Source organism: Ascaphus truei, chromosome 5 (genome assembly GCF_040206685.1).
Source record: "Ascaphus truei isolate aAscTru1 chromosome 5, aAscTru1.hap1, whole genome shotgun sequence".
NCBI classification, from domain to species: Eukaryota; Metazoa; Chordata; class Amphibia; order Anura; family Ascaphidae; genus Ascaphus; species Ascaphus truei.
The window spans coordinates 278,483,927-278,628,105 of NC_134487.1; the positions used below are offsets into that span (position 1 = coordinate 278,483,927).

Sequence of the window (144,179 nt, forward strand, 5' to 3'; positions counted from 1 at the left end):
TTTTTGTCCTGGTTTCTTCCTGCTCCGTTTGTGCTGGTGCGCTTTTTGGTCTCCCTTTTCCCTGGATCAAATTAACAGGAAGTGCTGCTTTTATATTTGGAACAGATACTTAATGAATTTTTACCTAATGTGACTGCTCAGAAAGGTTTGTGGCTTTCAAATTTGGGGACTGGATCTAAATCATTTTAAACTTGGATGTAATTTTTTTTTTTTTGGAGGGGAGGAAAGATTTCACCCATGACATCACATTTCTTAAAGCACAATTAATCCTGCGATGTGTAGTTTACTCATCCAACTAACTGCCAAACAACTGCCAAAATTCCAGTAATTGCGCGCATATAAACTCCCTAAACGCAAAAGATATTTACTTTAAAAATGTAACAATTACTAAGAAAAATTCCAGCAAAAACATTGTAATGGTTTCATAATGCCTTCGTCCTTCCAACACTTTTGGCAATTTGTGTGACACAAAATGTGCAGTGTACATTAGCATTAAAGCCGTGACCAGGTACAGAAGAGAACTGGCAAAAATGTCAAGACGAAAAGAAAATTTAAATCCAATATAATTTTTTATTGGGAACTCAAAGAGCTATGCTGCTCTCTCATTGGTCAATGCGGTGAGGAAATGTAGGATTTACTTTGACATGTTCAAATTAACCATAGAATGCAGATTCGTGAACGAAAATAAAGTGGTAAGTAGCGCTGTAGAGAAGGTACCAGAACACCTTTTACAAACAAAGATGGCCAGGTCTTTCACCGACATTCGCAGCAAACGTGGGAGTTCTGTGATAAGCCACACTTCAGTCTAAAAAAAAAAACAAATTTCATCCGCCGACCTTTTTTCAAATGCCTGCAATACCGCCGGCCGCCACTATGTGCACATTCGATTGAGAATGTCTATACATTAGTTTGTGAATGGCATGACATTGGATTAGTCCATAACATCCAGATCCTGAAATATAGGTTGGCGAGAAGAGCTTTTTTTAGTATAGTCTCAAGCGCGCCCACACACGTGCCTGTGTGTATAAACACACCTCTGCTTAAAAACAGGATCACACCTAAGGCCCGTAATATAGTGGGCACGCTTGTTGGCTGTGGATAGCCAGACGTCCTATACTAGGGCCGTACGTGCACACGGCAGTGAGCGTGGAGCCGGGCGATCTGGGGGAAGACTGTGAAAATAATCTTTTCGCGCTGCTACTGCCGAGAGAGAGAGAGAGAGAGAGAGAGAGAGAGAGAGAGAGAGAGAGAGAGAGAGAGAGAGAGAGAGTGTGTGTATATATATATATATATATATATATATATTTTTTGCAAAGTTACACAATGTTAATAAATAAGTTATTCACACATGCCTTTTTTTAATTTTCAAAATATTATATAATATACACACACACACACACACAGCTTCCCCAGTGACACACAAACACACAGACCACTTCAAAGTGACAGTTACCCAGACACACACACACACACACCTTGACTGTCGCTCACAGCAGCACGGACCGTACACACAGAAAGTGTGCGTCACGTCCACGAACATTCGCACAGGCGCCCGCTATATTACGGGCCTTAGAAACCTGAGAAATGTGCTAATAGTTACATAGTAGATGAGGTTGGGGAAGAAAAAAAAATAAAAAAGGACATATGTCCATCAAGTTAAAGCTATACTAAATTTAGACAACATATACTTATCCTATATTCGTATTTACAGTATTTTGATCCAGAGGAAGGCAATAAAAAAAAAAAAGCCCCAGTGAAATATCATCGAATGCGGTCTCATAAAGGGAACAATGTAATTCCTTCCTGACTCCAAATCAGATTTCTCCCATGTCAACACCCTTCTCATGTTTTGTTATTTGGTATATCCTTGTATACCTATCCTTTCTAAAAAGATGTAAACCACCCCCCCCTTTTTGTTTTTAAAGATATCTATTGTATCGATCTCCAAGGGTAATGAATTGAACATTTCAACTGCCCTTCGTATAATAGGAGTTATTACAATATACTTTACATAATACTATTATATACCAATATATAAATGTCATATGGATTTGAAGCAAAAGGTGGCACTGTGTGCTCATTTGCATGTCATTTCCCAGAATCCCTTGCTGCAGTGGAAACACTGTATGCTGGGTGATAATGGTGAAAGGCAGGGTTGCAGACTTCTCTAAGGCATGCAAATCAGCACACAGTAATATTTCCATTTGATAGAGATCGATAGATCATTTGAGACTACACTAAAATAAGTGTCTCCCTCCTCTGACAAAACCCATGTTACAGGGTCTGGATGTTCTGCGCAAATCGAATGTATAAACATTTCAGAATTGAATGTCTTACACCTGCGCAGGTGGATGTTATAACATTCGTTCAAAGGGAAAATGATGGTTTTTAATGGTCCGAACCGCCTATGAATATCAATAGGCGAATCAAATTTTGTTTACAAACCTGCAAAGAATTCTGGGCTTGAATTGACACATTCGCTCATCTGTAGAAATGAGGGCTTGTATACAGCTAATGTGTACAGAAGCTACTGTAATATATCTATACACCTGCATGAAATGCAACAGCAGCATCTAGTGGCTGTTACTGTGTACAGCATTTTTATTATTTCAGTACGTAATGGTGCATAATTTCTAGGTTCGCAATAGGTTTCGTCCAAAATTCATCATGGTCCATCTCCGTCTTTGCCAAGAACATGGTGACCTACACAGGAATCAAGCTTTCAGTTTCTAATTTGCTGAAGACAAACTTCAAGAAGTAGTCTGGTGCTCATTTATGTTACCTTGAGCCTGGCTAACACTGAACAAACTACAGTGCAATTCACACGCTTAAAGTATAGGTAAAGCTAGTAAGGGAACTAAAATATTATACCGTTATATTCACTAGTTCACGGGATTAATCAGCAAACTGGCATTAAAGGCGCAAAGCCTGATGGGGCCCCCCCCCCCAGGAACCGCTCTCCTCTGCACAGGACCAGCGTGCTAAGGGTTAACATGTGCTTGTCTTTTGTTGAATCGGCAACCCCACCCACTGAAATGTTAATGAGCCATTGGGACACAAAGAAAATATCTTTTTGTTCACTCCAGCATACATCTGCCTTGTCCCAAAGGCGCACAGCCTTTGGCGCAGCCGAAGGGCAGCCAAAGGGTGTGAGCCGTTTGCTGATGTTAGTTGATGTTAAAGCTGCCCTATTTCTAATCTGAAACTCACAAGCCCTCTATCCCCTGTACCCAATTTTCCTACTCTGTCCATGAAATGTCCGTTAAGTGACTGTTTGACCTCTGTTCTTTTATTGTAACCATGTATTTTTTATAACTCTGTGCCTAGGACATACTTGAAAACGAGAGGTATCTCTCAATATATTACTTCCTGGTAAAACATTTTTTATAAATAAATAAAATAAATAATTTAAGCAGATTGCCAGAAGAGGCAGTGAGAAGCTCCTACACGTAGTAGCATGTGGCCCTTTAGTGGGCTCAGACGCACATGCGGCCCCTGCAATAGATCACGTTGCTCACCACTGCCTTAATACATCTTGCTGTAGCGCACACTTTTACATATACTGCTATCTATTGTGCACTATATGTTTAGGAGTGTAGAAGACCACACGTGAAGATCTGAAGCTCATCGTACAGGTGCAATCCTGGCCTGTAATGGGTCACTTGTATACTATTTGAACACATAGATAAGGCAGGCACTTACCCGTCTTATCTACAGCAGTTCGACAAATATAAAAAGGTACAAACATATCAAAACAAAATAAATTGAAACATTAAATAGATCCAATGGTTCCGTTTCTTGGGTTACACAAACAAGACCATAAATACAAACCACGTTGATTGTAAGCTCTTCGGGTCAGTAACTCATTTACCTAATGTTTACTCGTAGGTCTGAAGCGCTTATTCCCATTATGTCTCAAATGTATTTGGACACGTGTATCACTGCTGTAAAGTGCTATGTACATGGATGTGCTATACACAAAGCCATACATACAGTAGTACACTCTCAGGATTGTTTGTATCATAAAACTAAATTCAAGTCACCAGAGCCAGTACATGTTTAAATATAATTTATTAAGACATTCAGCTATGTCTGTCAGTCTACATCCAAATGTACCACTAAAAAAAAAAAAAAAAAGCAAATGATATAGTTCTCTAAAATAAAGTCACATCTTACATTAGGAAAATTGCATTTTCAACTTTTTCCCTTTACAGCGGGGGTTGGGCAACTCCAGTCCTCAAGGGCCACCAACAGGTCAGATTTTCAGGATATCCCTGCTTCAGCACAAGTAACTCAATCAGTAGCTCAGTTTAAGACTGCACCACCTGTGCTGAAGGGAATAGCCTGAAAACCTGACCCGTTGGTGGCCCTTGAGCACCAGAGTTGCCCACCCCTGCTCTACAGCCAAAGCTTACTAATATAACTTAAATGCTTTTCGGTTCGTATTTATTTTTTTTTCATATCAAAATTCACATAAAAAATAGCTGTGTTATTTTCTTTTCCACCTAAAGCCATGATTAATGAAAAAGTTTACACACAACATCTTGGTCAGGGTAAAAAAAAAATTAAAAGTGCTAGTACTACTATCAGCCTTAAAAACGGCATTTGCGGAGTTTGATCATACACAGGACTATGTACTCATTTCCAAAAAGTGCAAATACTGCCATCATTTAACACTGTTATTTTTTTTTTTTTTAAAGACTATAGTAATTTCACACTGAAACCCCTTCTGTGCAATGAAACTCATCCCACTTTGCAAGAGGAGAAAGTGATCACCTGAGCTTCCATTATACTTCATACAGGGGCAAAGGCCGTCTGCAATGCAATACTACCAAAAATAAAAAGTCAGAATTACTTGAGGCTGCAGATGTCATCATCTATTTTAAAGTCATAATTGATGACTCACCCGGGAATAACCCCCAAGTGCGTATACTTTGAGTGCGAGCAAGTGTGCATGCAAGCGTGCAGCATCCTTCTTATATGCCATCACGCCTGTGACAGCCACGATTATCCTCCATGCTTTAGTTAATCCATACAGGAAAATAACCAAGTACAACTGAATATGGGCCTATCACGGGAACTTGATTATTCTCCATCCATTAACTCAATGGGGAAAAACAAACAAACAAAAAAAAAAAAAACACAACCCACATCTTTTCCCACACTCAAGAGAGCCCTCCCAGGATATTCACTGATTTGCATCCATTGGCAGTGACTAGCAGAAGCTAGAAAAGGATCATGTTTTGCTTGTTTGCTGTAATCATCTTCATCGGCACCAAAACATAAAAATAAAATCCACACAGGAAAATTTTGCATACACTGATCAGCGTCAACGGTAACCTTTCCTCGGAATAGCAGAACGCTGCATGTGGCAGCATGGGGTTTGGATTTGGAATAACTTGTACCTGCAGGCAAAACATCACATTCCTGCACAAACCTCACTTGCTTGGGGAATAAGCTTCTCACTTAGGTCCTCAGGCTGCTCTTCTTCTCGAGTGGTTACCCCCCTAAACAACTCATTGCTTTTCAATCCTTCAGAATCTTTATTCACATGCACCTCTTCGTTCTTCTCCATTGATTCGGCAGGTTGAGTTTCAGTTTTGAGCTCTGGCTTCAGTGCAGCTGCAGGATTATGGGCCAGATTCTCTGGGAGACGAGCCATGGTCTCTTCCCTGGAAACCTCCACTGGTTGCGGGTTGGGTATATTCTGCTCTACTGCTGGGTTAATGGACAAGCCAGCCTGTTGAGACAGGGACTTCAACTGGCAGTGGCATAGAGGGCAGGTCTCCTGTACATATAGCCACTTCTTAAGGCATCCAGCGTGGAAGAAATGGCTGCACGGAGTGATGACAGCTGAATTCATGTCCTACAAAAAGGTAGTAAAAATAAGACGTGTCACTGACAAAATACTGCTGTACCATTTTAGTAAATCTGTTAGTTATTGGTCAACTAATAATACTCAACTAATGTCACCATGTAAGACCTGCCCTTAACAGTACAGTTTTGCCTCATAACAGTAAGCAGACTGGCACACATTCAAAAGAGGTAGTAGAGGAGAGCAGTTACCACTTGGATACTCCTCACTACCAATTCCCACAAATCTCTTCATGTTATGCACACATGCCGTTAGCTGTAACATGATAGCACAGTGGTTACACACCTGGTAGCAGATGGAGCAGATGTCATTGTGCTGCTCTAGTTGCTCTTTGGTAGCGGTCGGTAACGATTTGATCTTGTTCACTGCGTCCCTGCGCAGGAGGAAACTTTTCCAGCCAAACTGGGCTCGCAACCAGACGTTATAGTATGAATGGATGAAGATAATCATGGAGCCCATCACCGTCCACTCGCCGAAGACCGTCTCTGATACCCCGTATGCCACAACACACAACGCCACCAGGAACTCAAGCAGTCGGTACGTGCCGTTAACGTAATAAATAACCTCATCCATGTTTTCTACTGGCTCCTTATGAAATTCCTCAATCATAAATAAGACGTAGATGAAAAGGGTCCCAAGAACCTGTGGTACAAAAAATTAGGGAAATGAACGGAGACAAGTTGTGCTAAAATTTAATTTATACTGTGCCTTTCAATATAGTCCTATCAAATGAAACGCGTTGGTGCATTTCCTATACCTTCGTTGCTGATGCTGTTTGTACAATAAATATTTTTCCATTATTCTTGGAGTTGCCCTATCTACATTTTTTGCACTATCAAGTGGACGCTGTGCTCCTTCATCTTACTCTGCAATCTACAAGTAGACCAAGTTGTTGTAGCTACATTGATTCCACGGGAGTGGGATTTTATTCCAGTTTAAATGGACCAACATGAGCATTTTTCAAAGGTTCAATCATATTGTGAGGTGCTTTCAAAACCCCATAGGTCTAACATCTAAAAAAATAACTTGATAATCTATTCGGTGTCACAACACACATCAAATAGGAGTTAAGACATTTGTGGAGCACGTAACTAGCCTAATTTTCAGCACCACTGATATTCAGACACCACTCAGCCCATACCTGCAGGGAGGTGAGAATGCTGCTGGATATGATGATTAGTAACCAAAAGTCCATGTGGAAGAACTGGCAGATCATATAGGCCATGTAAGAGGGGAAAACCAGTAAGAACAAGCACAGACTGACAGCACGGAAATGTTTCCAGAGACTCCTACAAGAAGACAGAATGAATACCTGAATTAAAGGTGCACTGTCACAAAGCCAGCCAACAAAAGAACCTTCTGTAAAGAATTCAACAAACTTAGCTCCCTTAAAAACCACAACCATGCTAAAAGCAAAGCTTTAATTGCCCTCGTTAATTCACAATTGTGTTTTTTCCTTGGGGTCCTATGAATGGGGGACTGTTTGTTAATCACTTGTTTCCTCTACCCGTACCAAACTCTATCTTGGTCAGAGCCAATAAAGATACGGTGTGGTGGGCCTGTCTGTGCAAACTTGGTCAACAGTCAAATCACGCAGAAGGGAGAAGGTTTGGGAAATCAAATGTCTCCCTGTCAGTTTATTAAATATATTTAGAAGGGTCCAATTATGGTTATATCATTTTTTTTTTAGGAATCATGCAGAATAAACCTCTTAAACAGGTCACTGCCATGAGTTTATTTTGGTCTTCGAAAGCACAGCCCTGGAATGAATTCAAGGCCATTACAAAAATATACAAAACATACTGCATGTACTAGTTACAGAATACTTGCTCCCCAAACACTGATTCTTTAAAGTGAATTATACCATACATTGTTGCAAAGGTTGAATTGACCATTCTTAGATCATGCAATGAATTACAGTAGCATTTTAATTTGGGATGTAATAGCTTTAAGAGCTATATTCTGGGACTCGCTGCATCATAACTTATTTCCTAACGTTTGCTGGTGTGGTTTGTGACAAAACGCTTAAAACGCGACATGATATTCTGAAAACACTTACTTGTCACGTGAAGCGCCAAGAGCTAGGACGATGGGGTCTGCAATCTCCAGCATAGACTGCAGGATGGAGGCCACAACAATGAACAGAATGATGCTGAGGAGGAAGGCTCTGTGGACCACTTGAAGCTCAATCAGCCCTGTCTGCACAGCCAGGATCAGCAGAGTCACACCTTCTGTCATACCCCTGTAGACAGAAGACCATTACCAACAAATCACGTGGACAGAACAGTGACCACAGCAGAAAAAAAGACCACCCCGCTGCGTTTCACATTATGTGACGCAGCGGCAGCATTTCCTACAGAGCAGATCACAGAACTGAGAAACTAAATTGCACTATATAAAGTTGAATAAATCCCTGCACTCCTTGGCATTCACATTATTTTGAAACGTAAGCAAATGGAAATGGCAGGACTAAACATAGGAAGTTATTGAAATGAAACTAAAGTCGGCCCGACGATGGCAAGTTTCCTGTGAGTAAACCAGAGAGGGTGGGAGAACAAAGGGTGCTGCTGGGTACTGAAATAGTTTGGCAAAACAACTTCCTGTTTGAGAATGAAAGCAGGACCTACGAAGAGACTACAACCCACTTATAAAAATGTCCAGCATGTAGCATGCAAAGTTTCTTTCTTCCCAAATACACAACTCTCATATAAAGTGATATACTTCTGACTTAAGACACTACCACTTACTTAGCCACTCTGGTCACACAATGCAGTTATCATTTTGGCCATCTGCGGCAACTAGAACCCAAATACTTTACATGGATCCAAGTCGAACCAGAAAAAATGTATTAAATGTATTGGGGTGCGATTACAGCTCTCTCACCAGGACTTTTGCATGGAAACAGTCAATATTGTGCATAACTATAATCATGCAAGAATTATAGGCAGGTATACCAAAATCGGGTTTGCTTAAGTTAAGTGCCCCATTGACAAAAGTAATAGCTTAACGCAGCAGTTTCCTACATGTACCGGAATGTGGGGGGTCTCGTGCAGCCGATACATGGTCCTGCAACATCCGGGGACCATACAGTACCAGTGGTATTTTTAGGTTTTTCGACCAGTTTGTAGAAAAGAAAAAAAAAAGTACAAATTGGGCCGCAAGGTAAAAAATACATAGTTAGACCGGGTCAAAGAAAAAAAATGATTTTTAATCCGTGCAACTGGCTTCCTTACAAATAAGTAAGACAGTTTATATAAGGGTGATTGCACCTTTCTCTCATGAAAAATGAATATGCATCCCTTTCTCAGGAACACTGGATTTAAACATATCCGCTACTTATGGTTTACCAGTTTGACAAACAATGGCACCACACTTTGCAAACAAAAGAGAAAAGCACATATTTTTCCTGGGGCTTTGAAGACTTGCAAACATAAGTCACCAAAAAAAGACATTAAATATTGTTAAAAAAATAAATAAAAATGGATTACTTAGAGTAATGTTAATTAGGAATATTTATATTTGCCTGTTTCATGTAGCTACTACGTCATGGGGTCTGGTTCTATAGAGATACGTCCTATTTGCTAGCTGTTCTAGGGGAGATCGCCTCCCCGCTCTTGCCAAGCACAGTACGCTTTGTGATGAAAAGGGGATGACTCCTCTTCCATTCCCTTAGTGACACCACGGTCATATGATCACTCCAGGAGGAGCAGTCGTGTGATCGCAACATGACTATGGCACTCTGGTGCTGCGGCTCCTCCGGTACACAAACGGTTAAGCCTGCCGCCCATTCTCCGTTTACTTTCATCCTGGACAGCATTGCCCATTTGAAATGGTATTCACGCATAGCAGGTACAAATAAAAACAACTTGGCTTCAAGGAACCGTAGGATGTAAAAAGCACATCAATGTTGATCTGAACAGCTCGTCATTCGGTACATACTGGACGCACCAGACTACTGAATCCTATTGCCTACATACTAGCTCTTCTTGCAGCAGCGGGCAGGCACATGGACACTTACCTATTCATAGCCTGGTCATTAATGAAAGCTCGGTATCCCTGAAGGTAGAACTTGCAGAGCGTTAGCACACCGAGAGCCACAAAGGAAACAGTGAAGACTAAGCCCAGGAGGGAGTATGGGGTGCTACAGCATTCGGCAATGCTAATAAAAAATAAAAAGAGAGAAATATCACAGAGAGGTATATTCATGAAAGTGATACAATTGCAATCAGGGTAGATGTCCTTTAAAAGTGTTCAGCATTTCTTACAACAGGTACTCACATATGTACCAAACATAGAAATAAAATAATTGTATATATATGACTTTTCTTTTGCCATGCTGGCTATGTCATTGAAAAGTTTTAGTCAAAATTTGAACTAAAGAGGATACCCATTTTTCCGGAGACACTGTTGCTCAGTTAGGAGCATAAACTACATTCTAAAACATACCCTGACTTTGAAACAAATCAAATAATGGCTGCATGCTTTTACCAGCCCAGAAAGTGTCAGAGACTAGGACACTTCCTTCAAGCCATTTTCTAGCCCAGTGCACGGAGTAATCGTGCATATTCACATAGAGGTCGAGAAAATACAAATAAATGGGGAGCCCTCGAGAGAATAGGGTTGCAAAGAAGGCAAAATGCTGATATCGCAACGTGGTTCTGGCCCGCTTTCACAGCACAAGACCTGCTCCTATAAAGCAATCACCCATCTTCTTCAACCATGTGGCTTCTTTCTAAAGGTGCTGTTCCCTTTAAAAATTCCTATTTTGTTATTAAAGCAGCAAACAAATTCCATCATATATGTTAATTGGGTTGGAACACGTCATGGATGCGGTTTGTCTTCGCTGTACACCTCTCACCCATTAACCTCCGTACCTAATCTGATGGCTTAACTAAAGACATTTGGACATCGAATTACAAAATCAATGCATCTAAAACAGGAGGTCCTGAGCTTTAACCTACATTTCCCCACTATTAAACCTTCTTAAAATATTTCTTACCCTCAAGTGGCATAAGCATACAATTAAATATGTGGGTATTAATATAACCACAACGTATGACACAAGGAGGGCAACTACCTACAGCCGCTTAGAAGACTGAAAAAGGAAATGATTGGAACCGCTGTTCTCTCTCACGGATTGGCAGTAGAAGTGTCCAAATAAATGCACTTTCCAAGAACGGAGAATGAAAATCAGAAAAGAAAAGGTTTTAAAAATAAAATGTAAAAAAAAAATGCCCTTCCCAGGTTTCTATAACTTTTGCACTCACTCCCGGTTTCACTCAATTAAGGAATTTGAGTAGTTTTTCCTTTTTTTTTTTTTTATCTGGGCTGGGAGTAAACCCAGTCTAAAATCCCTCCTAAATAAACAGATTTCTGAAGGAGGCCTGGTATCTCTTTACTTCAAGTATTATTGGGCTGCCCAACTGAGTCACTTGCCTGCTTGGTTCCTTCCAAAGGCTAAAAGGGTGTTAGTTGACTTAGAAAACGCAACACTCCCTTACAGCAACCTGTGCGTTCAGATGTGGCTATTGGCCTAATATCGTTCTCTGTGGCCCAGGGATCCCCTCCCCTCTGACCACTCTTCTAGAAGTCCGACTTTCTCACTGGTATGAATGGCTTATGATTGTTAGAAATACTAGGGACTCTTTAAGAATTTCTCTACCAAAGGAAGTCTCACTTTTCAACATTTTCAGTAGTATTATGGTTTTAGTAAACACACTTTTTATGAATATCTGCGAATCAGACATTTCACTTACTTTCCTAACTGGCAGTGTGCTCTCTCCAGAAAGAACCCAGATTTAGGTCTGCCCGGGAAAGAGATTTGGGGGAGGTTATAGTTAATGAAGACTGGTCTGATATTTGTGAAATTATAGCAAAGACCTTGGTTTGCACCACCATTAAGGAAAATGGCCTTAAACTTTACATAGATGGCACTTCACAACATTATGCCTGCACAGATACAACCCAATGTGCCTACAGTGTAGTGGAGGGGACGCAGCCAGCTCGGCTCTTACATACAGCTTTGGTGGACTTCTCCTAAAATAATTCCCATATGGAATACACTTACAGTCTTTTTACTACGCAAGATGTCCAATATATCAGTCCCTAGTGATCGATGGCTCTGTCTTCTACACAGACCATGTAAAGACCTAGACGAACTAGGATTTTTTGTTTGCCTTTGGATCAATATAATGCAAGTACAGGTAAACCCCGTTATAGCGCGGTCCTCGGGGTCCACCCCGAGACCACCGCGTTAGTAACGGGGGTGCGCTAATTTAAAAAAAAAAATTTGGCCGCCGCGCGCCTGATCGGGAGGGAGGGAGTGAGGAGGGAAGGAAGGAAGAGGTGTCCGGAAGCCCTACACCAGGCCTGCACAACATGCGGGCCGCATGCGGCCCGTCTGGCCTCTCTGTGCGGCCCGCGATGACTCTGGCCAGGCGCCAGTTAATTAAATAAATTTAAAAAAAAATGCTGACATGTGAGAGGGGGGAGGGGGGGGTGGGCTGCTGACATGTTAGAGGGGGGTGGGAGGGGGGCTGCTGACATGTGAGTGTGTGCGTGCAGTGGGAGTGGGAGTGTGTGCGTGCAGTGGGAGTGGGAGTGTGTGCGTGCAGTGGGAGTGGGAGTGTGTGCGTGCAGTGGGAGTGGGAGTGTGTGCGTGCAGTGGGAGTGGGAGTGTGTGCGTGCAGTGGGAGTGGGAGTGTGTGCGTGCAGTGGGAGTGTGTGCGTGCAGTGGGAGTGGGAGTGTGTGCGTGCGTGCAGTGGGAGTGGGAGTGTGTGCGTGCGTGCAGTGGGAGTGGGAGTGTGTGCGTGCGTGCAGTGGGAGTGGGAGTGTGTGCGTGCGTGCAGTGGGAGTGGGAGTGTGTGCGTGCAGTGGGAGTGTGTGCGTGCAGTGGGAGTGGGAGTGTGTGCGTGCAGTGGGAGTGGGAGTGTGTGCGTGCAGTGGGAGTGGGAGTGTGTGCGTGCAGTGGGAGTGGGAGTGTGTGCGTGCAGTGGGAGTGGGAGTGTGTGCGTGCAGTGGGAGTGGGAGTGTGTGCGTGCAGTGGGAGTGGGAGTGTGTGCGTGCAGTGGGAGTGGGAGTGTGTGCGTGCAGTGGGAGTGGGAGTGTGTGCGTGCAGTGGGAGTGGGAGTGTGTGCGTGCAGTGGGAGTGGGAGTGTGTGCGTGCAGTGGGAGTGTGTGCGTGCAGTGGGAGTGGGAGTGTGTGCGTGCAGTGGGAGTGGGAGTGTGTGCGTGCAGTGGGAGTGGGAGTGTGTGCGTGCAGTGGGAGTGTGTGCGTGCAGTGGGAGTGGGAGTGTGTGCGTGCAGTGGGAGTGGGAGTGTGTGCGTGCAGTGGGAGTGGGAGTGTGTGCGTGCAGTGGGAGTGGGAGCGTGTGCGTGCAGTGGGAGTGGGAGCGTGTGCGTGCAGTGGGAGTGGGAGTGGGAGCGTGTGCGTGCAGTGGGAGTGGGAGTGGGAGCGTGTGCGTGCAGTGGGAGTGGGAGTGGGAGCGTGTGCGTGCAGTCGGAGCGTGTGCGTGCAGTGGGAGTGGGAGCGTGTGCGTGTGCGTGCAGTGGGAGTGTGTGCGTGTGCGTGCAGTGGGAGTGTGTGCGTGTGCGTGCAGTGGGAGTGTGTGCGTGTGCGTGCAGTGGGAGTGTGTGCGTGTGCGTGCAGTGGGAGTGTGTGCGTGTGCGTGCAGTGGGAGTGTGTGCGTGTGCGTGCAGTGGGAGTGTGTGCGTGTGCGTGCAGTGGGAGTGTGTGCGTGTGCGTGCAGTGGGAGTGTGTGCGTGTGCGTGCAGTGGGAGTGTGTGCGTGTGCGTGCAGTGGGAGTGTGTGCGTGTGCGTGCAGTGGGAGTGTGTGCGTGTGCGTGCAGTGGGAGTGTGTGCGTGTGCGTGCAGTGGGAGTGTGTGCGTGTGCGTGCCGTGGGAGTGTGTGCGTGTGCGTGCCGTGGGAGTGTGTGCGTGTGCGTGCAGTGGGAGTGTGTGCGTGTGCGTGCAGTGGGAGTGTGTGCGTGTGCGTGCAGTGGGAGTGTGTGCGTGTGCGTGCAGTGGGAGTGTGTGCGTGTGCGTGCAGTGGGAGTGTGTGCGTGTGCGTGCAGTGGGAGTGTGTGCGTGTGCGTGCAGTGGGAGTGTGTGCGTGTGCGTGCAGTGGGAGTGTGTGCGTGTGCGTGCAGTGGGAGTGTGTGCGTGTGCGTGCAGTGGGAGTGTGTGCGTGTGCGTGCAGTGGTAGTGTGTGCGTGTGCGTGCAGTGGGTGTGTGTGCGTGTGCGTGCAGTGGGAGTGTGTGCGTGTGCGTGCAGTGGGAGTGTGTGCGTGTGCGTGCAGTGGGAGTGTGTGCGTGTGCGTGCAGTGGGAGTGTGTGCGTGTGCGTGCAGTGGGAGTGTGTGCGTGTGCGTGCGTGTGTGCGTGTGTGTGCAGTGGGAGTGTGTGCGTGCAGTGTAGAGTGCGTGCAGTGTAGAGTGCGTGCAGTGTAGAGTGCGTGCAGTGTAGAGTGCGTGCAGTGTATAGTGCGTGCAGTGTAGAGTGCGTGCAGTGTAGAGTGCGTGCAGTGTAGAGTGCGTATGCAGTGTGCTGTGAGCAGTGTTTGTGCAGTGAGTGTGTGTGCAGTGAGAGTGTGTGCAGTAAGTGTGTGCAGTGAGAGTGTGTGCAGTGAGAGTGTGTGCAGTGAGAGTGTGTGCAGTGAGAGTGTGTGCAGTGGTGCAGTGAGAGTGCTGGGAGTGTGTGCAGTGTAGTGTGTGCAGTGAGTGCTGGGAGTGTGTGCAGTGTGCAAAAAAAAAATACAGGAGCCACGTGAAAACCGCGTTATAACCGTTTAGCGGTATAACGGGGCGCGTTATAACGGGGTTTACCTGTACAAATATAGGATAATGTATCTGTAGTCTAAATTTAGCATAGGTTGAACTTGATGGACGTAGGCCTTTTCTCAACCTCATCTATTATGTAACTAAGAAGCGTTCTTGCGTCCCACATATCTGTATCCACTAGTTGTGTAATAGCCAGACTGGCTAGCGCGGGACTGAAACAGATTATAAATTAAATACAGAAGGCATGTTCCATGGAGAAACTCACTAGCTGGATACATAAAAGATGCCACAGGTTGTGCAAAATGTGGTCTCCACGGTTCAGTTCCCAAGATGGCCTCTTTTTTTCCTTCCAACCCAAGGTCTTTCTAGAAGATAGTCACATGAATCACTCACCCTCCTTCCTGGTAATTTTGAAGGCTATCGGAGATCTTCAGTATAATAGACACCGGTTACACTTTTTTCCAATCTGTTTGACAACATACTTGACCATTTGTGCCAAATATGCATGCACTGCTGTAAGATAATAGGATGCATTTCTTCTATATTTATCTGCACATGAATGTACAGTATATACACAACCTTTTTTCTGTTTTCCCTTCACACCACTAGAGATGGGCGAACCGGACCATATCAGTTTCCTAGAATTCCGCGGACCAAATCCGTCTCCTGCACCAAAATGGGTCTACGGATTGGGTACTAAAAAAGCCGAGCAGATTCATTGAAATCCGCAGTTAAATATAACCTGGGCAGATTTCTTTTTAAAAATCCAAACTCTGATTTTATATTGAAAGCGAAATCCGTTGCTGGATTGTCAAAAATCCAGCACTCTTATTAAAATCGAGAGAGTGGAGAGGGGGAAACTTCCAATTGAATTTTTGCCATGGCAACGTGACGGCATGATGCCAGAGTCAAGGTAAGCAGGGGGGGGGGGGGGGGTCGTGAGGAGAGGGGGACAGCTGGCATGGGGAAAAGATTGCGCCCCCCCCCCCCCTGGCTTAGATAATTGCTTTGCTGCATTTATTAAAACAAATAGAAAACCAACAAAGAAATGGGGCAAGAGCCCTTTAAGCATTTGACAAATGAACTCTTCCTTCTTCATCTGTGGACACAAAATTACAGTGTATCCTCATTTCAGGAGCATCTCAGGAATGCGATAAGTTGTTCAAGTCAATGATTATTAAACTCTTACTTTTAACAAAATAACAGTAACAGTTCCATGCCAGTAATAGACAAGATTTCTGCTGCTGCCAGATCAGCTCACTTATCGCCTTTGCATCAGACACTCCTTAGCAACAGAAATACAAAACATCTTATCACAGTCCAAAGCATCTGTCTCCACTGATAACGAAGAGGCTACAGAGTAGAATGATCAGGAGGAGCCACCTATTATCTCAGTGCTGCGTTCTCTATGGGCAATAAAGAGAACGGCTGGACGGCAGCTATAATAATTAGGGGACTCCAAATGATCGTAAAAAAAAAAAAGGCAAGAATGTTGATACTGGTATTTTTTGGCTTGGTCTCAGATTTGTATAGCAATTGCGTTCTATGCTCATTTTTCGCTCAGGAAGATGGCACGTTATAACAAAACACAATACCTTGTAAGAAAGAGGAAAAGGAGACGCTCGCGAGAGGTCGGCTGATCACGCGTGCTGAAATATGTGTAGATCTGAAGAGCGAAAAGGACCAGCCAAAACACCATGAACAGAACTGGGACCACCAGCTGGTTCCAGAGAGACATCCCAAGCGCAAGAAGGCCATATACCTCCACCACCTGCATAATTAAATAGTACCCGTTACAACATGATCACCTGTAGATACATATTCTATATTCCTTAAAAAGTACACATTAAAGTTTGCTAGCATACCTCTATTTTTCAAAATCAAAGTATTACTTTCTTTTAGTGATAGCTTTTTAAAAATCTCTCCCTCTCTCCAGGCAGGGTAACAACAGGGTTAATGTTGAGCAACTGGGTGTTCCCCGTTTATTTCAATGTACTGTGTGTGCTATACATGACATGTGACCGTATATTTCAAATGTACCTTGTATTGCATTGTAATGTACATAGTGTTTTACAACATGTGAAAGCAGTAGGTGTGTTGCCAATCTACTTATTCTGTGCACTTTGATGGAGAATTGCAGAGGGTTAAGAGACATCTTTGCTGCTTGCATTTTATTTGTGTAGATGAACTAGCAACGAACAGCTGAGTAATAGGCTCACATTAAGTCAGAGGGTTTATCTTTGTGTGGGCCAGGTGGAACGTTAAGGTAGTTGGGGCGAGACCCGCCCCTTATAGGGAAGATACTTACTCCAAAGCTGAAGCATTGTGCCACTCAAATAGTGCAAGAGCCAAGCCGGACTCCACCCCTGACGTTCCAATTTTGTGAATGGGAACTCAGGCTATTTAAGCAGGCCTGATGGAACAGTGTGTGCCGACAGGGGTCTGTCTACTAGCCCCTGGAGAGAGAACTGCCAGCTGTAGAGCTGGAAGGAGGCAGGGGCTTGCGTGAATGCCCCAGTATGAAGAGGTGACACCTGTGTGAGAGTCACAGTGTCAAGTTCAGCAGAGGGTCCTGACTAAATCGTGGGGGTTAACCCTTTGTTTTGGCGCATCCAACTTCGGCATGTGACGATCCCCCTACAACAGCAAGTAGCCAGGAGGCTACCAAGCCACATTTTCCTGTTTGGTGTTTGATCATGAACTTCTTTTGTGCTGGGGCATCCACGCTGGGATTGGCTGTAGTATTTTGTGAATGAACTCCAAAATACTATAAGAAACCCTGCAGTCAATCCGGTGGAGAGATTTTCTAAGGTTTGAGTGCCAAGATAGCAGCGGCAAATTTGAAATCACCAAAAGATGCTGGGAGAAATAGACACAAGCCGGCTTCAGATAATTTTCAAGGCAATACATTTTCTAAATCCCACTTTGCGGGGCCAAGTTCTGAGAAGAGACGTAGCGGTCGCGGCAGGAACTTCAAGCTGAAAAGAGTACCAGGACGTTTGGTGCCATCTCCCGGTCAAGGGATCTTGGTGTCTCCGGAGCAGATACAGCGTGACTTACAGTAAGTGTGACTTTCTCTTGTATTTTGTAATCCACTGTGTGAACGTCTGTCTCAATGGAATAAATGACAATTTAATTTTATAATTTGGTTTTGCTCAGTGATATGATCCCGGTATAAAGTTGTAAATGTCTGGTCTCCCGTGACACCTGTATTGACATTTTAAAAAATCGTGCGAGTTATACCGCTGGATTTAAACTTAAAGTCGTGAAAATGGCGGAAGAGGCCGGGAATTGTGAATCAGTAAAGTTATTTGAAGTGGATGAAAGAAAGGCTTGCGAAAGTAGAAAAGCAATGACGAACGCATCGCCACAGTCTCCTAGCCTGGCCGAATTTAGAAGAAAACCTCTTTAGATGGATCACCGTTCAACGAGAAGCTGGTCTCCCAATTTCCACAGTGAAGATTTGGATTAAGGCTCAAATAATGGATCAAGAAATGAGACTGCAAAGTTTTCACGGTGGGCCCATGTGATGCTATCATTTCATGTGCCGCAAAAATGTAAGAATGCGCAACAGAACAACCGTCGGTCAAAGTCTGCGCGTCAAGGTTTTTTCTGAAATTTACGAAAGATGCTGTCAAGAAATCCAATTATGGTCCTTGTCAAATTATAAACATCGGCGCTGCTTAGTTTTGACTGTCCTCCAAGCTGTACTGTTGATGCTTGTGGAAGTTGTACTATTCCCATTAAAAACGACAGCTCCATTGGTTATTTTATACGCTGTCCCAACAGTGATGTCATTATTGTCTCCCCACCAAAAAGGTGTTATATACACGATACAAATACATGTAATTCAAAAGTAACATCCTAGCCCTTTTTATATTCTGTACCCCACTCCCCATTGTTCTTAACAAAAAATGCAAATAAAGAACAAGTTTACAAAAAAAAAAAATTAACACAGCTCCTGAAAAATCAAACGTTACTGTTTTTGGCTTGCTCAGCTGGTGGATAAAAGTTGGATCCACAGATTATTTTTAATAGGAAATTCCTATACCCAAGGAAGAGTTTCCAAAAGGGGTTATAGTCGAAGTAAACGAAAAAGGTTGGCTGAAGCAAAGTATTATGACAAGGTGGTTGCACACCATGTGGTGAACACGCAAAGGAGCATTTTTTCAACCCAAAGGTCTCTTAATAACGGACTCTCTGAAAGCTCACATTCAAACCGAAATCAAAAGCGCTCGATAATTCCAGGTGGAATTACAAAAAAAAGTTACGGCCGTTGGACGTTGAAGAAAGCAAATCCTTTAAGGCAACGGTGAGAAAGCCTTGGGAAAAAAATGAATGTCTGACGGACTTTACACGTATACAAAGACTAGAAAAATGCGCTGAGCAACACGGTGCGAAGTAACATGTTGGGTGCAGGAATCCTGGGATGATGCAAGCACTAAATTACAAATGCCTTCCGAAACACGGGAATTTCTGAGGCAGCCGATTCAGAAGATAGCAGCCACGATGGCGGGCTAAGTAAAAATGAAGACCCTGATCTCGCTTGTTTGATAGCCCTGCGGATTATACAACGCTGGGGATTATATGACGGAAATTCTGGTACCTTTAATAACTTGATGCGCATAAAAAGAGGAGTATTTTCTCTGTGTGCTCTCAAACAGCATATCTTGCAAGGGGCAGGGCTGGCTCTTGATCCTGGATTCCCTTCCCAGCACCTACCGGATGGTGCACTACCAGCACGGCCGAGTTCGGCCTCTGACAGTATGGAGGCCTCCAGACCTCCCGCCCAACCTCAGCAGGTTTCACAGAGGAGACCTTTCTCGGGGTCAGACACTGGGGGCTTCGGACGCCCAAGAATCGTCTGGTAGGCAGGACAGCAGCACAACGTAAGCCCCGCACACAGCACGTTCAGCAGGAGGAAAAATAAATAGCGCAGGAGTATAGGAGGTGGTGTACCTTATGTGCAAGAGGGGAGTGTTTTGTTCCTGTCCCACTCAGCAAGGAGAAGGTTAACCCAATCGTCCTCACTGCCATAAAGCACTTCTTAGCTTCAGCACTTAATTTAAGTACAACATTTAAACTACTATAAGTAAATGATTATTAAATGTTTAAATATTTAATTTTTCCTCAAAATTAAGAGTGAAAATCGCCTTTAAAGAACGATCATAAAATTGTCGTATCAGCAAATACCATTAAAAAGGTCAACCTTTTGATGCCGTAAGTCTAGCGGACTAGTGATCACATGGAGGTTGCATTCCCATGATCCTTCTCTTCCGTTCAGATTGCATCCACCGCTCCTAAAGAACGGTGACTGATCTCGCTTTGAAAACTAGCAATAGCTCTTCCAATGACATTCTGGATGTCAAGGAGGTTTACGGGTGTCAGCGCCTTCTGATGGCTAGGAAAAATGTCAAAAAGGCACCGAATACGGTAATAAACTCATGTCAGCGTCTTACCTGAACAAGCTCCCTGTATGCCGACTTTGCAAGATTAAATGGCACAAGGAGGTTCGATGCCAAGAAGTACAATACTTCAAGCCCAGTGAAAATCATGGCGAACTTGTTAATGAAAACAATGGTCTCCATTGGGACAAGGCAAAGACGGGCCAGCAGGGGGAGCATGTGAGCGGAGAACAGCCAGATCTGCTTCGTCTTCATCACACAGGAGCAGAGCGTACATACCACCAGCTGGCCTACAACACAAGAAGTTAAGACCAGAACCGATTACTGGGTAATTAGTTAAAACATGTGAATATGTTACAAACAAAATACAACAAAAAGTGTATTCCTTGGTTTGTTGTTATACAATTACGCTTGTACTGAATCAGTCAATCATTTCTGTTTATTTTTTTAATTCCCAATACGTATAATGGTGTGGCATAGGTTTCTCCGTTAACTACTGATCATTCACCAAAGCCATTAACGTTTCACATTTGCTAAGGAACTACGACAAAGTGCTATTAGTATTAAATAATGTTAGGGTTTGTGAATTTTTATGAGACCAGTATGAAATATCTTGATTAATGTTGAAATACATGAGTCATTAGAAACTTATAAAGTCCTGAAGGATAATAGTACCGTGAAGTACTTTCACAAGGACTACATACAGTAAGAAGTAGTCTATTTTGAACATTGTTAAATTGCCATCAAGAAATCTCACATGGTGTAGACCAGGGGTGGCCAACTCCAGTCCTCAAGAGCTACCAACAGGTCAGGTTTTCAGGACATACCTGCTTCAGCACAGGTGACTCAATCAGTGACTCAGTCGAAGACTGGAGTTGGCCACTCCTAGTGTAGAACATATGAAGAACTTTCATATAGGTGCTATACAAGTTTAGTGAAAACCAGACAATCACAGTACCTGATGGTTTGTCGAGTAGAGAAACAAAGTTCTAAATCAACTTAAAAAATTGGTTAAAAAAAAAATATATCTAATTTAAACACCCAACGATGCTGCTAGGGATAACATGTTTAGGATACCTAGAGTACTATACAGGCATACCCCACTTTAAGGACACTCACTTTAAGTACACTCGCGAGTAAGTACATATCGCCCAATAGGCAAACGGCAGCTCACGCATGCGCCTGTCAGCACGTCCTGAACAGCAATACTGGCTCCCTACCTGCACCGAAGCTGTGCGCAAGCGGGGAGACTATAGAGCCTGTTACAAATGCTTTATTTACATTGGTTATGCATGTATATGACGTTTGCAGTACAGTACATGCATCAATAAGGAGAAAAATGTAGTGCTTCACTTTAAGTATATTTTCGCTTTACATGCATGCTCCGGTCCCATTGCGTACGTTAATGCGGGGAATTCCTGTATGTAACTAGAAAATAGGCTATGGTATAGGGGGATCTATATTGTTAAAAACACAAACAGTCAAATGTTTAACCAATTGTGTATTTTCAATGCAACCACTTTTCCTTTCTGCAACATGAACAAAAATGTTCCTCAAATAAAGATAGTTTTGGGGGAAAAAAATGGTTAATAGCCGATTTACACATGACAACTTTGTAACATAGTTAAGAATTTTCCAAGTAAAGATCAAAATCAAACGTACCTAGTAGTGCAGCGATAAACCGATTCAAAGACAATGGCTCCAGGTACATCGGCCCTTCATAGCCAGACTCCAATTCGCTCCGGACATAATCCCTGAGATGCAAAGAGGAAAACCCCTATGAATAGTACTGTATAGGCTTTCCTTGTTTATAGAGTTGAGCAATATACTGGTATGATTTAAAAAAATGTTCCATCATGGTGGCATTGCTATCAGTTGTACAGTTCGAAAGTGAAACCGTTTCAGGCGAGGAGAATCCTGCTTGTGCAGTCAACACAAAACATAGACAAACAAATTCCTCAAAGTGCAGGTCTCCTCTAGGACAAAGGGACAAAGTAGAGCTCTACTCACACGTTCACAATGCAATTCTTTATTTATTGTGACAGCCAAGAACAGAGGAGAAACAATGTTTCAGGTCCCATATGGACTTTTCATCAGTTGTTTCTCCTTTGTTCTTGGCTGTTATAATAAATGAAGAATAGCATTGTGAACTTGTGAGTAGAGCTCTACTTTGTACCTCTGTCCTAGAGGAGACCTGCACTTTGAGGAATTTGTTTGCTACCAGTTGACCACGTGAGATGTTTTAGCTCCGAAATTGCAGCTTTTGTATTCGCCTCAGTGAGACTCCTAAACCTGCTTCTCCCTCCTAGTAGTATGTCCTTCAGCTTAAAATGAGGAAGACACAATCCTATTTACATTGACTGTTATAAGACCCCTTTCAAGAGAACAGTGGCACCCCTCATATCCCCCTCCATAGGATCGTGAAATTTCTACTTTCCGCAGGAATTGCTTGCGTTTTCTACCATTTCCCAACCGCATCTGACCCACAAGGGATAGGGCAGAATAGAATTATAGTTATTTAAAAAATAATATTTCTAATAAACGTGAATCAAAACAAACCTGGAAATCTGATGCCCTGTATACAGCAACAGAGCAGTAACAACATATAGGTACAGCTGGGCCAGATGTTGCCGAGGTAAAGTCAGAAGTACAACACTCAGGATGTAACCTGCAGGAGATAGGAGAATTTGGTATGAAATCCAATGTCTTCTTAAACCATAACGTTCAGCCTAGCTATTACCAGAGTCAATATACATAATGACTAAGCTTTCTAGTGACCGGAGGTTTTGTTTCAGTCTCGTAGCCAGTAAAACATAGTGGCCATGCAGAGCACAGAATGGCATGCCCAATACCTAGAAGTGTTTCTCAACAGGGGTTCCCTGGGCATCCCTGAAGGGTTCCCTGCAATTTTCAGGTCCTTAGAAAATTGTACCAAATACAGAAGAATTTACAATGCAGGTGATGTCGGACGCACAATTAGAGAGGGTTGGGGTTCCTTACAATGCATGTGTCTCAGATGCGCTGAGACAGTTGGGGTTCCGCATAATTTCACACTACAATTATAGGGTCCCTTAACAAAACAAAAAATAAATAAATAAAAAGTTGGAAACCACTGATCTAGAAGTTGAACTCATCCCCAGACATTTAAAGGGCGTTTTCTACTGAAAATTACCCCGTTCTTCCTGCACCATCTATCCCATGAAAGGCAATGAGTAAAAATCCCATGAAATACTTCACAACACAAAGCACTTTTCCTTAACAATCAAACACAATACATGCTTAAAAGAATTGGGAGCTCCCCCAGAGCAGAACGATTGCTTCCATATGTCTAGGGACTCCAGTTCAGAAAGAGAACGCCAGCTGCAGCCAATCACTGATGTGTTACAATGATGCCTCAACTTATTGACTGGCCTGTCGGCAATTATGGCAAATGAGGTCAAATATTGTGGCGAAATCTTTCAAATGTTACCCGAGCTGGGGGTATTCCAGTTACAAGAATGTTCTGAGTTCAGGGACAGAATGGTAACTTCACCCAGTAATCTCATACTTTAGTTTCTATGAGCACACGGAAAAAACAGTCAGCAGAATAGCAAGGGTACTGTTTGCATTAAATACACGAATAGAAAATACACATTTTCTCAAACGGAGGTGTTTGTGAAGAAGAAAGGAGGCGGTCAAGTTATGGAGCATTTCCACAGTGCCTGGCTAATGTGAAGAACCTATATTGGCATTAATCAAGAGACTTTGCTTTTTCAAGTTAGCAGAGTATGAGAATTTTGCAACTTTAAGCAGCAGCTTTATAGCATTCTCCACTCAAAAACCTCACATCCTAGTTTATTAAATGTAAAAAACAAAAAAAATTGCATCCTGTAAATAACCTTGTGCCCCCTTCTGCAGCTATCCCGGCTGCTTTTGCAGTGTATTAATTGTTTTTACCACTTAAATAACACCTTATACGTGCCCTACACATTTTTCTTCTCCCCTCTCTCTACACACCTTCCTTCTGGTCAGCTTTTCTCCGCTCTATTCTGTATTTTTCTGGTCTCTTTATTTAGCCTCAATTACTCATGTCCAAGATCTTACTTCAGTGATTGGACACAGGCGAGTAGCATGTGAAGGCAGAAGATAAGCAGCCACAATAGCTACAACAGTTGTAGTGGCACAAAAAATAAATATTGGGCAGAATAGAAAGTGTACGGTTTGCATTTAGTACATCATTTGAAAACATAAATTTTCTCACAGGCAGGGACATAAAGGTAAAGTTCTGGGGCATATAGTTTCAATGGCCTAATGTAAAACATAAAAATGTGTATTCTCCCCGTTACCTAAATATTGCAGCCCCCAGCATATGGGAGTATTAAACTACCAAGGCAAATGTACAGGGAATTATAAAAGGTTATATATAAAGGGCCAACGATAGGGTCCCTTTCACGGACGTTGACTCTTTTTCTATGTATAATATAACATTTTTAAAAACTATTTCCTGCCTTTGCCTTATTTTAAAGTTATGGGGCATTTGCAATTGGCATGGCTATTGTGAAGAACCTGCGGTGACATTAATTCATCCAGACTCTGCTTGTTTTAGTCGCATTGTCCACATGATTTGCTTTTAATACCGAGTGCTCTGAAAGCAGGTACAGTGCATGGCCACCTTTCCTTCACATACTGCAAACAAAGAAAACGATTACAAAATTCTCTACAGTGAAGTGGGCTAATCCGTTAAACATTTTAGAATTTTTACAAGTATCAAGGGAAGTTCAGAGCAAAAACGGACACCCAAATTAATAAATAAAAAGTTGCTGCACCTCTGCTCAACATATAATTTACTCCAATCATACTTCCGTACGTCAACTTACAATGTATGGAGTGTCACTTAAGAAGCCATAAGCAAACGTATGAATCAAACCGAGCGCTCTGCGTCATTTCTTTTTGATGGTCAAAAACTTTCCCAGGTCTGAGATGATATAAACACCCTTGGTTGTACAGTATGTATGCATGTATTTATATAGCACCATTAATGTACATAGCACTTCACAGCAGTAATACACGTGACAATAATATAGATAACAAATAATATAACTATCACAAAGGGGAGAAGTGCTTCGGACATAACATTAACATTTTGGCAAGGGAGTCCCTGCACCGAATAGATTACAATCTAATTGGTTAAAAAATGTGCAGCAAATTACACATTTGTGATGCAGACAAGTGCACCGACACAAACATTTGAGCCATAATCGACTGACCCAAATTTTTTTCAACAAGGCTTGAAAACGTACCTACCTGCACCAGTCTATCGTGGGTGGCCACTCGTCCACTGCGGGGAATGGTGCAGGAAAGGCTGGTGATTGACAGCTGTGCTTCCAAAGATGTACTGCGGGAGTCAGTCTGTCAGCTACATAGATGTCACCCCCAATTTTTCACAAGTCACAAGCGGGTGGATGTTTTGAGCCCTGTTTATCTGGGAACTAACTTTTTGTGGCAGGTCTCTCAACACAACAGCAATTCTAACTTGACTAAACATGTACTTTTCCATGAAGTAAGTAATCTGGATGCCCTAATTTGTGCGCCATATATTGGCTGCAGGAAAGCACATCTGCGCAAATATTTTGATAACGGTACAGAAGGTACTCGCTTTTCATTTATGCCTCAAGCTTAAAATAATTGGAATATGCTGCAATAGTTTTTAAGAAACAAGTAATATACATACATTAAAACATTATCCCACTCATGCATTTCTTGTGGTTGAAATAGAGCAATCTATGGGTGGCAGAGTGACTCAGTAGTAAGATGAAGGGGCAATTCTATATTGTCTGAAGCGATTGGCCGAAACAGTTAATTCATCAAGTTTTCGTCCGATCTCAGCTTTGGACAATATCGAGTCTCCTCTTAAGAGGTCGGACATGCAGGCTTGCGGGTGTCAGAGTTAACAGTCTCAAAAGCATATACCTTGGAGACTTTAAACCTCGTTATTGACTCTCCCCAGATATTATTTAGAATGGCGCTTTATAAAAAAATGACAATATTTACTATTAACTTGAATAAGTATTAGAAGTACACTTGGAACAAATACAAATAAACTGTATGAATAAATATAGGAGGTTAAGGTTTCTTTGTAGCCAAACTCCCAAATGTATGATGTATCTAAAAACTGAACTACATATAAAAAAACATTTTTTTTAAAACAGACGGATAAAAAAAAGTACACTATATTAAAGATTCTATCAAATGTGACCAGCCAATTTTTTTTTAAGCATTTACAAAACTTGCATAAATCAAGCACCATGTTTATTTTACTTGTAGAAAATAATAACCACATTATCAGATAATTAAAGACCTTTTGTACCAGAATGGCCTATCATGCATTGTTTGCCACCTAGGGCACAGTAAAAGTGTTATAACCCTGTTCAAAAGAAAATGCTTGTCGAGCTGAAAACAACATGGTTCAACTATGGAGACCACCTGCTTCAAACCTATTAAAATAAATAAATGTTGTATGGAGTGCCTCTTTAATATGTCACTGTAATTCATTGTTTTTGGTTGTACAACAGACTGCACCTTTCGACTCTATTACCTACCAATATAGTGCATGTTGAGCACAAGGTACTTGTATTGGAAGAGTGGGTTGTTGTTCAGGTTACTTCTTTGGATCTGCTGGAAGAAGGAGGTGACGTCCCATCGATAGAGGACATCCAACAGCATGATGCTTGGGACACGCAAGGCCACGTTTAACATGGCCTCCAGCTTCTCTTTTGCACCCATGCCACTTTCTTTTGGAGCAAGGTCACGTCAAACTGCAAAAGGCAAAGAAAATTAGACTGCCAATCGTCACACAAATTAGAATTATCCCCAGGTTTCAATAAATAAACAGAGTATTCGGATAACTACATAAACTACACAATACTGCGCTCTCCTCATAGAGGGCGAATCTGGGAGCGGGCAGAGCAGCAAACTTTTCTCACTCCCTGAATAACATGCATGCAGATTGAATCTTTCCTCACATCAAAAGTAAACAAAGTGACCCATTATGCCTCAAAGTACAGTAGACAGCCTCCCCTCCCACTCCCCAAAGCACACAAGATGGACACTTCACCAAGTTCATAAGATGGCATCTCCTACCCTCGAAAGTACACAAGATGAACCCCCCTGCCCCAAAAGGAACACAAGCTGACCTATCCCACCTCTCTAGAGTGCACAAGACACCGCCCCAAAGTACACAACACAGCTTCTCCTCCTCTCTAATGTACATAAGACAGCCTTCCCTTTCTAAAGTACACAAAATGATGGCTCCTCTCTACCCCTTCTGCCTCTTTTAAAGTTCACAAGACAGCCCCTCTTTCCCCATCTAAAGAACACCTCTGCCACCAACTCCAAACTACATATGACCTCTCTCACTATATATATATATATATATATATATATATATATATATATATATATATATATATATATATATATATATATATATATATATATATTAATAAAAAAATATGAATACCTTTCCCAACCACACCAGATCACCCACAACGTATAACTGGCAGCACACACCCTACCATTAAAGTACACCATACCGCCTCGCCTAAAGTGCTCAAGACTATTGCCTCTTTCCCACTCTAAAACACACAAAGCAACTTTCTCACCCATCTAGAGTACAGAAGATGACACCCCTTAATGTACACAAGATGACAGCTACACTCCCCGTTCTTAAGAAAGTAGTACCCACCCACAAAGTATGCAAACCTATCTCACCACTGTAGAGTACACCAGGTAACGAACGCTCTCTCTCCCCCTTTAAAGTACACAAGGTGACAGCTGGCCTCTTCACACCCCATAAAAGAACACCTAAAAGCCTTTCCCAGGCCCCCAAACTACACAAGACGATGGTCTATTCCCTCCTCTAAAAGTACACAACATGGTCTTTCTCCCTTCTCCAAAATATACAGACAGAGGCCTCTCTCCCCCCCTTCTCTCTATTCGGGCAGAGGCCTCTCTCTCCCACTTCTCTCTATTCGGGCAGAGGCCTCTCTCTCCCCCCCTTCTCTCTATTCGGGCAGAGACCTCTCTCTCCCCCTTCTCTCTATTCGGGCAGAGGCCTCTCTCCCCCCCCCCCCCTTCTCTCTATTCGGGCAGAGGCCTCTCTCTCCCCCCCTTCTCTCTATTCGGGCAGAGGCCTCTCTCTCTCGCTTTTCTCTATTCGGGCAGAGGCCTCTCTCTCCCCCCCTTCTCTCTATTCGGGCAGAGGCCTCTCTCTCTCGCTTTTCTCTATTCGGGCAGAGGCCTCTCTCTCCCCCCCTTCTCTCTATTCGGGCAGAGGCCTCTCTCTCTCGCTTTTCTCTATTCGGGCAGAGGCCTCTCTCTCCCCCCCTTCTCTCTATTCGGGCAGAGGCCTCTCTCTCCCACTTCTCTCTATTCGGGCAGAGGCCTCTCTCTCCCCCCCTTCTCTCTATTCGGGCAGAGGCCTCTCTCTCCCACTTCTCTCTATTCGGGCAGAGGCCTCTCTCTCCCCCCCTTCTCTCTATTCGGGCAGAGGCCTCTCTCTCCCCCCCTTCTCTCTATTCGGGCAGAGGCCTCTCTCTCCCCCCCTTCTCTCTATTCGGGCAGAGGCCTCTCTCTCCCCCCCTTCTCTCTATTCGGGCAGAGGCCTCTCTCTCTCGCTTTTCTCTATTCGGGCAGAGGCCTCTCTCTCCCCCCACCCCCTCCTCTCTACAAAACAAGCAAAGACCTCTTCACCCTCATATGATACACAGCTGTCTCTGTAAGCCCCCCCTTCCCCCGCCCATTATTTTGAGTAATTACACCCACCCCCACCTCTCTCATCCGCACTGCTCTCCCTCCTCCTCCCTCCGCACGGCTCACTCCACCCCTCCCCCCCCCCCCCGCACGGCTCACCCTCACGGCTCTCCCTCGGCCTCCGCCTGCCTGTATCTCTCTCCTCAGAGCCGCTAGGGCTCCATTTCGGGGCCTCTAGTCCCTCGCGTCCCTTGGTGCAGACCCTAATGCTTCCCCCTCCGCAGGCTTCGGTATTTAGCTGCTCTGTGACACCCTCCGTTCGTATCGCCCCTCTCCGGGAATGTATCGGTTCTCAAGGCCGCGCTTACGGATTTCCGGCCCACACACACACACCAGACAGGCCACCATCCGAGCGCCGCTCGCGCACTGCGCATGCACAACCGCGCGCGCACCAGATCCCGCCCACAATAACAAGCAGCGGAAGACACTGCGAATGTGCAGCACGGCCAGACGGTCAAATCGTGCCCACTTGCTGGTAGCTGGTTGAAGTCAAAAGCGCATGCGCCGGACTTGCTGTCAGCACGTCGGCCTCCCATGGCAGTGCGCATGCGTGTAAAATTGGAAATAGCTGCACACCAATAAATAATACACAAAAGATACAACTATCGGTGCTCCTGGTCCAGGTATCTCTGCGTAATATACCAAGGGTAATCAATGAAGGAGGCAAGGCACTGCAGATTTCTATTAAGCTATTTATTGCCAAGGACTTGACGTTTCGACCTCAGAGTCGAATATCATTGTTACTCAAGCACATTTTTGGATATTCTCTGTATGCATCCCAGGTTGCACATACCTCTTCATATAAAATGTCTAGGGATCCTTCCCAACACGTGAGTTTTATAGAGGCCCCATAATATGTAAATAAATACATGTATACAAAAACATTTTACCAGCAGAGCATTTATTTATATAATTACATAAATGTAATTACTAACTGAAAGTACCTGGCGTTGCTCGGGAAATCTAAGAAACAACAAAAAATACTGAGATTTATAAATGGATAGTTGAATTTTTTAGTTTCAATCCAAAATCCCCTGCTAAAACAACAACAACAACTCCGCCCATAATAGTTGAATTGCCTTTGATGTCCTGAAGTGACAAATTCTTAAGTCCGACTGCCAGACTTGGGCCTGTTCCAGTCGCGTACGCCGCTGTGTACTGTCCAGAAGACAGACCCGCTAGGCAGAATAGTAAGGGTCATAGTTCTGAGATCAAGACTGGAGAAAGCAGGGTGGTCATGGTCACAGGCTGGGATCGGCAACATGGAGGAACAGGGCAGGCAGGATAAGGTTACAGCAGGAGTCCAGGTAAACAGAACCTTGCACAGGCAAGGAGGGGAGGGTAATGAATCCTTATAAAAGGGAGCCGACAGGTGTATGCAATTGCTTCAAAAGGAGTCTGACCCTGCCTTGGTGGTCATGTTGGTAGGGGCACATGTCCTGCCTTGGAGGCCATATTGGGAGATCCTTATAGAATCCCCCCTTTTAGGCGAATTCTGCCAGAGGCAGCAGGTCCACCCAGTCGTCCTGATGCTCGGAGACATAGCACTGGAGGAACTGTTCCAATGTTTGATTGGTCCTCTCTGTCTGACCATTGGACTGTGGGTGGTAGGCAGATGAAAAATGAAGGTCAATGTCCAAACGGCGACAAAAGGCTTTCCAGAATCTTGCAATGAATTGGGAGCCCCTGTCGGAGACAATCTCAGTAGGTGTAAGGGTTCAGGTCCTGGCTTTGGCTGGAACTCGCCCTTACAAGGCTATAGAGCTTCCAGGCAAAGCCCTCCCTGTACTTGGCAATTTGAATCACCTGGTTCTGGACTCACACTGCACTCTGCTTCATGCTGCCTGCTATTCAGCTCTGTCCCTATTTGCTGCCCATGCTATTTAGGGTCAGCCCTTCCCCCCAGGATGTGGCTGAGCATAATTCTGGAATCACATTGTTCCTGGTATCATGTGCTTGCCACAAGCACGTCTGCTTACCCTGCCTTAGCCCTTCCTGTTCCTGTGCTGAAGCGCTGGATCCCCCAGGCTATAGCTTCGTGTTCCTGTAAACCTCCTCCAACCGGAGGTTATTCCTGTGCTGAAGCCCCTGTGCTGAAGCTTTGTGTTTCTGTGGCTTCCTCTATCCGGAGGCCTTTCCTTGTGCTGAAGCGCTTACGCTGAAGCTGACTTGTTCCCTGTTCCTGAGGATCTCCCATGCTGAAGCATCTCCGCTGGATCCCCTACGCTGTAGCTACTCTGTTCCGAGACCTTCCCTTGCACTGAAGCGCCTACACTGAAGCTCTACGCTGAAGCTCTTTGTTGTAGCCTTCCTGTTGCCGAACCCTGCCTGTGACCTTGACCTTTGCTCCTGTGCCACCTGCCTTGACCCCAGCATGGATAATGTTAACCCTGCCTTCTCAATCCCCGACCCGGCTACCCACGACGACGGAAATCCGCAATCTGTACCCGGCTTCGTGGTCTAAGGTCAGTGTTTATCTATCCCCACCTCAGCCCCGCGGTCCGGTCCTGGTTTGTGGTGAGCACGACCTTTACAGTAGGTAAGCCATGCATGCGGAATACCTCCCTTATGCAAATGTCTGCCAGCTCAGGAGCAGAAGGAAATGCTTGTTTGGAGAAGCGGTCAATTACTGTCATGCCCTGGGATGGGGGAAGCTTCACAATGAATTCCATGGACAAGTGTGACGAAGGATGGGACGGGAAGGGGATGAAGTAACGCACATGGTAGAGAGCATGGCACCGTGCAAGCCGAGACAAAGTCTTTGGCCGAGTCCATACAAGGACAGGCCGTGCTGAGGCGTGCGGACACTCAGCGCTGAGCCCCTGCATCCTCAATGAGGATGCCTTGAGAGGGGGCTCGCGCGAGCGTCCGCAGGCATGCGGAGGCTTTGGAGTTTTCAGCCGAGCGCCAAGCTGTTTTTCAGCGCGCTGTCGGCTGAAAACCTCCAATGAGAGTGGGGCTGCGTCAACGTCGGCGCCGTGATTGGCCCAGCAACGTCACTGCCCCGCCTCCCTCAGTCTCCCCCCACCTCCGATCGCGGACGCTGGCTCGCCTGTATGTGCGTGGAATCGCACAGCTTCTGCAGGCGAGCCTCAGCGTCCGCGCGGTTCAGCCCGGCTCCCCCCCTCTATGGCCCGGGCCTTTGACGTCGTTCCTAATCTCCGGCAACCAGAAGGTCTGCTCAAGAAACTATGCTCAAGAAACTATGCAGTTTTCTTAATACCTGGGTGACCCACAAATCTAGATTGGTGACTCCATTGGAGTACTTGAAGAGGAGGTACAGAGAGGCCAGCAGGGAACTCAGACTGGGCTTTATGAATGTGGTCCATGACAGTGGGAGTGATTGCAGCGACAATCCAGGAAGGGGGAATAATGGGAATTTCATCAGTCTCCAGTGACTTTTCAACAGCAAATTGGCGGGAAAGGGCATCAGCTTTAACACTCTTGGATCCCGGTCTGAAAGAAAGAATGTAGTTGAAGCGGGTGAAAAAGAGAGCCCATCTTGCTTGGGGGGTGTTCAGCCTACGGGCTGCCCGAGGTACTCCAGGTTCCGTTAGTATGGTCACAGGCACTGAAGTTCCCTCGAGGAGATGTCTCCATTCCTCCAGTGCCATCTTTACTGCCAAGAGCTGCCGATTCCTGATGTCGTAATTAAGCTCCGCTGCAGAGAAATTCTTAGAAAAGAAGCAACAAGGATGCAGATGTGACTGGAAATCCATTCTCTGTGAAAGTACGGAACCGGCACCAATATCATGAGCATCGACCTCGAGGATGAACGGACGGAGAGGGTCCGGGTGAACAAGAATAGGAGCCATGGAAAAAAAAAGTCTCTTCAATTTGAGAAAGGCAGCTTGTGCCTCTGGAGACCAAGAAACACGCTCTGCCCCCTTTTTGGTCATGGCAGTTATAGGTGCGACTATTTTCAAGAAATCCCGAATGAAACTACGGTAATAGTTTGCGAATCCGTGGAACCTTTGAATGAGTTTAAGTCCCTTGGGCAGTGGCCAATCTAGGATGGCAGAGAAAAGAAACAGAAGTGCGCAACCCAAAAGAAACCAAATTGTGTTAAAAGAACAGTGTCTGTATTGTGATAAACCTCTAAATAAAGTGAACCCTCCTTAATGAACGGTTAAGGACAGTAAGGAAGGCACAACCCTACTGTGGAAGTGAAAAAAATATATAAATATATATAACCATACAAAACCGTTGGTTTGTTGCATTTGCTGCTACAGTTAGAGGAGTGGCTCAACACTCCACAGTGCTAAAGACAAAAGACAAAAAAACAAGCGCAAAATGCAAATAGTGAAGTATATCAAAATATTTTTAGTGTTTAAAAAGGGGTAAGTATTCTGCGTACATCAGAAAAATAGAACATAAGCATTTCGTGTAACAATACACGAGTTACCACATAGTAGACGACAGGACACACGATAGAAGGGAACGCCTCAGGTAAGTAGACCTCCGCACCTTCCAGATGTCATCTGGCTCCTTGGTAATAGTTAATCACCAGTCTCCAAACCGTCTCAGGTACACTCTCTTAACGGTCTTCGTGACGATGGAGGAAAATCTGTAATCCAGACGGGACACACTCTGTGTACATTAGGACAGAGTCTCTAAGTCCATAGATATATACCAGTAGCGGGTAAACCACCGCAGTGTGTCCGCATCCACTCCTCACAGTCTGTCGCTCTCCAGTGATGTCACTCCTCGCGCATGGGTGTGACGTTACACGCAGTGCGTACCTCCAACAGGAGAAACCCGGCAGAATATCTCATGTGCACAATAACACGGCAGAATATCTCATGTGCACAATAACACGAAAAATGGCATAAAAAAGCAACAATAAAAGCAGTAATCCTACGCGTTTCCAATAAAAGCAGTAATCCTACGCGCTTCCAATAAAAGCAGTAATCCTACGCGTTTCCAATAAAAGCAGTAATCCTACGCGTTTATCCTTACTGCTTTTATTGTTGCTTTTTTATGCCATTTTTCGTGTTATTGTGCACATGAGATATTCTGCCGTGTTATTGTGCACATGAGATATTCTGCCGGGTGTCTCCTGTTGGAGGTACGCACTGCGTGTAACGTCACACCCATGCCCGAGGAGTGACATCACTGGAGAGCGACGGACTGTGAGGAGTGGATGCGGACACACTGCGGTGGTTTACCCACTACTGGTATATATCTATGGACTTAGAGACTCTGTCCTAATGCACACAGAGTGTGTCCGTCTGGATTACAGATTTTCCTCCATCGTCACGAAGACCGTTAAGAGAGTGTACCTGAGACGGTTTGGAGACTGGTGATTAACTATTACCAAGGAGCCAGATGACATCTGGAGGGTGCGGAGGTCTACTTACCTGAGGCGTTCCCTTCTATCGTGTGTCCTGTCGTCTACTATGTGGTAACTCGTGTATTTTTACACGAAATGCTTATGTTCTATTTTTCTGATGTACGCAAAATACTTACCCCTTTTTAAACACTAAAAATATTTTGATATACTTCACTATTTGCATTTTGCGCTTGTTTTTTTGTCTTAGGATGGCAGAGACCTTTGCAGGATCCATCTGTAAGCATTGAGCGAATATGATTTATCCAAGGAAAGCAAGACTAGATTTCTCGAATTCACATTTTTCAAGCTTGGCAAACAGTTATTCTGACGATGGTGTTGAAGCACCATCTTTACCTGCTCACAATGTTGTTCCAAGGTTTTAGAAAAAATAAGGATGTTGTTGAGATAGACGACAATACAAGAACCCAGCAAGTCTCTGAAGACATCATTGACATAAAAAGAAAACTGCGGGGGCATTACATAGCCCATAGGGCATGACAAGATACTCATAATGGCAATCTCTCATGTTAAACGCAGGCTTCCACTCATCCCCATGCCTGATTCGAACCAAGTTATAGGCTCCTCTTAGATGAAGTTTAGAGAAGATGGTTGCACCATGAAGGTGATCAAGGAGTTATGGAATCACATGGAGTGGGTAGTGATTTCTAATAGTAATGTTGTTAATACCCCTGTAGTCTTTACAGGGTCTTAAGGATCCATCTTTTTTCTGGACGAAAAAGAAGCCTGCACCTGCGGGAGAACTGGACATTTGAATAAATCTGCGAGCCAGATTCTCTTCAATATAGGCATTCATGGCTACAGTCTCTGGTTCAGACAAAGGGTAAGTTCGCCCCCGGGGAGGAATTGTACCAGGGAGCAGATCAATGGGACAGTCAAAAGGACGATGAGGGGATAGCTCCTCCACCGGCTTTCTGCTGAAGACGTTCTGAAGAGCCTGGTAGGCGGGAGGAAGATTCATCAGTGCCTCTGGTTTGGAGCAATGAAGTTTCCCCAAGGAGTGTGGGATAACCGGACACTTGGACCTACAGGAGGAGGCCCATGCTGTCACCTGGCCCGATGACCAGTCGATCCGTGGGTTATGGACTCGCAGCCATGGGAGTCCCCGAATAATGTCCGTGCCTGGGGAGGGAATCACGTCAGCTGTATGGACTCATGATTAAGTACTCCGACTATGGCTGTGAGGCGAAGAGTCTCCTGAAGGATAATCCCGGGCCCCATTGGTTTGCCGTCCAGAGTTACGATAGACATAGGAGAAGATTTTTTTTTTAGAAGAATGCCTACACGATGAGCAAAAGCCCGGTCCACGAAGGAGCCACCCCCAAATCCACAAATTGACATAGCGCACCCCTACCAGGAGAGGCGGATGGGTAACATCAGACGTCAGGAGGATAGAAATTAGATGTGCCCAGAGAAGGTCCTCCCTTCTTCTCTAGACTTTTGCATTTCCCGGCTTCTTGGGAGAGGATCAAGCTATATGCCCCTTCTCACCGCAGTAGAGTTACAGCCCGGTCATACGTCGGAGCTGCTTAATCTCTTTTGAAAGCTGCATACCCCCCAACTCCATGGGCTCCTCCTTAACGGTAGTTGGGGCTGGAAGGGAGTTCGGATGGTGAGGTTCCGGTAGAACCGACAAGATTTGCAGGTCCCACCTCCGCTCTTGTTGCCTCTCCAGGATGCTGATGTCCAAAGAGATGCACAGTACGATCAGTCCCTCTAGGTCTGCCAGGATGTCTCGGCAGGTAAGTTCATCCTTGAGCCTTTCGGAGAGGCTTTGCCAAAAAGCTGCTTTCAGGGCTCCCTTATTCCAGTCGGTCTCCGCAACCGATTTCCTGAATTCGACTACGTAGCGGCCTACCGGGCGACACCCTTGTTGAATTCGCATAAGGGTGGCCTCAGCAGTGATTGCCCGACCTGGAGTGTCAAAGACCCTTTGGAAAGCCTGGATGAAGGCTGCAGAGTTGTGAATGATGGGTGAACCCCTCTCATACAAAGGTGATGCCCATGCTAGAGTCTCACCTACCAGGAGAGAAATGATAAACGCCACCTGAGAGCGATAGGAACTGAAGGAGGATGGTTGTAAATCAAAGTGGATCTGGCATTGATTCAGGAAACCCCTGCAGCCAGAGGGGGAGCCAGCATAGCGTGCAGGATTGTGGTTAGTTGGCTCCTTGAGAACCACCGGAATGGGTGTCGCTTGCTGGACCGGTGGGATTCTCTTTGGATGCACTGAGAAAATGGGTATCGAGTATTTGCAAGGTGGAGGCGATGGAAGCCAATGCAGTATCTAACGTAGCCAGGTGGGTGGAGTGCTTACCCAAGAGTTGGCCCTGAAAGGACAAGGCCTTCTCCACCTCTGCGGGGTCCATAGTGTATGGCCTGTGCAACGTGTTACAGTCGCGCATGTCGCTGTTTACTGTCCAGGAGACAGACTAGCTAGGCAGAGTAGTAGGGGTCACAGTTCTAAGGTCAGGACTGGAGAAAGCAGGATGGTCGTGGTCACAGGCTGGGATCAGCAACATGGAGGAACAACGCAGGAAGGATAAGGTTAAAGCAGGAGTCCAGGTAAACAGAACCTTTCACAGGCAAGGAGGGGAGGGTAATTAATCCTTATAAATGGAGCAAACAGGTGCAGGCAATTGCTTCAGAAGGAGGCTGACTTCCTGCCTCCACAGCCATGTACATGGGGGCAGATGTCCTGCCTCAGCGGCCATATTCGGAGATCCTTATAGGGCCGCATCAGAATTTTTTTATAAACAGTCACTATAACCACTTTTTTTCTTGCTTTTTCCTAATTAAAAATACGTAAACATTGCTGGTATCTCTGGGAAAAGGAAAACACAAGAGCGCACCAAAATGAGAGAAATAAAGTGTATTACCAACAATAAACAATAGTAACCACTTACATGAATAAAAACTTTAATAATCCCCGGTCTCGATCGTCACTTCTATGGTAGAGCATCAAATAGGGTAAGCAGGGGCAATATCACTCCTCAGAGACCAGTCCCGTGCGCTGGGGCTGTCCCTGTAGCGCTGTAGCGCTGTCAGACCTCCACGAGTGTCAGCGTGGTGGGCCACGTAGCGCGCATGCGCATGAAATGAAGCCCCCTGTAGCTGTCCTGGAGATGCCTGTCCGTTTTGGTTTGTGCGATCGTGATCGGAATAAAAAAACACTTGTGTGTAGGCTGGCTATGAGTATACAATGAGCCAGCAACACCATTCGCGACGCGTTTCGTATACAAAAGTATACTTCATCAGGTAATATCTGGGGCACCTGTCTGGGGTCCTTTATATGTTTATCGAAATTCATGATTGGTTGGTACTGATGATTAAGCAACCAATTGAATTGATAGTTGAGAGGGGTGGGTGGTGTTACGAATCCTCCCCTCTTGTGTTGAAATCCATGTTAAAATGCATTTCATACTTATAACAGATTAGTTCAGTGGCATTTAAAAAATTAAAAGATAATACTTAAAAACAGAAATGCCACACAATATAAAGACATATAAAGTTATGCAAACAGGTAACCCCCTATAAACAAGTGTGATAGATAAAACACATGTATAATAATATGAACAATATGAATAAAACGTTGTGCAAACACATTACAAATACAAATGCAACACATAATGGACATTTATCACATAAAAAAAGAGAATATTAGAAAAATACCAGAGGCAGGAGAAAAACGGGGGGGGGGGGGGGAAAGGGAGGAAAAGAATGTATATATAAATAAATAAAAAAGAGAAAAGAAAAGATAGAATAACAAAGAAGAACAAAAGAAAGAAGAAAGAAAAAAAGAGGGGAAGAAAAAAGGGGGAAGTAGAGAAAAAGGGGAAAGAAACAGAGTAGGAAAAAAAAAACATAATTGAGGAAGGGGGAAAAAAGCAATAATATGGATATAAAGAGTGTTAAAGCGAACAGCTGATTGACTAACAGGATCATACTCATATAATCACTTCAAAAAGGGAGTCAGTTCTACATAATCATTTAACCCACGTGGATATTTAGTTTGGAGGGTGAAAATCCAAAACTGCTCCCTCTTTGCAATTTGTAAGTCTTTGTCACCAGCTCTAATAGTTGTAGCTATGTATTCGATACCCATATATTTAACATCTACTGTGCTGCACTGATGGACATCTTTAAAATGAGACAACAAGTGCGTACGTGGTTTACCAGAGGCCAATAGTTTAGGAATGTTAACAATGTTTCTAAGATGTTCCATCACACGTATTTTAAGATGGCGTTTGGTGCGACCTACACATTGTAGTCCACATCCACATTGTAAGATATATATGACATATGTTGTTAAACAGTCAATATAATTATGGATTTCATATTTAAAGTCTGTCAATTTAGATTTAAAATGATCTTGAGTTAACATTCTGGGACAGATTTTGCATCTATTACATCTGTGGTTACCCTTTAACCCCAATAAATCTCTAAGGTCCTTCTTTTTAGTAGGGACACTGCCTTTAAGGAGGCTCGGGGCCAATATATTTTTCAGATTATTGGATTTTGTAAAGACAATGGGTGGTCTTTTGGGTAAAAATTTGGCCAAAATGGGATCCATATGTAAGATATACCAATATATATTGAGAATATGTTTTATCTTACTGTGTGAACTATTAAATTTAGTTATAAAATATGGAGTCTTTCGCTCATTTTTAATAATTGATTTTTTCTTATTGGATTTCTTCAGCTCTACAATTTGTGGTGCAGTGTTTGATGGAATAGAATCGCTAACAATAGTATTTCCCAATGTCTGAGTGGATATATTCAAACTACCATCGATGGCAACAAATTGATTATGTGTTTGTTTACTACTTGAAGAATAAATTAATTTGTCCCTCTTAGTATTCAGCGCCCTTTTATATGCTCTATCGATAATAGTGCTATCATAGCAATTTTGTAGGAAACGTTCTACAAGTGTGAGATTGAACCTTGAATGTTTCCAAATCAGCACAATTCCACCTAATGCGCAAAAACTGGCTGTATGGAATGTTGTTAATGCATCTTTTCTCATGACCACTTGTTGGATGTAAAAAGGAGTTCACATTTGTGCTTTTAAAATGAGTTTTAGTACATAATTTATTGTCAGCAATATATATTTCTAAATCCAAATAATTGATGTTGGTTGGACTTAACTCGCTAGTAAAAATCAGATTAAACTGATTGTCATTTAGCCCAGCAACAAAGCTGTCAAATGAGATGCTGTCACCGTCCCAAATTACAATCACATCATCGATGTATTGCTGGTATCTCTCTCGCCATCCGACCTCTATCTACCTCTCTCCCCTATCCCTTCTATCTCTCTCCCCATCCCTTCTCTCTGTCTCTCCCCATCCCTTTTCTCTCACTCTCCCCATCCCTTCTCTCTTTTCCCCTTCCCATCTCTCCCTCTTCCATCTGTTCCCTCTCTCCCTCTCCATCACTCTTTTCTCCCCTCTCTCACTCTTGATCACCTCTTGCTCTCTCCCCACCATACCGTAACGGAGTGCTCACCATAAACAAGGCGTGACCGCGAGGCCGAGGTGGGGATTTGATATAACACCAACCCACAGCCGCGTGGGCGCGTCTGGAGTGTAGATTGGTCGAGGTAGCCTGGTTGGGGTAGGAGAGGTCTGGATGGTCAGTAATACTTGCCGAGGTTGGTTTTGGAGAGCAGTGGATCGTAGGAGGTACTTAGCCATGGTCTGGATTGGAGAGAGGTGGATTGTCGTGGTATTTAGCCGGGGTCAGTATTGGAGAGGTGCGGATGGTCATACGAAGCCGAGGTCAGGAGAACAGAAGAGCGGAGTCCGGAGGAAAAGCTAAGGTCAGGAGCAAGGATCTGGAAGCACAACAACACTGTGGAGACAAGACAGCAGGGAACACTTTGCTCATAGGAAGGTTTATGCTCCGCCAATTTGCCAGTGTGGCAGCTGAGCATATAAAGGGAGATTGTCCAATGAGAGGAGAGCATACTCAGTAGTATGCCTGGCTGTGGTTGGCTGGAGAAAATAAGCACAGGTGTATACTAGGCAGAGGAATTAGCAACAGGTGTAGTATAGGCAGAGGAGCGAGGAAGGTTCTGCGCATGTGTGCGAGGGCCGCGCATAGCGTTTGCGTGCTGCGTGACGGTGGTGTCACCGAGCGAGAGTAGCCTGGAGGCGGGGACAGCATTAGGTGCAGAGTGTGGTCCGCGCGCAGCCCTAGATGGAATGCTGGTATTCGCCAGCAGGCGAGATGTGCTGCAGGAGGTGGGAGAAGTGGAACACCCGGTCACGGGTTGGGGTAAGCAAGGAGAGCGCCGAGGATCACGGATCCTGATACATACACACACATTACCCCCACAATACAAACACACACAATACCCCCAATCCCCCACAATACACACACACATACTACTCCCCTTCAATACACACACACATACACAATACCCCCCCCCTGCTTCACGATACACACACACACACAATACCCCCCCTGCCCCACAATAACCCCACACACAATACCCCCTCTGCCACAATACACACTCACAACACCCTCCAGCCTCACAATACACATACACACAATACACCCCGCCCAACAATGCACACACAATACCCCACAATACTCAATATACACACAGTATACATCCCTCCCCTACAATACACACACAATACTCCCCGTCCCCCACAAGACACACAATACCCCCCTTCTCCCACAATACACAACATACACAATACCCCCCACCTCACAATACACACACACAATACCCCCCAGCCCCACAATACACACACACACAATACCCACAATACACATACACATAATCTCCCCCCCCCCCCGCCTCACAATGCACACACACAATACCTCCTGCCCCACAATACACACGGAATACCTCCCTCCCCTACAATACCTCCCTTCCCCACAATACAAACACACATAATACCACCCACAATAGCCCCATAATACCCCTTCCCCATAATAGCACCACCACCCCAATACCTCCCCATCCCCACAAATCCCCCCTGCTCTACATCATTCAACCTCCCCCACAATAGCCCAACCAAAGCCCCACACCTGCCCCCTCCCTCACAATAGCCCCACACCTGTCCCACTCCCCCACAATATCCCCACAGCTGCCCCTTTTCCCCACAATAGCCCCACACCTGCCCCCTCCCCCACACCTGCCCCACAATAGCCCCACACCTTTCCCCCTCCCCCACAATAGCCCTACACCTGCTCCCTCTCCCACAATAGCCCTATACCTGCACCCCTCACCCACACCTTACTTTGGGGTTGCCGCAGTGCCTTCTTCCGGCAGGCACCAGCGGAGGAGCATGCAAGGGAAAAGGAGGCGAGCAGGCGGGGGAGGCATGGCGCAGGTGCACACCAGCGGGGGAGAAGGCAGCTCCGCAGCAACTTCCAGTGCTCGCCTCAGTCACTAGGCACTGGACTCCTGTCCCATCTCGCCCCCCCTTGTCAACTCGCGGGTGTTGCTTGCATAGCGACACCTTGTGGGCTACGAGTTTGACAGCCCCGCTCTAATGCATGTTTGTGGGACATTGCACTCTCGTCCCAAACAATGATCTCGCACTCTTGAAGAACTATTGCTGCTCCTGTATTTTTGCTAATGTGCAAATTGGCTTTTCAGAGTGACCAAGATTAAGTGGTAGCTTGACGGTTGTGCGACGGGATCGTATTGTTTGTGATGTCATCAGTTATGTCATTTGTGAATTCTATCCAAACATAGACAAAAATCTGCTCCTTCATCTCATGAACCATTATGCAAAATTTGGTTACGATATCTTAAGGTGTCCAAATGCATTGCAAACAGACAAACAACTTTCCAAAATATATAGTAGAACAGTGGTTCCCAATCTGTGCGCCGCGGCTTGCCTAGAGGGGCGCCGCGATTATCCCTCCCCACCATCCCTCCGATTATCCCTCCCCACAATCCCTCCGATTATCCCTCCGATTATCCCTCCCCACCATCCCTCCGATTATCCCTCCCCACCATCCCTCCGATTATCCCTCCCCACCATCCCTCCGATTATCCCTCCCCACCATCCCTCCTTAATGCCGACCGGGCCGCAGGGGATTGGCTGCAGGTCAGAGGAAGCCAGGGGCGGGGCTTCTGCTTTGTGCAGAGCACACGGTGAGTGTGTGTGTCTGTCTTCCCGCTCCTGCCTCCTCTGTCTGCAGGTGGCTGCGCGGTGTCGTCCCCCCTTCAACCCCGGGTCCCAGCCAGGGGTGATAGGAGGTGGTAACGGGGGTGCCCGCCGGGGGGGGGGGTGTTGTACATTTGCCTGTCCTGTTGCCCCCTTCCCCACGTCCCCTTGGTGTGGGAGCGAGCAGTGGTGGTGAGCGGTCGCTGGCGGTGGGTGCAGGGGGAGGCGGGGAGCCGCCTGCACGGATCGCCTGCCTTTCCTCCCCCCCCCCCCAGTCACTAACACCCGTCGCTGTCTCTGCTCTCCACTGTGTGTGTGTGTATATCAGTGTATGTATATCAGTGTGTATGTGTGTGTATCAGTGTGTGTGTATGTGTATCAGTGTGTGTGTGTATCAGTGTGTGTGTGTATCAGTGTGTGTATCAATGTGTGTATGTGTGTGTGTGTATCAATGTGTGTGTATGTGTATCAGTGTGTGTGTGTATCAGTGTGTGTGTGTATCAGTGTGTGTATCAATGTGTGTGTGTGTGTGTGTGTGTATCAATGTGTGTGTATGTATCAATGTGTGTGTGTGTATCAATGTGTGTGTGTGTGTGTATCAGTGTGAGTGTGTGTGTGTATCAGTGTGTGTGTGTGTGTGTATCAGTGTGTGTGTGTGTGTGTGTGTGTGTGTGTGTGTGTGTGTGTGTGTGTGTGTGTGTGTGTGTGTGTGTGTGTGTGTGTGTGTGTGTGTGTGTGTGTGTGTGTGTGTCTGAGAGAGAGTGTCAGAGAGAGAGAGAGTGTCAGAGAGAGAGAGTGTCAGAGAGAAAGAGAGTCTGAGAGAGAGAGAGTCTGAGAGAGAGTGTCAGAGAGAGAGAGTGTGTCAGAGAGAGAGAGAGAGTCAGAGAGAGAGAGTGTCTGAGAGAGAGAGTGTCTGAGAGAGAGTGTCTGAGAGAGTGTCTGAGAGAGTGTCTGAGAGAGAGTGTCTGAGAGAGAGAGAGTGTCTGAGAGAGAGAGTGTGTCTGAGAGAGAGAAAGTGTGTGTGTCTGAGAGAGTGTCTGAGAGAGAGTGTCTGAGAAAGAGTGTCTGAGAGAGAGTGTCTGAGAGAGTGTCTGAGAAAGAGAGAGAATGTCAGAGAGAGTCAGAGAGAGTGTCTGAGAGAGAGTGTCTGAGAGAGAGATTGTTTGAGAGAGAGAGAGTGTCTGAGAGAGAGTCAGAGAGAGAGAGAGAGTCAGAGATAGAGAGTCGGTGAGAGTCAGGGAAAGGGTCAGAGAGAGAGAGTCAGAGAGAGAGAGAGTCAGAGAGAGAGAGAGTCAGAGAGAGAGAGTCAGAGAGAGAGTAAGAGAGAGAGTGTCAGAGAGAGAGTGTCAGAGAGAGAGTCAGAGAGAGAGAGAGTCAGAGAGAGAGTGAGAGAGTCAGAGAAAGAGAGTCAGAGAGAGTCAGAGAGAGAGAGTCAGAGTGAGAGATCGTCAGAGATGTTAGGTATGTATATACAACTTTGTTTTCACTTTGGGCGCCGTGGAAAAATCCTGATCGCCTTTGGGAGCTTTGAACCGAAAAAGTTTGGGAACCACTGAAGTAGAAGATATACATACACTCAATAGGATAAGATGAATATTTCCCTATGATTTAAAATATATCAGATCAATTTATTTGTGTTTTATAAGCCTCAAAGCCTTATCAAATGGGTGTGGCAGACAGACAACAGTGTCTTCACACCAGGTACTATAGTCCCACATGGTATTCAATAGATAGGTACAGTTGTACGATAAACAATGGCTCTCCATAGATGACCGGAAGATAGAATGTAACTACATTTTCTAACAGAATAGATCATTCTAACACCGAGGATACATTACAGCTGAAGAAATTGCTATTAGGAAGCGGTCCCAGTTACAGACAGAGCCATACAGGACATCACAAGTAGTGACAGTCGGACAGCAGAGAGGCGCAGAACACTGAACATGGCAGCACACAGGGGGACACCATGAAGTCCATTACATGGGATGATTTAGCCTGATTATTGTATTGACATTTAGATCATTCTTGATATCTTAAAAACACAGTTATTACAATATGCGAAAACAGCTGAATGTCTTTCTTAAATCTTATGTTAGTGTTAGTTAGGGCAGGGGTGTGCAAACTGGAAGGGGGGGAGGCGCGGGATTTTCTGGGAGGGGGTGGCGCTTACAGAGGCCCCTCGCTTTTCCAGAAGGCATTTAAATTAAGTGCCGTGGAAGCGGCGAAGGCCTCTGCAAGGTCCCTTACCTTGGCTCCTGGCGACACGTCGCCATGGCAAAGTGGCATCAAATGAAGCCACAGGGTCACATGATGCCGCGTTTCCATGGCAACGGGACGTTGGGACGTCAGAATGCCGGAGCCAAGGTAAGGAGGGGAAGAGTTGGCAGGGGGGCTCAGGGGAGAAAGATTGCCTAACATTGCGTTACGGTGTAGCCTACAGTTGGCTACTAAGGCTGCGGCCAGGCTGGGAGCACGCGCGCTGGCGCTTGAGCGCCGTGACGTCATGCTCTCTGCTAGGCCGTGCGATTCCTGACCAGCTAGTTGCGCGCGTGTGGGGGCGTGTCAGGGGGCACGGCCATGATGTGACGGTACTAGTTCGCCCTTATTGGACGAACCGCTCACGTTACACGCCAGCAACAAATTGACTTGTCTCTGCAAGCAGCTGAGCGCCGTGCGCTCACGGCACACACTCACGCTGGCCACACACATTGTAGCAATGTATTTCATCGCGATGAGTGCGAGCCTGCTCAGCATCACCCTGCCGCAGCTAAGATAGTGGGCGTGCGTGATGGAGCGCATAGCGTCGCGCACCTGTCTGCCTAGCGATCTGTGAACTGACATCCACAGCAAAGCGGAGGTATGGCCATGACGTCACAAGGCTGGTTTGCCCTCACTGGCTGAACCGCTCACGTGACCGGGCCGTCGTGCGACAAAATAAAAATCTTTTGTCTCCTGAAAAATCTGCTGCGCGCTCTATAGCCCCATAGATTCGCTGCATTTTGTTAGAGACGCACGTGCCGTCGCTCGCACCATGGCTGCGGCCTAAGAGATGGCAGAGCAGAAGATGCAAGTAAGTAGTTACCGTTTTCCTAAAGCTCTTCTAGTTTTTACGCTTTATGCACAATGTAAAAATGTTTTATTACGCTATAGGTTACTGGAATATTTCCTTTGCACTAATCAGAAACAGACATGTTGTCACGGTAACTTATGACAAGATATAATATACACCAAATAACTGGGTGCAACTGGATTCTTGGACCCGGTGGTGGTCAAGTGAGGGGAGGCCTAGGAGCTAGGGGCAAAAAGAATTTTATTTCTGGGTGCCCTAGAACCTAAGATTCCCACGCCACTTGTCGTTGAACTTGAACTAATCGTGATGAAAGCTCTTTTTCAGATAAAGTATCCGCTTTGCGGTTTGGATGGCTGCCAAACTATTCCTGGAGATCGCCGTCGCGGAATCTCCATTGAAGTCAATGGGCCCATTGACTTACAATGGGAAAACGCCGCTCCTCCTCTCGGACGCCACCTGCTGGTCTTCGAGGGAAACAGGTCCAAAACAGCTAGATCCGCCATTGAAATGAATGGAGCTCCAATGGCGGCCTATGGGACTCTGCAAAATGGTGCCTGAAAAGGCGGGAAAATTAAACAAAGGGCTATAATCACTTTCTACCCATTAACCCTTGTCCTCCCGGATGGATCCCAGTGTGTGTGTGGCACAGACACTTACATGGTGGAAATACATTACAACAGGGGAACATACATTTTCATGTCATAGCAAGGTGCAAACCACATTCCTGGACCGCAGTCCAGTTAACCCCTTGCCTCCCTGGTGAGGTCAGGGGGTGCAACCCCTTTAATACCGGGCCAATCCCCTTCTCTCTCTGTCAACTCAGAGTCTCACTGATTTGGAGTCCGTCTCACTGATTTTCTAGGATTGGCTGTTTCATAGACTTCAATGGAGTCTCACTGATTGAAGTCAGCGCTTTTCTACTAAAATAAAAACCTCACCTGCATTTGGATGTTGACATCGCTGCATATGAGTAATAACACTATAGTGTTCCATACTAATTGCTTTATTAGTGAAAACATGCAATTAAGAAAATACTGTTTCACAGCAGTATAGCCATCTACTATGCAACTTTCACATTAATGTAAAGACATGAAACATTGTCGTGTATTGCTTGTGCCTTCTTAGATATTATTCTATTTATAAAAATGCTTTACCAGGAAGTAATACATTGAGAGTTACCTCTCGTTTTCAAGTATGTCCTGGGTACAGAGTTATAATAACAATACACGGTTACATTAAAAGAACAGAGGCTATACAGTCAATTCACAGAGATATCATGGACAGTTAGAGTTGGAAAATTGGGTACAGGGGATAAAAGGGCTGGTGAGTTTATGATTGAAATAGAGAAGCTTTAACATCACCAAACATCAGCACACGACTCACACCCTTTAGCTGCCCTTCAACTGTGCTAAGGGCTGTCCGCCTTTGGGGCCACGCAGATATACACTGAAGGAGTTCAGGTTGAATGCTGCTGCGAATTCAAAGTTATTTATGTCCTCTTGGCTCATTAACATTCCAGTGGGTGGGGTTGACGTTCCACAAAGTACAAGCAAATATTAACCCTTAGCACGCTGGTCCTGTGTAGAGGGGAGCAGCTCCTTGGGAGCCCCACCAGGCGTCCCGCCTTTGGGGCGACGCTGATGTACACTGAAGGGTATACATTTAATATATTATTAAAGGGTTTCCTATGGTGGGTCTCGGAATCCATCGGGTGGATCCAATCTCACATAAATAACAGACCCTCCAACATCTGGCACCAAGAAAATAGGTACACCTTATTTGATACAGTATGTCGGTGCAGGATAGAGGAGCTTTCAAACAAGTGACGACGCCTGAGATGCTGTCACCAGTGCAAGTAACTGTATGTAGAGATCATATTACCAATAAAATATGTGCATTTTTTTATTTATTTGTATATACTTTTGTAATCAAAAATGAATAGATACCGTTCTGTGACTAACGAGAACTTTAGCAACAGAACGGTATTGTCTATTCATTTTTGATTATTAAGCTCGGCTAACACAGTACAGATAGCTATATACTTTTATACACACAATAAACATGGTGTTAAATGTCCCCTTATGAAGCTGATCATTACCTGCTCCCAACTGCTTTGAGGGAAGATTCTCCCCCAGGCAGAAATAGGTACAATAGGTACAGCTGGTTTTAATAGGTACAGGGCATACAACCAGGTACCAAATAAGTATATAAACCATGCAGTTGTATTGACCTACAGTATGTGCCTTTTAACACAAGCATTAGGCCGCTCTTATGGGGCCAGCGACGGCGACCGATGACGTTACCCGTCGCCGTCGCGAAAGTTGCATTTAAAGTTTAGGCGACGTCACTTGCTACAAGACCAGTGACGTCAGAAAAGGGTGAGGGCAGAGGGACAGAGAAGCTCCTGATTGGCCGCAAGGGGAGATCGTCGCCGAAAAAATCAAATATCAGCGACTACCAGATTTTTGGTAGCGCTGTCGCTCTGTCGCTTTGTCGCCATCACGTGCACTATAAGCGCCGACGGCGACAATGCATTTGTATTGTCGCGTCGCCTGCACTATAAGCGCAGCCTTACATTTATATATCAGAGGCCACTCTCCTATTCACCAAGGACTAATCCCTGCAGCACAGGAACACTACATTACAACTGAGAAATGTTCTGCCTGAGAGTCTCAGTTTCAGGAACTGTTGCCATGGAGACGCAGAATGAGGAGCCTCTGACATGGCGAGGCGCCCCTCCGACGTCACTTCCGGTTCCAAGTCGTGTTGTGGTTGCGTGAAGCGCCGGTTCCGGCTCCCCCCATGGAAGTGACCCCTGTGCGTGTGTGACCCCCTCTCTCGCCCTCCCCTTCGCCGGTAAGTGCTGGGGACACCACGCTTCGGTTGGTGTGACTCCCGGCGCTTTGTACCAAATGACGCTGAGTCACCGCGGCGCCATGACGCTGTCCCTGATCATTAAGTGGGGCGGGCAGGAGTTCCCGCTGTCCGCGCTGTCCGAGGATGACACGGTGATGGACCTGAAGCACTCGCTGAAGAGTCTGACCGGGGTGCTGCCGGAGCGCCAGAAACTGCTGGGCCTCAAATACAAAGGTGAGTGGGGAGAGACTCGGCTGTGGCAGCCACATAGTGAGCCCTATGGCGGGGGGGAGTCTGCTTCTCTCAGGCAGATGCTCCCTCACTGCAAGTAAAGACTATGCCTACACTGTGTGCCTGACACCCTCAGTGGCATGCCATTCTGCTCATTGGTATCAGAGTAGTCTGTGCCACGACAGCTCACTCGGTATCAAAGGAGTCTGCCACGCCATCTCACTCGGTATCAAAGGAGTCTGTGCCATGCCATCTCACTCGTTGGTATCAAAGGAGTCTGTGCCACTCCATCTCACTCGTTGGTATCAAAGGAGTCTGTACAACGCCATCCTGCTCATTAGTATCAAAGGAGTCTGTGCCACACCATATCACTCATTGGCATCAAAGACATCTGTGCCACACCAGCTCACTCGGTATCAAAGGAGTCTGTGCCACGCCATCGCACTTGTTGGTATCAAAGGAGTCTGTGCCAAGCCATCCTGCTCATTAGTATCAAAGGAGTCTGTGCCGTGCCAGCTTACTCATTGTTATCAAAGGAGTCTGTGCCACTCCATCTCACTCATTGGTATCAAAGGAGTATGTGCCACTCCATCTCACTTGGTGGTATCAAAGGAGTCTGTGCCACGCCATCTTACTCGGTGGTATCAAAGGAGTCTGTGCCACGTCAGCTCACTTATTTAGTATCAAAGGAGTAGGCCACGCCATCCTGCTAATTAGTATCAAAGGAGTCTGTGCCACGCCATCTTGCTCATTAGTATCAAAGGAGTCTGTGCCACGCCATCTTGCTCAGTATCAAAGGAGTCTGTGCCACGCCAGTTCACTCAGTATCAATGGAGTCTGTGCCACGCCAGTTACTCATTGGTATCAGTGGAGTCTGTGCCACGCCATCCTGCTCATTGGCATCAATGGCGTCTGTGCCACGCCATCCTGCTCATTGGCATCAATGGCGTCTGTGCCACGTCACCCTGCTCATTGGCATCAATGGCGTCTGTGCCACGTCACCCTGCTCATTGGCATTAGGGAAGTCTGTGCCATGCCATCCTGCTCATTGGCGTCTGTGCCACGCCATCTCATTGGTAGTAGTCTCTCTCTCATTGGTATCAAGTAATCCTTCAGTGGCATGCAATCTATTGTAATATCATTTATATATAAAGCAACATATTGCACAGTACAATGTTCCCTACTTCAGTGACCTCTATTATAAACTGGTCAAGCGAGGACAGTTAACGTAGTTCATAAGTGCGCCCACTTATCCGAGGTCCCCAAATGACCAAACATGCAGTGATTGTATCTTCTGTAAAGTGAAAGAAGGAATGATGGACACACACTCAAGGCTTTAGTACACAACTATATGAGCATATATTATGCATGTTGTGCCTTTTCAGCTATCCTGCGTAATCGAATAGACGCACACATAGAGCTCTTTGCACTGCATTTCGACCCTACTACTTTGGAATCATGCAATCTCTACAGTGGAGTTCCCCTCCTCCCCAATATCAAGTATTTTTGTTTTTATCTTATTTAATCCAAGGGAAACTATGTTGCTGAACCATGACTCTGACAGCTGCTGGGATCCCCCAATCAGGGAAGATACATTTTATTGTTTTTACTTTTGCCAGTATTTGCAAAGAGAACTTCAAATTTTTTTTTCTTTTCCAATCATACGATTCAATGTACCCTTACGATAATATCCCAGCTTTCTATTGGCTTCCAGAGTGAGGCTAACCCCAGAAGGCAAAGTATTTTTGTAAGGGAATTTCAAAATTTAAATCTCTGCGGGAGTGTGGATTCTCCTGTAGCTTGGAGCGCCACAGTAAGACCCGGGCCATAGAGGTGTGGGGAGAGCGGAGGCGCGCTAACGCTGAGGCTCGCCTGCTTCAGTCAGCGCGATTGCACGGACTTGCAGGCGAGCCAGCGTGCGCGAAGGGAGCCGGGGGGAGGTGGTTGGAGGCGGGGCAGTGACGTCGCTGGGCCAATCGCCCGCGACGCACTGATGTCAAGGTCACGGCGCCGACGTCATGGCGCCGTGACGTTGACGCTGTTGTGCAGTGATTGGAGGTTTTCAGCCGACAGCGCGCTGAAAAACAGCTTGGCGCTCGGCTGAAAACTCCAAAGCCTGAGCACGCCTGCGGACGCTCGCGTGAGCCCCCTCTCAAGGCATCCTCATTGAGGATGCAGGGGCTCAGCGCGGAGCGTCCGCACGCCTCAGCACGGCTGGTCCATCTATGGACGCAGCCTAAGGCTGCGCTTATTGTGCCGGCGATAATGACACAACGTCACGTCAAAACAAATGCATTGTCGCCGGCGTTTATAGGGGACGCGATGGCGCAACGGAGCGACAGTGCTACCAAAAATCTGGTAGTCAGTGGTATTTGATTTTTGAAGAGACGGTCTCCACATGTGACTGACTATAAGCCAATCGGGGAGCTTCTCCGCCCATCTGCCTTCCCCCTTGCTGACGTCACTGGCCTTGTAGCCAGCGACGTCTCCCAAACAAACTTTCGCAATGGCGACAGATGACATAATCGGTCGCGTCTACGTTGCCGGCTGTATAAGCGCAGTGCGCGCGTCAATGATAATGGCAGGGTTTGAGCCTGCAGTTGCTGTACTTGAGGCACGCACGACCGTGAGTGTTGGCGTGGCAGATCTGTGAAAATACAAAAAAATTTTGTGCTGACATCGCTGCGAGCCAATGTGATGTCAGAGCCCCGCCCCCTAGCCACGCACGTCACCGCTTGCGTTATAGCAAGTAAACGCGCACGCCACATGCACTTTGGGCGCCCGCAGGTGCACCAGCCCTTGCTATACAACAAGCCTAAGGCCTCGTTCATGCTGATGGCGCGCAACGGAGCGCCGTGACGTCACGTGCTGATGATGAAGCTTTGGAGATTCCTGGCCATTTAGAAATGTGCTGTTACGGGCGCAGGGTGGGGCATTTCGGGGGCGTGGCCGTGACGTCACGGAGGTGGTTCACCCTCATTGGGCAAACCGCTCGTGACCCGGCCATCGTGCGGCAAATACAAAATAATTTGTCTCCTTAAGCTGCTCCATGGAACGCGCGTGCGCACTTTAGATGATCATATTGACATAATGTGGTCGCGCTCAAGCGCGCGCTCTCACCCTGGACGTGGTCTTAAGCGTTGGGGGAACCTGTTGTGTCTAATATGAAATAATAATAATAAAAATTCATGTGATCAGAAATTGCTGCTTTATCCCGATCAGATGACCACTGATGGAAAAGGAGTCCTCCTTCCTTTCCACTTTGTGATATGACCGTAATCTCTCCTATAAAAACTAGCAGGATTATTATGACGTAGCGAGTACGTCATGGGTACCCCTGGAGTGGCAGATCCAATGACGTACTAGCTAAGTATTAAGGGCACCCAAAGGATTAAGCCAAGAGTGGCCAACTCCAGTCCTCAAGGGCCACTGACATTTAAAGTTTTAAGGATATCCCTGCTTCAGCACAGGGGACTGTTGGTGCCCCTTGAGGACTGGAGTTGGCCACCCCTGGGTTAAGTGGTATGCAGTCTTCTTCACTAAATGGGGTTTGACTAGGGTGTCGTTTAATCTCCCTCATTGACATTTAATCTCCTGTACTATTACACAGCCTCATTGACCGATTACACAGTGCTAATCGAAGACAAATTATGGCAATACAGTACTTAGAGGCTCTCACTACAGCATATAGGGCCATGTTTACCAAGCAGTGCTAAGCCATTAAACATCTAACGGTAAGATCGACTGTTCTAGATGAGGGCACGTAATTCATAAGTGTTTATTTGTTTCTTATGTGAATGATAAATGTTAGGTTATATGCTATGATTTGTATATATATATATATATATCATAATACTGAGTTAAGTTATGGGGAGTAAAAAAAGTGACAAAAACCCTCCACAGGAAAGCAAATATGCAAATACAACTGTATGCTCATCTGCATGTCTTAGGCAGGTCTGCAACCCCGCCTTTCCCCATTATCACCCAGCATACAGCACTTCCACTGCAGCAAGGGATTCTGGGAAATGACATGCAAATGAGCACACAGTGTCACTTTTTGCCTCAAAAACCATTTTTAACATAGTTCCCTATAGGCTTAAGCTTGCTGCATGGTCACAGCTTTGAGCACAGCCAGGGTTAAGGTGCATACCCAGAAAACCACCCACAGACAGCTGTTTCGACCTTGATGGGTCTCATCAGTGTGGGGTTGATTTTAACTGGGTATGCAAAGAGGCTATGGGATAGGCTATACCATAATACTGAGTTAAGTTATGGTGAGTAAAAAAAGTGACAAAAACCCTCCACTTTCCCAGAATCCCTTATATATATATATATATACAAATCATAGCATATAACCTAACATTTATCATTCACATAAGAAACAAATAAACACTTATGAATTACGTGCCCTCATCTAGAACAGTCGATCTTACCGTTAGATGTTTAATGGCTTAGCACTGCTTGGTAAACATGGCCCTATATGATATATATATATATATATATATATATATATATATATATATATATATATATATATCATATAGGGCCATGTTATATATATATAAAAAAAAATGCAGTTGCGCCACTAGTGAAACAAGGTGATTAAAACAATATAAAAATAATAAAAATTAAAAAAAATGTGTATATAAACAATGATATTTCAATCTAAAAAAACATATATATATAAAAAATCTAACGTGCCAATAATAGTGATTACATATATAACAAACAAAGAAAGAAAAACAAAAATGTAGAAAGTCCAACCCTTAGTACATGTCCAGAAAAAATTGAAATAGGGAACAAGATGATAGCCATAGTGTAAAAAAGTAAATTTAATGTTAAAAAAAGAGGACAAGGGGATTAAGGACACTCACAAAAGTACAAGAATTAAAAGCAGTTTGTGTTCCAGGACGGTGTTGCCCTGTTGGTGGTGATTATATCACAAACTGCTTTTAATTCTTGTACTTTTGTGAGTGTCCTTAATCCCCTTGTCCTCTTTTTTAACATTAAATTTACTTTTTTACACTATGGGACGTGCGCTCTCTGTTCTTCTCTCTCTCTCTCTCTCTAATCTCCATATATAATCTCCATATATATAATCTCCACACACCCCAATAAAGAATATCACTTGTGAGCACATTCACATGTATTAGACAGGCCTGCAACCCTGCCTTTCACCATTATCACCTAGCATATACAGCTAAACCCCGTTATAACGCGCCTCGTTATACCGCGATTCGGTTATAACGCGGTTTTCCCGTGGCTCCCGTTTTAAAAAAAAAAAAAAAAAAAAAAAAAAAAATTTTTAAAATTTTTTTTTTACATTTTTTTTTTTGCACACTGCACACACTCACTGCACACACACTGCTCATTGCTCACACTGCCACACTGCACACACACTGCACACTGCACACACACTGCTCATTGCTCACACTGACACACTGCACACACTCACTGCACACACACTGCTCATTGCTCACTGCCACACTGCACACACACTGCACACTGCACACACACTGCTCATTGCTCACACTGACACACTGCACACACACTGACCACACTCACGCACACTCACACACACTTACGCACACTCACGCACACTTACGCACACTCACGCACACTTACAGACACTCACACACACACACACACTCACACACACACACACACACACACACACACACACACACACACACACACACACACACACACACACACACACACACTCACACACACTCACACACACTTACACACACTTAGACACTCACACACACTCACACACACTCACACACACTCACACACACTCACACACACTTACACACACTTAGACACTCACAGACACACACTCACACACACTCACACACACTCACACACACTTACACACTCACAGACACTCACACACACTCACACACACTTACACACTCACAGACACTCACACACACTCACACACACTTACACACACTTACACACACACTCAGACACTTACCCACACTCACACACCCATATACACACACACACTTTCTCTCCCATATATACATACACACACACTCTCTCACTCTACACAGACGGGCCGCGACCAGCACCACCACCCGCTCCCCCCCCTCCTCCCGCGCAGGCAGCGGGAGCACCGGGGACAGCGGTGGGGAGAAGAAACCCCCCGCTACAACCTCCATGCAGGCAGCATGGTTCTGAGGTAAGCGGCGACCTGAGGGACATCCCCACTCCCATCTCCTGCCCCGCGGCCTGTCCCGCGGTGACAGGGTGAAGCGGGGACAGGAGAGACATCCCCGCTCCCATCTCCTGCCCCGCGGCCTGTCCCGAGGTGACAGGGGGAAGCGGGGACAGGAGGGACATCCCCGCTCCCATCTCCTGCCCCGCGGCCTGTCCCGAGGTGACAGGGGGAAGCGGGGACAGGAGGGACATCCCCGCTCCCATCTCCTGCCCCGCGGCCTGTCCCGAGGTGACAGGGGGAAGCGGGGACAGGAGGGACATCCCCGCTCCCATCTCCTGCCCCGCGGCCTGTCCCGAGGTGACAGGGGGAAGCGGGGACAGGAGAGACATCCCCGCTCCCATCTCCTGCCCCGCGGCCTGTCCCGAGGTGACAGGGGGAAGCGGGGACAGGAGAGACATCCCCGCTCCCATCTCCTGCCCCGCGGCCTGTCCCGCGGTGACAGGGGGAAGCGGGGAGCGGAGGGACATGCCCGCTCCCATCTCCTGTCCCGCGGGATGAATATGCGCTAAAGCGCGGCGGCCATTTTTTTTTCTCGCGACCCCGTTAGTAACGCGGTGGTCTCGGGGTGGACCCCGAGACCCGCGTTATAACGGGGTTTAGCTGTAGTGCTTCCACTGCAGCAAGGGATTCTGGGAAATCACCCACCATAACTTTGTGTACGTGTTTTCCGCATAACTGGACCGCTTGTAAGTTTTGGAAGTTGCTTGTATCTGTCATGTAAAACGATGCTTTAAAAATTCTGTTGCAGGTAAACCCGTAGACAACAACATGAAACTGGGAATACTCAAACTCAAACCGAATACCAAGATTATGATGATGGGGACACGGGAAGAGAGTTTGGTAAAATTAGTTCTAATTTTTATCACTGTTTATTTCAAGTTAACTTTTACAAAGCATGATATAACACAACATTTCATTATATCCAATAAAAAAAAGCCCTTAAACTGTTTGACACTTTCCCCAATAATCCATAGTCATTTGAATTTCTCGCAGGTTAATATGAACTTTTCCGACCACGTACGCGCTCTGTCTGCGCTGCTTGTATACAATATAAACGCCGGCGCTACAGGTCACTTTAGGGAAGTCACTAATGGCAAATAGACAATATTCACATCTACAGATAACAGGCAATATTCATGCAAGAGAAATTAAATTGGGGGTCACATTAAAAATCCCAAAGTAGAAATAAAAGTAGAATAAATCCTTCTTTCTCAGATGAGTGTTCCTCTGCCTTGTATATCTATAGGAAGTGCTTGAGTCTTTTATTTCATGTTGTGTTCTGGCAGGAGGACGTGCTGGGACCACCGCCTGACAATGATGAAGTTGTAAATGATTTTGATATTGAAGAGGAAGTTGTTGAGGTAGAAAACAGGTAATCTGCTGGTGTTCCGTACGTTCATTGCAAATCATGAGTGCTCAGTGTCGCTGCAAACCGTGGCCGCTCTGCAGTTTAGGGTTTTGATTGCACACGACAGTCTGTGTATGTTGTATAGCTGGCCAATGTTACTGTATGCCATGCTATGCATAATGCTGTAGGTGTTTTTATGTAATATTTTTTTTTTGTTGTCCAAATTTAAAAGAGAATAATATATACCAGTGGTTTTCAACTTTTTTTGTTGTTGCTGAGGAACCCTGTAATTATATTGTGAAATTCTGCTGATTCAAAATCCTCTGAAAAACACCGATATATACGTTAAGCAGTTTGTTTATTATATTGCAAGGAAACGAGTGAAACTTGCCCACGGTCACAAGGAACTGACACCGGGATTTGAGTCAGGTTCCCCTGATTCAAACTCAGTGTCATTGTTTTCAGAACACAAATCTATGCCCATAACTTGTATTCAAATATATAAGACGTCATTGCTCCTGTAACATGTCCACCGTTTTTCTTCTGGTATCACAATACTTCCTAGTCCGTATTTACATTTTTTTTTATGATAATGGTGCAATCTTTGCCACGCGTAGTGTTTTTGTTAGTTTTCTTTTAATTAAACTCTTTATTCTCTAACGTCCTTTTTCATGAGCTTTCATGATGCCTTTTCTGTAATTTCTACATTTCTGGAATATAGCAAACATGGCTGCCAATATTCCATGGGGGGCGGGGGGGAATGGCTTTAGTTCAAGAAGTATCATTTTTAATTCCAAGGAGAAAGTAAACATCAATAAATAAAATCAGGGTACTCTGCATTCTGGCGTCTCTGTCAAAGAGTTTCCATTGGTGTGATCGCTGCTTCACAAAACTTGTCTGTCTTTTTAGCAAAAGTAAAACGCAATTCTTTCTAGGGAAGAAAACTTGGCAAAAATTTCCCGGCGTGTTAAAGATTACAAAGTGGAACTTATAAATGCTCCGAGGGAAGGAAAGAAGCTCCTGGTTTTGGATGTTGACTACACACTGTTTGGTGAGTGCTCTGCATAACACACCTCTTTAACAAAGCATGTGGGTAGCTCTGTTGGCTGGTGCTATACCTCTCCCGTGCATTAACCTTGGCCCCTTGCAGACAGACTTACTGGAACACCTTCCTACTGTTTCTGTAAGTTCTCCCCGTTTACCACTTTGGCCTCGACCACGGAGGCGCTGCGCAGGCGCTTGCTCACGCTGGCCACACACATTGCCTCAATTTGTTTCATAGCAGCCAGCGTGAGCAAGCGCCTGCTCGATGCTTGCAGAGCAAGCAAATTAGATTTTGCCGCTCACAAGCCCAATGAGGGCGAAACAGCTCTGTGATGTCGTGGCCGAGCCCCCAGACGAATCGCCCGGCCGAGCAGGGCGCAGTGCACGAGCGTCAGCGCGCCCGATCCCTGCCTGGCCGCAGCCTTAGATTGTGAGCTTTTCGGGACAGGGGCACCTTTTCCTATTGTTGCTTTTTATGTCTGCATAATTATTCCCATTCCCATTATTCCCTTATCCCTATTATGTGTTATATTATTATTGTCACGTGTATTACTGCTGTAATGCATGGATGGCGCTATATAAATAAAGATATACATACATTACATTTAGGAATACTTCCCACCTGAATTGTTTATTCTTGTGGTTACTGCAGGAGGCGTGAAGAGCTGTTGAAGCTGTATTTGTCCAGGATACACCTGGAGATTTGTTATTTTGTATTTTTTTTATGTATGGACCAGCATTGCTGTGCCGTTTCTGTTGAACCTTTTGCTTTAACGAATGTTTGCGTTCTCACAAATTGAGGAAGGAGCCAAAAGAATACAAACAAAAGAACACTAGAAAGATAAATAGGAAAACACTATGATGCTACTGTATCAAATACGTAAACTCTAGACCATTAACAAAATGCCTAAAACGTTATTTAGCATTTATGTGCATTTCTGAAGGAGTTTGTACTTGGAAATGTAATGTCCCTGCCTCATTGTGGTAATGTGTCACCTAGGTTCTGTATTTTTTGTTTTTTTATGTGGTGGTGGGATTTTGTATTGCTATTAACAAGTTTTCAATAAAATCCCTTTGTAGAAATGTCTATGTACACGTTTTGTACAGCACCATCGAGAAATATTTTGGATATGTACTGTAGTGGGTGTCTCACTTACACTCAGTTGCTGTCTTTTTTGCTCTATGAAAATAAGAGTAGCATTTTCTCTAAATACAAAAAAAAATATGGTTTAAAAAAAACGAAAAACATCAAAAATGCTCTGTATTAGGTGAGGGCTGTATGAATATAACAATGTCTAATTTGCTTTTTCAAAGAGGCACAATCAATCACGTGTCTAGTTTGGAATCTAAATTTCTATAGAGCATTCACCTTGATTACCTTTTACAGACTGCTGAAACTCTCCAAATTTGTTTCAGATCATCGGTCCTGTGCAGAAACTGGGTTAGAGCTCATGAGACCGTACTTACACGAATTTCTTACCTCTGCTTATGAAGACTATGACATTGTAATATGGTGTAAGTATTTGAATTACAATTCTGGGATCCGCTTTCCCCTGTCATTTATTTTCTTGTTCCTAAAATGACTTCTGCCCAGTAAAACGACATAGAAGGGCAGGAATAACCTATTGGTTCACATCATTTTAAATGTTTATAATTGGAACCAAAGACTTCCTCCTGCAGCTTTGTGAGCAGCAAAGCATTAATGTTTCTGACCTCCTTTTCGAGACGTCTGGTCCGCAGCATTTTTGCTGTTCATGTTTTTTGGTCTACTGGACTATTTGTAAGAATTAAACGTCTCGTTACACGTTTGCTTAATTGTCCGCATCCGGAACACAGTTCTAAACTTGTTTTAATCACACAGCTTTATTTATTTTTAATTATATGTTTTGCCATTCTAGCGGCAACCAGTATGAAGTGGATCGAAGCCAAAATGAAAGTAAGTTTGAAACATAATGATTTATTAGCAGAACAGGATATAGCAGATGTTACCTGTTACAACACTGTGCTCCATTTATTTCCAACATGGCATCAATATTATAAACACTGCGCTGACAGTATAAACGTTTGCGTTGGATGCCATATTCCATTTGGGCAACATCTCATAGGTGAGTTTGCCCCCCAATATAGCAGGATTTATCACCTAATGTGGGTATAACACTTCCAAGAAATGTTGATTTACTTTATGCACCGTTTGGGAAGTAGAACAGTTTGCAACAGGTGAGATCTTTTCCAGTACATTCCTGCTATTTACTGTAAAGCGACACACGAGGCTTTTTAAAGCTGGCAAATATTTATTTATTTTTAACATGGGATTGAAGCAGGGTGTCTCTGGAGCTGAATCCCATTCATTTCAGCTCCGGGGACCCCCTGCTTCCAGAGATGCTTACCTTTAGGGGGTGCCGGTAACTACACGGCTAGCAGGGTTCACATAATGGCGGACTTTTGAAGCTCCCACGCACTGCGGACGAGTAGGAAGTCGTGATGTCATCCGGTGTGGCTTCCTATTGGTCCACGTGACGCGGATCTTTAAACTTTGCGAAGCTTCTGGCATCCCTTTTTGAAGGTCTGTATCTCGGGAAGCAGGGGGTCCCGGAACGGAAATTAATGTGGTTGAGCTCCGTAGACCCCCTGCTTCATTCTATGTTAAACAGTAATATTAAAAAGCATGAATTGCTCCTTTTAATAGCTGTGAGGCATGTTTCATCAGAGATCGATTTCTAAACAGACGAGATATGCAAGATCCTCAATCAAAATCAATATTGCTTCCGCCGCCTGGAATTGTGATATCAAACCTGCTTTCTTTTCTTTTTTCTTGCCCTGGTCCCTATTTTGGAATTTGTTCTGGCCACACTTCTTTTCTATTTATTGTCTTATGCAAGGAAGTGCGGTAGTCATTCTCAATCATTAACTGCATTTTAAGTGAATGATTAGCAATAGTAGGACATCCTAATGCCAATTATATTGGTAAGGTAACATGTTTTCCTGCTGAAAAAAACAAGATGCCTGTAACGCTTTCTTGAAGTTCAGTAACTGGCCCAGAGTCGCACTGTCCAAGTCCATCAGGATGATATCTGCTACCACACATACAATCGGACACCGATTTGTTACTCTTATAAAATCACTAGCTGAGAGCCCCGGCGTTGCCCGGGATGTTTGTGGTGTGGGTGTGGCATTTGGGTGGGGAGTGGTCCACGCGGCCCATGTGCGGTGGTAGTGCTGCTGTGGCTGTACTGATGGTGATTGTATTGGTGTGCTGATTTGGGAGGGTTTGGTGCTGATGTGGGGGTGCGGATGTGGGTGTGCCGATGGGGGAGGTGCAAAGGTGGCGATGTGTGGGTGCTGATGGTGTTGATGGGGGCTGGGAATGGTGGGGAGCCGAGAATGCCAGTGTGCTGGGGGGGCATGGGATACCGGTGTGCTGATGTGGTGGTGCTGGGGTGTGTGTGTGTATACATGTTTGTGTGTATACATTGTATGTGTGTGTGTGTATACATGTGTGTGTGTGTGTGTGTGTGTGTATGTGTACGTGTGTGTGTATACACGTGTGTGTGTATGTGTATACACGTGTGTCTGTATACACGTGTGTCTGTATACACGTATGTGTGTGTATACACGTATGTGTGTGTATACACGTGTGTATACACGTGTGTGTATACACGTGTGTGTGTGTATACACGTGTGTGTGTGTGTATACACGTGTGTGTGTGTGTGTGTATACATTGTGTGTATGTATATATTGTGTGTATGTATATATTGTGTGTGTGTGTATACACATGTGTGTATACACGTGTATACATGTTTGTGTGTGTGTATACATGTTTGTGTGTATACATTGTGTGTGTGTGTGTGTGTGTGTGTACATTTGTGTGTGTACACATGTTTGTGTGTGTATACACATGTGTGTGTATACACATGTGTGTGTGTGTATATGTGTGTGTGTGTGTGTATACATGTGTGTGTGTGTGTATACATGTGTATGTGTGTATACATGTGTGTGTATACATGTGTGTGTGTATATACATGTGTGTGTATATACATGTGTGTGTACACATGTGTGTGTGTACACATGTGTGTGTGTACACATGTGTGTGTGTACACATGTGTGTGTGTACACATGTGTGTGTGTACACATGTGTGTGTGTGTACACATGTGTGTGTGTACACGTGTGTGTGTGTACACGTGTGTGTGTATACACATGTGTGTGTGTGTACACATGTGTGTGTACACATGTGTGTGTATACACATGTGTGTGTGTATACACATGTGTGTGTATACACGTGTGTGTGTATACACGTGTGTGTGTATACACGTGTGTGTGTGTGTATACACGTGTGTGTGTGTGTATACACATGTGTGTGTGTGTGTATACATGTGTGTGTGTATACATGTGTGTGTGTGTGTATACATGTGTGTGGGGGGTGGGGGGGAGGGGAGGTGGTGGGGAGTTGGGAAGGGGGGTGGGGGAGGTGGGAAGGGGGGTGGAGGTGGTGAGGAGTTGGTGGGAGGTTGTAAGGGGGGAGTGAAGGGAAGGTGAAGGGAAGGTGAAGGGGGGGTGAAGGTGGGGGTGGAGGGGAGGTGAAGGGGGGGGTGGAGGGGAGGTGAAGGGTGGGGGTGGGGGTGGAGGGGAGGTGAAGGGGGGGGTGGAGGGGAGGTGAAGGGGGGGTGGAGGGGAGGTGAAGGGGAGGTGAAGGGGGGGGTGGAGGGGAGGTGAAGGGGGGGGGTGGAGGGGAGGTGAGGGGGGGGGGGTGGAGGGGAGGTGAGGGGGGGGTGGAGGGGAGGTGAGGGGGGGGTGGAGGGGAGGTGAGGGGGGGGTGGAGGGGGGGTGGAGGGGAGGTGAGGGGGGGGTGGAGGGGGGGTGGAGGGGAGGTGAAGGGGGGGTGGAGGGGGGGTGGAGGGGAGGTGGAGGGGAGGTGAAGGGGGGGTGGGGAGGTGGGGGGTAAAGGGGAGGTGGGGGGGTGAAGGGGAGGTGGGGGGGGTGAAGGGGAGGTGGGGGGGGTGAAGGGGAGGTGGGGGGGGGTGAAGGGGAGGTGAAGGGGGGTGGAGGGGAGGTGAAGGGGGGGTGGAGGGGAGGTGGAAGGGAAGTGGAGTGAGGGTGGGTGAAGGGGGGTGAGGGGAGGTGAAGGGGGGTGAGGGGAGGTGAAGGCCGCTCCCTCACCCGTCCGGCCGCTCACTCACCCGTCCGGCAGCTCCCTCACCCGTCCGGCCGCTCCCACGTGTATCTGTGGCGGGAGTCAGCTTGTTGTGGCCGCTCCCCCGCTGTGTCCCGGGCGCTCGCTCGCTCCGCTGACTGTAGCGGCGCCGAGGGGGGGGGGGGTGGAGGGGAGGTGATTTGAAGGGGGGTGAGGGGTGGGTGAAGGCCGCTCACTCACCCGTCCGGCCGCTCCCACGTGGAACTGAGGCGGGAGGCAGCTTGTTGTTGCCGCTCCCCCGCTGTGTCCCGGGCACTCGCTCCTCCGCTGACTGTAGCGGCGCCGGGGGGGGGTTTGAAAGCGCGGGAGACACGGGGAGAGGAGGAGGTGCGCGCGGGTGTGGAGGCTGATTTCGGGGAGGAAGAGGCGGAGGCTCCGGCGGGTATGTGAGCCCCCCCGGGTTATACATGCTGCTAATGTACACCCCCCCCCTACTGTGTGTGTGTGTGTGTGTGTCCCTGTGTGTGTGTCCCTGTGTGTGTGTCCCTGTGTGTGTGTCCCTGTGTGTGTGTCCCTGTGTGTGTGTCCCTGTGTGTGTGTCCCTGTGTGTGTGTCCCTGTGTGTGTGTCCCTGTGTGTGTGTCCCTGTGTGTGTGTGTCCCTGTGTGTGTGTGTCCCTGTGTGTGTGTGTGTGTGTGTGTGTCCCTGTGTGTGTCCCTGTGTGTGTCCCTGTGTGTGTGTGTGTCCCCCTGTGTGTCCTTTGGGCCGTCACTCCGCCTCAGGCCAATGAGAGGTGTGCGGGGGCGGCCCAAGGGACCAATGAGATTTCCCCTAGGGACACCGGACATCCAGCATGCAGGCAGGCAGGCATACAGTGCTTTCACTAATATAGTATAAGATTGTTCCTTCATTTAACATCTGTATTTCATACCCTTTGTTGCCATTGCATCCAGAGTAAAAATCCAGAACTCCACCTGTTGCAGAAAGCGTTTGTCCATGTCGCCACCCCGCCTTGGGGGGGTTGTACCTGTTCAAGGTTCATCGCTTTCAAAGTACAAATTGGGTGGTCAGCTGGTAGAAAATGTAACGCAACAGGACTTCCATCGCCCAGGGCATGGTTACTGCTTGCTTGCTCTCGCTTGCTGCTGCTTGCCACCGAGCCCCTACAGCCGCAATTAAAGAGGCTTTAGTAGGGGCTCGCGCATGCTTACCCTTGCTTGCTGAGGCGCGCTTGAACAGAGCCGACAGTGAAATTTTAAATTCACGCGCTGACTCCGCTCACGTGACGCCTCAGCAACCAATGGAAGGAGAGCAGGGAAATGTGAACGGGGTCTGGTGCCAGCGGAGTGAGTGAGTGTACCTTCTGCCCGATCCCTGTGGCTGTAGGCCTGCGGGAGATGGAGGGGGCTTGCGCTGCCGGGGGGGGGGGAGCGGGTGATGGGCCTCCTTCTGCCCGATCCCTGTGGCTGTCAGCCTGCGGGAGATGGAGGTGGCTTGCGCTGCTGGGGGGGAGCGGGTGATGTGTCCCCTTCTGCCCCGATCACCGTAGCTGCCTCCCTGCCTGCGCTGGAGATGGAGGGGGGTTGCGCGGCCACTGGGGGGGGGGGTGAGGAAGGGGTTGTGTCCCGGAGCAGGGGTGGCAGCAAGGTGGTGTGTGTGTGCGTGCGTGCGTGTGTGTGTGTGTGTGTGCATGTGCGTGTGTGTGCGTGTATGTGTGTGTACCAGTGTATGTGTGTGTGTGGTGTGTGATGTGTGTGCATGTGCGAATATATTTATCAAAGTTGCACAATGTTAATAAATAATTTATTCTCACATGTCTTTTTTTTTAAATTTTAAAATATTATATAATATACACACACACACACACACACACACACACACACACACACACACACACACACGTTCCCCAGTGACACACAGACCACTTCAAAGTGACACATACACACACACTGACAGCTACCAAGTGACACACACACACAGTGATACCCGCCTCCCAAGCGCTTGCTGTCTCCTCTGCAAGGACAGCAAAAAGCTCCTGGTAGAACGAGCGGCAGCAAGCGAGAGCGAGCAGCAGCACCTAAGCGCTTACTATGTCCAAGGCCTTAGTTCTCCCTTAAGGTGTCCCTCCCTTATATATTTAATAGTACTTTTATGTTCATCTACATCTGAAAGGTCTTGTGGACATTTAAAAAGATAAATACACTGGGCGCTAGAGCAATTTACGGAAGTATTGATGTATTTCCTACCACTATAGGGATGATAGCATTTTTTACCCTGTGTAAGTGAATTACAAAGACCACATTGTGTGCATGAAAAAAATCCCTTTTTTATGTGAAAAAGGATTGGCAATCTGTATTTATACGCAGGATCTGCTTGTACTAATAGATCCTGTAACATTTTTTTTTCTTATAGACTATCAGTCATGCCCCGTTTTACATTTATGGGGAGAGTTCTTTATCCCCTTCAATAATCGTCCATAACTGGCGAGTGGTCGATGCTATTCTACAAGACCCAGTTTTAAAAGTTTGAACAGAAGGAAGAATCTGTTATTGTATCTTGGTTCTAGTGCAGGGTTTCCCAAACTTTTTTTTCCGTGACCCGGTTATTTTTTAACTTCTTTTTCGTGACCCACTAAAATTTTTATCGCCTATAGGGCCTGCACAGACACACACACAGCCACTGATATACACACACACACACACACAGCCGCTGATACACACACATAGCCACTGATACACACACATACACAGCCACTGATACACACATACACAGCCACTGATACACACACATACACAGCCACTGATACACACACATACACAGCCACTGATACACACACACGCACACACACAGCCACTGACACACGCAGCCACTGACACACACCCAGCCACTGACACACATGCAGCCACACAGACACTGCTACACACACACACACACTGATACACACACTGATACACACACAGAGACACTGCAACACACACACAAACACTGATACACACACATTTACACTGATACTGATACACACAGACACTGATTCACACACAGACACACACACACACACTGATACAGATACACACAGATAAACACACACATAGACACTGATACACACACACACACACACACACACTCGCTCTCCCCTATACTCACACAGACACAGACAGTGAATTACAGGCAACGACGGATGTGAGTGACTTGATTGGGGGCCAGGGACACTTGGGTGGGAGAGGGGGGGGCAGGGACACTTGGGTGGGTGGGAGAGAGGGAGGGGGCCAGGGACACTTGGGAGGGAGGGAGGGGGCCAGGGACACTTGGGTGGGTGGGAGGTAGGTGGCCAGGGACACTTTGGGGGCCAGGGACACTTTGGGGGCCAGGGACACTTGGGTGGGTGGGAGGGAGTGGGCCAGGGACACGTCGGTGGGAGGGATGGGGCCAGGGACACTTGGATGGGTGGGAGTTAGGGGGCCAGGGACACGTGGGTGGGAGGGAGGGGGCCAGGGACACTTGGGTGGATGGGAGGGAGGGGGCCAGGGACACTTGGGTGGGTGGGAGGGGGCCAGGGACACTTTTGGGGGCCAGGGACACTTGGGTGGGTTGGAGGGAGGGGGCCAGGGACACTTGGGTGGGTGGGAGGGAGGGGGTCAGGGACACTCAGGGGACCAGGGACACTTGGGTTGGCCAGGGACACTTGGGTGGATGGAAGGGAGGGGGCCAGGGACACTTGGGTGGGTGGCAGGGAGGGCGCTAGGGACACTTATGGGAGGGGGCCAGGGACACTATGGGGCCAGGGACACTTGGGTGGGTGGGAATGGGCCAGGGACACTTGGGTGGGTGGGAGGGAGGGGTCAGGGACACTTGGGTGGGTGGGAGGGGGCCAGGGACACTTGGGTGGGAGGCAGTGACTGGGTGGGGTGACTTACCTTGCCGCCGGACGCTTTCCCCTGCTGCCCCCGATATCCCCTGCTGCCCGGGACGGGAGGTGGGATTGGGGGCACGGGACGTGGGCTCGGGAGGGGGTGCCACGGGAGGTGAGCTCGGGAAGTTGGCCGCGTGGGGAAGCGGGTCGCAGTAGGAGCTTGTACTTCCACCCTCCCCCATGTAACGTGCGGGCCGCAGAGCAGCTGGTACTTCCTCCTCCGTCCCACGTTGGGAGCGGGGGGGAGGAAGGGAGCGGGCCCTGCTTGCCCTGCGCAAGCGCACGGGACCGCAGGGGGAATCGCCGCCATTGTTTTTTAATTTGAGCGGGGGGGACGGGAGACACCGCGCGGCCAGCCTTGCTGCGACCCGGCAATTTTGGTGCCGTGGCCCGGTGCCGGGTCGCGACCCACCATTTGGGAAACGCTGTTCTAGTGGATAATCTAGCCTTGTGGCGTGCCCGCTCCAGTGTACTCTGACTATACCTCCTTTCCTTAAATTTCATAGTCATTTCACTGAGTTTTTTTTTTTTCCCCTTCACAATCTACAGGGTCACTGCAAATCCGCAGGACCCTAAAGTATTGTGAAATCGGTAAGCCTTGTATCAGCTTAGAAGGATGAAAACTACCCCTGCTGTGGGAGGTATTCCTATCAGTGGGTTTTTGATAGTGGTCAAAATTACCCCGTTCCTCAGTATAACCTTGACATCCCAAATTTGTATCTGATGTATAAATCTCAGGATTGAACATCATCTTCAAATCAATCCTATTGAAAAAAAGACCAATAAATTGCAGAAGAACCACATGGGAGCCCCGTCACACCATAAATACATTATCTATATTGCGCCAACTCTTCTAAATATCCTATATTCAAATTTGAATATGATGGCACACCAGGGCTCCCCATAGCCGTTCCCTGGATTTAGAGAATTCCCATCCCCCCCAAGAATAAATTTAAGATAGACCAGTGTGTTCCTTAGCTAGATAATATTTTTGCTGCTGATCAACAAGATTCATTAGAAATATTTGGGTACAAGGAAGAGATATCCATAGAAATCAATATACAATCGGGATACAAAGTTAATAGTTTGAAGTCTCATACGCATCTTACCTTTTAACACCTCTCACCCTCCGGACAACTCAATTTATCGTGTGTGAAAAGAACTTTAAAGGGGCCGTAAAATTGACTAGTGTAGATAATTTTTTTCAGTTATCTAGTGTATATTCACTTTTGCGGTGTCTCTACAGCTGCTTTTAATGTAGCAGGTAACATTGAGTACTGCTAACAAAAACGTCTACTGCTGTTTGTTATTTTTAGGTTTACTTTTATACTTCATATTTTAATTCTGCACAAAAAATGTGTATGTTGAGCTTCCTGTTTAAGGGGGTCACATTGATATTATTTGCTTACACACTCTAATTGGCAGAAATGTAGCAATAAGCAACTGTATTGCACATCAGGTATGCTCAGAAAGTGTGTGTATGTTGTTAATCAAGCATTTGACTTTATAAAGCACTTTTAAGGGTATTTATTAAGTAGCTTAGCTTGGATCTTTCCTTTTGGGGTTTTATTGCTATACAATAAACCAATGCCTAACTGGAACTTGTTTTTCTCTTTCTGTAGGAGCTGGGTGTCAGCACAAATGCCAATTATAAGATATCTTTCATGTTGGATAGTGCTGCCATGATCACTGTTCACACACCCAGAAGAGGCCTCATTGATGTAAGAGTAGAGGAATCTTTGTTCTTTTCATGAGGGTTTAATAGCTGATGTTTTCAGGGCCTTGTGCGCCCTTCCCGCCCTTTAAAAAAAAAAAAAAAATTAAACACTATACAGTTGCCCCTCTTATTTAACCTTCCCACCTCCTCTCACCTTTCTCTTCCTCTTCATCCTGTTCCCACCCCCTTCTCACCCCGTCTCCCTCTTCTCAGACCATCAGGGCAGGGTGGCGGCAGAGATGGGAGGGAGAGGAGGACCGCGGGAGCGGAGCATGGCGGCAGAGTAGGACGACAGCCCGAGAGGACCTGCGCTATAGCAGCGGCAAACACTTCCAGGTCAGACAGCTGGGGCGCGCTCCTCCACAGCCATTATCGTCCTCTGCCGGCCTGCTTCATTCCTGCGGTTCCCTGTCCTCCTCTCATGCACGTCTGTGCCGCCGCTCTGCTTTATGCCCGTTGTCGTTCTCTGCTCCCGCCTCCCCCCAAGATTTGCCACCCTAAGTGACCGCCTAAGTCGCATAAGGGTTGCACCGCCCCTGGATATTGAACGTGTGTAGAACAGACCTGTCTCCTCCTGCGCTATATACTTATGACCTCTCAATCTCAAACATACCTTCATGTAGGTCCAGAGTGGCCAACTCCAGTCCTCAAGGGCCACCAGCAGGTCAGATTTTAGGGCTATCCCTGCTTCAGCACAGGTGGCTCAATGAAGAATGGGAGTTGGCCAACCCTGATGTAGATCAATTCAAAGGTATTTGTCCTTTAGAAGTACATGGGGCAGAATTGTAAAAAAAACAAAAAAACTTGGCACTTACCATTCTAGCAGACAAACAACTACCAGGTGAATAACCGTCACCATGATTTGGACTCTTCAGTCTCAACCACAAGTATGGCTGAGAATCTGAATCCATGCATAGAGATGGTAAAATATGGAAATGTCTTATATTTTAATTGAAAGTGCAATCCTTAATATTGACATCCACAGCTGTTACACTTCAGGCACACCTGCTTATCACTTTGCAGCTCTCAAGCAAGTCTTTCATTCTTTTACCTGTTGGGGCAGACACTTCTCACAATTGAAGCAGGAATCCTACCCCAATTTTTGTTTCTATACAGTGATTAAACCACGGGGTCCCCGGAGCTAAACAGTGCTATTTTCAGATTTAGGCACCACTCGGCTCCCCATGTCCCTAAAGTTTTCTGTGCCGGGTTCACTTCCTGGGAATTTAAAGATGGCATTGGTGGTCATCCAACAAGAGACTGCATTGTCATCCTATTGGCCAGAGCGTCGAATACCATTTTGTGTCACTGTGACTGAGTGGAGATCCCGTCAACGAAAACTGTGTCTGGGGATCCGGGGTGTCACCAGAGCTGAAAATAGCATGGTTTAACTCTTGGGGGGTCCCCCTGGTTCAAGCTGAAATTGCTGCTTTAACTTTCCTGAAATATATGTTCCTGTGGGGCAGCCCATATTACCCACTTAGTATGAAAGTTCTCACATGTTGCTGCTTTCATTTTGTTTTATAGGTAAAACCTCTTGGGGTGATATGGGGCAAATACTCCGAGTTCTACACTAAAAAAAATACAATAATGTTTGATGATATTGGACGGAATTTCTTAATGAATCCACAGAATGGACTAAAGGTAAACTCGAGAAGTAAATCGTGGCGTGTAATGGTTTCTGTGGTTTTGGGGTCCGTTGCAATGGTCTGTCACTGAATGGAGCAAACCACACCTCGACGGATGACGGTGCGACTTTCTATTGGCCCACGTAACGTGGGAAATATAAACGGCCATTTTGTTTACCTGGGAAGGGACGGTACCGGCGCTATTTTTTTCAGGTAAGTATTTCAGGAACAAGATGGTCCCCGGAGCTAAAACTAATGTAGTTCAGCTTTGGAGACCACCTGCTTCCCACCCCACCCCACCCCAAAAGATGGGGTAAAAGTAGACAGGGTGGGACTGCTCCAGTAAGTAGTCAATTGTCATAGCTGACATTTTGTTGCAAAAACATTTACGGTAATATAGTGGTAGGCAACATGATATACTTCGGTTCAGTGACGTAGCTAGACATGTGCGGTCCCCGGGCAAAAAAAATTCAGAGACCCCTTGTTTCTCTCTCTTTGCCCTTTCTGGCGCTCTCTCCCTTTGCCCTTTGCTCTCTCTATCTCTCTCCCTCATGTCTTTCTTTTCCCTCTTACATATTTCTCTCTTGTACGTCATTTTCTCCCTGTGTCTCTTCCTTCGTGTATCCTTTCCATGTCTGTTTTTACCCATGTGCTTTAACCCTTCCCCTCCCTCTCACCTTCCCCAGCCTGTCTCTCAGGCTGCAGCCCCACGCTGCACTACTTGAGGCCCCGCCTACGGAGGCTCTGCAGTGGAAGGCATTTCCGCTCTGTCCTTCCTACTACATCTCAGGTCCCCGCCCCCTGACCCAGGCCTCGCCCACCTGCAGAGGAAGGGATTTCCCTCTGTTCTTCTACTGCATCTCAGGGCCCCGCAATGTGCATAGGGGGGATAGCGGGCCCCCAAAGGGTGCAGGCTTTGCCCGGGCTATAGCTACGCCCCTGCTTCAGTGACCGCATGTAAATCCCTTGAGTCCTCAAAAGGGCTGCACGTTACGTGTATATGTATGTGGTGCATAGTGAAAACTGTCCCGCTCCTCCTCTTACACTAGTGATGAGCACAGGAGAGGAGTGGACAGTACAGTATTTATTAAGCTGCTGAGGGGAGAAGCTACTATGGCTGCTACCGCTGAGCGCGCTCATGCTTGAGAGAGGTGACGTCACCAACTCTCCAAGCATGAGTGCCGGGTGTCCTGCATAATTTTGCAAGCGCAAGCAAAAAATATTGATTTTATCTGTTGAGCGTGGCCGTGCAGGTTGACAATGACTGAAGTAAACGCGCCAGGCGCGCTCAGTGGCAGCGGGGACGCAGCCTTAGCCAGCAACAGTTCTGCACTGAGAAAGGGAGAGTGGGTTAACCAGAGGTTGGGGGCCGTAGGTGAAGTCCCTGAGGGCTGCACATTTCCCCCGGATCGCCTGTTGCCACCCAATTCAATGAGAGGTAGGATAGAGCCATAGACTGACCCTTCTTATTGTGATGCTCACTGAACTTCACATAATAACCCTTTTGTTGATGCAGTAAAACTCAAAGGGTTAAAGAAGCAGTTCTCCCACTTCACCTCCCCCCCCCCCCACTTTTTTTCCCTTCAACCCCAGTGAAAACAAATTGGAGGTTTAAATCCCCGGCAAGCAGCAACGTCATCCGTTGTGACTTCCCATTAGCCCGCATTACACCTGGGATTTAAATTTCCTGTTGCTACCTTTCCTGGTAAGCTTTTTGAAAACTAGGGGGTCCCCTAAACTGAAACTAACGTGGTTTAGCTCTGGGGGACCACCTGCATCCCATCTAGTTATAAAAAAAAAAACGGTGGGGGGGTCAGAAGGAAGTGCTGCTGCTTTAAGTAGACATGTTGGTGTTTCGTAATGTTAGGTTTTAGATTCATAATTTTTAATCCATATTATGTTGGTAAACGGCTTTTTTGTTTTTACTTCACAAACAGATCAGGCCTTTCATGAAAGCGCACCTAAATCGGGATAAAGACAAAGAACTTTTGAAGCTATCTCAATACCTTAAAGAAATAGCAAAATTAGAAGACTTGTCAGATCTAAATCATAAACACTGGGAAAGGTAAGGGTTATTAAGTGATGATAATATTTGGAGCCTTAAATGCACAATCTTGTTCGCCCCATTATTTTATATATATATTGTGCTGTATGTTGGGTGATAATGGGGAAAGGCGGGGTTGCAGACCTGCCTAAGACATGCAGATGAGCATACAGCTATATTTGCATATTTGCTTTCCTGTGGAGGGTTTTTGTCACTTTTTTTACTCACCATAACTTAACTCAGTATTATGGTTTAGCCTATCCCATAGCCTCTCTTGCATTCCCAGTAAAATCAACCCCACACTGATGAGACCCATCAAGGTCGAAACAGCTGTCTGTGGGTGGTTTTCTGGGTATGCACCTTAACCCTGGCTGTGCTCAAAGCTGCGACCATGCAGCAAGCTTAAGCCTATAGGGAACCATGTTAAAAATGGTTATTGAGGCAAAAAGTGACACTGTGTGCTCATTTGCATGTCATTTCCCAGAATCCCTTGCTGCAGTGGAAGTGCTGTATGTTGGGTGATAATGGGGAAAGGCGGAGTTGCAGACCTGCCTAAGACATGCAGATGAGCATACAGCTATATTTGCATATATATATATATATATATATATATATATATATATATATATTCCCGCGCTCTTCCCCAAAGCATTTAAATGCGCAAGGCCTCTGTAACTCTCACTTACCTTGACTCAGACGGCTTCGGCTGACGGCAAGGCTGTGTCAAATGACACCACGGGGTGACATCACATGACTTGCAGCATCATTTGACACTCAAGAACAGGTATGGGGGGCACGGGCACTGTAGAAGAGCAGGCAGTGGGGCCCAGGGCAAAAAGTTTCCCTTTAGAGAATAGATCATTTTAAAGTGCAATCCCTCCTAGTACAAAAGGGCACCAATTACATAAATCTAGATTTTAACCAATACGTATTTTGACAGTTAATGTGTCAACCTGGTGAGCTGAGACTTGGGAGTGGTTGGATTTTCTCTAGCTAGTCCCTTCTGTACGATGTCTGTTCAACAAAAGTTTTCACTGCCAAGGCCCTTTCCTCTCCCCTTACCTTTTATTGGGACAAGGACAAGGTGGGATACGGGTAGATGAAATACTTGATTGGCCCCTCTTAAACATATTTGTACATAATTTCCAAAGAAGCAAAATGGGCCAAATATTTGCTTTTATCCATGATAGACCTGCGTAAGGAAGCCAATTAGAACATTTGTTTTTTTTTTTTTTAAATAATGGGATCTTTTTATCTTTACGCCTTTGGGATTGCACCTTCAAAGCAGCACCGTGAATTTCATAAGAATGCGCTTAAAACTGTTTGCACCTGATTTGTGCCAGTATATCGTATATTTGTTTCGAATACAAACCACATGTATTGGCATTCTTCTTGGATTTGCTCATAGCACTGCGTTTGTAATATTTCCTTCCGCTATATCAGGGGTGATCAACTCTAGTCTTCAAAACCCCCACAACAGGTCAGGTTTTCAGGATATCCAAGCTTCAGCACAGGGCTCAATCAGTTGGTCAGTCGTTGACTGGCCAACTCCATTCGTCAAGGCACACCAACACATCAGGGTTTATGGATATCCCTGCTTAGGTCTTAGACTGAGCCACCTGTGCTGAAGCAGGGATATCCTGAAAACTTTACTTGTTGGGTGGGGGGGAGTCTTGAGGAGTTGAGCACCTCTGTGCTAGATCACGCAATCAGAGTAGGACTAAAATCACAGTTCAGCTCTCTGTAACACTGAGTCTAAGGGAACGTAGGGGTGGGGAATTAACTGCAGCTCCAATAAGGGCTTCACTTGTTATTGCAAAGTAATTGAATGTTCTCTATGTTGTCACGTCTTTAGTTTAATTGCAGTACTATGCAAGTGCAGGTTTAAAGGCAGACTGTTTACCCTTATTCGTGCGTGGCATTAAGTGTTAAATTGTGTATACAGTATGTTCAAAATGTGAGCTATTCAATAATGAAACTACACATTATGTATAAGATAATGCATTGAACCTTGATTCACAACTAATCTCTGTGGCTTGTGCTTCTTGTGTAATGACACAAACCTGCCTTTTATTCACTACTGCCAAGTGAAACACCAGGTGAACTAGGGGACGGGTTTGTGTTTGTTCCCAGAGAAACCGAAGTTTGAACAGCTAGTAATTATTTTTTTTTTTAATTATTATTATTTCAAGTGCCAATTTTACAGTTACTTTAGCCTCTCTGTTGCTTTGTGCCATAAATGAGATCACAATGCAATAACTGCATTCTGACTCTAGTTTAAAGGTAGTCTACATACTATATGAAGGTATCCTCAAGAAACAAACATAAGGTAACTTTCCAGATAAACCTAAAGTTAGGTCTAATACGAGTCCACATGAGTTTCCCATTTGAAATTTCGAGAGAGCTGTGTTGGTTTCGGGTAGAATAAAAAGTAAAAAAAGCACACTCGTGGTCTTGTGAAAGCAGTCTTTATTAGGAGTGGTTTATTTAGACCACTTCCAATAAACCCTGTTTTCACAAGACCACATGGGTGCTTTTTTCTTTAATTCTGCACGTACAGCACAGATCTTTCCATGTCCCAGTGAGCACCCCGTGGCAGAATACTACGGTACATTACGTGAATCCTCCTTGCATCTTCAATCAACTTTGGATTCGGGTAGAACAGAGGGAGTCAGCCGCTGCAGTAACAAAATCCATAGTGTGAACATGCAGCTTGTTCATTTTCTCTGGCAGGAGAAGGAATACTCTCGGATGACCCTTTTTAAGTTCAGACACTTTGTAGTTCAAAACTGTTTTTTGTTCCCAGCTATATTTACTCACATCAAACATAAATATGTCCCTTTTTTTCACAGGTATCTTTCAAAGAAGCAAGGTCAAGCACCTTAGTTGAAAGGACACGTTTTTTTTATTTTTTTTTCTATTTTTGTTTTGTTTCTGGGGCCCTGCATGGAAGCTTAAATGGAATTCAGTCTTGCACGCTCCATTTTTGGGTCGATGAGGATTTGGGTTGTTTGACTGAAGATATCTGATTTTGCTGATCTCCGGGAATGTTTTACGCATTTTCTCTAATGATGGAAATTACTAGTTTCAATACGCCATCCGTCATACTCAAACATGCGGCACTAAGTTCTCCGTGTGTGACCAAATCCCAATTTTTGATAATTCCAAATATTTTTTTTATTTATGTATTTTTTTTATATATATGCTGAGAACTCAGTACATGTAGTAATTTTGGGTGTCTAACCTTTTTTCCAAATTTCTTTTCCTTATGTAAAAGCGCTACTCACATCATTTCTTTTTAATTTGAACCTTTTGTTTTTTGAGATGCGAAGGTGTAGTAGAGCATCATTTGACTTCAGGACGGAAAAGAACAAACCCTTGCAGAAAAAAAAGGTCATTTATGTAATATACCGAAAATAAATAAAATGTCGATAAACTGAAAGTAATGGGTTTAAATGCTTGACTTGTGATATATAGGAAAAATGTACCCCCTTTGCAGTATTTCATGCTTTTGTAGCGGAAGTGGTCAATCTTCCAGTAACATATATATTCAAGGTTGTAACTGGGGGTCCTTGAGAATTTAGCCAAGCTATTTTCTGCTCTGGGGCCCCCTTGGATTCCAAGATACTTACCAGAGAAGTTACTGGTATTACTTCTTTTTTTTACTAGGACAAGGAGCAGTTCAGTCAGTAAAGACACTGGCTGTAAAACAATGACACTGAGATTGAATAATGGAACTTGGTTCAAATCCCGGTGTAAGCTCCTTGTGACCTTGCCGAAAGTCACTTTATCTCCCCGTGCCTCAGGCACCAAAATCATAGATTGTAAGCTCCTCTCAGCAGAGACTGTCTGTAAAAACGATGTCCCCGGTTGTAGGTCTGGGGTGGGTGTCGTCCCTAAGTTCCTACACGTGCACGTCCTAAGTTCTTACACAAGTTTCTTGGTGAGTAGTGTGCTCGGAAAAAATCTAAATGAATAAAAGGAGTCGCGTACCACTGCTTTTATTCAACACTTTTCTTTTATCTCATCTGTTCGGAGACCACTCCACATCCTTTTTGTGATGGATATTACATTCATATTTGTGTTTAAAATTGAACTGCAAGAATCCCAATGATAAAAACAGTGCAATATAAAATATGTTGTGTTGGGGATGGCCGAACTGATCTTGCTTTTAAAATTACTAATGAAAGCTACATTAAAAAGCATATTTTTAGAAAAGGACCTGGGTGGCCATCTTTGAAGTTGCCATAACTTTTTTTTATTTTTTTCACATTTGTTCAAAATTATAATATTTTTATAATGTTTAGTGATGTAAATAAGGAAAGCAAATAGAAAGGCTGTACAAGGGGACCAATTAGTTCTGGCACTTTAAGCCATTCCATTCTCTTCTGTGTAGATCAAACACTCCGGTCCCATTCCAGGTCCTGCAGATATATCCTACAGGAATACTATGCAATAGTGTTTTCCCCATTTGTTTGTTGAGAGAGTTAAAGTCAAGGGAGTGAAATGGATCTGTGTTTTAAGTAATTTGGGGCAGAGAATGAGCTTCTCCAGGGTTGGAAGTACGTCTTTATACTGTACTGATGTAGCAGACATTGCACCCGCTCGTGTGTTAGCTCCACCTATGTTGTCGTTTGCTGCGGTTGCGCTCGCTGCACCGCGGCAGCGGAAGCAGTAATGCCTGTTACATCTGTATATTGCAACATGTTCAAATTCAGTGGGAAGCCCCGCTATTCTGATTGTCCAAAACATCGAAGAAGTTTATTTTTAACATTTGTAAAATATACTTTTGCGTCCTTTAATTATGTCGTTGCCTTGACTATAAACTAACGTGTGGGGTTAGCACATGTGTACGTAACTTTCTGGATTAGGGGGTCACAGTCCCGGGAGGCCAGGACGATTACACGGGATTGCAATCGCCAGACACAATGACCAACAGACGCTAACCAAAAACGGTTTACAGGGAGAAGGAATGGCTCAGTGAGTAAAGACACTGATTTGCACTGAGATTGAAGCAGTTAAATTCCTGGGGTCGGCTCCTTGTGACCTTGGGCAAGTCACTTTATCTCCGTGCCTCAGGCATAAAAAAATAGATTGTAAGCTCCACGGGGCAGGGACCTGTGCCTGTAAAATGTCTCTGTAAAGCACTACGTAAAACTAGTAGTGCTATACAAGAACATGCTATTATTATTATTATGCTAGACACTGAGAGCCACTTCGGTAGGCTTACCCAGGATGTCTTCCACACAACGCTAGTGTCTGGGTACCTCAGTACGGTAGGGATGCAAGTTTAAGCTTTCCACTCTTCTATACAACTGAGCCTCGCTTTGGATCCGCGTTAAACCTTGGAGTAACACACCAACTGTCTGTGGCACTGTGATTGGTAAGGGTTTACTTGGTTCTCCCTGTCTCCATCTAAACCCATAGAAGATGTGGGGCTGACAAATCGACATGGATGCAACATACCGGCCAATCACAGAGTGAGGGCATGCCCGTGAAGGACCAATCTGGGCTGTGGGCGGGGACGGGTTTAAGGGGAAGTGGGAAATTTGAACCAACCAATGGAAATCGTGGCGACCGGCCTAAGACCCAGTAACGGTTCCCAATGCTGGCCTAATACCTCCCGTGGAGAGAGGTGCTTTAGAGTTTGGGATGAACAATGGTTCTGCTTTTGGAGTGGTCCCCTGGCCTGAGTAAACACCCACTTCCCACTCCCCCTGTGTCTAAAGCACTTCACTCACCCCCCATTTGGATAGGCCAAGGGGCCATTGTGTGCTGGCTGACTGGCTAAGTGAATTACCAGCCCAGCACACAATAGGGGCATTCAAATACATTCACAATACATTTCTTAGGGGGTAATAAACTGATACAGGGGATGGCATAATATAATACAGATAAGCCATTTTGTCTGCAGTGAGCTGGTCAGGCTGCCCCTACCGTCACACCTCCCCCTTAAGACGATAGTTCTGGGGTAACAACCTGGGTTGGTCCCCAAGATCGAGGAAAGTCTTTGCTGTTTTGTCCAGGCTGGGGTCGTCCTGCCGGGATAGGCCATAAGCATTGCTGTGCTCACTGCCCTTTTGTGCTGGATGGAGAAATTGTAATTCTGCAGGGGAAGGCTCCAACGCAATAGCTTCCCATTTCCCTCCAACACTTGGTGCACCTAGCTCAGTGGGCTGTGGTTGGTGATAACTGTAACGCCCATAAACGTAGGGCTGTAGCTTCTTTAGAGCCCACACAATTTCCAGACACCTGCTCGATAATGGCGTAGACGACCTCCCAAGTCAACAACTTCTGGCTCAAGTAGACTGGGGTACCCCATCTTTGCCCACCTGGCTTAGCACTGCACTGATGCCATTGGTGGAAGCATCGGTCTGCATGAGGAACCACTTAGTGTAGTCGGGAGTTGCCTGGATCGGAGAGAGCTGGTTAGGGCATCTTTGAGTGCCTGGAGTGCAGCAGTGCACTTTGGTCCAGATAACTGCGGGTAGCCTTTTATGGGTCGTCTGTCAGTGGTTTGGCAAGGACACTTTAGCAGGGAACACATGTACTCCTGTAATACTTGGCCATCCCCAGAAAGGCCAACACCTGCCTCTGGGTCTGGTACTGGCCACTCCATAATGGCTTCCACTTTAGTCAGCTCAGGCTTGAGCTGCCCCCCACCCACCCTGTCAGTTGTAGGACCTCTGCCATGCTAGACTGGCATTTGGCAGTCTTAAGGGTTAAGCCTGCTTCCCTGATCTGGTCTAATACAGTCGCTACATGGGTCAGATGGGACTCCCAAGAATTGCTGAAGACAGCCAGATCTAAATACGCCCTGGCATACTCCTGCATCCCCTTCTTCAGTCGGTTAACCAGGCACTGGATGGTAGCCGGTGCATTCTTCATCCTGAATTGGATAACCAAAAATTTGTACAAGCCACTCCGCTACCTTCTGGGCTTTTATTGGGCTTTGCCTCGGGGTACCTTGTGGCAAAGTCCACCACCGTTAAGATGTACTTTTACCCTAACCCACACGGAATCATAAGGAACCCTGACTATATCAACCGCTACCTGCTGGAGGGGTTCCCCGATTACTGGTGGTGGTCACAGAGGGGCCTTCCCTCGATTGCAATGCTGGCCTACTCGCTGGCAAGTATCACAGGTGTGAAAGAACATTGATGTCTCCTGTGATTTCCTGGGCCAGCGGAAATTTTGCATCAGCCTGGCTCCCACGCGGGTGATCCCCTGATGAGCTAAAGGGATCTTGTGGGCCAGGTGTGAAAGCGCCGCCCGGTATGCCTTGAAGTGGATCAGCTATCTTATCCCTGTCCATGGTCGGTCCAGAGACCCGGATGTCTGTTCCCTAAGAGCCTGCGGTGCTACAGGAGCCAATTGGGTCTGGGTTCAGAGGCATGCCCAGCAGCACGCCTCCTCATGCCCTCTAGACTCTGATCCGACCACAAGGCTTCTCGGTGTGCCCGGCTCTGCTCCACCTTCTTGCCCCTAGTCACACAGTCAGGAATAGGGGGGAGGAGGGGTCAGTCAAGTCAAGCTCTCCCCGGCTTGCATCACTGGTCTCTGTTAAGACATCTAGGGGTATAGGCTCTCAAAGTCCTGAGTAATGGGTTTGGCTCTACTGCCCGAACAATAGGAGACACAGAGCCAGCAACAACTTTGCTCTGGCTGCAGGTAACTGCTGCGATCAGGGCCGCCTCTTCCACATAGCTGCACACTAATTGGCCCAGGTCGTTGCCTAACAAAATGTTGGTATCCAACCCTGGCCCGCGACACAATCTAGGAACACATGGGAAATCTGCAGGGACTTGGGTGCTCCATCTACCATTTTAACCTGCATTCCTTCTCCGAGTAAAACATGCTCTGGCTTGACAATATCAGGCCGAACCACGTTACTGAGGCTCTGGTATCCAACAAGCCGGCAACTATCTTGGTCCCGATGGTGACCTGATGGATACCTTTGTGTTACATCAGTGGGCTCAAGTCCAATCGTAACAACTTTGTATGCCTCAGTAGCAGCACCTGCTGGGGTCTTGGAGACCGTGACATGAGTCACCTGATGCACATGCTGGATTGCTTGGTGATGCTCCATCGTCAGAGCCAGATCCATGCAGGCGATCGGATGTGGTGCTGGGGTACGTGGACCCAAAGTGGGGTTAGCTGCCGAGGCGGCAATAGGACAATCAGCCCTTATGTGACACTGCCGTTTGCTTAAGCAGCATTTACACTCATGGGCCTCGATCGGGAACCATGGGCGGCTGGAGCACTTCTCCAGGAAGAAGCATCCAACCATGGGGCTTCTGTAGGATGAGGCACACTCCCTCCGTGTATGGGAGCATTGGTCTTGAGTCGTCTGCGTAGCTGGACCTTGGGGGACAAGAATTCATCTGCCATCATGGTGGCCTGCTTAGATGTGACTGGCTTGCAGTCCGTGACTCACTCACAAACCTCAGAGATGCACTTTAGCAAAAATTGCTTTTTTATGATGGTCTAGAAGGGCCTTGTAAGTGGACACTTCGCACCTTGCGCTTAGTATTGTGGGCTAGCCGGGACACAAATTCCGCATGGAAGTCCTGCGACCCTTTGTTCAACGCTTTGAATTGGGTCCGGTAGGTCTTGGGGGTAAAGGCATATCCGGACATGAATAGCTTCGTCACGACCGGGTAGTTGCTGGCATCATCCCGTCTATCTCCCCATACACCTCATCCACCTTTGTCCTCAGCTGGAGAGTCAAGTACTTTACTCAATTCTCCACAAGTTGGTGCAGGAAACGCTGGTGCTTGTCCGCCATAAGACACCTGTCTGTCGTCCTTGTCCACGTTGAACTTGGCTAATCTCCTGCACATGAGGCGGAGAGACTCAAGCGGGGAACTGCTGCTGCTTCTAGTCGTTGATCGTGCGGGGGTCGGGGCAGCTGTCATCAGCTGGATAGTCACCAACCGCAACTCCGGCGTGGTATCTGGGCCAACTGCCACCGATAGCCCATCAGTTGGTTGACCAGCGGGTTTTCTGCTGCTACTATTGGGGGATTTGGCTCGTCTTCCATGCTGGGATCCTGGGACTCTTCATTTTGGTTAGAGGATAGGACCTTGGATGGCTCCAGAACGGAATCTTCTGTAGCTCCCTGCAACTTGGTCTCATACTGGACAATGTCTTTGACCATTGCGTTTTTTTCATGCCCCTTGGTCCGTACCCTGTATCCCTCACACCGAAGGCTTGTGATTTTCTTGGTGCAGGTCTAAAACTTGCACGTCATCCTCTTGGTCGATGGTTGGGTCGACTAGACTAACTACTCGAGGGGGTAAATAACTTAAACCTGCTATGGGGACAGCATAATTTAAGACAGGTTGGCCATTTTGATGGTCTTCTAGCATCCATATTGGTAGGTACGGTCAACTGCCGGGCTTAACCTTTAATGCGCTGGCCAGACTGCCCCAACCATTGCCGTCACACAGAAACAAATTCCAAATATAAGGGAGAACAAAAACTGCACACACATACATTACATCTTTCCCCATCCCATTAGGAGTAGCAAAGTTTGCAAGATGAAAATCTTTTAATGATTCTATGAGATTTAATAAGTACTGTATTGGGGATCGTGTTACTCCATTTAGTATCTATATACAGTATACACACAATCCAAAAACAAATGTGCCTTTTCATTGAATTTAAATGATTGAATACAAACTATGTACCTAATATGAACCCTTTATACTTGCATGATATTTATGATGGGGGAATCCTAATTTTAGGATTTAGGACAGGTTTGTGAAAATGAGTCCTGATCCGGCAAGATAGGAGGAGGGGGAAAAGTGAACATTCAGATAAGTTTACAAAGTAATTGATGCCTTGCTGACTAATACGCTGTATCTGGTGTCGCAGACTTTCCGTGTATGCTGTGTGATCTTTAATGTAGCAATCACATGACTGGTGCCTCCCCCACCTTCCCGATGTCAGAAATGGAAGAGGAGATCCTCATCGTTGTGTTCACAATCTATCTTATCTGATGGAGAGCTGAGGTTGTGATAACCCTTAGGCTGCGCTTATAGTGCCGGCGATAGCGACTTTGCGTCAAAACAAATGCATTGCTGCCGTCACTTGCGCTTATAGTAAGCGCGACGCAACGGCTTGGTCGCAATCGCTGGAAGTCATCTCAATTTGATTTTTCTGTAGCCTGATGTCGCCGGCACTATAAGCGTAGCCTGAGGCCGCGCCTATAGTGACGGCGACGCATGACGTCACCCGTCGCAGCAAGCGAAAGTTGTATTTCGCTTTGCGGCAGCGGCGCGGGTGACCAGGCTCCTGATTGGTTCAGAGGCTGTCACATGAGGCGACAGCCCCAGAAAAATCAAATAATTACGTCTCGTCGCCGGCACTATAAGCGCGGCTTTAGAAAGAAGCAACATGCCCATGATGTTAGGACAAATGTCTCAAAAGCCACTCGAGAGCTGATTCCAATGTTAGCAATTCTAGGAAAGAACACCATTTAGTCATTCTTATAGTGTCGTTTATTAAAGTGGTTACATTTTACCATGTGTACGGAACATGGAAATTGTCAACAGGATATAAGCAGGTGATTCTTATATGGACCATATTTATTTGATTGGCAACCAAACTCATAAAAGTGGCCAAAGCTAACAAAAATATCTGTCAAGGGAGTAAATTAACCAGTGATTAATCCTCAACAGCTGTTGGGAACGTCAAAAATCATATATATGTAAAGATGTTTTTAAATAGACATAGCTGTGATATTAGTCTTTATTGAAAGTTTACTCTGATCTAATTAGTTTCCCTTACTAATAGCTTTGTCTCAACTAATTTACGAGAACCAAAACATTGCTACATTTAAGGCTTGAAAAAGACAAATCTAACCAATCGGAGCATATTTCTTCACGCTGCAATCACACAAGAAGGTCAACTTCTTGTTTAAAGCAGTCGATCGTACTGTCACCTAAAAATAACTATATGATCTACATCAGGGGCGCTCAACTCCAGCACTCAAGTTCCTCCCCCCCACCCCCACTTCAACACAGGTGACTCAATCAGTCCCTGCTTCAGCGCAGGTGCCTCAGAGGCTCAGTCTTTGACTGAGTCTCTGATTGAGGCACCTGTGCTGAAGCTGGGATATCCTGAAAACCTGCCCTTTTGGGGAGGGCTTGAAGACTGGAGTTGAGCAAGCCTTGTCTACATAAATCAAACCTCCAGGACCTAAGCATTAAGGATAACAAAGATGACGGATTACAGGATATGTTCATTTAAATAATAATGGTTGAAACATCAGAAATACATTCATGGCAACAGCCAGCTCTTTTCAGGATATCCAAAGTCATATACAGAAATATATTATCAAACCGCAAATTAGGAAGTTATCCAGCTAAAAAGGGAAGCAACAAAAGGAGCTATGATTCTTGTTCTTTCCGGCATATGATTGATTAGGCAGCACATGGAGCCTCCCCCAAGACAAACCCCCTCTTGCAAGAATGATGAGGCTCGTGTGCCCTTGTCGTATGTTTATCACATATAATTAAATGTTGTGACAGTCATCCTATAGTATAGATATAAGATTTTTTTTTACTGTCATCACGTTCTAAAAAAATAAAGGCTTACAAAACATAAATACCTGCGAAATGGATAAATAAATATAACTTCACTTTTTTCTTGTTTTCTTAAAAGTACAACTCTTAGCAGCATCAGTTTACTCTCACGGTATCAGGCCAGACAAGCGTCTGCTTAATGAGGATGCAAAATACCATTTGTCATAGAAACCAATAATGGGATTAATTAAAAAACAAAAAACAGTAATGTAAGAACGTCTAGGCACTTGGAGTTTACTCGTATCTCACTTTGGTAATCTGGATTTTTACCCATTACTCACTATATGGTGTTAATTATTTAATGTCCATACTTCCTACATGGTAAACTCTCTTTGTTTACCCACTTTTTTTTATATTACACTACTGAGCACAAGTTATGTTAAAGGACCACTGACTGCTGGGCCTCCCAGTTAAGTTACACATCAACAGTCCTGGAACAGTTTTGTTGGTGAACCTGTTCAATGTTGGAGGTGGCTGGAATGTATTCATAAACAATGTGTTGCAACTTTCTCTCCCACTGAAGGAGTTACAGACCACGCAACACTATTCTTGTTTAAGTTGTTAGGGAAAGGACAGAAGGATGGACGTCACAAATATCAAACCACTTAGAGTTGATTTTCTTCCGGGGCCATAGTCCATTGAAGGGCAGTGAAGCGTTGACTTGTCGGTCTTGATCATTCACCGTTTTCCAGTAATACTTGTCTTTGATGAAGAACATTGCTTGATAAGAGTAGGAGAAATAGACCGCATCTAAATATCCCATGGGATGGTCACTGGGATCCACAGGTGGGAAAACATCAATGATGCGTTTTGGAAAGTGTTCCACTTTTTTATGCCTCTCCACACTAAATGCAGTAACCTAGAGCAATTAGGAATAGTTATATTTCTTTTAAACTTCAAACAGTGTTGTCAAGTACTGCATATACCACAACAATTTGTAATACTAAAACACCTTTCCCGTCCTATCAGATACAACATTATTAGGCTGCCTGCACATCATTTGAGTGGCAGGTGCCATCTTACAGACTTATAAGGGCTGGTCCCCTTACTTTTCCCCTTTTTTATTTGCTTGCATGAAGCAGGATGTCCCATGACACTAAAATTCATCATTATGGATGTGCAGAATGAGTTTAAGCTATAGTAAAAAAAATAATAATAATTTCAGCGTCTGCTCATTTATATGCACAAAATAATCCATGTTATCCACACAATAAACAAGAATACTTACATTATTTTCTCTAAAGAAGTAGATGACACGTTCCTTCTTGTCAAAGAAAGCAGCATCGACAGGACTAGGTGCTCCTGGGAAAGCCTCATTAATGGGCTGTGGATACTTGTTTTTTTTCCAGTCTTCTGTGAACGCCATGTCTTTGTCAGGGTCGTAGCGCCACACTTGAGTACCTTAAAGTAGTAGAAACATATAACTTTGCGATGTCAAACCCTCCGGAATCAACAGCAAGGTGGAGTTTGGATTCAATCAAGCTACCTACAGACACTCCTAATGTAATGCTGCAAAATGGATAATTGATAGCATTCTTGGCGTTGAAGATAAAGTAATGAAATTGAATCAAACTGTGGGCCGCAAAGTCACTATAATCAACTAAGATCATTTTAATTGATGGCTCAGCCTGGAAAAAGTTTACAGAGCTTCATTCCAATTAGCAGCACTTAAAACATAATGTGATTGGTGAAGAGCCAGACTACAAGTAACTCAGATGGCATTATTTGTACAGACAACTGAAGAAAAGCTCAGAAATGTTATGAGTGTAATTCTGACTTTTTTTTTTATTATTGTAAATGAATAATGAGAATGCCTGTGTTCAACATTAATCAACTCTGTAAACCGTTTTGATCAGTTGCATTGGACACATCTTTAAAACCATTAATTTTTTTTTACATGGATTAGACTGGCTCCCAGTCTATGCTACTTCATTAAACATATGTGTCTTATAAATGTGAATTGGACCATTTCTTTTTCTACTTTTACAGTACAAATGAATGCCATATTTCTGATTAATTATATCGTACTGAGGAATTTAATATATATATATTTTTTTTTTAATCCATTTGTGTTTACATCCAGAATAGGTATAAGCAATGTACTAAAAACATGTAATGCTTTGGAAATTGCTTGGAAAGGATGTACCATGGTGGACGATGTATGGAGATATCTAAACTTCATTTGCTTTGGGTTAGTACCTTTAAAAAAATACTGTGCATCTGTGCTCCATGTCCAGACATGTACAAAAGCATCAATGCTCTGTTCTGGGAGCCCATGCCATCCAAGTTTGATAGGGCGAGGGTCTCCAAATCTTGTCCGATTACTCTTGTTCTCATACATCCAATACCAGCTTGTCTTGAAGAAGTAGGTGTTGAATCGATAAATCGTCTCCCCACGTGGATTCTTTTCTTTTTTCACCCAATCAAAAATGGTGCTGAAGCTCCCATCACAGGAACCTGGTAACAAAGGAGAACCATCTCAAACAGATGTCAGCTTCCAATATTCAGTATAATATTCTATATTGGGAGATGTTGGGGAATGCATTTCAATGGAAGTTAATTGTTACTCTCCTGTTACTGTACCTCATTTCTCACCATATTGAAAAGGGGCATATGCTTTATTATTTGCACTCTGTCCAAATGCTATTCTCCCTGTACTACCCTACTAGTGTCCCAGTTATGGTACAGACAACCAGTGAGTAACATTTTACTCTGAAGGCATCTGAGTTACATTTGTAATACCTTTGTTTACAAAAGCCAATCCCTTAAAAACAATTAAAATTGCAACAGCAAATATTTGGCAGCATTGATATCTTTGAAAATTAACAAATGTATTTCCTTAAGGTATTTATTCAACCTCTAACCCAGGGGTGCACAAACTATTCCCCTTGCGCCCCCCTGCCTGCTCTCCCCCCCCTGGCTCGGCTCCGGCTTCAAGTGACGCGGCAGGGTCATGTGACACCACGTTGCCATGGCACCGTGACATCAAGTGACCCCGCGGCGTCAGTTCACCCCGGGTTCCATGGTGACGCGTCGCCCGACACAAAGGTAAGTGAAGTTACAGAGGCCTCGCGCAGTCTCCCGGGATTTGATTTAAATGCCTTGGGGGAAGCGCAGGGCCTCTGTATCTGACGCTCCCCCCTCCCCCTCAGAATGTCTCGCGCACCCCAGTTTGAGCACCCCTGCTCTAACCCACTCTGCCCTTGTTCAAGGGCGCAATAAATATAAAAAGGGAGGGGGGAGCTTTGCCTGTGAAAACTCCTGTTCAGCACATGGGGAGATAAAGCATTTCCGATGTCTTAGTGCAATGTTTGCAAACAAACTGTAAAAAGCAGCAATCCAGGCCTCTCATTTTGTTTTAGCCCACATTTTTTCCACACTTTTTAACCTTTTTTTTTTTTTCCCCTACAGGGTGGGAATCTGGGAGTCCCCAGGGCTGAACGGTGCCATTTTCAGCCCCCGGGACCTCGCTGGTTCCCGAAACACTGCACTTACCTGTTGGCCCATGTGACGTGGGCTATTTAAAACCCAGGAAGTAACGCCAGTACCACCCTGTAATATCACATGTATATGATTTATTTTTTGGAGCTTCACATCCTTGACATATCATTGGTTCATTCTGGGTCAAGAGAAACTGCACTTTTTAAAAGCCACAGCCAGTGCTCAGGGTATGTTGTTACTGAGTTGTATTATTATTTTCTATTTTAAACCTGTTTTTTTTTTATTTATTTTTTTTTTAAAACCTGCGGCTTCAGATTTCCTAAAGAATAAAATTGCTTATTAAATTTTTTTTTTTAAATCCTTTGATTACTTATATATTAACCTTATGAAAAATGTTCACGGAAGTATCACACTATATATATATTTTTCCCCTTAAAACCGCTACTGATGAACTCCTCCTTGTATATTACGTCTTGGCAGCTGCTCTCCTGTGAGTCACGGTCATGCTGAGCTTCTCTCTCTGTAAATACCTGACATACTAGCACTTATTTTCATGCCCAGTTACCATATTTTTCCTGCATCGCCTTTCTGTCTTCCCAGGCAAGCTCAAAGTGACGTTCCTGAGGAGTATAATTTGGCTGCATCACAGATCCCAGGCGGTTAATATGGGATAGTCCAAGGGCATGGCCAATCTCATGCACCGCGACCTGCAACACAACAATGCAATTATTACATCCAAACATCCCTCATCAGATTCACAAAAGGGTGCTGAGGTTTAGTACACCCCGGCTTCCATTCACATGAATGGAAGTAAAGGCGTGTGAAAGTTTAGCACCATTTTGTGGCTGTGGGGCAATGTGCAAGCATGGGCATTAAAGCTGCAGACCAAGCACTATCCTACATGTGTGTTTTTTTATTTATAAATCAGTTCTGTACTATGAGAAAATACTTGTAGCATAAAAAAAAAAAAAAAACAACAATGCATTTATTATTTTTTAGAGTAGCTATGAGTTTTGTTTAACTCGTTATACTCCTAGGTTTTTAACTATGATTATAGGCTAAAGCAGTAACATTCCGGCCATTATTGAAAACCTTGCTCTCTTGATTGGTTAAAATTCCGGTCATTATCCAATCAGTAATGGCCGGAATTTTAGCAGCTTGCAAAGTGCAGTTTTCAATGTGTTTATTTCCAGCCAATCAGCTTTCAGAACAGCTGAGACAGTGCAGGGGATTGGTTAGAATGAAGTAACAGCTCTGAGACAGGGCAGGGGATTGGTCAGGAAGTATCAGCCACGGGTTGACTCCTCCCCGTACTGAGCTGACTGAGATTTTCTGAGCAGATTCAGTTGAATTGGAGGGAGGTGGGGAGAGAGGGGGGGGGGGAGAGTCTGCAAAGAAGTAAGTGGCTGTCTGCAGTTTGTGTGTGAGTGTGTCAGTAGCAGTGTGTGTGTGCTGTTGTGTTGTATATCTGTGCAGAGGTGTGTGTGTGTGTCAGTGTCATCAGCAGTGTTTATGGGTGTAGCAGCAGTTTGTGTGTGTGTGTAGAGGTGCTGTGTTGTGTGTAGGGGTGCTGTGTATAGAGGTGCAGTGTTGTGTGTGTATAGGTGCTGTGTTGTGTATAGAGGTGCAGTGTTGTGTGTGTGTGTGTGGGGGGGGGGGGGGGTGGGGGGCGGGGTGTGTAGAGGTGCTGTGTTGTGTGTAAAGGGGGGGAGTGCAAAGTTTAGTAAGTGCCTGCATTTTTTATTGTGGCTGCAGTGCGTGTGTGTGTGTTGTGCTGTTGTATGTGTAGCAGCAGTTTCTGTGTGTGTAGAGCTGATGTGTGTGTGTGTGTGTGTGTGTGTGTATAGAGCTCCAGTGTGTGTGTGTGTCAGTGTCAGCAGCAGTGTTTATGGGTGTAGCATGTGTGTGTAGCAGCAGAGTTTGTGTGTGTAGAGCTGCTGTGTTGGCTGTGTAGAGGTGCTGTGTTGTGAGTGTAGAGGAGGTGCTGTGTTGTGTGTCTAGAGCTCCAGTGTGTGTGTGTTTGTGTGTGTTGAGCTGGTGTGTGTGTGTGTGTAAACAGAGGGGGCGGCAGTGTGTGGATATAGATATCTGCAGTGTAAGCGTATATAGAGGTGGTTTCATGTATTTACCATTTTATTTTAATAAAAAAATCTATATAACTATACAAAAGTGTCTATTATTTATGAAAAAAGCCTTCATTTAGCCTATAATAGTAATAATCCCCTCAGAACAGGGCATTACTGGCCAATAATGCCCTGGCTGGGTTAAAGTCTCTCGGCTTCGCCTCGGGCCTTCAACTCTTCCAGCCAGGGCATTATTGGCCAGTAATGCCCTGTTCTTCAGGGATTATTACTTAATTAACTAGCCCTCATCAACAGTAGTTATCTTTATTCAACTTTTGCTTAAAAATAAAAATGCACTATATTTTTAATGTGTAGTAGTGGTATAGAGGAATGCTTCTCTTTTGTACATGAAGTCAGCGTGCTAGAGCAGGTAAAGTGTCTGTGTGCTGCTGCCACTGGTACCATTCCTGAATTCAACCTGTTAAACAATGGGGCAAGCCCGGAGGACCTAATGTTAAAGGATTATACAATATGATGTGTGACGAACACAGAAAGACAGACAGCCTTTTAAAAAGGAAAACCCAAAACAAATGTTTGGATATAAGATAGCAGCCCTGTCCTGGGTTTGTACATGCACAAGTAGTGGTGTTGTGTAATTATCACACTTGGACTGTCGGTGCAATTTACATCTTTTTTTTTAATTTTTTACCACCTTTGATTGTAAGGGGGACTTGAACCCATTGCTCTGGCATGTAAGGACCTTGGTAGTATTTTACACACAGTATGTAAGTCCACAGAGAGAAGTTACACAAACATCTGATCACACTCACCTTCAAAAGGCTGATTCCCTGCTCACTCGTCGGCCCCACAAAATGTTCATCGTCATCAAAATGAATATCGCCCAAGTACCAGGCGTGAGCAAACTGCTGTCCCACTCCATCAAATGCCTGGGAGCAGCCCAGGTGCTGCCCTAGAGGAAAATACAGTATCATACTGGATGTTGCACAGGTTTTTTTTTACCCCCCCCTGTGATCAGTTCAGATCACTACAGAGCAATCTCTTTATAGGGCACTGACTGGGTGATCTGCCTTAATTGTTATGTCTCTGCTAAGCATATTTCCCAGGTATGCTCCTTTTTGTGCACAGGTGTTGTTCCACGTGTTGTATAAAGGTGTGTTTGGAATGGTATATATATATATATATAGCATTCCAACCAAAGGGAAGGTCGGAGTGCAGGGCCCCATATCAGAGTAACACTACAGATCAGGTGGTCTTGCATAGAGGTTTCTACTCGTTAGCTTACCTACAAGTGGCCGTGCTGCTTTAACTGCATAGCTTAGAGAGACAGTGCCTTTAGAAAATGTACCTAATGATTGAAGTGCAAAGTAATGTGTTGAAAGATCTTAGGCAGCAAAGAGTCCACACTTCATTAAATCCCTTCACTTTTAGAGGGAACATTCCAAATATGGCAAAGAATTAAACAAGGACACAAAATAACATGGACCACTTTTTTTGGAGGCGTATGGCACGTTTATGCAGTAATATAAAACAGGCCATATTTTTTTTAAATAAGTGGAAATTCAGATGTGTATATAAAGAGTGATGGTGGTCAATATACCACGGCTTGATTTTTTTTTTATGGTCCTTTTACTAGTACTTGAGAAGTTCTGCATTGGATTATGAAATGACCAATGGATAGGGGTTTGATCTGTCACCTACCTGTGCCAAAGCCCACTCGGATGTCAATGTCATCTCCTGTCAGGTCCTCCTCAAATTGCAGAGGGATCACTTCACTCCACATGCGGAAAGCCAGGGAGAGTATGCTCCTCTGCTGCTGGATGCTTAGCTGCATGCTGTAACCTTCCCCCATCAGCCGCCATTTCAACGTTTTCCTAGAGAAGCTCAGGGACATACTGCTTCCAAGGGTGTCTCTGTTGTCTCGTTGGCTTCTGTGATGCGCTACCAGTGTGGAAAGGAAGCTCCTCTTCCGACGAGGAGCTGTGCCCCCTTGTGAGATGTTGTGATGGGCATCGCTGTCCGTGCCAGCGAAGCTCAAGGTTCCGTTTTTACGCTTGGATGGGGCTTTGTGGTCAGGGACACCACATCGGGGCTTGTTCATGGCTATCTTTGTAGCACTGTCCAGAACTCCGGTGGCACTCAGGCCATTCGCTTCCTGGAATTTTTTCAAGGAGTCAGTAAAGGATGAGTTTATCTCAGATTTATCAGGGGCCTCGATCCTGGGTCGCTCTGCAGGTTCTCCTTCCAGTATCAGTTGTGAGACATCTTGTGGGGCTTGGTCAGGCTCAGAGAATTCTCCAAATGCCTGTTCCTCCCAATTCACAGGTGCCACCCATCCATACTTCACTAAGTATTGCTGTTGGAGAGAGGAATTTTAAAAAAAGACAGAAAATGACACTAGAACTGTGGTTTCCAACCATTTTTGGATTAAGTAACCCTGAGTGAAATTCTAAGAAACCCCCAACCATCTTTATTAGCAACTCTGTGATCAGATGTACTGTAAAGTATTCTGTATTTGATACCATATTCAAATGACCAGGAAATTGCAGGTAATCCTTTAGGTAGTATTTCAAGGAACCCAAGGGTTCCTAGGAACCATGGTTGAAAAACACTGCACTAGAACATGACTATGCATCACATACTCTGATAGCTCACATCACTGGCATTCTATACTATTTCTATTCTGCATAAAAAGAAGCAGAGAATCAAACACTTTGTGTCTGAGGCATACACTATGGGTCCCTCTAACAGCATTGTACAAATCCATGCAACCCGTAAGTGACTACTGGTCATTTTTAATTCAATTTGAAAGATGAGAACATCTCTCATTAAATGTCCCCTCCATAGATAATTAATACACACTGTACTTAACTTTCATTTTAACCCCTCTGCTGTACAGAGGGTATCTGGTTCCTGCATGTGGCTTATCCGCAAATAACATTACGGAATATAAATGTTCTTTTATGGTCATAAAATGCACTTTGCTTTGAAATTATAGGTGCAATTAATTCCTTATCCAAATAAGTTATCTTAGTTGAGGAGCCAAGGTATAGAAAAACAATATTCCATATTTATTGTGGTGCTAAGCCATAGTACACCACTTTGGAAACATGGTCCAAAATGACTTGGAGTTGGCAATCGAAACACAACCAACTTCTGCCATTTCAAAGACCAGTACATGTACTAGTAGGTTATTACTGCATTTCAATATTCCCAACTCAACTCCAAATCTACCTATAGATATTTCATGGTGTTATCTATAGGTGTGCAGGTTTGGGGCAAGCCTTGCACTGCCTGACCCATATTCCAGGTTAATGTTGTCACTACCTGTGCAGCCTCTGGGCTCAGGATAGCATCAGCTTGGGGCACACTTTGCAGCTCGATGTCTGAGTGATCGCGGTTGTGGAAGAGTTTTTCTGAGCCTGTCCGCGCTGATATTAACAGCAGGCAGAGAAGAGTAGCCAGGAGGGTCACCGTTCTAAAGCAGCCAGTTTTCTCCATTCCAAATGTATCTGGGCTTGGTTTGTCTTGACGAGAACAGCATTAGCAAAGTCTATCGCGTCACTGTTAATGGAAAATATATATTTTCCAAAAAGGTTCCTGCATGCTTCGTCGCGTCGGTGCCGCGCAGCCAGGGTTACTGCCCCCTAAAAGTTTCGTGGGGGTTCTTCGTTTACAAGTCTAGGGAGGAAAAGCAGAAGATTGGAGCAGCAATTTATATTTGATAACTTAACCCACAATATTAACATGCTATTTTAATTTTCAGGTTGTAATAACTTTAATGGACCAACATCATTGTTATTCATTGATGTAGTGGTAACCAAGCTTCCGATGTGCACAGTGTCCAGTACATCTGAAGAAGAGGCCTGTAAGGTTGTGTACAGCTATCTATATTTATTAAAACAACCCTTTCATGCTGGTCCATTAAAAAAGCAGCATAACCAGTGAGGAACCTACACTTCTCGAAGACCGGCACAGTTACTAGAATACTGTACTACATGCTAAAAGTACACTGGGAGTATTTAAACATTTCAGGCTCCTGACAATACTTACTGCTGATGCCAGTCACTGCCAGCCTTTGGGTTCCCTAACATGTTCACTTTTTTGAAAGTGGGGAACAGGCTATTATGTTGTGTATTAGTGGTTTTTAAGTGACGGGGTAGACCTGGAGAGCAACGAGCATCTGTGTCATGGAGCTATTTGAATGTATATTTTCTCCAAGACGGGAGCTGTGGGAGATGAAGTGTACAGGGTATAACGTACACTGCAGCATATTCACTTTCAATTTGATACGAATGTTTACCTTTATACCAAACATGAACTCATTCAAAGTACGGTTGCAAAAGGATTTGCCTTTGACAAACTCTAAAAATAGTGAACTGGCCAAAGTATGTATCTTATTAGAAAAAGCAGCTGAAAGGCAACCATCACCAAATTCTGAAAAAAAAGCCCCCAGGGAAGAGATGGAGAGGTCTCGTGCATGTGCTGATGGCTACTGTGTTAATAGCTTTCACAGGACCAAGAGGAGCGCATTCGCAGACGGTTACTGTGTTAATAGCTTCTCACGAAAAGATTGTTGGAGGACCACAGTATCCCCACCTTTTTCCGCATGCCCTGTGGATTCATATACCATATATCAGAAGCATTACAACTATAGCCACTGTTTGTGTTTCAGATGAGAGATCAGCAATTGAAGCCTTTCCTAGCACATGGCTATGACAAGTTAACAAGGCAGAACACCAACATTGGAAATGCAGCTTCTGCCAGCATGGTCAGTGCTCTGCTGCATACTGTATATGAACGTGGCCACTGTATGTGCTGCACCCATGTTTGCTTTATCTGTCTATGTAACTGTCTGACTATGTATTTGTCATCACAACTCTATGCCCAGGACATACTTGAAAACGAGAGGTAATTACTTCCTGGTAAAACATTGTATAAATAAATAAAATGAATGTATGGTATGGCAGGGCCTATATGTGTATGGGATGAAAGATAGGTTTGCGATGGAACTTCTAGAACGTTGCACTGCATGTGTATTAGTGGATAATTCAAACTGAAATGGCTTGGTGAGGAAGGTACATGAAGATGACATAGTGTGCTGCTACCAGAGTAATATCTGTTTTGTGTACACATGAAGTGTTTGGCAGAACAGCATGTTTGCGTAGGAGGAGGTTTGCGCTGCCACTTCCTGCTGTAAATGTGGTTGTAGATAAATGGAGGGTTTGACACGGCAGTGATGCAAAAACGAATGAAAAAGACTGAATGAACTACCCTTGCACTGGGCGGTACCGGTTCTGCACATAACCTGGAAACATGAGGCTCACAAACACATTTTAACAGACGTAACAAATCACTCGCTATATCTCTCCTATAAACACAACCCCAGTTAGGAATGTGTGCAAACTGCGGTTTCATCTGACTGGTATTCTGTGCCCTTTGCAAAATATGCAATTGCATCTTTCGGCAATGATACCATCTCCATTAGTTCTGAGTCAGTACTCTGAAAAATAGCAGATGATCTGCCTGATTGCTGAAGCTGATAATGTTGCGTTTGGTCTCTGTGAGACAAGCACATGAATTGGCCACACGGAACTCAAGGCGTACAGACAGACAGCAATTATTGTTAATAAAAAAACTTGGCTTAACACAGTTTACCAGAAACCGGCCATCAGAGGAAGAAGCCGTGTCAAGAGTCAAAATGCCTAACAGATTAAAATGAAATCCACAGGTCACAGTGCATACCACAGAGTGTATCAAACCCAGCAGACCATTGTCTGTCTCCCACTGCAGTTTCTTACTTAGAGGTATTTCTCCCAGACTCTGGCTCAGATCTGGTACCCCCTGGCATTTACCTTGCTGGGCACACGTAATATACTACAACAAAATGAGTACCTAGTAACGAGCAGCCACACAGGGTTTTGTGCATATTCATCAGGGACTAACATACAGTAAGTGAGATTTGTGCGTTCTTAAACAAAACATGATAATGGTATCCTAAATTATATTATGTTTGTTAAATGTTTGTAAAATTATATTATGTTTGTTAAATGGTATATATATATATATGTATGTATATATATATATATATGTATTTATATATATATGTGTATATATATACTGTATATATATATATATATATATATATGTTATATATATATATGTTATATATATATATATACACTTTTATATATATATATATATATATATATATATATATACATATATGTATATATATATACGTATATATATATATACATACATATATATATATATATATATATATATATATATATACCATTTAACAAACATAGTATAATACATATATTGTATATGTATATACATGTAATGTATATACATACACATACACATACACATATATATATAGATTGAGGATATTACCAAATGTCTCATCCATTTTAAAAAAAGCTTTACTTTTAACTTGCCGTCAAAAATTGACATGGCTGTTGGACCCCTTATTTTGGCCCTGTTGAAAGGCATAGCACTAATGAGAATAACCTATGAATTCCACTTGATAGCTTCTGGAACTAGACTAGCAAATACTCTGTTCTGCAGCGTCATGATGTCACGGCGCGACGTTCCAAAAGTTTGCTGTATTTGATGTGTTTTTATAAGATTGTCTGTGTAATATTTGGATTTTTCGAGTCTTGTTTGCCTCGTGCGTGTATTCCGCAGGCTGTGCAAATTAATAATGTTACCCTAGTGGCGCTATCTAACCCGGCTGCGTTGGGGCCCGGCGGCCGGACAAATAAGTTGCCACCGGGCCCGACTCTCCCCCAGCTGCAGGCCTTTCCCTCACTCTGTCCCACGCTGAGCGTCTGATGCTGGTGCGCGCCGGGCCTCTCTGACGCCGGCACGCACCGGAAGCTGAGCCCTGCTTACTTCCAACGCGCACGCACATGAGAGAGGCCCGGCGTACACCAGCATCAGACACTCGGAGTGGGACAGAGTGAGGGAGAAGCATGCAGCTGGGGGAGAGCCGGGCCCAGCAGCAACTACTTTGTATGGTCGCTGGGCCCCCCGCAGCCACCAGGACGCTTGTCCCGGCTCTGCCGCCACAAGTTCAGAGAGGTAATACCGGACACATACATTTCCTGTATTGCCTCTCATTTTTTTACCGGACACAGGGGCAAAATACCGGTCTGTCCGGTTCATTTATCAGCGTAAATTGTAAGGAGTCTTCAATGTAGAATAACACCCCTACTCCTCTCTTTGACCTATCTTTGCTAAACATGGAGTTTCCCTGAATGGATATAGATGCGTCAAGGATGTAACCCCTCCTTGCCCAGCTCAAAAGGATGATGGTAGCTTCCGGGCGTCCGTCGTCACGGCTCCTCGTAGCTACGTGATGACTTCACCTCTACGCGTTTCGCGTCATATGACGCTTCATCAGGGAGTCCTGATGAAGCGTCATATGACACGAAACGCATAGAGGTGAAGTCATCACGTAGCTATGAGGAGCCGTGACGACGGACGCCTGGGCGCTACCATCATCCCCTTGCTTCCACGAGGACGCGAACTCCAGCCATATCCACAGCTCTAACATCTTGCAGTGGGAACCGGATTATATTCCAACTTGAATCCGTCCGTGTGTTGTGCAATTGTCATTTAGTCTTTTTTTTTTATAAAGTTTTAATGAATTAAGACTTGTGTTTTTATCTTTTTGCGCCCTTTTCTGCTGAATATGTTCAGCAGAGGGATAATCACCAATCTTGGAAATAAAAGGAACTCTTTTGGGACAGCGCCCACTTTGTTTTTTACTGCCAGCTCAAAAGGAGTTGTTGCAGGTGAGATGGTGTGGAAAGTGCAGATGTTGGTGCACAGAGTCTCATACCTGTTCTCAAGGTGCTGGCATGACTGGTCGTGTAAGATTTGAAGGGTGCTAATAAAGGGCGCCAGGAACTTTGTTCACAAACAGGACAGGTTTTATTCTTATTGTCATACATGCAGGATTCTTCCCTGGGATCCATACAGCTCCACAGGGAGGCACACATGCATTGGTGGGATTCAGCCGGTTCGCACCTGTTCGCACCTGTTACTAAAATTTCACAAGTTTGGGCGGGCAACGTCTTCCAGCAAATCTTGTCAATATGGCCATGCAGCGTCAAATGGCCCCACGTTGCCATGCCAAAGGGAATGTCACGTGACGTAACCGCATCACGTGACTTCCGTTGCAATGGCAATGAGACACTATGTGATGTCACGCGGCTTCTCATTGTCATGGCAACACGGCGCCATGTGACACCGCATAACCATTTTGAGAAGATTTGCAAGGGGAGCATGCTGGGAGACGCCGCCCACACAGGTGAAGGTAAGAACCGGTTATTCAAATTTTTAGAATCCCACCACTGCACACATACATGGGTTTTATCACATCTTCTGGTTCCCAATAGCGGTAGGAATCTGCCCTCCATTATTCTCAATGAGAGGATTTAATTCCAAACCCCAATAATGGGTGTGCTTAGACGTGGGATTGCCAGTACAACAGTCCCAATGGGGTGCTCCCCACATCACTTTCCTCCTGTGGCAAAGGGTGAGAAGTGTTTCTTCCACACAGCAGTGGTCCATCTAAGATAAGGGGCACTTTTCCCTCACTATGAAAATAAGAAAGGTGACCATACTTTTAAACATGACGTTGTACACTAAGAAGACTAACATATAACAGTGTGAGACCCTCCTTTTACTCCTCCTGTGCCCTCCTGGTGTTTCTTGGTGTCCTCCAGGGGTCCTCTATTCCCATATTTATACTCCATAGTGACATAATAGGGTCACCATAAGGTCACCATAGCTACACGGGACGTGGTTGGGCTCCTTAGTATATTCCCACCTCAGATGACAGAATGGACATCTTCTCGAAGGTGGATGGGGCTAAACTTCTGTTACACTATTTAGCAACACATATAGAAAGGTCACTACCCATCAACAACTCACAATCGTTAATCCGTTACAGACAAAATAGTAATCCCAATAAGGGGGGTTAAAAGGGTTTTAGGAGTTAGCCATGTTTTGGTAAGAATTATGGCTTTAGGCTCACACAAAAGGCACCATGCCCTTAATTCATCCAGTTTGGGCAGCATGCTTTGCATATTTATATGGTGCAGATAGCCCTTTTTGGAATTTAAAAAGGGTATAGCACAACGTTTAAAAGGGAGGGCCTTGATTGAGTTCAATATCCCCTGCTAAATAGAGTAGCGGTATAAATAGAAATTTGAGTAATTGTTTATAGATTGCAAAGTTGCAATGTTTGCCATTAGAATGAGTGGTGCTAGGTATGCTGGTTTTCAGAGCTCTCTGCCAACATTTAGTAGATAATGGAAAGTTTTTGAGTAGTCCAGGTTGTATGATTATATTGGGTGTGGGCTAGGAGGGAGACGTTTGTAGTTGATAGATAGAGTAACATTTACACGAGGACGCAGTGAAGAACAGAATTGCGTAAGTAGCAGGTTCATTATCAGAAAGGTAGATAAAAACCACACAAAACAGTGCATTTTACTTTAGTAGAGTTGAAAATGTTTAAAGGGTTTCTTGGCAGCGAGTAGAATTGACAAGTTGTTTTCAATTGTTGAGTAAATAATCCAGGATCACACCCCTTCCATTCTCCTGCATAACTCTACTATTACAAAGTAATAGTACTATATACCATTATTAAAATATGCACTTATTGTACAGACTTTATATATGCTCATTATTAATGCAACGCTAGGCCGCGGCAATGCTTTTCCAAATTGTGTGCTTGAATTTATACTGCTAACACAGCATAGCAGCTGATATTCATCAGTGCTATTTTGCTCAATAAAAAAATTACACATGGCTAAAGAAGCAAATTAAAGGTGTTAACAGACTAACATCAAACATATAAGATAAGCAACATGTGGGAAAGGGATCAGAATTCTGACAGAGGTAACATGCATTTTTACTATATGAAACTTTAACTTTCAGTAGCCACATGTAGGACAGACCAAATTAAGTATTTTCTTTACCAAATTATGTTTTTTTTCTTTCCCATAAAGCTTTTCACATTTCTGCAAAGTAGGAACTCACTGGCAAGCACCCATACTGTCTACGTGATTGTTTTTACCTTGTTGGTTCACTCTTTTCATATATTGTTCTAGACCGCTACTTTTGGGGTTGCCCCCCTAAAATAAGGCTTACAAAGTTAAATATGATTGGAATGTGAATCTACTGTACCTATATGATCACTCTCCCTATGAAACTTACTCTATTGTACCTATCCATTCTCGCTAAAGTTCCATCTTCATTTTGGGCAAAGTAAAAAGTCTTCCTGTAGTATGTAGCCTACAGTATGTACAGTATATATTTATTTGTATAGCACCATCTATGTCCATAGCACATCACAGCAGTAATACACGTGACAAAATAATATGAGACATTATAGGAATAATCCCTACAGACAGAAAAGTAACATTAGGAAAAGGAGTCCCTGCCCCGAAGAGTTTACAATCTAAGAGGTTAAGTAGGGAGAACTCGGAGACAGTAGAAGTGTAAATATCAACTGTGGCCCACCACCTCATCTTATCGCAACACCATCGTTTCTTAGTAAGAAGAAGCTACAGAGAATATGTAACCCCCCTAACTGTGATTACTAATCTATACAGGCAATTAATGGGTCAATTTACTAAGCGTGGTCCATGCCCTGTCTAGCAGCTAGTGTCAGTGAAGAAGAGGAAGGGTTCTGTCCCACATTAAAATTAGTCCAGTTCCCTCTCCTTAAATCAGTTCTTCCGTTCTTGTGGGGTTTCCTGTTCTTAGACCTAGATAATCCTGTAACTGTCCTATGGGAGTTTTAACGACTTTGGGAGGTGCACCCAGTTTAGGAGCACCCAAAACCCGTGCCCCTGTGGTTTAACTAGGACAAGTGGTTCCAAAGGCCACCAGATTATCAGAAAGATGGAACAGTCCGGGTCCAGAGAAGGTAAGCCACTTCCGGGATAACTCCCCCTTTTTAGCTCCTTAAAGTCAAGTTCCCCCTTCAGGTTGAGGCCTAGGATTCACTTTCTGTTGAAAATTGTTCTATAAAGATTTTCTATTTTTTTTCTTTAATGAAAGTCCCTGGCACCCATTATTCACTATTCATTGCTCTCCTCCATGCTTCAAGATCCTGTGGTCAGATTACCATCTTCCCTGAGAACCACATCTAGCTAATACTGTAAGTAACCACTTTTACATTGACACCCCAGGCTGCTGGGTTATACACAATATTAAGCGTTTAAAAAACAAATACTGGTCTATATCAAAGGTTAGCAACTTTCAAGTAAGAGATGTGGAGCAAGTCGTGAGCATCGCTGAAGGGCGCTGGCAAGAAAAATCCTGTCTAACACAGTTGTGGCACGTGCAACAGCAGGGGTTGGCAAACTCCAGTCCTCAAGGGCCACAAACAGGTCAGGTCAGCCCAGGTGGCTCAGTCAGCAAGATACGGATATAGGAGACCACTCACATTAGGCCGTGTGAGTGGAATATTATTTATCAGTATTGGATACATGCAATATCATATTGCTTCACCCCCATACCGCAGCAGATCTGTGTATGTATGTGCCTAATTGCCTTCCTTTATTGTTTACACTTATATCCACACGAGAGGCGAACTACAGTCAAGAATCCACCGACCTAAAGGAGAAAAAAGGACCAGAAAGAAAGAAGCACCACCATCCAGAAGCAAGACTCGAAAGGAAGTAAAAGAAACCTTGATGGGATACAACTTACACAAGGCCGTGTAAGTTTATTTATTTTTCCACCTAATCCCTGTGATCACATATTTGTACGCAAGCTCCCCATCCAAGGAGCTTTTTGATCTTTCTATGAGGAAACAATAGAGGTATAAACACCACATTGACCGTCAGTGAAAGATATTACATCCCCCTCACATTGTGCTCCCCCATCTCTTCTTTTGGCTCAGTCAGCGTGTCTCAGTCACTGATTGAGCCACCTCTGCTGAATCAAGAATATCCTGAATACCTGGCATGTTGGTGGCTCTTGAGGACTAAAGTTGGCTGGAGTTGGCCAGCCCTGGGGTACAGCCACCCTTCTCCAATCTTTCTATAGAGATTCGACCTTCATGTGACCTGCCATTCTTTCATATTCTCTTTATTATCACTTCTTCCTCGCCACACGTGCAGTTAAACCTGGCCGATTACTAAATAAAATGGAACGCACAGAAGGAAAAGCTCTCCCCAAATGTGTGACTTTCTACTCTCCTGACTAGTTTCAATTGGTATAATGCTTACAAAATTCATGACCGTTGGTAATACCATTGATAAGGTCTGTATGCATCTCAGTTCCAAGCACCAGCACCTGGATCCTTATAATGTAGGAACAAAGTGTATTGCTTACTGTCACTACAATGAGGAGGGAAATTATTTCCACTTTCACTGCTTCAGGGGCCATTATAATATTACAAAGAATGTTTTCAGTGGTTTAACCACTAGAGCAGGGGTGCGCAAACTTTCCAGTCTGCACCCCCCTGCTTGCTCTCCCCCGCTCGCGTCCCCCTCCTTACCTTGTCTTCGGCGTCAAATGGCGCTGCGGGGTCACGGCACCCCGCAGCGTCATTTGATGCCACGTTGCCATGGCGACACGTCGCCACAGGTAAGGGAAGTTGCAGAGGCCTGACGCGATCCCCCGGCATTTAATTTAAATGCATTGGGGAAGAGCGCGGAGGCCTCTGCAACCGCCCGTGACCCCCTGGGAAAATCTTGTTCCCCCCCCAGTTTGCACACCCCTGCACTAGAGGATATAGTACGTAAGTGGGATACTATATAACGCAGCGATTAGAAGTACATTTTTGGCAGAGTAATGTAGCTAAAAATCTGTTTGTAGACTGTGAGCGACAGTTACAGCTCACTCTAATAAACAGGGCGAGCGGTAATCTTTAAACAACTCCCTAACTCCAGCCACCAGTTACTGTAAAACTAATTCACCCTGCAATCGTCTGTAAGTGTAATGGATTTTCAGAGAGAAGTTAATCTTACTGTCTTTAAACATCTTTACTTCTGTCCTGCTGAGAGAAGGCTTGGCTGCGATTAATGTTTTAATACCAGAAGAATATTACTCATCCCAGACAGGGTCCGAGATAAAACCTCTTTAAACAAACAAGCCTTTTCACAGAAGTGAAATACCAGAGCGGCCTCTTTCTCCATTAGTAGTAGGAGGAGCCTTTAGGTTATTTTGGCATGCCTAAAAAACAGTGTCAACTAATTATCTACGCTTGAAAACAAATGTGATTGATGTTCAGGGAATCACAGTATAGAGCAGGGGTGAGGCAATCTTTTCCCCCTGCCTGCTCTCCTTCCCTGCTCACCCCCCTCCCCCCTGCTCGGCTCCGGCGGCAAATGACGCTGCGAGGTCATGTGATGTCACGTTGCCATGGCAATGCAACCCCGTGAAGTCATTTGACGCCAGATTACCATGACGACACGTCGCTGGAAGCCAAGGTAGGATAGTTACAGAGGCCTCGCGGGACCTCTGTAACCGGCGCACCCCCCACCCAAAAAATTTCACCCCCCCCTAGTTTGCGTACCCCTGGTATAGAGCACTCTGATATTTTATATCTCATTCCTGTTTCATTACAGCTGATTACTTACAGGACACATATTGAACCCCCAAATTTATATTAGTGTTAGGTACCCTTGAGATGTGGTCTGCCGTGTAGTGGCTCAAGGGCTTACAACACTTTGGCCAAAATGTTAAACTAAAAGACCATTTTATTTAATAGATATCTATACATATATATTTAGGCACTGTACCATGTATAAGTTTCACTGGATGTGCATTGAGCTCTGTCTGTGTTTCATGTTCTGTCTCTGGTTTTAAACAGCTGATTACTTAGAATGATTTATTGGCACATTGAAAAGGCGTTCTCGTTGTGCGGGTTCCCCACAATTTTAAAGCAGTTTCCCTTCCCTCTACTCGTCTTTTACGCCCCTTTTTTTTTACAGGATGGGAAACAGAGGGATCCTGGAGCTGAACCATGCTGAATTCAGTTCCAGGGACTCCCCGGTTCCTGACAAGTTTAAATCTCCCTCCAGGGGAAATATAATGGCTGCCCAATCTCAGGCCAATAGGAAGTCGCAATATCATTGGTGCCGGCTCCCTATTGGATGACCATGTACTAAAAACCAGGAGGGGTTAGTTTGTGGGGACTTTGCTTTAATAGGACTGATGCCTGCTCTCATGTAATACAACTTGTTGCATTCTAATCAGCAGTTACTAATTACCATGGTTTGCAACAAAATTCTTGATCCCAGAAGAAAAAGGGAGGCCTCGGGTACTCTGGTGACAGCTGGTTTTCTGGTAAATAACAGATAAAGTCAGATCTGTCCAACCTCACTCATTGGAGTGCACCTCATTGAATAAAGGGTGACACATTTTTTCCTCTGGTGGTCCTATAGCTACTTTTCATTAAACTGAACCAATCAGGGAGTTTTTGAGGGATAATGCCCCGATCGGCAGTATCACAGTTTAATGAATAACGCCCATACACTCTGTAGTATAATTTAATCGCTAGCATAAGGAGCCATGGGAGGTGTCTCTCCAGTAGCCGCCAAATATTATTTTTTGAGTCTTGCCTATTGCTTTGTTTTTTAGCGCGCCATCTGCTCCTTTTGTGCTAAATACAAAATAAAGAATAATACTTGAAATGTGCAAAGTTTAACCAAATTCACTTAGCCTATGTGTAGCATTTTCAAATTTTTTTTTTTAGAAGAAAGTTCCTAAAAACATGTAAAACATGGGGAGATACATGGGTAATACGCTCATTTGCATCTCAATAATCTTTTTTGCATATGCAAATGATAATATTTCCAAGGTATCACAGTTATCTCTCAATGTGTTGTAGAGAGGAGTGTTTTGAAAGGTATACAGTATACAGTAAGTCAATGAAACAAGATTCTGGCCAACGTTTCCACTACCCAGGAAATGTGCCGCGAAATGTGGCTGCTGGTAAAGCTGCACATTCACCCTGCGCCCCTAATCTCCTGTGTTCTGCGGGCGCCGAGCTGCGTGCATGCGCATAGTTACCCCAACGTCATCATCATTCATGGGGAGGGGGAAGTGGCGGTGGGGAGTTGCGCGTGCTGAGGAGTCTGTGATTCAGAAATGCCCCCTGCCCTGGGAACAGCACCAGCCCCACACAGCGGCATTGCGTCAGCAATCGCACTGAGGAGGAGTGGGAGCCACCTGCCCTGCACGTGCTCCAGACGCAATCCCCATCTCCCACAGTGGCCTTATTTGGGGATTTACCTTCTTGCTACAACACCGCAAAGTATGGTAGACTGTGTGGGTGTCTGTCACTGTGTGTGTTTGTTTTTGTCTCTGTCACTGTGTGTGTTTGTATGTGTCTCTGTCACTGTGTGTGTTTGTGTGTGTCTCTGTCACTGTGTGTGTCTCTGTCAGTGTGTGTCTGTGTGTGTCTCTGTCACTGTGTGTGTTTGTGTGTGTCTCTGTCACTGTGTGTGTCTCTGTCACTGTGTGTGTTTGTGTGTGTCTCTGTCACTGTGTGTGTCTCTGTCAGTGTGTGTCTGTGTGTGTCTCTGTCACTGTGTGTGTTTGTGTGTGTCTCTGTCACTGTGTGTGTTTGTGTGTGTCTCTGTCACTGTGTGTGTCTGTGTGTGTCTCTGTCACTGTGTGTGTCTGTGTGTGTCTCTGTCAGTGTGTGTTGTGTGTGTCTCTGTCACTGTGTGTGTATATCCGTCACTCTGTGTTTCTGTCACTGTGTGTGTGTGTATATATGTCTGTGGGTTTCTGTCACTGTGTATATGTCTCTGTGTGTCTCTGGGTGTGTATATGTCTGTGTGTTTCTGTCACTGTGTGTGTCTGTGTGTCTCTGTCACCGTGTGTGTATATGTCGGTGTGTGTTTCTGTCACTGTGGGTTTATGTCTGTGTGTGTCTGTCACTGTGTGTGTATATGTCGGTATGTGTGTTTATGTCTGTGTGTGTCTGTCACTGTGTGTGTATACAGAAGGTCTGTGTGAGTCTGTCACTGTGTGTGTCTGTATCTGTGTGTCTGTCTCTGGCATGGCATGTCTGTGTTTCTGTGTCTGTCTTGGAGTCTGTCACTGTATATGTCTGTGTGTCACTGTGTCTGTATCTGTGTCTGTCATTGTGCATTTGTGTGTGTGTCTGACAATCCCTCTTACTTTATCCCAGGTAAACGTGCACTCAACAACCATTACGTAACTCTAAGTGGCTTATTCAATAAGCCCCAAAGTGACCGATCCCACCACGATCGACAGAAAACTCCCATTGACTTAAATTAAATATTTTTGCAGTTGGCCCTGTGGTTGGCTGCTTCAGGACATCATGTTAAAGTTGTTCTTCTTGTACTCACCACCACCTTTTAACAAGCATTTTGGTTAGTGATTTTTATCCAGTACATTTTCCTTTCCCCTCTACCCCCCCCCCCCCCCCCCCCACCCCAATTTTCCAGGAGAGTTGGTTTATAAACAAGAAAATCCAACATTTGATGGTGGAAACACTTCCCCTCACACACGGAGTCTCGTGTCTCCCCCCCCCCCCCCCCCAATATATGAGATGGTGCAAGTTTTCCCGTTGGCAAAGTGTCATTTTTATCAAGTTCGTTTTTCAAACTTAAAAAAAACCGGCCCATTGCGTAAGTTTGGTGAACATAGGTGAAAAGATCACAAATCTCTCAATCTTACCTGCTGAATCTGCAGCTACTTTTAAAATTGGCTGGCACAATACCATTATATTTATTTATTTATTTTATTTATAAAATATTTTACCAGGAAGTAATACATTGAGAGTTACCTCTCGTTTTCAAGTATGTCCTGGAGATGTAGGTGCAACTGGTGGAATAGCTCTTCAATGTAACATCTTGTTACTCTGCACTAGAGACTTTGTAACATATTAAGTGCATGGTTAATAATACAACTTTAAGAACTCACCTCAAATAAATGAGGATACACATCTTTTCACTAATGAAGCTTGTTCAACTTGCTATTGCCATTCCCTTCCACACGCTTGAAAGTGCAGTAGATGTTACATATAACGCATAATGTTTCTGTTATGAAGATGTAACATTTTAAAAGAATATAAATAGTGGAGTGTTTTTGTGACATCATTCTTATGAATAAATCAAACCATACTTTACAGGGGGATTTCCCCCTACTTAATTTTGTGGACCTGCCCCTACCCTTTATTACATACAGTATTACAAAATGCCCTCCTACTGTTTCAGTACGTTTCTCCTACATACCAATTAGATTGTAAGCTCCTCGGAGCAGGGACTCCTCTTCCTAAATGTTACGTTTGTCTGAAGCACTTATTCCCATGACCTGTTATTTATATCTATTTATTATTTGTTATTTATATGATTACCACGTGTATTACTACTGTGAAGCGCTATGTACATTAACGGCGCTATACAAATAAAGACATACAATACAATAGGTGGGAAGCAAGGGGTGAAAACATTGTGTTTCAGCTCCGGGAAACTTCTGGTTCCGGAGATACTTAGCACTGAAGGTTAACACCGTTTCCGTCCCCTCTGGGGAAACAAAATGGCGGTTTAAATCACTAGCGTGATGCGGGCTGAAAGGAAGCCACAACATCCTCTGTTGCGGCTTCCTATTGGTCCACGTGACGCGGGCGACTTAAATACCAGGAAGTACTAACACTACCTTGCCCGGTAAGTATCTCGCAAACCAGGGTGTCCCAGAGCTGAAATTAATCCGGTTCCGCTCCCAGGACCCTCTGCTTCTCACCCATTTGAAAAACCAGGAGGGGGGCCGCTGCTGCATTAACAGTAATGTGCAACCATTAGCTGAACTAGAAGACTTTGAACTATGTTGAGTATGACATTAAATTGCTTGACTCTGCTGGATTATTCTAGGTGGGAATTTTTACGGTCATTGCACAGATCTAAGGGCAAACTGTTAAGTGACCAACAGAAATGGAATGAGTTATATGTTCCAGTGCACAGAAGGCTATTATTATGTATGTGACAGGTTAAACGTGGCTTCCTTACAACTCGGCAGACCGTTATTACTATACAAATTCCTGCATGCAGCTTATTAATAGAACTATCTGCTATGACACACCAGGTCACCCCAGACAAGCAAAATTGCTCATTTATAATGTACTAAAACATTAAAGAGAAGTAAATTGAATTCTTTGTGGCTTTTGGGTTCCAAATTGATCATAACATGAATATTTAAAGTCGGATAACCAAGAAAAACTGGCTACGTATTCAGCACTGTACAAGGGAATTATTATGCCCCAGTTCTTGCTATATTAGCTATTTTGCGCAGAAGAGAATAGATCTCGATCAGTATGTGAATGCACCCGGTGAGTACCATTAATATTAAATAAAATATCTAATCTAAATTACATATATAATATAATACATGCAACATGTATAACATAACTTAACACGTATGTATGTACATATACACACACACACACACACACCACAACATACATACAATCACATTATTTAAAATAATTGGACCAATAAATGTAATTAAAAGTAAGTACTGTGCTGCTCTTTCTTTAATGTCATGAAATATAATTATTACGTAGTTGCTACAGTATGTAATAATAAAATGTAATAACATTAAAAAAAACAGCAGCAAAGTACTTACTTTTTAATTACATTTTCCTCCCAGATATGTTTTATAGACAACTCATTCTGAAGGATTCTCTGCCTCCAATACAGTAGCTTTTTTAACCTTTTAATTACCGCTGAACCTTTAAAAAATATTTTTTTATGTCCTTGGAACATAATACGTATACTATGGTAGCATTTATATTAACCCTTTCGGTGCCCTTTAGACGCAGCTACTACAGTATGTCATGGGGTCTGGCCCCCCCAGGGGCTCTATAATGTAGTAACCATGTCATAATTATCCTGCTCGCTTTTCTAGGAGAGATCTAGAATGCGATCTATCAGTAAATGGGACAGGAGGTGGAGGACACCTCCAGCTTCCACTTTACGCCATCCCGTGAGGCGCGGTCAAGTGCCTGAGGGGCCGTGGGCACTTTCACTGCTAAAATAAAAAAAATGTTGCGTCTTGGATTTCGATTTTTTAATTTTTTTTTTAATTATGGGAAAAAGAAGGAAAAATAAACATTTGTCAAAATTCTCAACTTCGAACGTTTTTGGCCAAAACCTTGCGAGTTTTTACATTTGCAAACCTAAAAGTTTTCCGTTTATTTACATAAAAAAAAAAATATATCTAAGGATTTGACTCAAATTTTACTCGAATGTAAAAATTCTCATAGCTGGGATTTCAAACCCAATAAACCTGCCCATCCTTCGCTCATACAATGTTTGCAATAAATGAACAGCATTCTGTAATGAAGGATGTCTTCTTTCTACCCCCTTTGTATCTAGAGCCCTCTCCCGCCGTAAACGTTTCTCACTTTCTGCCCCGCACCTCTGGAATGCCCTTCCCCTCAATACCCGACCAGCACCCTCTCTATCCACCTTTAAGACCCACCTTAAGACACATTTGCTTAAAGAAGCATATGAATAGCACTGTGGATAATCCTGGACACATGATACATAAAGCTTGCCATCCTGCAGACGCACTTACCGGAACTCCCTCATACTGTCTCTGTACGTTCCCCTACCTACCATTTAAATTGTAAGCTTCTCGGAGCAGGGACTCCTCTTCCTTAATGTTACTTTTATGTCTGAAGCACTTATTCCCATGCTCTGTTATTTATGTAATTTATATGATTACAACATGTATTACTACTGTGAAGCGCTATGTACATTTATGGCGCTATATAAATAAAGACATACAATACATACAATACAATAACACTGAATTACCTTGTTTGAATGACTACATTAAATAATATGTCAAAATTAAAAAAAAAACGGAGTCTTCCAGAATAAAATATTCACCGTTCCCAAATGATGTTGGCGGAGTCCCTAATAGCCTCGGGCGGGACCCCAGGGTTACACGGGACATAGGTTAAACATCATTGCTCTTCGAAATGATATGACCGCCTAGAGTAGAGATGCTTATGGGACTTACCTTTTCTTGTGCCGTGCTTGTGATGGTCCCTCTGGCTTGTTGATGGCCAGTCTATAAAAACACTGCACAGTGAGTGCTCCTCTACTGAAAATGAGAGAATTCAGAAGTGCAACAGCTGTCTTCTTTCAGCCCCTCCCACACCCCACTCAACCATTTTTAAATCATGTGTTTTCTTTAACTTTTTTTTTTTTTTTCTCCCACTGCCAAATATGTTGGGAATGAAGCCAAAGAGAGGCATGCAGAACTTTAAAGTGGTCAACCAAATGATGGATCAATCTTTGGTTATGGGTTAAGAGTTGGCACCTGAGATGACTTGCGGTATTGTAACTTTGTATGTATGTCTTTATTTATATAGCGCCATTAATGTACATGACGCTTCACAGTTGTAATACACGTGACAATCATATAAATAACAAATAATACAAATAACAGATCATGGGAATAAGTGCTTCAGACATAAAAGAAACATTTCGGAAGAGGAGTCCCTGTTCCGAAGAGCTTACAATCTAATTGGTAGGGAGAACGTACAGAGACAGTAGGAGGGCGTTCAGGTAAGTGCGTCTGCAAGGGGCCAAGGTTTATGTATCAGGTGTATAGTATTATCCACGGTGCTACTCATATGCTTCTTTAAGCAAGTGTGTTTTAAGGTGGGTCTAACTTTACCCCCCAGACTGGATCTTCCTAACTGGGATCTCAAATGCAGCGTTGGGCTCAAATGTGTAAGATGTTTAACCCTTTACGCGATGCATTCACCACACAAAACATTTCAGAGCATCTACGTTCATGCAGAATGTTGCAGATTAAAGCCGCTATTAATTAGTCCATGGTTATCGCGACCGCGATCAGAATGATGTGCCTCTATGAGGCTGTCCTGAGAGCACCCGCGACCAGAAGTGCCGGCGCTCGCGATGCGCAAGGAAACAAATAAATATGTTTCCACGCGCGACGGCCGGGTGACGTGAGCGGTTAGCCCAATGGGGGCAAACCCGCTTCCGTGACGTCACAGCCATGCCCCCTCGTCGCATCCAATTAAAGCACACAAATCACTGAAGCTGGAGGCAAGCGCGAAGCCACGAGGACGGTCGCGTGCCCCCATCATGGACTCGGCCTTATAGTGCCCAATTTCCTAAACGTTTTGCTTAAAAAAATATCTGTTAGATAGGGTGTTTCTCTCGCTTTATTCCTTTAAAAAAATTTTTTATTGAAAGAATGTTTCCCCTTTAAAATAATAATACAATTATTTCATATAGCACTTCACATAGCAGTTCACAATTACAGTATAGTGTGCAGTACATAGGATTTGTTTTTACAGACACAGTCTTTCCCTGCAGAGCTTATACAATCTATGTTTTTGATGCCTGAGGCACAGGGAGATAAAGTGACTTGCCCAACATCACTAGGAGCGGACACGGGGAAGTGAACCTTGTGCCCCTGAATTCAAACTCAGGGTTGTTGATTACAGTTAATGTCACTGAGCTGCTCCTCCTCCCAAAGCCTTTCGTTTTAAAACACAGTGCTACTACTTTTTGATGACACTGAATCATTATATAGGTGAATACAATGTATTGTTTTCACAGTATGGCTATTAGAAGTAATATTACACTAATAATTTCTAGTTGCTAATACTAGTTATACATAAACAAAACATACATAGTTCTGTTTTTATGTAAATTGTATCAATCAGGTATTCATTAATTTTTTTTACTTAAGCATCAAAGATATGATGTCACAGAATGACCTGCATACATACAGTAGCAAACACATTTGTATTACTTTTTAGAACTAAAATTGACACACAAAAAAATGTCATATATGATGTTAGTACAGGACCTAACCACATCTTACATAAGTTATGGTGGGTAACCAAATAGAGAAAAAAAACCCTACAGCAAATAAAGATATCACTTGTGAGCACATTCACATATCAGACAGGTCTGCAACCCTGCTTTTCACCATTATCTCTTTGCATACTCTTAGACCTGTCTGAGTCACGTGAACGTGCTCACATGTGATATTCTCTTAGCATACAGTGCTTCCACTGCAGCCAGGGATTCTGGGAAATGACATGCAAAAGAGCACACAGTGTCACCTTTTACTTCCTGTCCATTTTAACATGGACCCACAGGGCCGGCTTATTTACAGTATTTATTTATAAAATGTTTTACCAGGCAGTAATACATTGAGAGTTACCTTTCGTTTTCAAGTATGTCCTGGGCACAGAGTTATAATGACAAATACATGGTTACAAATACATACAGTACCTACAATGAGTGAGCAGGGTTATACATTATATACAAGACATAGCATGCGCAGTTAGAGATAATATATAGTATAAGCGTATGTAACAGTTACAGACCAGATTAAACTTTGAGACAGCTTTAGTTTATAAAGAACTTAGACTGCGTGTGGCTGTGAGAGTCTCCGGTAGATTGTTCCAGTTTTGGGGTGCACGGTAAGAGAAGGAGGAGCGGCTGGATACTTTGTTGAGCCTTTGGACCATGAACAGTCTTTTGGAGTCAGATCTCAGATGATAAGTGCTGCATGTGATAGGGGTGAGGAGCTTGTTCAGGTACACGGGTAGCGTGCCCAGAAAGTATTTGAAGGCAAGACAGGAGTGATGAACTTTGCGTCTATACTCAAATGATGACCAATCTAGTTCTTTGAGCATTTCGCAGTGATGTGTGTTGTAGTTGCATTGGAGAACTGTAACAGGGGAGTTATCCCTGTTTAGGAAATGTGCCTCTAATCCAGCAGTGTTGTGGTTAACTGCTGGTAGTTAATTAAACAACACCACCTGGCTGATTAGGTTTGTTAGAAAAGCCTGCCCTTGAAACAGGAAGGGAGATTGTTCCTGAGTATGACAAGTAGTGGGACTGACCATAGGAACAGATGTCTTGAGCCTGCCAGAAGAAAAACTGCACGCTGCTTGCAAGACACAGGGGAAAGCACTTCTGAACCTGAATGCTGATATAGCCTGAGGAAAAAGGCAGCAACCCAGGAACAGAGAAGACTTTCCCTCCAACTACAAGAAAACAGATAAGACTTTCCTTTATAAGATTTTGTATCTGCACATATCAAGATATATGTTTGGGGCTGGGAGACATGCTAATCTAAAGGGAGTTGTGGACTGCATAGGTTTCACTAGACATACTCCCAAGTGAACAGAAGCTTTGTTTGACCCCTTATTTGCATATGTTTGGATGATTTTCTTATGTTAAAGAAACAGGCGCAATAAAAGCCTTATTTAATTTCACCTTAACAAGTCTCCATTGCATACCTCTGCGCACGTCCTCCTACATATGGTTTCAGAATTGGGACTGAGGTGGCCCTTGCAGTTAAAAGGGGCCCCGGAGATTGCCTGTGAATTTCTTTTGTGCTTTTTGCCTACAAACAGCCTGTGCAACATAAACAAAGAATCTCATGCAGCAGAGACCAGAGTTAAAGGGATACACACACAGGCAGGAAATCTACACTGCACTGAAACCCACAAAACCACAGATGGACTCTTTTCCCCGATTCCAAGAGGAGAGAGAGAGAGAGACTGTGCTGAAGCAGGTAAACCTTATTTGCCTATCACAATAAAGTGTAGTATGGTCATTGAAATAGGGGTTTTGCCTTCCAGCCATAGTCAGGGTTCAAGAAGTAAGTTAGCCCTTAAAAGGGATAGGTGTTTGTTGCTTTCAAATGTTTCGCTGAAGCAGTGAATACAGATGGTGACCCACGAGCAGTACTGATTCTGAAAGGAGAGGCTGCCACACCGTATAGGACTACCAGCTGTGAATGGAGTATATGCAGAAAAGTGTGCAAATTGATGCGACTATGCTGAAGCAGGGGAATTTTCAGCAAAACAAGTGCTGAGGGTAAAATTGCCCTACTGCGGAAAAAGGAATTGCTGAGCTGTGTAAAGGTATCCCAAAGTGTGAAGAGTGAATGCCATAATACCCAAAGTTGAGACTGAAAATTACCGAACTCACGCAGAAAACCACATTATTTGGCTGAAGTGGAGGAATTGCCCTAGCAAGTAAATGGTGTAAAGCAAACAGAAGTTTTTACCTAGCAACTGCACATCTAGTATAGCTATTGAGAGATTATACCTAGCAAGTAAATGGTGTAAAGCAAATAGAAGTTTTTACCTAGCAACTGCACATCCAGTATACCTAATGAGAGAGAATGCGTGCACAGTACTGCTGATATTGTAAAAATTACCCAAGAAAAAGAAAAAGTCTACAGAGATGCCTGTGAGAGCTACGACCTCTACAAGCAAAATATGCCCACCTGTAGGACTACCACAATTGGGGGTTCTAGCAAATACAGTGGCAACAGCTGCAATAGCGCCTACTGAGGTCAGGAAGAAAATTACACCTGATAGCCCCAAAATGGAGGACAAGATGCAGCGTTCCTGTAATGAACTCTACCCCATGGAAGAGTGGCCCTTCCAGTCCAATAAAGAGGAAGACATCTCTTACGGGGAACCCGAACCGAGTCACACCCCCAAAACACCCCAAGAATGGTGGGGGTGCCTGAACTCGGCACGAACCGAAAAGACCGCTCTCTATGATGACGAATATGATCGACAGGAGAAAGAGCGGGAGCAGCAGATCACCAAATATTTCTGTCAGCTAACGCAACGGCAAGAAAAGCCTGGTGTATACAATGAAGCCGCTGAAGTATCAAATAAAGAAGAAGTCCCCAGTATTCCTGATGGGACGGAGTCATCCAAAACAAAAAGGCGTAAAAAGAAAAGCGGTTCTTCACTTACCGTGGAAGGAACAGACACGTCCGCAGATCCTGTGGAGAAAAAGGGGGACAGTGTTGCCCTGCAGCCTAGAGAAAATGGAGAATTCGTCCCGCGGATAACCGAATATCCAGAGGGCCCAAGTCGTGTACCCCAAAGAAGTGTCTGTCCGGTGCCAACAGTGAGGAACCCTCAACCAACCATCCCAGGGAAGTGGAGCCGGAACCAGTGAGTGTCGATCCCTTGACCAGCCCTGAAGATGCCCTGAAAAATGCCAGGCATGACTGTGATATGCTCCGTGAACAATTGAAACAAAAGAAAGATGGTTACACAGAGCTACAGAAAAATAACGTGAAGCTACAGAAAGATGTGCTCACAATTTACTCTTTGGCCAGGACAGAATTGGACGATCTCAAGACTGAACTAGATACTGCAAACGCTACTATTTCCGCCATGGATGAAAAGCAGAGCCAATCTGATAAAATGATGGCTAAGCTGAAGCGAAAGTATGAGGAGGCACTGAAGCAGATGACAGTCTTCCAGCAAGAGGTTCACACTCTTCGCATAGAGCTGAATGCCTCACAACAGGAGGTCAACAGTGTCCGGACAGAGGTGGACGTATCTCAGAAAGAGGTTCATACACTCCGCAGAGCACTGGATGCCTCACATCATGAGACCAACAGCTGCCGCACAGACCTGGAAGTCTCCAGAAAGGAACTTCAGTCTCACTGAGGAGCTGGACATTGCAAAGAAAACTATCCTCCATCTTAACTTTGATCTCAAAGTCTCTCAGACGGAGCTTCAGAACCTAAACCTGGAGATGGAATTCTCACGCCAGGAGACAGCCCGCCTCCAAGCAGATGTGCAAAAATGGAAGGCGGACTGCAATGAGGCAATGAATAGTACAGAGACTGAAAAAAGAGAAAACTTAAAACTGAAAGAAGAAAATTCTCATTTGACAGACTATGTCAAGGAAAAGAATGAAAAGCTGCACGAGCTTAAAGAAATAAATACACTTTTGGAAGATGAGAAGTTTGAAGCAGAGCACCGACTGCAGAACCAACTGCAAGGTCTGCGTACGCACATCCAGAAGGCCGAGGACAAGCAGCAAACTCTGCAGGAAGACAATCTGCAGGCTGCTAAAGAAGTATAAGTGCTGCAGGAACGTCTGATTACCCAGTATGTCCCCGCAAAGCAGCATGAGAAACTGAAGGCTACCCTGAGCATCACCAAAGCATCGCTAGAGGCCAAGCTTAGAACCCAAGTGACTCGGCACAAAAGGGAGCACAAGAAGGTCCAGAAACTGAGACAAGTAACTGTGGCCCGAGCAAAGAAATTCACAGTGCTTCACAATACAACGAAAATGTGGAAGCAAGCTCAGAGAAAGCAAAGTGTGCAGATAAATTCCCTGAGAAGAGACTTGCAAGACGCACTCAAAAAACAGGGATCTCTCGCGGATGAGATTACAGTTCTACAAGGACAAGTATTGACCCTGACTAAGTGTCAGTATCCCACAGCCACAAAAACCCATGAAGACAAGGGTACAGTGAAAGCTGGGAATACCGCTCGTCTGAAAAACAAGGTTGCAAAATTTGAACCACCTAAACAAGCACTAGCAAAACCTTCAGCCACCCAACAGGCAACAAAAAAAGGTACACGTGCTGAATCAAAACCAGAAGAATCCTTAGCTGATGAAGCTGAAAAGATGGGACATTCTCTGGAAGTGGATGTGGAATTGCAACTTAATCCCAAAGAAGCTGAACTAGCAACTCCATTGAGTGGAAAAAGTGCGGAGAGACAGCTTCAAGAGCGGAAAAATCAAAGGGCTGTTTTCAAACACTCTGCAACTGTTGCCATACAGTCTGTCTACAATAAGACGAGCACCCGACGCGAGGGAAATCTCATGACCGCGCACGCAGCAAAAAGACTATACTTGGAAAAAGTCCTCCTCGAGCGACTGAGGAGTGCTGATCTCAAGCACCTTTGGGAGGAGACATGAATAAACTGGAGAAAGGGCTCCAATCCCAGCGGGACTGAGGGTTCTCTTCCTCCATCCACTCTCATTCAAGTCACAGAGTTTTCGCGAATGAGAGTGGAAGGATGGGCTTTGGCCGGGGCAAGCCCGAGCTTCCCACAAACAGGGGAGGTATGTAACAGGGGAGTTATCCCTGTTCAGGAAATGTTCCTCTAATCCAGCAGTGTGGCGGTTAACTGCTGGTAGTTAATTAACCAACACCACCTTGCTGATTAGGTTTGTTAGAAAAGCCTGCCCTTGAAACAGGAAGGGAGATTGTTCCTGAGTATCCCAAGTAGTGGGACTGACCAAAGGAATAGATGTCTTGAGCCTGCCAGAAGAAAAACTGCACGCTGCTTGCAAGACACAGGGGAAAGCACTTCTGAACCTGAATGCTGATATAGCCTGAGGAAAAAGGCAGCAACCCAGGAACAGAGAAGACTTTCCCTCCAACTACAAGAAAACAGATAAAACTTTCCTTTATAAGGTTTTGTATCTGCACATATCAAGATATATGTTTGGGGCTGGGAGACATGCTAATCTAAAGGGAGTTGTGGACTGCATAGGTTTCACTAGACATACTCCCAAGTGAACAGAAGCTTTGTTTGACCCCTTGTTTGGATGATTTTCTTATGTTAAGGAAACAGGCGCAATAAAAGCCTTATTTAATTTCACCTTAACAAGTCTCCCTTGCATACCTCTGCGCACGTCCTCCTACAAGAACAAAGCGGCGTATTGAGTTGTAGAGGGTATCAAGTTTGCCAAGGTGAGTTTGCGGTGCTGTGCCATATACTATGTCTCCATAGTCTATAATTGGCATCAGCATCTGCTGTGCGATGCGCTTTCTGACCAATAGACTGAGGTAGGATTTGTTCCTATATAGTACAACTAGTTTGGCATAGGTTTTGGATATCAGGGTATCAATGTGCAACCCAAATGTTAAATGGGAGTCAAACCATAAGCCCAAATATTTGAAACTAGTAACAGGGTCTAGGATAGTATTAGAGTTGGTTCTGTTCTGTAGCTCCTTCATTGGAAGCTTTAGGAATTTACAGTAGCCTTGGTCCCAAATACCATTGTTACAGTTTTGTCAGTGTTTAGAAACAGTTTGTTTTGGGAAATCCAATTTTCAAGTCTCAAAACGTCAGATTGAAGTACGTGTCCAAGGTTAGAGAGGTGAGTGCTGTGTTCATATAAGATTGTGTCACCCACATACATGTGTATTGAAGCTCTCTTACAAGCTGTTGGAAGATCATTAATGAACACCGAGAAGAGTAGGGGCCCCAGAACAGAGCCTTGCGGGACACCACAGGTCATATCCAAGGGGTTGGAGTTTATGTCCGAGATAGACACATGTTGGGATCCATCTTATAGGTAGGAATTAAACCAGTTTAAAGCATGCTTCCCTATTTCAGAGCACTGGAGTTTGTTTAGCAAGATAACATGATCAACAGTATCAAAAGCCTTTGCAAAATCTAGTAATATTGCACAAGTGAGTTGTCCCCGTTCCATTCCACACTGGATCTCATTACAAACCTTTAGGAGGATAGTTACCGTGGAGTGTTTGGGGTAAAAAGCCAGATTGGAATTGGCTAGGGAAATTTGTCTTGGTATAGTAATCGCTTAATTGGGAGGGAACACATTTTTCCATGACTTTGGACAGTATTGGGAGAAGAGAGATTGGCCTGTATTTTGAGACAGTGTTGCTTGATGGCAGTGTCATCTATGCAGTTGCACCGAGCCCCACACTCTCTTCCCCACAACAGATAAACTGATTGCCGGGGAAGAGCGAGGGGCCTCTGTAAGTGCCTCTTACCTTCTATCCGGCTTCTTCTGCCTGGCATCTCTTCATCTCTGCAACGTTGCAACATCACATTGCCATGATAACGTGACGTAGCAGCGTCACATTGTCATGACAACATGACATCGCGGCTTCATAGATGAGGAGCAGGAGGAGATGCCGGAGCAGGTAAGAGGCCAAGCGCTCTTCCCCGGCACCGAGCCCTGCTAAGATTTAAGCCGGCTCTGTCTATAAACACGTCTGCTGTCTGTGAGTAGGTTTTGCTGGCTATGCACTTTAACCCAGGCTGTGCTGAAAAGCTGTGTAATACGGCAGACATACAATTATAGGAGTCCAATCGACATGAAGCAAAGGGTGACACTGTGTGCTCATTTGCATGTCATTCCCAGAATCCCTGGCTGCAGTGGAAGCACTGTATGCTAAGAGATAGTGGAGAAACGCCGTGTTGCAGATCTGTCTGAGACATGTGAATGTGCTCACGAGTGGTAGTTTTATTTACTAGTACAGGACACAAAGTAGTGGGTTTAGTTTCTGACTCAACTCGTGCTCTGTGTGCTCATGGATAAATCACTTTACCACATCTGTATTTGGGTAAACAGTTCTCCATGATTAATTTCCCATATGGAAATACTGAAATTCAGGATAATACAGCAAGATGCGAAGTTCCACTCTGTTTTATTCAAACACCTGAGCTCCGCTTCTTCTTTTTTTTTAACCCCGTAACTTACAATGAGTTATTTTTGCAGCACTTTCTGGCAGTGAAAGGGGATGGAAGAAAAATGGAAATGTTTTTAAAAGACCCTTGTTTTGTTTTGTTATTAATAACCGAAATAAACTAAAAGGGGAAAAAAATACAATATTGTTTTTATTAAAAAAATAGCATCTTCGTTCCATCGTCTTACCCAAGGGGTGGCCAACTCCAGTCCACAAAGGCCACCAACAGGTCAGGTTTTAAGGATATCCCTGCTTCAGCACAGGAAGATCCAGCACAGGGATTGAGCCACCTGTGCTGAAGCAGGGATAAAACCTGTTGGTGGTCCTTGAGAACTGGAGTTGAGCACCCCTGGTCTAACCCTTTCAGTGCCAGAAGTGCAAGCAATGCACTGAGGAGTATGCAAACACAGTAACACTCCCAAAGTATATTCACCACTGTGTAAAAGTTTTATTTGTGTTACTGAAACCACATCTTACCTTATTCCAATGTAGGGTACCTTGTCTTCATGGGCACCCCCATTTCCTCTCCAGTACCCCTTTTTATTCCCAGTTGCCCCAGTCTTTCCCTATTTGTTATGTTGACCATGTTCCTCCTGCAGCAACATCTCCGTATTCCACTTATTCTAAGCTCCACGCAGGAACAGGAGGTCACCTCGGGCCCTGTGAATATAATTTACTGTAACGTCTCTGTGACAGGAGCCACTCTCTGAGGCGAGAAGTGGGGAGTTACAGATTTATCAGCTCACCAGGGGAGTTCGCATATCGAGGAGAAGAAAATTCAGACAGCTTACAACTTTCCACCCAATTACCACTGACCTTTACACTAGCAATTTCACTGGGCACTCACAAACCTGAAGCATAGCAAATCTGGCCCCACAGGAGACCCACCACTAAGAATAACTCAACGTGTGCAGATAGCTAAACAGACATTCGTTCTGCTCAATGGGCCTTAGTCATTAAGCTCTTTCCCCTGCATCTTATGTTTGCAGTTTCCCTTCCGTTTAGATTGCAAGCTTATTGAGCCCATGTTATCTATTGCGTGTTGAAGCAGCAGTCCGCGCTGTTAGTTTTTATTTTGTAATATATAGTATATATTTTTTTAACATGACTTTAACCAGGGGGGGTCCCCCTGAGTCGATTCATAGTGCCCTGAGCTCTGGGGGTTTCCCCCTTATTTAACCCCTAAATCTTATGGACAAGAAAACTTATCAGGGAGGACAACATGGCTGCCGGGTCAGCTTTGGCAAAAGTCTACAAATATCGCTGCCCATGTCACCAATAATGCGGCTTTCTATTTGTATTTGTAATTTTTGTTGTTGTTGCAAGATACCACGAAAAAAGGGGGCTGAAGGTAAAATGAAAATCATTTAGGAGAGGATTGGGGCTTAATGTTGTCATTTTATTTACATTCTTATTTACTAAGCACATCTTTCCTGAGGTCCATGAGTTACAGTTTTCTGGGGGCCCCATTTCAATGGCCTTGTGAGCCTCCCCTCTTTCTCTTACACACCTCCTCGCTCTCTCACACCCTCTATTCTCACCCTCTCCCTTTTCCTCTCTCCCCCTGCTCTCTCTCTTTCCCCCTCTCCTGCTTCCCCTCTCCCTCTTTCCCTTTTTCTCCATCTTCCTCCACCTCTCCCTCTCTTACACACCGCCTCCTTCCCTCTCGTACACCCACCCTCCTTTTTCCACCTCCTTGGGTCACTCAATCCCTCCATCCCTCCCTCAATCTCCTCCTCTACTTCAATACCCCCCTCCTCTCCCTCAATGCCCGACCATACACACACACACAATTCCCTCTCCCCACAATTATCACCTACCCCCTGCCAATGCCCCCTCCCTTTCCCACAAACAAATTTGTAAGCACTGTTGGGAGGGAGTTGACCTATAGGGGTGTTCACAGATTGAGCTTCTTGTTTGTAGTTAGGGATGCACTTTGATAGTAGGGAAGTAACCCACCCACACAGTATTCATTGAATGCATTTGCAATGTCAGTGGGATTTGTCAGAGCAGTATCATCCTTTTTGATATTAGATGGGTTTTGATGGCTAGAAGACTGGAATATATTAATGGCCTTCCAGGAGATTGCTGGATTTTATGTTTGATTTTTTGATAAAGATTGTCAGAGTAATATTGGGCTTTTGCGTGTCTTGTTCGCCTTGTGCATGTATTCCGCAGGCATCTGTAGTTATTAAGATCCTTGGTAGTGTCAGTTACTTTGTAGCTTTTCCACAAGGCATCCCTAAAATGGTAAAGCGCAATAAGGTCGGTTGTAACCCCCGGAAGGTGGGCCCCCTGTACTCTTATTCTGCTTAGCGGAGCATGGGTGTCACAGAGTTTTAAGAACTTTGTTTGGAAATAATCAAACGCAGAATCGGGATCAGGTATCAAGTTGATTCTGTACCAAGGCAGTTGGCAAGATCATGAGTGAAAACAAAAACAGGGCTTGCGCTCATAAGTGATTGTGATAGGAAAAGTGATTTACATATAAAAGGTATGTATAAAATATACAATACAACCTTAACGGGTGAGGTTTTGTGCAGCTGGTCTGTGGGAATGGCTCAAACACCAAGGCTACAAGGAAACAAAAAAAGAACAGCGCAAAAAAACCATTGTGTAGTGTATTAAAAAAATTATTTATAGTATAAAGGTGAGTATTGCACGTACATCAACAATATGGGTTAATAGCATGACATGTTAGGGACATGTTACCACTCTGTAGGCACAGCAGGATTCAGACACCGGTTGCAGGACATTCACCCTCAGAATGCTGGTGTATGATTCCAAAGTAAGCAGCTCAGCGTTGGGGAACCTTCCCACACCGTCACGGAGCTCTCAGCAGGGTTGATCGCCACGCTGCTTCCGGGTTACTCCACGCCGGCGTGTGACGTCATCAGGCGGCGTCTCTATGCCGATCGCGTCTTTGATGCGTCACTGTCTCACACTCAGCAGTCCAGCGGCACACAGAGTCCCAAACACGTCCCGTAGCAGAACAAATGTTCGATTTAAAACCGCAATGGGGATACAAAAATATAAGAATGAGGAACGCGCCCTCTCCTACGCGTTTCGTACTTCCGTACTTCGTCAGGGAATGAAGGAGGAGGTTCCGAGGGCGGTTCTTATACACACAGCATTACTGCTATTGGCCGGGCTGATTGACTTCAACTCCCCCCACCTGGAAAGACACTTAGTCATCCCGTGGGGGCGCTCGATCAACAATTAAACATACATAAGATAAACACTAAAATTAATAAACTTTAATATCATATATTGATGCAGACAGGCTCTAAAAATAAAGAAACAAAAGTTAAGCACACCGAAAAATCACACTTTAAAACGATGTATAATGCTATCTCACAGTTTAGAATAAACCATAGATTTACATATGACTTCTAGCAAGTATATATAGCTTCATATGAAAATCTATATGCTAATGAAATGGTGAAGGAATAGATCTTAGGGGATGGACATTAGTTATAGAAATTCAGAGAGAAAGAGTACCTAAATTAAACTTTTTATAATATAAAACTCGCAATTGAGTAAAAATAGTATATAAAACTGAAAACACTGGTATTAGGGATTGATTAAAAGAGGGACCATACGTCAATCTCCTCATTGAGACCTGATGTAGACAAAGTCTGGAGTTTATATATCCACAAACTTTCTTGTTTGGACAGTTTTTTATCTCTGTCTCCACCACGTCTTCCTGATTGTACAGTCTGGATACCTATATATGTAAAGAGTGAGGGGTCACAGTCATGTTTGATCTTAAAATGCCTAGACAAGCTACAGTATGTTGTTCAAATCCTAGTCTAATATTTCTAGCGTGTTCTAGAATTCTCACTCTTAGAAATCTTTTGGTTCGCCCTACATATTGATATCCACAGGGACACTGTAATAAGTGAACCACATATGTGGTTTTGCAAGAAATACAATCTTTCACTGTAAACTTTTCCTTTGTTACATTGGATACGAATGATTTACGGTTGGAATTTAACATTGAACAGGCTTTGCACTTCCCGCAGCAATGAAGAGGCAGAGGCCCCAGCATGGGGTCGTAGGCTCCTTAAGGGCTGCGACGTCCTGATTGGCGAGAGCTGGTAGGGGGGGGGGGTCGGCTAACCCCCCTCCCCCTTCCCACACGGAGTGGGAAGGCTGCTTGTCCCCTCCCATGCAGGGGGAGGGGGGAGAGGGTATAAAGAGTGGGGACCCAGGGGAGAGAGACAGAGCTAACGGAATTTTCCCCTTACCTTACAGGAACGCTTGCTGCTGCTCAGCTGCCATTTCCAGACCGTGAGGGAAGGCCGCAGTGACTGCAGCAGCCCCCCGCTGTATGAAGACCCCGAGTCCTGCCAGCCTCACCCATGAGCTTGAGGATCCCGCTGATGCTGCGGCACCAGAGGAGCCGGTAAGTGTCCCTGCCCCGCGCCTATCCCAGCGCTGAGGTGCAGGTAGGGATCCCCATTCCCCATCCCACAGCCCTCCCAGCTCCCCCGGCAAGTGCAGGCGCCTGCTTGCAGCCCACCACGCTCCCGCGCCCACCCTGGGGCCCCCTCCAGCCTTATGCCCCTCTATCCGCCCCCCAGCCTGTGCCGCGCCACCTCTCGGCTTTTCCCCCTGCAAGGTCCCTCCGCCTCACTACTGATTCCCCTGCCGGGCCCCGGCGCCTCCCGGCCTCTATTCCCGCACCCCTCCTTCCCCTGCTCCCAGGCCTTGTCCCCCCTCCCGGTTCGCGCTTCGGGCGGCGCCGCGCCCTACTCCCTCTGCCCAAGCGCAGTCCCGGCAGGGAGGGGGCGGGTCGCTCCTGTGCTTCCGGCGCCAGCCCCAGCGCCGGCAGCACGCTCACCACTCTGCAGGTGTCGGCCGCGCGCCGAGCAGGGCGCCCGATGCCCAGGTCCCCCCCCCTACTATCTCTCCCGACCGCAGGGGCTATCCCACGGGGAGTGCGCCTGTGGGCTCCCACTGCAACAGGCCGCTTACCCCTCTGCTGGGGGTGGCCACGCGCCGGCTCCCACCACACAGCCTCCTCACCCCCCACCACAGGGACAATCTGGCTCTGTCCCGCGCCCCCATCCCACTCACCCCTCCGACCTGCGAGCGGTGCTGCTGGCTCCTCGGCACCATGACTCACCTCCCTCCAATGTGCTGCAGCAGGGGAGGGAGGGGCGCTGTTCTCCCGCGCGCGGGCTGCAGGCTGACCTTTCCCCCTGCTCCACCCTCCCTTCCCGGGCTTCTGTGAGCAGGGGGAGAGGGGGTTTCCCTCCCCATGTTTATTAAAGAGACAGGAGGTCACAGGCAGGTCTGCAGAGGCAGGCTGTTACCTTGGCCCTCCTCTGCAGCAGCGCCACCATGAGGCCCCTAGCGGTACTGCAGGGCGACCTCAAATTCACCCCTCAGGGCGACCTCAACCTTACCCCTCACAGTACAGGGCAGACTGTGAGCGGGGTTACTACAGTGAAGCACCAACATATCATATAACCACACGCCATACCCAACCACCCCACCTACTTACCTCCAGCAGGCAGGGGCGCGGGCGGTCTAGTGTATAACCGCCCCAGCCACCCGGGGCCCCTGCCCCTCCCACCCATGGGCCACGCTGTGTCGGGCAGATTAACTGCAGCGCAGAGACGGGCGTTCTGCTCTGTCACCGGCGGGGGTGGGGGGAGAGGATTTAAGGCGACCCAGCCCCGGGATCCTGCATGGGGTCCTCTCAGTTTTCGCAGGAAGCGACGGCCAATGACTGGTCATTGCACGCATGGAATGTGGACCAGGACCCCTACTCACCTTCACCGACGCATGGCGAGGAGGGGGACAGACGCCGAGGCCAGTCACCGCGCTTCAGGCCAGGTCAGCGCAGGGTACTAACCCGAGCAACGAGATTCCAGGTAAGGAAATAAATCCTAGTATAGTACGGGTAATAGCGACTCAGATAGTGACAGCGCAATTTCACAAAACCTGTATGTATGAATTCCTAAAGAGACAGTGGTGATTCTCCGGTCACTTAAGGCTAGGTATCTATTAAGTCACTCAGGGGAACTTGCCTGCTTGCAGTTTGGTTGCGACAACTCTAATACAGAGTGCTTTTCCTGGTAATGTACAGGTTAATAAAAGCTTCAGTCAGACTTAGAACTTTGCTACTAATATTGACAGATTTACTATAAATCATTCTTCCTGTTATTACACAGGTTACTAAGAATTTATATTAGCGTCAGGGACCCCTGATATGTGGTCTGCCGTGCCGTTGGCTCAGGGGCTTACAACAATTTTGGCCAAAGATGTCAAACTAAAAGACCATTTTACTTAATAGATATTTATACATATATATTTAGGCACTGTACCGTGTATGAGTCTCACTGGATGTGCTAAAACTGAGCCTTGTCTGTGTTTTATGTTCTGTCTCTGGTTTTAAATATATATTGCCATGCTCAGTAGCACTCCTCTGTGACACTCATATGCTTATATATATGTTGTGGTTATTTTGGGGGTTCAATAGGAGCTTGTTAGGTGTCCAGTATATTTTACACTTAAGGCTAGGCCAAGCGGTGCAACGCAGGGGGCAGCGCGGGAGAGCAAGGCCCCAAAAATTAAGGATGACGGCGTAAGTACCAGCAATTGTATTGTATTGTATGTCGTTATTTATATAGCGCCATTAAGGTACATAGCGCTTCACATTAGTAATACACGTGGTAACCAAATAAATATCAGATCATATAAATAACAGATCATGGGAATAAGTGCTTTAGGCATTAAAGTAACATTAAGGTAGAGTCCCTGCCCCGAAGAGCTTACACTTTAATGTAAAGGGAAGGACACTTACGCCGGCGCTAGGACCTCTCTCCAGTCGGTTTACACGCCTTGAGAAAGACCATTTCAATTGAAACGCGTGGGAGGAGGTTCTCTTTTCTGTTTGTTGGTGTATCCGTTTAGGTAATTTAATAAATTATTTGTTCATTCCTTCACTGGTGAGTTTTGATCTAGATAGGAGCGGCAGTACTGCTGATCAATTCTACGGACGCCGAGGAGGGAAGCCAGACACCCGCTCTGGGTGCGACGCCAAGCAGGGGGCGCGGGGGGACCAGTATCAATCCTTCACCACCCAGGCTGGTTCAGCCACTATTTACCCGCTTGCTCTGGAAGTAGCTAGACGGATTTTTCTACCTACACCCAAAGTGAGATAATAAAAGGGAAAGTTCACGGACGTACACAACCTTTTGCTGATGGGTTTCAGGCCAGGGAAAAAGCAAAGGAAGAGCTAGTAAGTATAAATCATGGACAACTGGCTAAGAGGTTACCTTGTGTTAGCCAGCTGCCTGCTGGAGAAGCACCCAGTAGAGGGTCTGAACGTCCTTAAATACATAGACCTTAGATGCGACACATATAAAACATTTGGGGAACATCGTGGGAAGAATATGTTTAGAATTTGGTAACCACACTCGCAAGTCGCAATCTTAAATTCGCCTCTATATACCCGCACGTCATACGGGAGAAAATGACCAAAGAGGTAGGCCTGCGACGCATGGCTGGACCGTTTCACTCACTGCCCATACACTGAGGAGCCTTATTCAGTAATGCTAGGGTGCTAGGAAGGTTAAACTAATACATGCCCACGTCACCTTGGGCAGATGGGTATAGCGGACTTATGGACATGATCCACAAGTCACTAGCCCCACGCTGTCACGGGAATATAGGAGTGCTCACCACAAACCGGACTGGACCGCGAGGCCGAGGTGGGGATACAGGAAAACCGCCGCCCTACAGCCGCGTGAGCGGGTCCGGTAAGCAGAGTCGTGTAGATAGCCTTGTTCGGGAGAGGAGAGAGTAGAGTGGTAGAGGTACTTGCCAGATCCGGGGTAGGAGAGGTCAGGAGTAGTCGGTGTCCAAAGCCAGGGTCGAGGAGAGGAGAAGGTAGAAGTCCGTTGAGCGAGCCGGGGTTCGAGGGTGCCAGAGATCGGGAGTCCAGGTACAGGTTCAGGGTCTATGACGGAAGACAAAAGCAGACTGCGAAGTAGCTTGTAGCAAGCACAACTAGAGACTGAATATGCTCAGCAATCAGCTCAGGGCTGGAGGCACTAAATACTGACAGGAACCAATGAGAACCTCCAGCGGTGATGTCAGACGTAGGTAGAGCGCTGATAGGCTGAGGCAGGATGCAGAACCGGTGGGAACGGAACAATAACATTGGCGGCAGTAGAGATGGACATAGTAGCGCGCGCGCGCGCGACGCGCGCGACGGAAGGGGCGGGTTGAGTTCGCCGGACTAAAAGACAGGAGCCGTAGGCGCGCGCACGGCCTTTCCACGGCGGCGCGCATGGGCAGCAGGGGCTGCCGGGAGTTCAGGAGGAAGAGGAGGCCCACGTGACCGGGTGCCGCACGCCCCGGCAGCCGAGGTAGGAACCGCAGCGGGCAGAGACCTTACAGTACCCCCCCCTTCAGGGTCGAACTCCGGACGATCCTTACCAGGTTTAAGCGGAAATTTAGAATGAAATGCCCGTACCAGCCTGGGGGCGTGTACCTGGATTTGAGGAATCCATGCCCTTTCTTCGGGTCCAAAACCCCTCCAATGCACCAAATACTGGAGGCCTCCTCTAGAAATGCGAGAATCTAGAATGGATTGTACCTCAAACTCTTCTTGTCCATTGACAAGTCTGGGGGAAGGTGTGATGTGTTGGATCAGAGGATTGGGTACAAACGGTTTGAGTAGAGAACAATGAAAGGCGGAGGGAATCTTCATGGTAGCAGGTAGTTTGAGTCGGTAGGTAACCGGATTGATCCTCTTCAATATAGGGAATGGACCGATAAATCGGGGTGCCAGCTTTGGGGATGTGACCTTCAAGCGTATGTTTTTAGTAGATAGCCATACTTTCTGACCAGGAACGAAATCGGGTGGTCTCTGACGATGCCGATCCGCCTGCCTTTTCTGCATGGCTGTGGCCCGCTTGAGATTATCCCGAATCCTGGACCAGGAAGCTTGAAGATCCCGAATCCTCTCTTCTGCGGCTGGAACTCCTGTACTCGGCCCAGACTGAGGAAGGGTAGAAGGATGAAAGCCAAAATTAGAGAAGAATGGAGACTGTAATGTGGACTCATTCCTGAGATTATTGTGAGCGAATTCCGCCCAAGGAAGTAGGTCGAGCCAATTGTCCTGAGAGTCCGATATGAAACAACGGAGGAACTGCTCCAGTGACTGATTGGTTCGTTCAGTTTGACCATTGGTCTGTGGGTGGTATCCCGAGGAGAAGTGAAGTGCCACATTAAGTTTTTTACATGGTGAATGGTGTCCTGACATCTTAAGACGGAGGGGAATGGTCTGATGAGATATAAATGCGGGTTGCAAAGGCCTACCGTCAATGGCTTCAAGGCCTACGGGCCAATCCTTGGCTACCAGAGGGATCTGGTGTCTCTCCGCAAATGATTGATCAATGAAATTCCCACCAGAACCGGAGTCTAGGAAGGCCCTCGTAGAGATGTCTCCAAAGTCCCCTGATAGAGTTATAGGAAGAAGTATCTTAGATGGTAGTTTGGGAGAGAAAGGAGAGGTTACCATGCCCAGTGTAGTTCTCCCAGTACTCACTGGGGGCTGGCGTTTCCCGACTTGGAAGGACAGGTATTCACCAGGTGTCCACCATTACCGCAGTAGAGGCAGAGACCCGCCCGACGGCGACGTAGTCTTTCCGTTAACAAAAGGCGAGCTTCACCCAACTGCATGGGTTCTTCGGAAGATACGGCGACGGACTCCCCTGGAGCTGTGTGTGAAGAAAAAGTGGATTGGGTACCTTTTAGACGTTTTCCTTTCTCTACTCTTCGCTCCTGAAGCCGCTGGTCCATACGGATACAGAGTGCGATGAGAGCATCCAATGATGTAGGGCGCTCTAGTGCGGCCAGCTCGTCCTTGAGGGTGTCATTCAAACCCTGCCAAAACACCGCGGCGAGTGCTTCATCATTCCACTTAGTTTCGGCGGAAATGGTGCGAAACTCCAGTGCGTAGCGTGCGACCGAGCGATTACCCTGTAAAACATTGAGGAGAGAAGAAGCGGCCGTTACCCTCCTTCCTGGTGTATCGAACACCTTCCGGAATTCAGTACAAAACCGGTCCAGGCTTGAGGTCAGCTCCGGGCGATGCTCCCATATGGGTGTAGCCCAGGCCAGGGCGTCATCGGTCAGCAGAGAGTAGATGTACGCAACCTTGGAACGAGGAGTCGGAAAGTGAGAGGGTAACAGTTCAAATTGGACGGAACACTGCGCCAGAAAGCCACGGCATGCTGAAGGCTCTCCCGAATAGCGATTGGGGGAAGGTAGACGAGGTTCCGGAGAATGAGTCAAAGGTACCGGCGGAGAAAAAATAGGAGCAGGAGGAGCGGCAGCAGCCTCGGGAGAGGACAGAAGGGATTTGAGTTGCTCCGAAATGGTACCCAGGGAATTTTGGAGCATCTCCATACGCTGGTTATTTTGGGAGAGACAGTTCTCTACTTCCTTGAACAGGCCATCGTGTTCACTCAGGCGTCGATCCACCTTGGCGGAGTCCAGGTCTGTAGGGCTGAGCATAATGTCACGGGAATATAGGAGTGCTCACCACAAACCGGACTGGACCGCGAGGCCGAGGTGGGGATACAGGAAAACCGCCGCCCTACAGCCGCGTGAGCGGGTCCGGTAAGTAGAGTCGTGTAGATAGCCTTGTTCGGGAGAGGAGAGAGTAGAGTGGTAGAGGTACTTGCCAGATCCGGGGTAGGCGAGGTCAGGAGTAGTCGGTGTCCAAAGCCAGGGTCGAGGAGAGGAGAAGGTAGAAGTCCGTTGAGCGAGCCGGGGTTCGAGGGTGCCAGAGATCGGGAGTCCAGGTACAGGTTCAGGGTCTATGACGGAAGACAAAAGCAGACTGCGAAGTAGCTTGTAGCAAGCACAACTAGAGACTGAATATGCTCAGCAATCAGCTCAGGGCTGGAGGCACTAAATACTGACAGGAACCAATGAGAACCTCCAGCGGTGATGTCAGACGTAGGTAGAGCGCTGATAGGCTGAGGCAGGATGCAGAACCGGTGGGAACGGAACAATAACATTGGCGGCAGTAGAGATGGACATAGTAGCGCGCGCGTGCGACGCGCGCGACGGAAGGGGCGGGTTGAGTTCGCCGGACTAAAAGACAGGAGCCGTAGGCGCGCGCGCGGCCTTTCCACGGCGGCGCGCATGGGTAGCAGGGGCTGCCGGGAGTTCAGGAGGAAGAGGAGGCCCACGTGACCGGGTGCCGCGCGCCCCGGCAGCCGAGGTAGGAACCGCAGCGGGCAGAGACCTTACACACGCACTTGGAGAACCTACCTCCAGGCTTGGCACACATGGCTAGTATTCAAGCAAAAGGACAGAGTCGAGGGTAAGCGTGGTAGCAGCGCGCGGATCATTAGCTTCCTACAGGCCCAGAAGGCAGCTGGGGGTTGGGGCCATGATGGCAGGACTGTGGTTTTCTGAAATGGCACATCTGCAAGGACATAACTAAGGATTTCATAGTTAGGAGAACCCTAAGAATAGGCTGGGATAGGGGTGAAGCCAAGTGAACTGACAGTAAGGAGCCGATAACGCCAGACAGGCTTCAGGTATTGATGATAGAAAAATAGGCTAAAGCGCTCTATGCAGGTATAATGAAATAAAGTGAGCCAAACCACTAAGCCAAGGTATATAAAATAATATGATATAGTTCTTAATATGCAATAGTATGGGTACTATCCTCCTGAAGACAGGTGGTAGATGGTACAAGCCCACTCACCCTCAGTCTCATTGGCAGGTTCCCCTGAACATGAGCAATACTCACATCCTAGGAGCGGTAGGCAGGCTGTGCAGCTACAGATATGCAGTATAGCAGGAAAATGGAGAACAAAAGCGCACTAGCAAAAACTGAGCAGGAAGGACCCAGATTCAACAATAAATAAATAAAAGGGCACTTTAATGTGACAAAAGACCCATACAACGCGTTTCGAACGTCACAGCGTTCTTTTTCAAGGTATTGATGATGGCAGCAAAAGAGCCATGTTTCAGTACAGCGGAAAAGGGAATTGTTCAGAGTAGTATTTGCCGTGGCTTTCTTGGTGCCTCCAGGGTTGGCGAGCTAGTGGCGGCATCTTAAACAATCCAGGGTTCGGGCTTGGTTTTCGCGAGCATGATTCTCAATGCTACGTCAGTGGTATGCAAGATTCGCAGGTCTAAAACCGACCAAGCGGGAAGGGGAGCGTGGGTCCACCTCACTATAGAGGATAACGGAAGTTTGCCCAGTGGCGTTGAGTAAGGGGTACGTAAGGCACAGGCCCAAGGTTGGGAGCAATTTCATCATCCATCAGGACTCAACACCACTCACAAGGTACCAATTTCAAAGCGTTTTTAGGCGGTGCCTTGCTGCTAAGGGGGATGGATCCCAGTGTATTTGTTACCCATTGCTTTAGAATTGGTGCCGCAACAGCGGTAGCTGAGAACGGCTGTATGCCGGACCAAATGTGGAAACCGGGGAGGTGGAAACCCAGTGCCTATAGGGGGTTACATCAGGGCCTAAGGGTACAGCAACGTGCGGAGCCAAGAAGATTAACATGTTTTTCCCTCTCAGTAGACAGCTGCACAAAAGACCCTGGAAGTTTGGATCATGGGACATTCCTTTCGTTCAGTGGGCGCACGTATGGGCGAAGGATCAGCGGTGCGGCCAGCAGCTGTGGTGTACGGGAGAGGGGGTGAATTGGCGTTGGCTTGGGAAGAGAGGAAGGTGCTTGGTTGATCTGTAACAGGCTCTGGACAAGGAGTGAGCAGAATTTCAGGTGAAACCGGATGTTAGTTTGCTACACCTCGTGGGGAATGACCCAGCCAACACCAAAACACTAGAGTTGATTTATCGGTTACAGCAGGAATGCGCCCGCTTGAAGGCGCTGTGGAGTGAGGTTTTAATCATTTGGTCTGTAATTAGTCCAAAGCAAATTTTTAAAGGGCCACGGAAAGAGAAAGCTAGGAGGAAGGTAAATAAGGCCATGGGCAAAATTCATCCTCTAGCGGCGGTAAAACTCTTAAAGCGCAGAGGGACTGACACCAAGGAGTGCAGCTGGCACAGAAGGGACTGCGTGCATCTATCACCAAAGGGGTTGGAGGTGTTCTTAAGTAACATCAAGGGTTTTTTGCGGGAAGAATTAAGATCAGAGGTCGCAGCTTTGGGTGGGCGTGTCGGCCCCAGGGTAGCCAGTGCCCGGCAGAGGGGCCTCCGGGTGGTGGAGCTGCCGCGCCAGCCAAGCTCACGAGACGGAGAAAGGGCGAGGACTTTAGGGTCTGTCCCTCAGCTGGAGCCCCTAGAACAGCGCGGCAGGCTGGAGGCGCCGGCTGTAGGGCCGGGCCGGCCTATGCCCAATCAACGCTGGTAAAAGGCTGGGCGCCAGCTTTAGGGCTGGGCCTAAGCTGACCCTAGGGGCGGGAGGGGGAGGGAAGCAGCCCAACATCGGCTGAATGAGGATCTCCCCCTCCCATTTTACAGTGCTTTTGGGCGGAGGGAGGGTGCGGGCCAATTGCTGGCTGTCGGCAGGGATCTCCCTCCCATGCACATGATACGGGCGGGGGGAGGGAGCGGGCCAATTGCTGGCTGTCGGCAGGGATCTCCCCCCCATTCACATGCTACGGGCTGGGGGAGGGAGCGGGCCAATTGCTGGCTGTCGGCAGGGATCTCCCCCTCCCCCCCATTTTGCATGGAGCATACTTGGCTGGCGGGCAGGCTGGTAGGATTTTAACAGCGGATGTTAAAATAAAGCTGTGACCTTTTCTTCCAACATTGTGTGGTCTCCATTATTTGGTTCAGCGTCACAAAGGAAGGGGCGGCGCATAAAGCCTTTATGAAGAGGCAGAGGCCCCAGCATGGGGTCGTAGGCTCCTTAAGGGCTGCGACGTCCTGATTGGCGAGAGCTGGTAGGGGGGGGGGTCGGCTAACCCCCCTCCCCCTTCCCACACGGAGTGGGAAGGCTGCTTGTCCCCTCCCATGCAGGGGGAGGGGGGAGAGGGTATAAAGAGTGGGGACCCAGGGGAGAGAGACAGAGCTAACGGAATTCCCACCCACCCATCCCCAATGTGTTGCTATTGTATTAAACTGTTGGAATGTTATGTTAACATAATTTTGTATCACATAGGAGCAGTTTGTCTCCTCGTCACAGCGGAGCTGCCGCGCCAGCCAAGCTCAGGAGACGGAGAAAGGGCGAGGACTTTAGGGTCTGTCCCTCAGCTGGAGCCCCTAGAACAGCGCGGCAGGCTGGAGGCGCCGGCTGTAGGGCCGGGCCGGCCTATGCCCAATCAACGCTGGTAAAAGGCTGGGCGCCAGCTTTAGGGCTGGGCCTAAGCTGACCCTAGGGGCGGGAGGGGGAGGGAAGCAGCCCAACATCGGCTGAATGAGGATCTCCCCCTCCCATTTTACAGTGCTTTTGGGCGGAGGGAGGGAGCGGGCCAATTGCTGGCTGTCGGCAGGGATCTCCCTCCCATGCACATGATACGGGCGGGGGGAGGGAGCGGGCCAATTGCTGGCTGTCGGCAGGGATCTCCCCCTCCCCCCCATTTTGCATGGAGCATACTTGGCTGGCGGGCAGGCTGGTAGGATTTTAACAGCGGATGTTAAAATAAAGCTGTGACCTTTTCTTCCAACATTGTGTGGTCTCCATTATTTGGTTTAGCGTCACAAAGGAAGGGGCGGCGCATAAAGCCTTTATAGTTGCCGCTTGGTTTACTCGGCATCCATGGTACCGCTAGTGATGTATTCAGTGAAGTACCAATATCGCTGGGCGCTAGGAAGTGTTTGAGCGTCTTTGCCCGACGATAAATAAAGCTTGGATTTTTTTGGAGGGAGGGGCCCAATACAGGATCATTACAGAGAATATTCCAGTTCCTGTTTATTATTTTTTGTACACTAGTGCTGACTGAGTTAAACTCTGTAATGAAGGGAATTTTAATTGTTGCATCTACTACATCATTTATAATTCTTTTATTCTGAATCAGCAGTGAGTCCCTATCCATTCTAACAACTTCTTCGAGTGAGCTGAGCAAAAGAGCCTTATCATACCCACGTTCCAAGAATTTTTCAAAAAGGGTGACCGATTGGGTTTCAAAGTCAGCCTGGAGACTGCAGTTGCGTTTAATACGCATGAACTGACTTTTGGGTATGTTGTCAACCCAAGATCTTTTGTGATTGCTGGATGACAGAAGGAAGCTGTTGCAATCCACTTTTTAAAAAAAAGTCTTTGTATTGATATTTTCACCAACCCTTGACATTAAACTAAGGTCTAGAAAGTCTATCTGACTAACATGTGACTCAGATGTTTTTTTGCGCTGTTCTTTTTTTGTTTCCAGTTGGCAAGATCAGCCAGAAACAGATGTAGGTTAACGTTTCTAAATGTTCTACCCAGAATCCCTGGCTGCAGTGGAAGCACTGTTTGCTAAGCGATAATGGGGAAAGGCCGGGTTGCAGACAGACATGCAAATGTATCCAAAAGTAGTATTTTTATTTACTCTACACACAGTGGAGGGTTTTTGTCACTTTCGTTTTTTACCCACCATAACTTTTGTAATGTCTGGTTAATTTGATGCAATTTGAGAGCAAAATTGGAGCAGTGCGGTAAAACATTTTTTTCCTTTTTTCTTTTTCTGTATGTTGATACCTAAGCCCCACAATCTAAAGAGCTTTGCCTAAAACTTTAACATAGATTTATTTTTGAAGTGAAACTTCTTTAGTGGCACCTATTCTGATGGGGTAAAATGGAGAGTTGGCGGCAAAATGTGAAACGGAAGTGACATCATGGCTCCCCACACTCCCCCCACACGTCTGGTATCACATGCGGCGGCGGCGCCGATAGCCGCCGGATCCGCTCTTACCGGGCGCTGCTCCCCCCACACGGGCAATTACATATCGCCGCCGCCGCTCCTAACGGCTGCCATTCCCCCCCGCACATCCGCTGCCATGCCGCGCATGCGCACTACTAATGGCGACGCTTACGGACTTCTGCACATGCGCAGAAGCGGCTGGCAGCGGACGTGTTGGGGGGGACCGTTGGTGAGAGGAGCAGGACGTTCGGGCGGCTCAGTACCGGCCTCTTCACCCCTCCCTGGCTCCTCCGGTCCCCGGCTCCTCCCCTCCTCAGTCCAGACAAAGCCGGAGATCCCGGAAGAGAGGAAGAAACGGAGAGGTGGGGGGAAGAAACGGAGAAGTGGGGGGAAGAAACGGAGAGGTGGGGGGAAGAAACGGAGAGGTGGGGGGAAGAAACGGAGAGGTGGGGGGAAGAAACGGAGAGGTGGGGGGAAGAAACGGAGAAGTGGGGGGAAGAAACGGAGAGGTGGGGGGAAGAAACGGAGAGGTGGGGGGAAGAAACGGAGAGGTGGGGGGAAGAAACGGAGAGGTGGGGGGAAGAAACGGAGAGGTGGGGGGAAGAAACGGAGAGGTGGGGGGAAGAAACGGAGAGACGGCAGGGGGCAGACTAGGGGTGCTGCTTAGTGTAATACTGGAGGAGGAGGAGGGGAGACTAGATGTGTCCTCGATAGGAAGAGTGAGAGCAACAGGTTAGTGAGCACACAGTCAGCGGGGAGGCTGTCACCGTGTGACTCACAGAGAGGTAACAAGGAGAGGGACTGAGGCTCACACAGAGAGGTAACCAGACACACACAGGAGAGGAGACAGGCTGCCGGTTATAACACTCACAGTCACACGCACACTCAGTCACATGCACACTCAGTCATACGCACACTCAGTCACACGCACACTCATTCACGCGCACACTCAGTCACATGCACACTCAGTCACACTCACAGGCACAGTCATAGGCACAGTCACACTCACAGTCACAGGCACACTCACAGTCACACTCACACTCACAGGCACACTCACAGGCACACTCACAGTCACAGGCACACGCACAGGCACACGCACAGGCACACTCACAGGCACACTCACAGACACAGGCACACGTACACAGTCACACACGCATACTCACATGCGCACTCACATGCGCACTCACACGCGCACTCTCAGTCACACGCACACACTCTGTCACACGCGCACACTCAGTCACATGCACACTCAGTCATACGCACACTCAGTCACACGCACACTCATTCACGCGCACACTCAGTCACATGCACACTCAGTCACACTCACAGGCACAGTCACAGGCACAGTCACAGTCACAGGCACACTCACAGGCACAGGCACACTCACGGTCACACTCACACTCACAGGCACACTCACAGGCACACTCACAGGCACAGGCACACTCACAGGCACACGCACAGGCACACTCACAGACACAGGCACACGTACACAGTCACACACGCATACTCACATGCGCACTCACATGCGCACTCTCAGTCACATGCACACACTCTGTCACACGCGCACACTCTGTCACATGCACACTCAGTCATACGCACACTCAGTCACACGCACACTCATTCACGCGCACACTCAGTCACATGCACACTCAGTCACACTCACAGGCACAGTCACAGGCACAGTCACACTCACAGTCACAGGCACACTCACAGGCACAGGCACACTCACAGTCACAGGCACACTCACAGTCACAGGCACACTCACAGTCACTGGCACACTCACAGGCACACTCACAGGCACACTCACAGTCACTGGCACACTCACAGTCACACTCACAGGCACACGCACAGGCACACTCACATGCACACTCACAGGCACAGGCACACTCACAGGCACACTCACAGACACAGGCACACGTACACAGTCACACACGCACACTCACATGCGCACTCACAAGCGCACTCTCAGTCACACGCACACACTCTGTCACACGCGCACACTCAGTCACACGCACACTCAGTCACACGAGGAATTCACACTTAGTGCAAATAGCTAATACAGGGGATGTGTGCCGAGCACGCGCATTCTAAGTCAAATTTATTTGCGTTTTGTCTTTGAAATTGTATTTTGATTTTTAATTAAAACATCACCAACACAAATACAATTTCTGTGACAAAAGTCAAAGAAGTTTCACTTACTATGCGCGTGCACAGCACACACAGCTTTTTTTTTTTTGTTGACTGGCACAGCAACCCTACTTTTTTAAGTCACTTCAATCACGCAAAACAACCTCTTTTAATTACAGGTTCTAAAGCTAAATTGATCCGGCAAATTACACCTGATGAAACGCGCAAGTGCGAAACGTGCAGAAGTCACATGATGTTGCGTAATGCGTCCATACCAGCAGTATCGGAAGCCGGGTTGGTTTCGGAACCGTTGCTGGCGGTGATTGTGTTCCGGACTGCTTATCCCATCGGCCATCTATCCCAAGTTCCCCATGCTAACTACACCACCTATATTTTAATCCAATTGTAAATGTAATGTATTTTGTATTTATATTGCTTGCTTTTATTAATCTGTATTATGCATTTATCTGTTTATAAATGGTTGTATTAGTTTTCACACAATATATATATTTTATTATAATGATTTGTTTTTCTTTTGTGTTCGCGAGAAGTTCTTCGGGGGTTCTTGCTTAGGAGCTTTGGGAGCACTCCTGCTGATAGCTGCAAGGGAAGGAGAGTTTTATTTTATATATCAAAATGGGATAGTGCGAGCGAGTTTTTCACATTTTCTCTGACATGGCAAATGTTTAATATGAAATATATATATGATCCTTTTTTTTGCATCAAGAAAGCAGAGGCAGCCCAAGAGAAAGTAGAGAAGATGAACTGAAGTCAAGTCAGAAGCAGAGTGTTTTAAGACTGAAGATACTGCACAGGTTGTTGACATAGAACGTTAAATCACATCCAAGTCAGCAGATGCAGTTGAGCAGGTTAGATTTTATCTGATTTCACATTTGCTCTGCACATTATGCACCTGGAAAGTTTTCCAGTAAATTATCGTAATCTGATTATATCTACAGCCTAGAAAATACCCAGAACTGCCAAATGCCTGGAAAGTCGGAGAGCACTGGGAGAGGGCAGAGGCTCCACAGAGGGAGATATTCAGGAAGGCAGGTGTGTGCATATGAAGATCAGAGTAAGAGAGATAGGGAGAGAGAGGATATAGAAAATGAGGTGAATAGAGAGAAATCCATCTGGTGGATAGAGAGAAAAAGTAAAAGAAAGAAAAAAGTCCCAGATTCATTAAGGGTGCTAGGCTTCAAAGCAGCAGTCAAGCTGCCGTTTAAAAACAAAATTATTTTCCCCCCCCCTTTAATATGTGCATCAATACAATCCACACAATAATAAGTAATTAGCTAAGTTGCCGATCAATCCATTCTCCTGTGATTGATCAGCAAAGATACGGCTCGGGGGTTCATTACAATTCAATATGTCGTTTTGTTCTCCAATGCAACTATAACACACATCACTGCGAAATGCTCAAAGAACCATTCTTTATGGGCAAGCTACCCAGCTATCTGAACAAGCTCCTCACCCCAACCACATGCAGCACCTATCATCTGAGATCAGACTCCAAAAGACTGTTCATGGTCCCAAGGCTCAACAAAGTATCCGGCTGTTCCTCCTTCTCTTACCGTGCACTGAGGTAACTCTCAATGTATTACAATGTATTACTTCCTGGTAAAATATTTTATAAATAAATAAATAATAAATGGCGGTGAACGTAGAAAGAGGACCCAAGATGCAAAGTTCTGTGGGGAAGATCATGTGACCAGGCAGTCACTAGATAAAATTGGTGCACTGATAGGGGAACAGGTGGAGGAAAATGATAGGGTGTATGAAGGTGAGAAAAGAGATACGAAAATTGGAAAAAGTACAGTAGCTATGTAAAAGAAGAAAGTTTGGGAATCTTAGGCTGCGCTTATAGTGCCGGCGACAGCGAAGCGACGTCGCGTCAAAACAAATGCATTGCCGCCGTTGTGTGCGTTTATAGTAAGCATGGTGCGACAGTGCGACAGCTTGGTCGCGATCACTGGAAGTCATCTCAATTTGATTTTTCCAGCGACCGCAGCCAGGCGTCACCGTCGTGTCTCCGACACTATAAGCGTAGCCTTATTGTGGCAAGAAAACAGGATAGAGAGACGTGACATATGGGGTGGAAAAGTGTATAGGAAAAGGAGAGATTGAAGGGAAGGTATAGACGGATGGGAGATATGGAGTGGAAAAGGCTGCGACCAAATGACCGCTGGCGTTTAGCCTCTGGTCACCTTACCGCTGGTCACCTCTCCGCTGCGATCTGTCTCCGCCGGCAGTTTCTCCGCTAAAATATATCACTAACCTTAACCCTTACCCTAAAACCCCCTAATCTTAATCCCTAATACTAACGCTACCCTCAACCATAAAAACCTTAACCCCTTAACCTAAAACCCCCTACCCTAACCGCTAAACCCCTAAAGTTAACCCCCTACCCTAACCACTAAAACCCCTATAGTTAACCCCCTACCCTAACCACTAAAACCCCTAAAGCTAACCCATTACCCTAACCACTAAAACCCCTAAAGTTAACCCCATACCCTAAACATACCTTCTCTAGAGCAGCCGGCAGTGGAGGGTCCGCCTGCGGCTACATGCCGGCAGGGAGTTGGTCGTGGCGGGACGGCCGCGAATAAATATCCCATTCTGCAATATCTTGTCCACCCACAGCAGCGCTTTCTAGCATTGGAGCGAACCAATGGCAGTGACAACTTTCAAAGCTTAAGTCTTGGTCATTGGTGCCCTAAAAGAAAATCAGAAAACGATATGCGTGTGTTACAGCCACTCAGCCAGATTGTGTATGGCTTGGTGAATAAGCCCCTCTTTCTCAGGTGCACCACTTTCACTCTCTGGGGGAGGTCCACGGAGCTCCGTTAATCTGGGCTGCTAACGTGACCGTACCTAGTTAATGTCCGTTAGTGATCTCATTAGCAGAGACTTAACGCCATGTGAGGTTAGCGCTGCCTTTGCGTTAGCTTCAAATAACATGCTGTGGTGTGGACTTTTCATCATATGGGACCTGAAACGTGGTCTTTCCACTGTTCGTGGCTGTCACATGAAAAGGAGAATTGCATTATGAACTTGTGAGTAGAGCTGTACTTTGTATCTCTGTCCCAGAGGAGATCTGCAATGTGAAGAAATTGTTTGCTGTGTTGTGTTGGCTGCACCCGCAGGATTCTCCTCGCCTGAGGCTGTTTCCCCGTACAGCAGTTTTGGAATTGTTACTTCCATGCAGACCCTTTATATACTATCTGTGTTTAATTAAAGTAAACAAAGAAAAGACAGAAGAGGAAAAGAACCCTGTAAATAACAATATGATAGTTAAATCATACCCAACTGTGATGTTACACTCAGCCAGACCGTGTAACCGACCGATTTCAGGGGCAGGGTGTGAGTAATGCCACCTTTAGCTCTGACCTAACTAATGTAACGTTAAATCTCTGCGGTAACTATAACGGAGCTCCGAGGATTATGGGTTGTTAGAGGGAACATCTATTTAGCATATCATTAGCACTAACGTCTTTTATACTAACGCAAGGGCTGAAAACAGCACTTAACACATCGTTACCGAGCTTTGAAGATCCCCGTTAGCACTTAACGAGATGTTAACTGAAGTGAACATCTCATTAAGTCATTAACGGAGCTCTGTGGATCTACTACTCGGTGTGATCTTGAGCAAGTTTCCCCGTGTATCCTGCACGACTCATTACATTAGAAGCACTGTAGGGAAAGTACATTTCATGCCTAAGTTATAGTAGGATATGAGTCCTAAGGCTGCGGTCCCAGTAACTGCCACAGTGCACGGCACGCGTGTAAGCACCGCCCCTGAATGGGGAAGGGCCCAGTCCTTCCCGCTGAAGGTGCAGCCGCGCAGTACTGCAAGGTTTTTTACAACTCAATGAAATTGAGTTTAAACCTTGCGACGGAGGCAAATCCCGACCACGCACCCTCCCGTCGCAAGCTCCCCCTCTCCCCTCAAGACCGCAGATCGCGGTTAGCGCTGTGCAAGCGCCGCCCCCGCCCCCCGCCGGGCGCGCGTGTCACAGTCATGACTAGGACCGCAGCCTAAGACTCCTAACCCATAAACACTGTATAGATCAGGGGTCGGCAACCTACAGCTCCTGAGCCGCTCTCTACAGGTTGTCGACCCCCAGCTGCTGCCTCTCTCCCTCACTATCCTGGCGTTGGCTGCGGGTGGGCCCGGGTGGTGCTGATCGGGCCTCTTGTCGTTGAGCCCGACGTCTCCCCAGCTGCTGGCCTGTGTCTGTCTTGTACTGTCCCACTCCAGGCTCTCATGGTGGTGCGCGCCAGAAGTGCGTGCTGCAACTTCCGGCCGGAGGCGACGTCACAGAGCCTGGCATAGGACAGTACAGGAGAGAGGCAGGCAAGCTGGGGAGACATCAGGCCCGGCGGCAACAAGAGGCCCGACCAGCGCTGGATGGCCCCCAACACCCGCAGCCACCGGCAGGACAGTGAGGGAGAGAGGCCCAATGTAAGTGTATATGTGTAGATATATATATATATATGTGTGTGTGTGTGTGTGTGTGTGTATTTGGGGGGGGTAGTGTGTGTATTTGGGGGAGTAGTGTGTGTGTATTTGGGGGGGTAGTGTGTGTGTGTGGGGGGGGGTAGTGTGTGTGTGTGTATTTTGGGGGTAGTGTGTGTGTGTGTATTTTGGGGGGTAGTGTGTGTGTGTATTTTGGGGGGTAGTGTGTGTGTATTTGGGGGGTAGTGTGTGTGTGTATTTTGGGGGGTTGTGTGTGTGTGTGTATGTATTTGGGGGGGTAGTGTGTGTATTTGGGGGTAGTGTGTGTGTTTTTGTATTTTGGGGTAGTGTGTTTGTGTATGTATTTGGGGGTGTAGTGTGTGTGTATTTGGGGAGTAGTGTGTGTATTTGGAGGGGTAGTGTGTTTGAATTAGGGAGGGTAGTGTGTTTTGGGGGGGGGGATACTGTATGTACGTATTGTGTATTTACGAATGACCCTTTTGCACAGAAACAATGAAAAAAACGAAATAAAGGGACTTATTGTGAGATGCATTTTATTCCCCCACATATTTTTTATTTTCCCTAATTCTGATTAAAGTAAGTTTGCCGTATGTTAATGCTTATATTGCATATACCTATTAGTGTGTGTACAGTATATGTATGTGTTTGTGGGGGGTGTAATATTAATTTGTGTGTTGTGGCTTTCGGAATATTTTGGAGAAAGACATGTTTTATTAAATGGCTCTTCTTCCTTGAGACGTTGCAGACCCCCAGTATAGATAGATGTCATTTTGAAGATTTACTTTGCCGACCACAAACCTCTTACCCAGTTTTCAAAGCTTTTCTTTGCAGATAACAACCCTTTTAACAGCTACTTAAATATGTCACTTCACTTACATTTCATATTAATCATGACATCTAAAGAATTCCTTAGGATGATAAAAGTTTCAGTGATATTAGGACAAAGAGCTTTTAAATGATCCAACATCGCTGATTCCAGCACATACATTTCTGACGGCAAATTATGAAAGGAGTAAAAAACCAAAAAACAAAAGAACACTTTAATAATCTTAAAATGACAATCCTATAAATAATCAAAACGCATGTTAATTAATTAAAAATAATAGGAAAACCAAGGGGCACTACAACCAGAAAGCAACTCGGCAATTCAAATAAACACATAATGAAGAACAGTTAAAACATTTGTTTACTAATCGATGTTTTGTGCGCCAATTGGGTTTTTGTAACTATGTATCCTGTCGGGCTGCCGGGAAAATTTGGTAGGGTTTGAAGCCCAAGTGAGGTCACTGTGGGGCCGATTCACTAAGCTCCTTTAAGTGGCTTTAAAAGCGCATAGTACCCTTTAAGGCCGATAAAGCTGCCTTGCGATTCACTAAGCAGTGATAACTGCGCTTTATCGCTCTTAAAAGGTATTTTTTTTGCCCTCGGTGCAAAATGCGCACGATCAGCCTATTGCACTGATTTTTGCCAGTACTACCGATTCACTAAGCAGCGCTAAGTGAATCGGCCTTAAAAAACGTGCCAAACAAACGCGCCAGCAAAAGGCAGGCGCAAAAGAAGCTGGACTTAGAAAAAAATTAATTGTTTACCATTTTGCTGGCACACCATCCATACAACAGGCCCGCGGAGGTATCCGGGGGTCCCCGGGGGTCCCCGCGGCCATCCGGGGGAGTCCGGGGGCCTGCGGTACCAATGGTGTGCCCCCAAAAATTAAACAAGACTGTAAAGAAATACCCCCGTCCCCTAACACATACAGTACATTAATGTGCAAAATTACTATAATCCACATATGGATAATAATGCTTTTGCCCATTAAATATACATTAATACAATAAATACATGTTGTACTCACCCTTGTCCGGCACCCACGATGAAGGCCAGCCGCATCTTCCTCCTCATCCATACACTGGGGCGCTGAAAAATATACAAAATAAGAAAAAGTGCCAAACTAATGTCCCCTAAGCCCTTAATGACATTAGCGGTTATTAACCGCTACAGTCATTAAGGGGTTAAGCCACCCTGACCCGATACCCACCCTTCACCCATTTATTTGTACAGTGGCTTCATCATGTGTATATATATTCTAATATATATATATATATATATATATTAGAATATATATATACTGTACAGTATATGCATGATTAACCAATATACAAATAAATACAGTACATGGCCAAATACAAATCTCTCCAAATATCAAACAGCACCAAGCTCAATCAATATCTAATAAATCAAAATACAAACACTCAATTTGACAATATGTACATGATACAAATAATCTTTGCATCATATATACTATGTCAAACAATGCTCCAAATCAAAGACACTAATCCAAACAAGAAACAAATACAATCATTAAAGAAAAACAAAGCACCAACACAATTAATTTACCATCAATTAATACAATCACCAATCAATTACAATACAAATCAATTACACACTTCAAATAAAACAAACAAACCATTGTTAACAATAATCTATGTCAAAGTAACCTTCAAACAAAATCTATCTTCCAAAAATAAGCCACTAAAAGAATCTATAGCAACCAGCCTTTAACTAAACATTTGCAAAAATTAAATGTACATTAGCAACACATTTTAACACAAAGTAGCTAATTGCAATTCCAAAAAACATCCAGACAAGGCAAGCCAACAAGTTTTTATTATACCTGTATGTATGTGCATCTATAGTTTACAGACATAAATACAGGTGCAATAAAAGAGCATGAAAAACAATTGAAATGCATTAAAAATGAACATACAAGACAACCACTGATTTGTCCTGTACATATGTATTCCCATAGTGACATACATACATTCAGGACAAATAAATGGACATTAAAAAAAAATGGACGTCAGGAAAAAAAATCCAAAAAACCTGTAAAATAAAATTACAATACATTTTCTTTTTTTACTTACCATTAGATGAACCTGTCACAGCAATCAAGGGGAACCGGAAGCACTGGAGCAGCTAATCCAACAACAGGAACCAGATAACCATAAAATAAAAAAACCATTACCATCCACAAGTGTCTTTATCTTCTTTTTTCTAGTTGTAATCCATAGTGGGAACTTCTCCGTCTTCTTCTGTCTTCTTCTGTCTTCTTTCGGGGTCTTCGTATCTTCATACGCCATGCCCTGGTCTTCTTTCTTCATAGGAGGTCTTTCCTCCTCGGCGTCTAGCCTCAAAATGAGACGATATAGGCTTTTTTTTTTTTCCCAAAGTTTTTTTATTAGGCATTGTTCATAATACGTTGTACACAAAATAGACATCAAGTTGCCTAATACAGGTTTTCTTTGTTTTTTTAAGGACAGAGAGAAGGAAAGGCTCAACGCGCCCCCGACCTTCAAACATGGGTCGGTAGGGTTGGCGTGAGGGTGGAAACAGAATGTGGGGGGATGGGGGGGGAAAGGAGAGAGAAAAAAGGGGGGGGGGGTGGGGCTGCGGGGTGGGGGGGAGGGAGATCCTACCCCCTTGGTCCATTGCGCGTTGCCCATCCATCTTCGTTGTTTTCTTTAGCGTGGAGTAGCAATTGTTAGTCTTACATGGGAGTCAGCTATGTAATCCCTATTTTGTGGTACAGGGCGATCCTTTTTAGTCCCGCATGTGGGTTATCCACGGGTCCCATATCTTATAGAACGGCTCCGTCTTCCTTTTGAGGAAGGCTGATAGCCTTTCCATTAGCATGACTTCTTGTAGCCTTTTTATGACCGTTTGCTTAGGGGGGGGGAGACACTTTCTTCCACGAGGCGGCCACCGCACATCTAGCCGCCGTGAGAATGAAGGAGATCAATTTACTTGTTGGGCGG

The 144,179-nt window shown here is 45.7% G+C and overlaps 3 protein-coding genes across 6 annotated transcripts; 1 reads left to right on the plus strand and 2 right to left on the minus strand.

The window, feature by feature from the left end:
• Window positions 1–4,054: 4,054 nt before the first annotated feature.
• RNF145 (ring finger protein 145) lies at window positions 4,055–29,247 on the minus strand. 3 transcript variants are annotated; one of them, XM_075602206.1, is made up of 11 exons: window positions 29,157–29,247; window positions 26,637–26,852; window positions 22,618–22,726; window positions 21,721–21,812; window positions 20,113–20,348; window positions 16,249–16,424; window positions 9,894–10,034; window positions 7,935–8,117; window positions 7,017–7,164; window positions 6,161–6,517; window positions 4,055–5,866 (listed from the first exon to the last, which is right to left on the minus strand). In XM_075602206.1, exons 2-11 carry the CDS (start codon window positions 26,818–26,820, stop codon window positions 5,420–5,422), a joined length of 2,073 nt encoding a protein of 690 aa, XP_075458321.1. In that variant the 5' UTR covers window positions 26,821–26,852; window positions 29,157–29,247; the 3' UTR covers window positions 4,055–5,419. The 3 variants fall into 3 exon arrangements, with proteins under 3 accessions (XP_075458321.1, XP_075458319.1, XP_075458322.1); XM_075602204.1 differs by having other exon boundaries at window positions 28,948–29,230; XM_075602207.1 differs by lacking the exon at window positions 29,157–29,247 and adding an exon at window positions 27,808–28,075.
• An 18,901-nt stretch (window positions 29,248–48,148) lies between these two features.
• Window positions 48,149–74,978, plus strand: UBLCP1 (ubiquitin like domain containing CTD phosphatase 1). Of its 2 annotated transcripts, XM_075602209.1 has the most exons (11): window positions 48,149–48,490; window positions 55,465–55,556; window positions 56,003–56,088; window positions 57,000–57,115; window positions 58,525–58,623; window positions 59,007–59,044; window positions 67,770–67,868; window positions 68,078–68,200; window positions 69,392–69,508; window positions 71,430–71,557; window positions 74,389–74,978. In XM_075602209.1, exons 1-11 carry the CDS (start codon window positions 48,313–48,315, stop codon window positions 74,420–74,422), a joined length of 1,110 nt encoding a protein of 369 aa, XP_075458324.1. In that variant the 5' UTR covers window positions 48,149–48,312; the 3' UTR covers window positions 74,423–74,978. The 2 variants fall into 2 exon arrangements, with proteins under 2 accessions (XP_075458324.1, XP_075458325.1); XM_075602210.1 differs by lacking the exon at window positions 68,078–68,200.
• Window positions 74,979–82,018: 7,040 nt separating this feature from the next.
• Window positions 82,019–108,819, minus strand: LOC142496001 (matrix metalloproteinase-21-like). The gene is made up of 8 exons (XM_075602208.1): window positions 108,693–108,819; window positions 91,977–92,330; window positions 90,351–91,005; window positions 89,462–89,601; window positions 87,134–87,275; window positions 85,327–85,584; window positions 84,356–84,528; window positions 82,019–83,986 (listed from the first exon to the last, which is right to left on the minus strand). Exons 2-8 carry the CDS (start codon window positions 92,148–92,150, stop codon window positions 83,681–83,683), a joined length of 1,848 nt encoding a protein of 615 aa, XP_075458323.1. The 5' UTR covers window positions 92,151–92,330; window positions 108,693–108,819; the 3' UTR covers window positions 82,019–83,680.
• Window positions 108,820–144,179: the final 35,360 nt, after the last annotated feature.

Coding starts and splice junctions, on each gene's coding strand:
- RNF145 (XM_075602206.1), bottom strand. CDS start 26,820: ATGGGTGCAAAAGAGAAGCTGGAGGCCATGTTAAACGTGGCCTTGCGT. Junction 22,727..26,636: donor GCTCAACATGCACTATATTG/GTAGGTAATAGA, acceptor TATCTCCTGCAG/GTTACATCCTGAGTGTTGTA. Junction 10,035..16,248: donor CTTTTCCTCTTTCTTACAAG/GTATTGTGTTTT, acceptor ATTTTTTATTAG/CATTGCCGAATGCTGTAGCA.
- UBLCP1 (XM_075602209.1), top strand. CDS start 48,313: ATGACGCTGAGTCACCGCGGCGCCATGACGCTGTCCCTGATCATTAAG. Junction 48,491..55,464: donor GCTGGGCCTCAAATACAAAG/GTGAGTGGGGAG, acceptor ATTCTGTTGCAG/GTAAACCCGTAGACAACAAC. Junction 69,509..71,429: donor ATCCACAGAATGGACTAAAG/GTAAACTCGAGA, acceptor CTTCACAAACAG/ATCAGGCCTTTCATGAAAGC.
- LOC142496001 (XM_075602208.1), bottom strand. CDS start 92,150: ATGGAGAAAACTGGCTGCTTTAGAACGGTGACCCTCCTGGCTACTCTT. Junction 89,602..90,350: donor CCGAGTGGGCTTTGGCACAG/GTAGGTGACAGA, acceptor ATTTTCCTCTAG/GGCAGCACCTGGGCTGCTCC. Junction 84,529..85,326: donor TGCACAGTATTTTTTTAAAG/GTACTAACCCAA, acceptor TACTACTTTAAG/GTACTCAAGTGTGGCGCTAC.